General features: G+C 46.2%; 1 protein-coding gene across 1 annotated transcript in view; it reads left to right on the top strand.

Annotated features, from left to right (window-relative positions):
* The first annotated feature begins 141,891 nt into the window (after positions 1–141,891).
* LOC122928573 overlaps positions 141,892–144,179 on the top strand; it is a 5,538-nt gene continuing 3,250 nt past the window's right edge. The window contains exon 1 of the mRNA XM_044281547.1: positions 141,892–144,179. This exon is cut by the window's right edge and continues 165 nt beyond it. Coding sequence (XP_044137482.1) covers positions 143,899–144,179 — 281 coding nt within the window. The 5' untranslated portion in view covers positions 141,892–143,898.

Genomic DNA, 144,179 nt, shown 5'->3' with positions numbered 1-144,179 from the left:
CGAGGAGGACGAGGATGAGGAGGAGGTGGAGGAGGATGAGGATGAAGCATGGTCACAGCGGGGTGGCACCCAACGCAGCTCGGGTCCATCACTGGTGCGTGGCTGGGGGGAAAGGCAGGACGATGACGATACGCCTCCCACAGAGGACAGCTTGTCCTTATCCCTGGGCAGCCTGGCACACATGAGCGACTACATGCTGCAGTGCCTGCGCAACGACAGCAGAGTTGCCCACATTTTAACCTGTGCGGACTACTGGGTTGCCACCCTGCTGGATCCACGCTACAAAGACAATGTGCCCACCTTACTTCCTGCACTGGAGCGTGATAGGAAGATGCGCGAGTACAAGCGCACGTTGGTAGACGCGCTACTGAGAGCATTCCCAAATGTCACAGGGGAACAAGTGGAAGCCCAAGGCCAAGGCAGAGGAGGAGCAAGAGGTCGCCAAGGCAGCTGTGTCACGGCCAGCTCCTCTGAGGGCAGGGTTAGCATGGCAGAGATGTGGAAAACTTTTGTCAACACGCCACAGCTAACTGCACCACCACCTGATACGCAACGTGTTAGCAGGAGGCAACATTTCACTAACATGGTGGAACAGTACGTGTGCACACCCCTCCACGTACTGACTGATGGTTCGGCCCCATTCAACTTCTGGGTCTCTAAATTGTCCACGTGGCCAGAGCTAGCCTTTTATGCCTTGGAGGTGCTGGCCTGCCCGGCAGCCAGCGTTTTGTCTGAACGTGTATTCAGCACGGCAGGGGGCGTCATTACAGACAAACGCAGCCGCCTGTCTACAGCCAATGTGGACAAGCTGACGTTCATAAAAATGAACCAGGCATGGATCCCACAGGACCTGTCCGTCCCTTGTCCAGATTAGACATTAACTACCTCCCCATAACCATATATTATTGGACTCCAGGGCACTTCCTCATTCAATCCTATTTTTATTTTCATTTTACCATTATATTGCGATGCTACCCAAAGTTGAATGAACCTCTCCTCTGCCTGTGTGCTAGGCCTAAATATATGCCAATGGACTGTTGCAGTGGTGGCTGACATGAAGCCTGATTCTCTGCTATGACATGCAGACTAATTCTCTGCTGACATGAAGCCAGATTGTCTGTTACGGGACCTCTCTCCTCTGCCTGGGTGCTGGGCCTAAATTTATGACAATGGACTGTTGCAGTGGTGGCTGACGTGAAGCCTCATTCTCTGCTATGACATGCAGACTGATTCTCTGCTGACATGAAGCCAGATTGTCTGTTACGGGACCTCTCTCCTCTGCCTGTGTGCTAGGCCTAAATATATGCCAATGGACTGTTGCAGTGGTGGCTGACGTGAAGCCTGATTCTCTGCTATGACATGCAGACTGATTCTCTGCTGACATGAAGCCAGATCCTCTGTTACGGGACCTCTCTCCTCTGCCTGTGTGTGTGCTGGGCCTAAATATATGCCAATGGACTGTTGCAGTGGTGGCTGACGTGAAGCCTCATTCTCTGCTATGACATGCAGACTAATTCTCTGCTGACATGAAGACAGATTCTCTGTTACGGGACCTCCCTCCTCTGCCTGGGTGCTGGGCCTAAATATATGCCAATGGACTGTTGCAGTGGTGGGTGACGTGAAGCCTCATTCTCTGCTATGACATGCAGACTAATTCTCTGCTGACATGAAGCCAGATTGTCTGTTACGGGACCTCTCTCCTCTGCCTGTGTGTGTGCTGGGCCTAAATATATGCCAATGGACTGTTGCAGTGGTGGCTGACGTGAAGCCTCATTCTCTGCTATGACATGCAGACTAATTCTCTGCTGACATGAAGACAGATTCTCTGTTACGGGACCTCTCTCCTCTGCCTGTGTGTGTGCTGGGCCTAAATATATGCCAATGGACTGTTGCAGTGGTGGCTGACGTGAAGCCTCATTCTCTGCTATGACATGCAGACTAATTCTCTGCTGACATGAAGACAGATTCTCTGTTACGGGACCTCCCTCCTCTGCCTGGGTGCTGGGCCTAAATATATGCCAATGGACTGTTGCAGTGGTGGGTGACGTGAAGCCTGATTCTCTGCTATGACATGCAGACTAATTCTCTGCTGACATGAAGACAGATTCTCTGTTACGGGACCTCTCTCCTCTGCCTGTGTGTGTGCTGGGCCTAAATATATGCCAATGGACTGTTGCAGTGGTGGCTGACGTGAAGCCTCATTCTCTGCTATGACATGCAGACTAATTCTCTGCTGACATGAAGACAGATTCTTGTTACGGGACCTCCCTCCTCTGCCTGGGTGCTGGGCCTAAATATATGCCAATGGACTGTTGCAGTGGTGGCTGACGTGAAGCCTCATTCTCTGCTATGACATGCAGACTGATTCTCTGCTGACATGAAGCCAGATCGTCTGTTACGGGACCTCTCTGCTCTGCCTGTGTGCTAGGCCTAAATATATGCCAATGGACTGTTGCAGTGGTGGGTGACGTGAAGCCTCATTCTCTGCTATGACATGCAGACTGATTCTCTGCTGTCATGAAGCCAGATTGTCTGTTACGGGACCTCTCTGCTCTGCCTGTGTGCTAGGCCTAAATATATGCCAATGGACTGTTGCAGTGGTGGGTGACGTGAAGCCTCATTCTCTGCTATGACATGCAGACTGATTCTCTGCTGTCATGAAGCCAGATTGTCTGTTACGGGACCTCTCTGCTCTGCCTGTGTGCTAGGCCTAAATATATGCCAATGGACTGTTGCAGTGGTGGGTGACGTGAAGCCTCATTCTCTGCTATGACATGCAGACTGATTCTCTGCTGACATGAAGCCAGATTGTCTGTTACGGGACCTCTCTCCTCTGCCTGTGTGCTAGGCCTAAATATATGCCAATGGACTGTTGCAGTGGTGGCTGACGTGAAGCCTCATTCTCTGCTATGACATGCAGACTAATTCTCTGCTGACATGAAGCCAGATTGTCTGTTACGGGACCTCTCTCCTCTGCCTGGGTGCTGGGCCTAAATTTATGACAATGGACTGTTGCAGTGGTGGCTGACGTGAAGCCTGATTCTCTGCTATGACATGCAGACTGATTCTCTGCTGACATGAAGCCAGATCCTCTGTTACGGGACCTCTCTCCTCTGCCTGTGTGTGTGCTGGGCCTAAATATATGCCAATGGACTGTTGCAGTGGTGGCTGACGTGAAGCCTCATTCTCTGCTATGACATGCAGACTGATTCTCTGCTGACATGAAGCCAGATTCTCTGTTACGGGACCTCTCTCCTCTGCCTGTGTGTGTGCTGGGCCTAAATATATGCCAATGGACTGTTGCAGTGGTGGCTGACGTGAAGCCTCATTCTCTGCTATGACATGCAGACTAATTCTCTGCTGACATGAAGACAGATTCTCTGTTACGGGACCTCTCTCCTCTGCCTGTGTGTGTGCTGGGCCTAAATATATGCCAATGGACTGTTGCAGTGGTGGCTGACGTGAAGCCTCATTCTCTGCTATGACATGCAGACTAATTCTCTGCTGACATGAAGACAGATTCTCTGTTACGGGACCTCTCTCCTCTGCCTGGGTGCCGGGGCCTAAATATCTGAGAATGGACTGTTCCAGTGGTGGGTGACGGGAAGCCAGATTCTCTGCTATGGAACCTCTCTCCAATTGATTTTGGTTAATTTTTATTTATTTAATTTTTAATTTAATTCATTTCCCTATCCACATTTGTTTGCAGGGGATTTACCTACATGTTGCTGCCTTTTGCAGCCCTCTAGCTCTTTCCTGGGCTGTTTTACAGCCTTTTTAGTGCCGAAAAGTTCGGGTCCCCATTGACTTCAATGGGGTTCGGGTTCGGGACGAAGTTCGGATCGGGTTCGGATCCCGAACCCGAACATTTCCGGGATGTTCGGCCGAACTTCTCGAACCCGAACATCCAGGTGTTCGCTCAACTCTACTTGTTATTACACTTTTTGTTATGTAAGGTGACAATTTTTTTTTTATTTCGCATAGTTTTTATTATTATTATTTTATTTTTATGGTGTTTATCTGAGGGGTTAGGTCATGTGATATGTTTATAGAGCCGATCCATACGGACGCGGCGATACCATTTTTTTTTTACTTTATTTGGTGAAAATGACTTTTTCTTTTATTTTTACTTGAAACTTTAAATTTTTTGGGGGGGAAACTTTATTTTTTCAACTATTTTTTGTCCCACTTTGGGACTTCAACTTTTGGGGGTCTAATCCTTTACAATTCATTCCAATACTTCTGTATTGGAATGCATTGGCTGTATGAGTAATACAGCTTCCGGCCTGTGAGATCTAGGGGGCTGGATCTCACAGGCTCGTCACAGGAAGGCACCGCCGATGCCTAAGGAAGTCATCGTTGTGCCTTCCATGCCATCGGGTCCCCCTACAGCTGCATGAGGACCCGATGGCACCGCCGCCGCACCAGTTAAAAGCCGCAATCTGTAGGTCTGAATTGACACAGGGGGGGTCACGGGACCCTCCCGCGAATTTAGCCAAGGTGCCTGCTCAATGTTTTGAGCAGGCATCATGTTCAGATCACCGGCCCCGCCACGCGGCGGTGATCGGAAATACACCGATGCCAGCGCATTAACCCCTGCGCAGCCGTGGTCAGCGCTGACCGCAGCACATGCGAGCCTCAGACATGTGCGGGGTGTCTATCAGGTCCCTGCGCTGCTGTGACGGGGACCCGATGCCAGGGAAGGTAGCCCGATGCCTTCCTTAGGCATCGCGGCTGCCTTCCGGGAGGGACTTGTAATACACTTACAGCCAATGCATTACAATACAGAAGTATTGTAATGCATTGTAAAGGGGTTCAGACCCCCAAAAGTTGAATTTCCAGAGGGGGACAAAAAATAAACAGAAAAAAAAAATGAATAAAAAAGGTTTAAAAAAAATAATAATTTGTAAGATATAAAAAAAATCATCCTTTTTCCTAAATAAAGTTATAATAAAAAAAATAAAAAAATGTGAAAAGTAGACATATTATGTATCGCTGTGTCCGTATCGACCGGCTCTATAAAATAATCACATGACTTAACCCCTCAGGTGAACACCGTTTAAATTTTATTTAATAAAAACTGCATTTTTTTGGCACATTACATAACTAAAAGTGCAACATGAAGCAATCAAAGCTGTGTATGACCCCCAAAATAGTTCCAATGTAACCATCACCTCATCCTGCAAAACATGATCACCTACCTAAGACAATCGCCCAAAATTCCTCAGGCCAATGTTAAAAGCTGAGAACTTTGCCAATATCTTCCAGTCAGGAACATATCGGAGCCCCTCATGCACCACGTCACGGTGTCTCAGCACGCATGGGGTCCTACCACTCAACTGCCCGTGCTGTGTGAACAGGGTCTGAATCAATGCTAGAAATCAACTCACAGCCAGACTCTCACATGCCTCCATAGTGGTATCACCAATGCACTGTGAGGTAGGAAAAAGCTGTGAGCCGCACCCACAACATAGCTAGCTAGTATTGTCAGTTGCGTATCATTTTGGTGCATTTTGGTTTGCAGTGATTTTTTTGGTATATTTTTTCATTTGCTCAATGTATCATTTTGTGTAAGATGTTCTTGTGGTGCATGCGGTCCGCCCCGTCATCCTCCATTGTATTCATTTTTTGCTGGGGATTGCCGTTGTCTGCGGACCGCATGCAGAGGAATTGCTCACCCGGTTATAGAAACGCTACAGTGTCTGGGTTTGGAGCATTTTCACCTGTTTAGGCCACTTTTTTCAGTGAGTTTTTTGTCTTTATGTGTATGGAATGTGCCAGTTTATTTTGTTGGTACCATTATTTTGCACCTGGTAGCTTCTGTGTCACATGGTCTGTTGTGGGTGGGGCTCACAGCTATATCCTACCTCACAGTGCATTGGTGATACCACTATGGAGGCATGTGAGAGTGAATGTCCACTGAGACAGTTCGCTGGAGAATGGCAAAACAGTACTTCCAGTGCATACTGAGCCTTGGTCAGCAGGTATTCTTTCACCACCCGTCGCTGCTCCCACAACCTCTCCAGCATGTGGAGGGTGGAGTTCCACCGCGTCACACTGTCAACAGCCTGTGAGGTGGCAGGCTGTTGTCCTGCTGCAATTTGGACAAGGACAAGGACGCGGTGGCGGTTGGGGAGCATCGGAAGTGGATGGTAATCCTACGTACACGCTGCACGATGTCGCTCAACCTTGGGTATGTGCGTAGGAACTTCTGTACCACAAGGTTGAGGACATGCGCCATGCAGGGAACGTGTGTTAGACTGCCAGCATTGAGGGCGGCAAGGAGGTTGCTGCTGTTGTCACAGACAACCATACCTGCCTGGATTCTTCGGGGTGTCAGCCACTTGTTCTGGCCGCCCTCCAGACTCGGGTCCACATTAGGTCCAGTGTGTCTCTGTTCCCCTAAGCTCACAAACTGGAGCACGGCCTGGCAGTGGAAGTGCCCCACATTTGCTTAGCTACGGGGAAGCTTGCTGGGGGGCTTAGTAGCAGTGGAGACAGTGTATTGAGGGAGAGCAGCAGTTCTCCCCCAGAAACCCAGGGGCAGCACCACAAACTGAGATGCCGCCACATCTGATGATCCCTCCCCGCCGCCTCGGAGAGACACCCAATGGGCTATAAAACTGATGTATCATGCTGTTCCAGGCATCCATTGTCAGATGCACCCTGTCGCTGACAGCATGATCCATCGACGGGGATATATTCTGCACAATGTGCTGGTGTAGGGCAGGGACGCCGGTCCTGGCAAAAAAAATGGCGGCTGGGGAAACGCTATCTGGGTTGGGCCTGATCCAACATCTGCCGGAATGGATTGCAGTCTACAATATTGAAGGGCAACAAATATTGGGAGATAACCCTTGCCAGGAGCCCATTGAGTGAATGCACGCAACAGTCCCCAGGGGCATAGGGTGCAGTGCGTTCAAATGCGTTGGCAACCGACGGCTGGCGCCGGACGACAGTGGAGGCAATAGAGGAGGGTGCAGAGGAGGCAGAGGTCTGGCTGCTGGTACCAGTACCTATAGGAGAGGGAGTGGGAGAGTGGGAATGCATTGTTGGAAGGGGGTGGGGTGGCTGCAGGACAGTGGCAGGAGCGGCTGTCCTCTGCACACTGCTGCTGGCACTGCTACGACTACCCTGCTTCTGTTCCCACTCCCACCAGTGGTTGACTCTCAGGTGTTGGGTAAGGGCAGTGGTACTAAGGCTATAATCGTAAATGTAGATGGTAGTCGCCAAACTAATTAATCACTATCACTGAAAACGACTACCTAAAAATTAACTTTTATTGAAATAATCTAAAATAAATGATCCCTACCAAAGGGATATACAATAGTGCAAAAACAAGTATAACAAGACAAAAAACCGACTACACAAAACAGAGCAGGCCTGGATCAGACAGACGGCTAAGCTTGAGGAAGAAAAAAGGGGGGAGAGGGGTAAAGCACCGGGGCAACACGTGCCGAGTCAGTGTCTATCCCTGTGATGTCCCTTGTCAAATCCTCAGCCCGGAGATGTGCCTTAATGGTAGGCACACTCCGTCCACGTGCCTATGCTGTCTATCCTTATGGTGCCCTTGGTGTACTAGCCCATATGGATATTTGGGTACTAGTATATATTAGATACTGGTTGTCATACCACGTGTCCCGACGCGTTTCCCCCCCTCCTTCTCATTCAAAGGGGGTTCATCAGGGGACATATATGTATATCAGTGTCAAACGGACACAAGAAGTGCTCAACAAATATAAAAAAAAATGAATCAAGCATAAATAATAAACTGGAGGCCAAACCAAGACAACAACCACCAGATGCAAAAAGACCACCCAGACGGTTGGTTAAGGGCAGTGGTACCCAGCCAAGCAACAGACCTCCCTCTCCTTACCCTGGCATGGCACAGCTGACAGATTTCAATTTTCACATTGTCTGCTGCCAGGGTGAAGTAAGCCCAAACAGGCGACTTGCGCACAGATCTCCTGTCAGATAGGGTGATGCTGGATTGCCCCTGTTTGGGCTCAGTGCACACTGCTGCTGCTGCCGCCACCTCCTGCTGCCATTACCAGTGGAGCACCTGCCACTGGGCTCCATGGTGATCTGGCGCACCGTTTGCCTCGGGTGCCTACCTTCCTCATCAGTGCTGCTGTCACCTGACAAGGGAGGTGGCACCCATTCTAAGTAACCCTCCTCTTCATCCCCTGTAATGTCAGACCCAAGTTCGACCAGTGGTGGACTGAGGGGAACAGAAGATGTGGAGCCCCTGACCTGGCTCCACTGTCCCCTCTCTGACGCCTGGTCTGACTAGGTGTGGGGGTTCTGTGGCTGAAACCACTCGCAACAGTTGGAAGGGATTTCACTGGGGTACTGGCGGGCGGTACCCCATCCTCCTCCTCCTCCATCCCTTCCAAAAGGTCCTGACCATCCGGACCAAGCTCTAGCTCACTCTCTTGCATTACCACCCCCAAGATGTTCCTCTCACTGTCGCTGTCAAACAACATCAGGGTCGATTCTTGGGGGCTGGGGTCTGGTCCGGCAGGAGGTGGAGGACTCCGTGCCACTAGCTTGTGTTGGGAATGACAACACTGCAAGAGGAAGGGGTCATTAAGAGAACCCCGAAACGCGTATGGTTTAATACCTTGTACCGGCATGCTGGAACAGTAGCTTCCCTGGACCCGTTGAAATTGAATAGCTGAGAGCGACGAACACCGGAGGAATCCCTGCAAACAAGGCCACAAACACAGTTTTCGTGAGTGGATATCCAGGTGACGTCGTGCCGACAGCATACTCTTTCAGGTCCGGATGCAGGATAAGAAGACACACGCAAGGTAAAGCAACATAGTTGCTCAACTAGGTGGGACGCCACCGTTGTGCACAAATTGCACTTTGCTATTACCGACTCAAGACTGAGGAGTGCCCATAAGACTTTGTTACAAAGTACGGAATTGCGTTTTTTCCTAGACTGGATTAATGACTATAGTATTTTAAGCTGCATCTGCGATCTCAGAATATATGCCCACTAGTGCTGCTATTAGTTTATTGAAGTGATTTTAGAGTGATTTTAGAATTTATGTCTACTATTGCCGCTATTTGTTTAATGTACTGAAGTGATTTTATTGCATTTTATAGGTATATATTGTATTTTACTATTGTGGGAATAAATGATATTGATCAATTCACTCCATAGTTGAGTGCCTGGTTTATCCTCTATATTTTGTAACCTTTTTCTGTGACTGGGTGGGTCACATAAACCAAGAGCACCTGAATCCATTACCCAGCGGCAGTGATCCACAGATACTGCTTTCTGATTTCTACTATCTGGTTTATATATATATGAGGTATCAGAAGTCACAGGAATTCAGCACAGCACAAAGATCACAATCCTCTCTCTCTCACAACTGCATGAAACAGCACAAAATGGCCATGGGGAGGTTCTCTTATATAGTAAGGGGTAGGCAACTTTCCTATTGGTTGCTAGGGAAGTTGCTAAGCTCTTGCAGCCTTCTCATTGGCCCACAAGCTAGAAGCAGGGAGGGATCATGTGTACTGTAGAAAAAAAAAAAAAATCTAATTTACGAATATATAGCTCTATATTCTAAATATTCGCGAATTCTCAAAGTGCTGATATTCACGATTAAAATTCGCTATTCGAATATTTGCGCTCAACACTAGTTCTCACTACTGAATGGGAAGAGGAAACTAGGAGGGATGTCACTACCAGATCTCCCCTTATATATAGAAGCTATCCATCTAGAAAGATGGCTAACACTTACAAATTCCACATTCAAGCCCATGCATGCAGATATGGAAAAAGCATTACTGGGTGCAGATAAGGAATAATTATTATGGTCTTAGTCATCCATACCCAGTAGACAGGTGTTGATCAGTGACCTAACTAGAAGCACCATAACCTCATAATTGATATGACCCCTATCTGGTAATCTGCCTCTACACTCAGAATGGGCGAAATTGTATGCTCCCAGGTAACTGTTGATCACTACCTGTCTCTAATGGGTTCACCATGGGGTGGCAATAACAAGCTGCAGAAATGGGAATTTGAAACAACATGCAACAAACTCAAAAAATCTAAACTTCTGCCACTGCCTGATGCCTCCTGACTAACAGCCTACACCCCCCCCCCCCCCAAAAAAAAAAAAAAAAAAAGTGCCTGTCAGTGTTGTATAAGCACTTCTGCCTTCAGATCATTGCTGGAGATGTAATAACAGTACAGGTACAATATCCCACATTAGGTGGTCGTGCCCAGTGCAAAACCAATTTTGGAGCAGTATAGAAGAAACCATTAACAAAATATGCGCACTTAAATTAAAGCTAACGTCCCGGTTGGTTCTCCTTTGGAAACCTGAGGCTGGGTTCAAACAAAACAAAAACAACCATGCCACTCATATGATTACGGCAGCTAAACTACTTATCCCACTGAAATGGAGAGATACAGACCCTCCAACTGTTGTGATGTGGTATGATAAAATGCAAAACGTATGCCACATGGAAGAGTTGGTGGGATGGATAAACAATAATAGGGAGTCCTTCCTCAAAATTTGGAACCCCTTGCTGAGCCATGTGAAGCATGGAAACACACCACTCACACAATACTGTAAGCTCTAAGACATGATTTGATAAACAACCACCTAAGCTCTCAACAGCAGGAAGAGAGCACTGGAAACAGAGCCATTGACCTGATATGTGATACATGATCCCTGATATCCTATCCCATACTTCCAAACTTACAAAGCAATACGATTAATATGCATTGCTACACCAAACAGCAGAAAAGTAACATTGGCTCCCATCCACACCACCTAAATGGCTTACGTAAAGGAGACAGGTCTCCCTGGTTATTACCTACCCTACCCTAACCCATAGTTCCTCCCCTACTATCCGGCCTACATTTCTCAACTACCTGTCAAGCAGAGCGAACTAGACCCAGCATCATACGTTCTTAAGGTACGCAATGTAGAACTGTACTCTTCATCTGAATGTCCAGATATTTGTATAGACTTTGTGATCTAGTTATTGTATGCAATGTACATACCCTTTTCTTATAATAAAAAGAGATTACATTTAAAAGAAAGACAGTAAATTACTTACTAGCAAGTAACAGTTTGTCTGTGCCTGTCTGCTGCTTCCCCCTCATTTCTTATCCTTCTCCATATACAACTGTAATCTGATACTTCAGGGAGCAGATGGCCCATCTTCACTGAAAGGAGATCTAAGAAGTGAAGGCAGTGAATGTGAGAGGGAGCAGATGAAGAGCCTTATAAGAGGAGGAAAAAGCATCTTTCTCTAAGAAGATACTGTATATTACAAAGTTTCTTATAATCATCTTGCACTATTCATTAATGAAAAAAAGGTAAAATAATTGATACTCTTTTATATATATATATATATATATTACTGTAAATACTGAATATAGATATTGTAGAATATTTTCCTATGCAGGGCCGGCACCACCTGTAAGGCGACCTAGGCAGCCCCTCATGCAGCGCCGCCGCTCTAGTAAGCAGGGCCGGCGCTTCCATATAGTCCTTAGGGCCCCCCCGCGCCGGCCCGCAATTAATTATAGGCAGGACACGTGTCACATGGAGATGAGCGCTTCCATTATGGAAGTGCTCATCTCCAGTCATCTGTATCGCCGTCCTCAGGACAGCGATACAGATGGCTGTGCAGCAGGGCAGGGGAGAGGTATGTCCCTTCCTCTGATAGGCTGCAGGCACTAGGCAATGACGTCATTGCGCCGCCTGAGCCGTACAGCGTGGGATACAGGCCGGAAGAGGCCTGCATTGCATCGCTGACATGGAGGTAAGTATAAGTGTTTTTTTTGTTGTTGTTGTCAATACTGGTGGCTACTGGGCTGGCACATGATGGGGGGGCTCTGGCTACCTGCACATGATCGGGGGGGCCTATGGCTACTGGGACATGATAGGGGGGCCCTTTGGCTATTGGCACATGATAGGGGGGCCCTATGGCTACTGGCACATGATAGGGGGGCTCTAGCTACTGGCACATGATATAGGGGGGCTCTGGCTACTGGCACATGATATGGGTGGGCTCTGGCTACTGACACATGATGGTGGGGGGGCTCTTATTACTGGCACATGATTGGGGGCCATCTATGAGGGCACATTTTACTGGTACATTATTGGGGGACGTCTATGGGGGCACTTATTACTGGCACATTGGGGGCACTTCTTACTGGCACACTATTGGTGGGCACTATAGGGGCATCTACTGAGGCCACAAAGAACAACTATTTTATATGGGGGCTCTGCATTTTATACTGGGACACATTATGGTGGGTACTATGGGGAAGGTGGGAGAGGAGTACTATGGGGTCATCTACGGGGGCACTGAGAAGGGGTATTTTATACTTACAAATTATGGGGGACACTGAGGGCATCTACTGGGGCACTATATATGGGGCATTTTATACTGGTACATTATGGGGGGCACTAGGAGGAAGGGGGGGAGAGGAGCACTATGGGGGTATTTACTGGGGGCACTATATAGGGGTATTTTATACTGGCACATTATGGGGGTACTATGGGGACATTAGCTCAACTGGGGACATTACAAGGGGGTATTTTTTGCACTGTCACATTATAATGAGAATTATTTCTACGGGGGAGGAATTACGGTGGGCTTTATTACTCCCCCATGGTATGACCCCCTAGTAGCAGCACCAGCCTCTCCCTGCTCTGCTATCCCTCTGCCCCTCTCCAAATCCTTATTATGAAATCTTAGGATAAAACACATCAGCTCCACCGAGCCCCCGGCTAAAGTGTTGAAGTGGTTTCCGAGATCCCCAAGGGTCAAGTGAAGTAACTGTAAGTTTTCATATGAAATATGTTTGTTATACACATATAGCATACACCGTGCCCCACAATATACAGTTTCTTCTGTAAAAGTCATCAAGTGTCATGGGGGGAAGGCTTATTGTTTTTCACCCCAGGCTTGTTTCTTTAGCTATAGCTTAAGTTATGGTAGTTATTCTCCATAACTTAAGCCATAGTAGATAGCCAGAATTTTGGAATTAGGAGACGAGCGGCACATAGCATAAAATAGAAAAGCCGAGTGGGGGTCCCTTTAGAGATGGGAGGATTTGATCCCAGTAAGGCCAATTGGGGTGAAAATGGAATTTCTAAATTGCAGATTTTGTTGGCAATGCTGAAGATCTTGGTCCACCACTTCTGTATGAGAGGACACAACCACCAGATATGATAAAAGGAACCTCTTAGTTTTTTACATCTCCAGCATGTGTCAGATCCATTCATACTATACATACAAGTGAAATCAGGGGATCTATACCAACGAGTTAAAATCTTATAACCGTTCTCCTGGGTTCGGACACATCTGGATGACTTATGAGGTAGCAATAAGAGTTGTGAGATTTCGGCTTAAGAAAAGGTAGTTCCTAGATCTCTCTCCCAGAGGCCTATGTAGGCCGGTTTGATCAGGATCACAGGTGTACAAAATTTCTTATAGATTTGGGAGATCAGTTTGGTGTGCCTGGAATGGTCAGCTAATAGGCTTTCGAACCAAGTCAGAGGGCGTAAAAGATCTTCCATAGGGATATGTTTAGCAATAAAGGAACGTGAAAAAGATAATAGGGGAGGAAAGGGTTTACAGTTTGGGAAAATATGCAAAGTATCTTTATAATTTAACACTGTACCCTCTTCACCATATAAGAAAAGTATCAGAACTGCGGAGTTCCTAATTGAATGTGGTAAACATTCCCTCAAGTCAGACGGAGCATGGGCCAAGATATCTCTTATCTGGATCGGAGGTGATGGAAGGGGTATAGCGTGTTGTGAGGACAGGAGTCACTTTCATGCCGACAATGTCGACTTTACAATCGGATTAAGAGGCCTATCCTGGGTTGGGAAATTTCCTGTTCCCACTAAGAGGCCTGAGGAGCTCGAGCCAAGGTCACTCTGCTCCATGAAGAACCAAGGTTTCCGTATAGGGATTGTTAGCCAGTCAACTACTCTTGATAGTAGGACAGCTCTCCCATATAGCTCAGGATCAGGCAGTCCAATCCCCCCACTAAGCCTAGGTCTACAAAGAACAGAGAGAGCTAGTCGAGCCCTCTTCCCTGTCCAGACAAATGAGTTTATTTGACGTTTTAGTTTAATGTACTGTGTCTTTGGGACTGGAATAGGTAGAACCTGTTTGAGGTACGTCAGTCTGGGTAGGACAAGGGAGGTGACAATATTTTTCCTGCCAAACCACGAAAGCATGGGGTTTTTTAACACAGAGAGTTGATCCGTTATTGATTTAAGAAGAGGAGTATAATTCAGGTGAAAAAGAAATGTTGGGTCTGGCCCAATCTTAACACCTAGATAGGTGATATGGGGGGTATCCCAGTTAAAGGGGGAGCTGGCCCTCATTTAAGTGGAGACGGGAGATCTATGCTAAGAATATGGGACTTTCTCATATTAATCTTGAAGATGGAGGGAATACTAAACTGTTCTAGTATTTTGTATATCAGTGGAAGAGCTTTAGCTAGATTAGTATTCAATATAAGGAGGTCATCTGCAAATGCAGCCACTTTATGTTGCATTGACCCATTTTAATGCCCTCAATCCCTTTCTCTCTCCTGAGTGCCTGAAGCAGTGTTTCCATACCCAGAACAAAAATTAGTGGGGATAGTGGGCATCCCTGCCTGGTGCCATTACGAATAATAAAGGACGGGGATAAGGTGTCTTTTATGATTATAGAAGCGGAAGCATGTGTATATAGAGATAAGATGGCTTTAATATACGGGTCAGGGAAATTAAAGGCCAAAAGAACTTCTCTCATATAATCCCAACTGACCCTATCAAAGGCTTTTTCTGCATCCGTGCTAAGGAGGACCAGAGGGTGCTTAGACCTCTTTGCAAAATATATTGCATTCAAGACTTTGGCAGTGTTATCTCTGCCCTCCCTACCATGGACAAAGCCTACCTGGTCTCCTCTGATTAGGAATGGCAGAAAGTTGGAAAGGCGAATCGCTAAGATTTTAGCTAGTTTTTTTATAATCTAAATTTAATTGGGATATAGGGCGGTAATTAGCACAACCATCTTTCCCCTCTTTTGGAATCAACGCGTATGTGCTCTAGTCATATCAGTGGTAAGTAGGACACCAGACAGGGAGCTATTATAAATTGAAAGTAAATGTGGTCTTAGTGTGTTACGAAAGGTACGGTGATATAAAGCTGGGCAGCCGTCTGGACCTGGGATTTTCCCATTTGGTAGTTGTTTAATTGCTGTCATGATCTCTTCTATGGTGAAAGGGGCTTGGAGAACCTGAGCCTGAGTGTCAGATAATGCTGACAGGGAACAGGGAATAATAAAAGTTTTGAAATTGTTTAGCTATTTCTGGAGTGGTAAATACATCTCCCTTGTTGGAGGCTTCAATCCTGTGTACATAATTGTGGGCTTTCCTTTGTTTTATGCGCTGCATCATGAATTTAGAAGCTTTATCTCCATGTGCGTAATATTTGAATTGCGCGTGGAGATAATACTTTGCTGATGTTGTGTTGAGGATGTTTTTTAAAGTAGTTCTCAATTCAGTAAGTTCAGCAAGATGTGATTCCAATAAGGATTTTTTATGTATAGTTTCTAAACACTGCATCTGAGATAAAAGTTCATCCACTTGTTTTTTCCTCTCTTTTTTTTATTCTGGCCCCCATGCTAATACATTGGCCCCTCATGTATGCCTTATGGGCATGCCATAATATATGTGGCGAGGTCTCAGGGAGGGAGTTAAGGGAAAATAATTCCACTAATAAAGTTTTTACGCTCTTTAAGTTTTCTTCTGTGGATATAAGTTGTTTATTTAGTTTCCATCTAAATGCACGGGTTTCTAGTGAGGGAGCAAGAATAGTAATGAACACAGGTGCGTGGTCTGAGAGGGTCATGTTGCCTATGTATGCATGAGTACATAAGCTTAGATGTTCTTTGGACAGGAATATATAGTCCAGTCTATAGTATGATTTGTGGGGAGGGGAGAAGAAGGTGTAGTCCTGCGTGGAGGGATTGAGGAGACGCCAGACATCAAACATAGCTCTGTGATGTAATTTTCTCTTAAGATGTCTAAGAGCTTTGGTAGATATTGCAGACTTCTTGGATGTTGAATCCATTAAAGGATCCAGTGCAGTATTTAAATCACCTCCAAGCACCACCACACCCTCCTTATATGTCTCCAAAAGGGAGAACACCTCATCCAGCCACAACACCTGGTTAACATTGGGGGCATATATACTTGCAAAAGTGTATAGTTGACTGGCAATAGTTCCCTTTAGCAAGCTATATCTACCCTCCACATCTTGAATGTGTGAGACATATGTGAAAGGAAGACCCCTCCAGAACCCGATGCTCACGCCTCTAGATGCTGCAGAATTAGATCCACAATGATACCAATGTGGGAATAGAGACCAGGAAAGGTTAGGATATTTGTTAAGTTTAAAATGTGTCTCCTAAAGCATTAGGACTGAACATTTTTCTTTTTTCATATGTGTGAATATTTGGCAGCGTTTGGCTGGGACGTGAAAACCCTTAACATCAAAATAGGCTATACACAGGTCAGCCATCTACCAATGGAATGTTTGGCCCTGTATAGCTGTAGAGTTCAAAAGTGATCTGTGTGAATGCATAATGTGAGTACTTAGCCTCCCTAGGTGGAGCATCAAGGTTCCAGAGACGTCTCCCTCTTCTTCGGGAGTGTATCCTAGGTAATTGAAAACACCTGTCAGAACAACAACAAAAAATGGAACATAAAATAAGGAACAAAACAATGAACGGTTGTATAAACCTTGAAAACTAGAGCAATTACGCTCCAATAGTAGGAGAGGGGGGAAATAGTACACAACATGTTGTGACACAGTATAGCACCCTCATATAAATATAGAGATTGGATCTCAGCTAGGAACAAGAATCGGCGTTTAGTAAGGCATATTGCTAATAGAACAAGAGACTAAACATTAAACCAGGGAAGCATTATCCCTTATAGGAATACTTAGTAGATAAAAGCACTGATGACACTTAGATGTAAGAGGTAGATGATCCCATCTATTTAAGCAAAGAGTCTCTCATTCTTCAGTAAGAGGAAGGCGTCTTGGCGTCAAGGAATGGCGACCTCTTCTTGATCTTTGGGGCTTGGCAGGGCGCGACGTCTCCCATGGGACGATTGATGAAAGGTTAGACGATGATGTCCCAGTTTTCAATGGGAAGATGGTTAGTTTTCAAGACGTCAAATGCTTTGGGTAAATCATGGAATGAAGAGATGGAAACTCGCTGACCGTTATTGAGAAAGGGTATTCTAAATGGAAATAGCCACTTGTACAGAATTCTATTATTGTGTAGCCTGTCAGTAAGTGGCTTCAAAGCCCTCTGTTTCTTTAAAGTGGCTTGAGCCAGATCTTGAAAGATTGTAATGGGGCTATCATCCACAATCAGTTGCGGGGTATTACGTGCTTTAATGAGTATCGCATCCTTAACTGGATAATGAAGAAATTAGCAAATCACGGCTCTGTAGGTTGAGGCTTGGGACATAGTGCCCTATGGGCTCTCTCAATGATGATTTAATGGAGGAATCTGGTCCCAGTAGTTGCAAGCAAATGTTCATGACTGCCTCATAATTGTCGTCTGTGCCCACAGTTTCAGGGATGCCCCTAAAGTGCAGATTGTTTTGTCTGCCCCTGTTCTCCTGATCTTCCATGAGTGTATATAGAGAGTTCAGATGTTTCTGATGCCTGGTCAGGGTAGAGGATTCCGTGCTCTGATGCAATATTATTGCAGACTGAGTGTCCTCTAAAACTTCAACCCTCCTCCCAATATGACGCATGTCTTCCTTTTTAATGAATACATTTTTAATGAATACATTTCAAAAATAATTTATGAATACATTTCAAATTTTGCTGAATAATTTCCCCTAAAACTATATATCACTCTGTATCTTCCATGATTAAGAAGCCTTAAAGAAGTGCCAGCCCTCAAGAGGGTTGCCAGAAGCGATGAGTGCTTCCATCAGTACAGATGAAAGCGCTAACTGCTGGAGCGCCGGGGAGCTGCAGTCAAGTCACTCACTGATCGCTCAGCTCCCCACGCTCTTTCTCACATGCACTGAATGGTGAAGCTGGGAGCCTTCTGCTCCCTGGTTCACCATTCAGCCCTGCAGACACAGATCGCACTGCTGGCCTGTGTAGGAAGAATCTGCAGCCCTGAAATCTGCCTGTGCTCCTCCCACACAGCGCTGCAGAGTGATCTGTGCCTACAGGGGAGAGCTGAATCTGAGCATCAGGAACAGGACAAGTGGAGTAGCTACTGTTTATTTTAAATAAACATTAAGGGGGGCGCAGAGGGCTTTACTACTGTGAAAGAGCCACAGAGGGCATTACAACTATGAAGGGGGCACAATGGACATTACTACTGTGAAGGAGCATAACTTATGGGGCACAGACGGCATTACTACTGTAAAGAGGGAACAGAGGGGATTACTATTGTGAAGGAGGAACAGAAGGCACTGCTCCTGTGAAGGGGCATAACTGTTATGGGGCACAGTGTGGGTATTACTATTGTGAATGAGGCACAGAGTGCATTACTACTGTGACTTGTGCCTCCCCAGTGACTTGTTGTATATGGACTAGGTATATCATTGGTATAGACTACTTTATATACAAAACTTTTATAAGGACCCTGTATGGTGATATTTACTACAATCTGTTCAAAATATATTACAATAAGAAAAGAACATATACTTACCACTAGTGTTGATGGAGCACCATAGTGCTCGGGGGCTCTAAGGGGCCGAACAAATTGGAATGCTCGGCTGCTCTACCGAGCACCTGAGTATAATGGAAGTCAATGGGAGAACCGATAATTAAATCAGGCACCCCCTGCTCTGAAGAGGGGAGGGTGCCTGGTTCATAGGAAAAGGTAAGAAATTTATGGAAACACCACCAAAATGGTTCGGGAACAGAATGGGGAGGATGTCTGGATGCATCTTGGACTCCCAGGTCACTGCTGGGAACAATGTTGTCCTAGTAGTAAGCCACTTTTACAGACTGATAATAATATGCACAAAACCAAAAATCAATTTTAGAGGAATAATTGTTAGGAAACATTCTTTCCTATATATTTACTTGTATATAACGTGCAAGTGCTGTCAAAAATTCCAAGGAAGAGGCACTCCGATACAACCTGTTGGTGAGCTGACCCTGTAAAAAATTATATACAAGGGCCTGCTGGTGGGGTGACAATGTAAAAGATTTTAGATGCAGGCCTGCTAGTGAGCTGACCCTCTAAAAGATTGTAGGTCAGGGACTGCTGGTGAGCTGACCCTGTAAAAGATTTTAGGTGCGGGCCTGAAGGAGAGCTGATCGTCTAAAAGATTGTAGGTGAGGGCCTGCTGGTGAGCTGACCCTGTAAAAGATTTTAGGTGCAGACCTGCAGGTGAGCTGACCCTCTAAAACATTATATGCGAGGGCCTTCAGGTGAGCTGATCCTGTAAAAGATTGTAGCTGAAGGCCTGCCTGTGAGCTGACCCTGTAAAATATTATATGCGAGGGCCTGCTGGTGAGTTGACCCTGTAAAACATTATATGCAAGGGCATGCTGGTGAGCTGACCCTCTACAAAATTATATGCAAGGGCCTGCTGGTGAGCTGACCCTTTAAAAAATTATATGCGATGGTCTGCAACTGAGCTGACCCTGTAAAACATTTTATGCAAAGGCATTATATGTGACGAATAAGAATGTGTTGATATGGTGTAAGAGGAGAAGGAGGATGAGAAAAGGAGGATTCAACCGTATACCCTTGTTTGTGGTGGAAAGGGTGCATAGGAACACAGAGTATTCAGTACATTATAAACAACACATTTAAAGTGCCTTAATGTTCATCAGCTTTCCTCTGGTGGAGTCGAGCAGTCATGGTCAATCCAGGCCTTGTTCATTTTTATAAGAGTCAACCTGTCAGCATTTTCACAAAAAAAAGAGTAGTTCTGAGCAGTCTCTACTCATGGTTAGTCAGTCATTGCATGTGATGTGCAATCTCACAGAAATCCTTCCTCATATACGTCTGTGAGATTGCGCGGTTTTTCTTTAGCCCTCGGGGTACATCAGAGGCAAATGTTTTAGCCTTCCCTCAATGCCAAGTGATCCTCTAGGTGTCCAATACCTTTCTTCACTTTAGCAAGAGGTCCTATAAAAGGATATACACATAGTGCTTACCGTGTTTATGATATTAAAACTGGTTTTTGTTGTACTTACAAGATTTAAGACTTGCTTCATTCACATAATATTTAATAAAAACTCATAGCCCAACCCGGGTTTCGCACCACTTCATCAGGGGCATGTCACCACTCACCATCTACGTCTGGTGTAAGTGCTTTTAAACCTCCTGCTTGCGGCATCGTACAGTCATGTGAAAAAATTAGGACACCCTTTGAAAGCATGTGGTTTTTTGTAACATTTTTAATAAAAGGTTATTTCATCTCCGTTTCAACAATACAGAGAGATTAAAGTAATCCAACTAAACAAAGAAAACTGAAGAAAAGTCTTTTCAAGATCTTCTGTAAATGTCATTCTACAAAAATGCCTATTCTAACTGAGGAAAAAGATAGGACACCCTTGCCCCTAATAGCGAGTGTTACCTCCTTTGGCTGAAATAACTGCAGTGAGACGGTTCTTGTAGCCATCTACCAGTCTTCGACATCGGTCTGAGGAAATTTTACCCCACTCCTCAATGCAGAACTTTTTCAGCTGTGAGATGTTTGAGGGGTTTCTTGCACGTACAGCCCTTTTCAAGTCACCCCACAGCATCTCAATGGGATTCAAATCTGGACTTTGACTTGGCCATTCCAGGACTCTCCATTTCTTCTTTTTCAGCCAATCTTTGGTTGATTTACTAGTATGTTTTGGGTCATTGTCATGTTGCATGGTCCAGTTCCGCTTCAGCTTTAATTTTCTAACTGATGGTCTCACATGTTCTTCAAGCACCTTCTGATACACAGTAGAATTCATCGTGGATTCTATGATGGTGAGCTGACCAGGTCCTGCTGCAGCAAAGCAGCCCCAAACCATGACACTTCCACCTCCATGCTTCACAGTTGGTATGAGGTTCTTTTCTTGGAATGCTGTGTTTGGTTTACGCCAAACATGTCCTCTGCTGTTGTGTCCAAATAATTCAATTTTGGACTCATCTGTCCAAAGAACATTATTCCAGAAGTCCTGGTCTTTGTCAACTTTATCTCTGGCAAATGTCAGTCTGGCCTCGATGTTTCTCTTGGAAAGCAAAGGTTTCCTCCTTGCACACCTCCCATGCAAGTTAAACTTGTACAGTCTCTTTCTGATTGTAGAGGCATGTACTTCTACATCAACAGTAGCCAGAGCCTGCTGTAGTTCTCGAGATGACACTTTAGGGTTTTTGGAGACCTCTTTTAGCATCTTGCGGTCTGCTCTTGGGGTGAACTTGCTGGGGCGACCAGTCCTGGGCATGTTGGCAGTTGTTTTGAAAGCCCTCCACTTGTAGACTATCTTCCGGACAGTGGAATGGCTGATTTCAAAATCTTTTGAGATCTTTTTAAATCCCTTCCCAGACTCATAGGCTGCTACAATCTTTTTTCTGAAGTCCTCTGACAGCTCTTTTGCTCTCACCATGGTGCTCACTCTCACTTCAACAGTCAGGAGCACACCAAACTAAATGTCTGAGGTTTAAATAGGGAAAGCCTCATTCAACATGCAGAGTAACGATCTACTAATTATGTGCACCTGGTGTGATATACCTGTGTGAGATCTGAGCCAATTTAAGAGGGAATACATGTGAGGGTGTCCTATCTTTTTCCTCAGTTAGAATAGGCATTTTTGTAGAATGACATTTACAGAAGATCTTGAAAAGACTTTTCTTCAGTTTTCTTTGTTTAGTTGGATTACTTTAATCTCTCTGTATTGTTGAAACGGAGATGAAATAACCTTTTATTAAAAATGTTACAAAAAACCACATGCTTTCAAAGGGTGTCCTAATTTTTTCACATGACTGTATATCCTCCTACTTCCTTCCTATTCACATGATACATTTTATATGTATGGTTTACAAATATACATTCCATTATACTTCATTTAAATACTAAAACATTTAAACAGTTTGCCACCATGAACTCATCACTGATTTTAGAACTGTAATGTAGTCCTTTCAACAGTGATGGCCAGTTCGCATTGTTCGCCCGCGAACACATGCGGGCTGCCATCTTTTCTCACAAGTCCGGTGAGGCACAAGTAAGCCCTTAGCTGGTCGGAAACAAATGCGGTCAGTGGGAGCAGGCAGTTCCGAGAACAGCCACCCGGGTCCTTCATCGGGCTGTTCTAGGAACTGCCTGCTCCTGATGATCGCATTTATTTTCAGACCGGCTCGCGGCACAGGTAAGGGCTTACCTGTGCCTCACCGGACTTGTGAGAAAAAATGGCAGCCTGCATGTGTTCGCGGGCGAACAATGCGAACTGGCCATCACTGCCTTTCAACAGGCAGCTCATTCACCTTTTGTTTTCTGGACAGGAAGTATCCCTTCAACAGGCAGCTCATTAACCTTTTGTTTTCTGGACAGGAAGTATCCCTTCAACAGGCAGCTCATTAACCTTTTGTTTCCTGGACAGGGAATCACTGATTCAAAAACTATTGTGTAATCTTTTCAACAGGCAGCTCATTCACCCTTTGTTTCCTGGACAAAGAGTATCCTTTCAACAGGCAGCTCATTAACCTTCTGTTTTCTGGACAGGGAGTGAGTAGTGACTACTCTCACAATCTCTTCCTATTCTAACTACTACTTGGCACTTCTCCAATACATGGAAATTGCATGTGCTCTCTAGATCTATATATATTAATCAGAACCTATGCTATAATACAAGGTATTGCCTCTTACAGTTAGCGCTGCCACAGGAAATACTTCTGTATTGGGACACTGTGTTTAATACATAGAAACCGCTTTCACATCCCACTCTATATTCAGACCTGCAGGTTGCAGGGTCCGCATCTGATATATCCATTCCATCTCATTTTTATTTATATACTCAACTGGATCTCCGCCTCTCCATTTGTTTCGCACTAACTCCACACCAGTAAATTTCAGACTTGCCGGATTGCTTTGATGGAATTTTTTTGAATGCGTTGATACGCTGTGTGTCTCTAAGCCTTTCCTTATATTTCTATGATGTTCCCCTATCCTTACTTTTAATCTCCTCAGGGTTCTGCCCACGTATTGTAATTTACAGGGACATTCAAGCACATATATTACTCCTATGTTTTCACAGGATATACGTCCTTTTATCTTAAAGTCTTTATTCCCCATATTACTTCTAATCAGACCCTTTTTCTGGCATTGTTTCTCTTCTTTAGATTCATACATGCGGCACAAAGGCCGCACCATGTGAATTGTTCATTAGGTAAAAAAAGAGTCTCTACTGAGTGAGCTGTGGACTAGCTTGTCCCAAATAATTGGTGCTCTTCTAAATATGAACTGAGGATTATTTGGAAGGATATTGCCCAATATTGGATCGTTGTACAATATTCTCAATTCTTTTTGAATAATTTGCTTTAGCGATGGACAAAGACTCGAATACTGGGTAGAGAAGGCAATCTTATAGCCCTAATTACCATTATTATCCCTCGAACCCATTTTATTTATTTCCTTATTATGTTGTGTCCCTTTCATCTCATATTTCTGTGCAACTCAGCATTGAGGGAAGGCTATAACATTTGCATTTGAAGTACCCCGAGGGCTAAAGAAAAACAGTGCAATCTCACAGACGTATATGAGGAAGGATTTCTGTGAGATTGCACTTCACAAGCAATGACTGACTAACCATAAGTAGAGAATGTGCGGAACTACTCTTTTTTTCTGTGATTTTTTTCTGGGATTACTCTTTATAGTTTCTTCTGCATTTCACATATAGTGGATTGGATATCCCACTTTTTTATTTGTATCTCAGCATTTTCAGTTGACAGGCGGATACACTTGTTATTATGCCACCAGCAGCACTAAATATCCGCTCAGACAAAACGCTGGCGGCATGGCAGGCCAGCACCTCAAAGACGTAGAGCGCCAGTTTGTGCAATGTGTCCAGCTTGGACACCCAGTAGTTGTAAGGCACTGAGGAATCACTGAGGATGCTGACACGGTCTGCTATGTACTCCTTCACCATCTTCCAAAATGTTTCCCTCCTTGTGACACTAGGCCACACATCAGGGTGAGGGTGCTGGTGGGGTGTCATGAAACTGTCCCAGGCTTTGGAGAGTGCTGCCCTGCCTCTGTTGGAACTGTTGTGTGCTCCCCTTTTTCCCCCTCCTCATTTGGCCAAGGAACTATGGACTCTGCCGCCAGTGTTGTCAGATGGAAATTTTTGGAGCAATTTTTCAACAAGGATCTTCTGGTATTGCACCGTTTTGCTCATCCTCTCCACCAGAGGAATGAGAGATGAGAAGTTCTCTTTGTAGCAGGGGTCGAGAAGGGTGAACAACCGGTAATCCGTGTTGTCTAAAATGTGTATAACGCGCTGGTCGCAGGAAAAGCAGCCTAACATGAAGTCAGCCATGTGTGCCAGAGTACCAACAGGCAAGACTTTGCTGTCGTCATCAGGAGGATCACTCTCAATCTCCTCATCCTCTTCCTCCTCTTTAAAAAGCACCAGACTGCGGAACACCTACCCCTTGGCAAGATAGATTTCTGCAAGGGTGTGCTCCGGAGAACAGTTGTGGGCCATTTTGGTGTGGCTCACCTTCTCCTTTTTGCCACCCCCCTGCTTCTTCCAGACTGTTGCGGTGCAGCAGCTCTCTCCCCCTCTGTACTGCTGTCCTCGCTTGGCTTTCCACCTTCCCAGGTTGGGTCAGTGACTTCATCGCCCACCACCTCCTCTTCCACTTCCTCACTCAAAAGTACACTGGATGTCACAGATTTTTTTGGGATGCGTATACTTTACACTGGAGATGTGGCAAAGCTAATGTCACTGTCTGCAGCAGACATCGTCTACGAAAAAAATACACTGGATGTCACAGATTTTTGGGGGGATGCGCACACTTTACACTGGAGATGTGGCGCAGCTAATGGCACTGTCCACAGCGGACACTGTCTATGGAAAAAGGACACTGGATGTCATAGATATTTTTTGGATGCGCACACTTTACACTGGAGATGTGGCACAGCTAATGGCACTGTCCACAACGGACACTGTCTATGGAACAAGGACACTGGATGTCACAGATATTTTTGGGATGTGTACACTTTACACAGGAGATGTGGCCAGTGGCGTGCCCAGGGTGTTTGGCGGCCAAAGTGGTGAAGTGGTGTCCGAGATCCCCAAGGGTTAAGCCAAGTAATTGTAAGTTTTCATATGAAATATGTTTATGTTATACACATATAGCATACACCGTGCCCCACAATATACAGTTTCTTCTGTAAAAGTCATCAAGTGTCATGGGGTGGGGGGTGGGGCCTTATTATTTTTCACCCCAGGCTTGTTTCTTTAGCTATGGCTTAAGTTATGGTAGTTATTCTCCACCGTTCTTAATAGGGGGCTTTATTGCAACATATAACTCTCTTTTAATTTAAATGCTGAGAAAGGGAACATATGTGATATCATGATATTGGGCAGATCATCTGATAAGGAGGGGCGGCAATTTTTATCTTGCCTAGGGCGGCAAAAATCCTTGCACCGGCCCTGAGTGTCCCCCACGTTGCCCTCACACAGTAGTGTCCACCACACAGTAGTGTCCTCCACACAGTAGTGCCCCCTACACTGCTTCCCACAGAGTAGTATCTCACACATTCCCCATATAGTAATTTTCCCCCCCACATAGTAAACCCTCCCATAATAACTTGCCCCCCACTGGGTCACACAGTATCCTACCATATCCCCTTCCACTTCCTCCTGTGTGCACCCCCCTCATGTCCTCCAAAGTTGGCACATAAAATAAAACAATTTCCCCCGACACAGTATCCCAATAATTTCCCCCCCACACGTCCTCTGTCCTGTGTGCACCCTGGCCCCTTCATGTCCCCCAAAGTTGGCACATAAAATAAAAAATAAAAAAAATAAAATAAAAGCTAAATACTTACCTGCTGAGTCCCGGCACAGGCGCGCACGATGACGTCATCACGCGCGTCTGCACTGGGATTTCACTACCACATAGGCTTTAGGCCTACTAGACCTGAAGCCTATGGCGGTGATCGGCATGATCGGCGGTGATGGAAGTGCTCATTGCTTCAGGACCTGCTGGCACCCCCATGAGAGCCGGAAAAGTACACTGGATGTCACTGATTTTTTGGGGATGGGCACACTTTACACTGGAGATGTGGCGCAGCTAATGTCACTGTCTGCAGCGGCCTAACTATTGTACGCTATTTAGCGCAGAATGCGCTAAAAATAGATATGGCTGCCACACAAAATAGTCCTTAAAAGGACTTTTGGGCCTGTTAACTTTAAGCCATTTAGTGCAGTTTGCGCTAATAATAGATATTGTTGCTGCCGCACACAACAATAGTTCTTAAAAGGACTTTTAGGTCTTTGAAAAGTTTTTCTAATAAAATTATTACTATTTCACTCCTTACACTGTCTGTCCCTTCCTCAGCACAGCTCTCCCTGACTAAGAATAAGCCGAACATGCGTCATTGGGTGCTATATAACACCCGATGACGCGTTCCGGCCAGCCAATCACTGTAATGCCAGTAGCCAACATGACTACGGCATTACAGTGAGGGCAGCACTTACTTGCACATTTTATTGCCATGTGCCAAGCATCGAGATGCTCAAGCCGAACAGGTGTTCTGCTAGCGTGATCGATCATCATGCATTAGCTGAGCATAAATTAAAGGGAGTTACTGTGTTGTCATTGGTAGGCCATAGAAGAACGTGCAAGTAATCCAGTTGAAATTTGATAGATAGACAGATAGATGGTCTAGTAGTATTTACTTTGTGTTATCTATTGGATGATGAAGGGAAACATTTTATTTCTGCAAAGTTGATTTTATCTACGATACATTCTTCATATATATGTTTCAGATATATGTAGCACAAGCAGGGCACCAATTGGATTGGAGACGATGATATGGTCCACTTTGACTATCTTTAGAAACCTGTATTGCAAGCTGGTGTTTTTGATCCAGTGATAACACCAGGTTAACAAAATTACCCCTTAGATTAAGGGCAATAGTTATCTTTGCATGGCAATCCTGCTGTCAAGCCAGGAGTCTGTGTGGCTTGCTAATAAGAAAAATGTTCCTTGCTGTTTGTTAATGACCATATGATTCATAGGCAGGGTTAAGCGAACCCAAACTGTAAAGTTCAGGTTCGTACCGAACTTTATCATTTTTGACCCTGGACACAAACATTTCAGCAAAAGTTTGGGTTTGAGTTCAGTGTTTGGCGAGTTAATAATGCTTTTTGAAATGCTACAGGGTAGCCAATTAACAAGTGTTTAACTCATGTGCCCTTAGAAGCCATCATAGCCATGCCTACTAATGGCATGGGTGTTATTGGCAAGTGCAGCATGTGACCCAGCCTCTATATAAGCTGGAGTCACATAGCGCCACATGTCACTCTGCTCTTACTAGTGTAGGGATAGGATGCTGCTGCTGTGAGGGAGAGAATAGGAAATAATCTATCTGATATCACAACTTGTTGTTAACTCTGCAATCTACAGCAATTTTTTTTTGGTGGGTTCAATGCAACATTTTTGTACCCTGCCCTGAGCCCAGTGACACAGACAAATAAGTTTCGTCCGTCTGTTAGTTAGGTGGGCGTCGGCGGACATTTTGTGCAAGTTCAGTGCACCAGCACTGCATATGTGCCAGGGACAATACATTAATCCTGTTATTTTAGTTCAATGGGCAATATATACACATTTTTTAAGTGCACCTGCACTGTATAGGGGCCAGGAGAAGGGAAAATAATATAAGTAATCCCTCTGTGAGTTCAGGGACACAGGGAGTGACATATTCACATTTTTTTTCTGTAGAGTACAATACAAGTAAATCCATCTGTTAGATTCTGTGGGGACAAATTATAATTTTTTTGTTAAAAAGTACATTTGCGCCCTGCTCTGCATTTGTGATAGTGAAAGAAAATCAGTTGAATCCATCTGTTTAATTGTAGGTGAAAAAATAAAAAATTTTTTTTCCATAAAGCACCTTTGCAGCCTGCACTACAAATCTGATAGTGAAATAAAATCAGTAAATCCATCTGTTTAACTGTGGGTGCTAGATACTACTGTTATATTGTGGTTTTAAAAAAACACCCATTTTGTGCTATATACTACATTTGCGGCCTTTGGTACATTTCCGACAGTCCAATACAAGCGTTAAATACTGCTCTTATATTCCGGTTTTAAAAAAACACCCATTTTGTGCTTTATGGTAGTGGCTGTCCCACAGTACGTTATCCCCAGCCGCCACTACTTTTTTAGACGAACCATCCCTTCCCTGCACAACCAAGTGGGGGACAAAATCAGGTGTGAACTGCGCAACGCCATCTGTGGCAAGATGCACCTAACTACGGATATGTGGACCATAAGCACGGTCAGGGACGTTATATGATAGTGATGAGCGGCAGGGGTCATATTCGAATTCGCAATATTTCGCGAATATTTTTTAGAATATTCGTCGAATATTCGAAAATTCGCAAAATAAAAAAACTCGAAAAAAATCGGCAAAGTAATGATTGTGTAATATGCGAATTTTCGTAATTCGAATTTTCGGATTCAAATTTTTATTGCAAATTTTTCAACTTACAACTATTAGACAAAGAAGATTATAGCACTATATTAGCTAAATTGCTCTATATTAGATTTTTCGAATATTCGCTATATTGCTATAACAGTTTTTTTGAATATTCGTAATATATAGAGATATATCGAATATTCGAAAAAAACGAATATAGAGCAATTTAGCTAATATAGTGCTATAATCTTTTTTTTATAGTTGTAATTTTTTTCCAATCTGAACTTCAGATGAGAAAAAAATTACAACTATTAGACAAAGAAGATTATAGCACTATATTAGCTAAATTGCTCTATATTTGTTTTTTTCGAATATTCACTATATTGCTATAACTTCGTTTTTTTCGAATATTTGCAATATTCTAAAACAAGAATATACAGGTCCTTCTCAAAAAATTAGCATATTGTGATAAAGTTCATTATTTTCTGTAATGTACTGATAAACATTAGACTTTCATATATTTTTGATTCATTACACACCAACTGAAGTAGTTCAAGCCTTTTATTGTTTTAATATTGATGATTTTGGCATACAGCTCATGAAAACCCAAAATTCCTATCTCAAAAAATTAGCATATCATGAAAAGGTTCTCTAAACGAGCTATTAACCTAATCATCTGAATCAACTAATTAACTCTAAACACCTGCAAAAGATTCCTGAGGCTTTTAAAAACTCCCAGCCTGGTTCATTACTGAAAACCGCAATCATGGGTAAGACTGCCGACCTGACTGCTGTCCAGAAGGCCATCATTGACACCCTCAAGCAAGAGGGTAAGACACAGAAAGAAATTTCTGAACGAATAGGCTGTTCCCAGAGTGCTGTATCAAGGCACCTCAGTGGGAAGTCTGTGGGAAGGAAAAAGTGTGGCAGAAAACGCTGCACAACGAGAAGAGGTGACCGGACCCTGAGGAAGATTGTGGAGAAGGACCGATTCCAGACCTTGGGGGACCTGCGGAAGCAGTGGACTGAGTCTGGAGTAGAAACATCCAGAGCCACCGTGTACAGGCGTGTGCAGGAAATGGGCTACAGGTGCCGCATTCCCCAGGTCAAGCCACTTTTGAACCAGAAACAGCGGCAGAAGCGCCTGACCTGGGCTACAGAGAAGCAGCACTGGACTGTTGCATGTCATTCGGAAATCAAGGTGCCAGAGTCTGGAGGAAGACTGGGGAGAGGGAAATGCCAAAATGCCTGAAGTCCAGTGTCAAGTACCCACAGTCAGTGATGGTCTGGGGTGCCATGTCAGCTGCTGGTGTTGGTCCACTGTGTTTTATCAAGGGCAGGGTCAATGCAGCTAGCTATCAGGAGATTTTGGAGCACTTCATGCTTCCATCTGCTGAACAGCTTTATGGAGATGAATATTTCATTTTTCAGCACGACCTGGCACCTGCTCACAGTGCCAAAACCACTGGTAAATGGTTTACTAACCATGGTATTACTGTGCTCAATTGGCCTGCCAACTCTCCTGACCAGAACCCCATAGAGAATCTGTGGGATATTGGGAAGAGAAAGTTGAGAGACGCAAGACCCAACACTCTGGATGAGCTTAAGGCCGCTATCGAAGCATCCTGGGCCTCCATAACACCTCAGCAGTGCCACAGGCTGATTGCCTCCATGCCACGCCGCATTGAAGCAGTCATTTCTGCAAAAGGATTCCCGACCAAGTATTGAGTGCATAACTGAACATAATTATTTGAAGGTTGACTTTTTTTGTATTAAAAACACTTTTCTTTTATTGGTCGGATGAAATATGCAAATTTTTTGAGATAGGAAATTTGGGTTTTCATGAGCTGTATGCCAAAATCATCAATATTAAAACAATAAAAGGCTTGAACTACTTCAGTTGGTGTGTAATGAATCTAAAATATATGAAAGTCTAATGTTTATCAGTACATTACAGAAAATAATGAACTTTATCACAATATGCTAATTTTTTGAGAAGGACCTGTATAGCAATATAGCGAATATTCGAAAAAAACAAATATAGAGCAATTTAGCTAATATAGTGCTATAATCTTCTTTGTCTAAAAGTGGAAAAATTCGCAAAAAAAATTCGAATCCGAAAATTCAAATTACGAACATTTGCATATTACACAATCAATACCTTGCCGATTTTTTCAAGAAAAAAAAATCGCGCATTTTCGAATATGACCCTAAATATGACCCGAATATGATCACTACTCCTAAAGTCAAGTATATTGCAGTCTTCTTATTGGCCCACAAGCTAGAAGCAGAGAGGGATCATGTGTACTGATTAAAAAAAATAATAATAATAATCGGGGAAAAAAATTTTGAAAAAGAAAATTTGGAAAAAAAAAAATCGGAAAAAAATCGAATATTCGAAATTACGAATATTTATAACTATATTCGAAATATTCGCGAATTTTCGAAGTACCTATATTCACAATAAAAATTTGAAATTTGAATATTCGGGATCAACACTAGTTATATGTCCCTTACAGCACACTGGGTAAATGCAGTGGCTGCTAGGCCTGAGGCGGATATCAGTTTGGCGCATGTCCTTCCACCACCGAGGATTGCAGGGCGTTTCTCTTTGCCTTCTGTTGCTTCCTCCTCCTACTCCGCTTCCTCATCCTCAACCGCCTCTTAATCTGGTCAACTTCAGCACAGCCAGGGGTAAACGATAGCAGGCAGTTTTAAAACTTATCTGTTTTGGGTCAAACCCCACATTGCGCAGGAGCTGTGGACGGCCATGGAATAGCAGACCGATGAGTGGTTGGTGCCAGTGAGCCTCAAGCCTGGCCTGGTCGTGTGCGATAATAGGCGAAATCTCGTAGCAGCTCTTGGCCTAGCCGGTTTGACGCACATCTCTTGCCTGGAGCATGTGCTAAATTTGGTGGTGCAGAAATTACTGTAAAATTACCCTAATATGTCAGAGCTGCTGCAGAAAGTGTGGGTCGTCTTTGCACGCTTTCGGCGTTCTCACCCTGCTGCTGCTCGCCTGTCAGCGCTGCAGCGTAACTTTGGCCTTCCCACTTACAACCTTTATATGCGACATGCCCACAAGGTGGCACTCCAGTTTGCACATGCTTGCCAGACTGTGTGAGCAGCAGCAGACGATAGTGGAGTTTCAGCTGCAGCACGCATGGATGAGCATGGGTGAGCAGCACCACGTCACCACCAGTGAGTGGGCCTCCATGCGAGACCTGTGTGCCTTGTTGAGCTGTTTTGAGTACTCCACCAACATGGCCAGTGCCCATGACGCAGCTCTCAGCGTTACTATCCCACTTCTATGCCTCCTTGAAAAAATGCCTCGGGCGTTGATGGAAGAGGATGTGACACAGGAGGAGGAGGAAAAGTGCTCCATGGGTGGGTTCCTGCACCAACTGGGGGCATACAGAGGACACAGACGATACACCTCCCACAGAGAACAGCTTGTCGTTGCCTCTGGGCAGCCTGGCACACAAGAGCGATTACATGCTGCATTGCCTCCGTAACGACCGCCGAGTTGGCCACATTCTAACTTGTGCTGATTACTGGGTGGCCACGCTGCTGGATCCCCATTACAAGGACAACATACCGTCCTAAATTCCATCACTGGGGCGTAATTGTAAGATGTGCTAGTACAAGCGCTCGCTGGTAGACTCGCTGCTGATGGCATTCCCACCTGACAGCAGGGGCACAGTGGAAGCACAAAGCGAAGGCAGAGAAGGATAAAGAGGTCGCCAATGCAGCAGGGGCACCTCCTGGGTTTGGTTCTTGTTCACAATACAGCGGAAAAACCGCCTCAATATCGCACATAAGTTTAGAGCGAAATTCAAAAATGTCCCCCATACCACAATGAATAGAGATACCCACAAACAGTTAAATATAAAAAACAAGCAGTCTCTAGTCTTTGTGGTTACTTATCGGCGCTGCAGATCCACCAAGCATCGTGGGTAAAGTTTGCTTCACAGTCAAAGTTCCAGAAAATGTTGATCGCGCTGCCTTATGAGTGTAGAGTTCCAATCTCAGACCCTTCTTTCCAATGTTCAGGTTAATCCACCTTGTAGCGAAACAATCGGTAACCAGAGGCTGGTGCACTCATGTACAACAGCACCCTAGAGGGAAGTTATAGCGCAAATAGTGAAATACCACCAGGTTTTATTGTACTTACAAAATATCATAAAATTCAAGCCTAAAATCAAATTGCTTTCATCAGAGATCCACCCAACCCGGGTTTCGCTAGTTCAGCTTCGTCAGGGGCGATAGTGTGCACCTTTACAGGTGCAGTATTTATTGAGCCAGTCTCTTCCAAAGACCGCCCATTAATTCCATCTTTTTTATTTTTTATTTATTTATAATTTTTTTGGGATGTTCAACAGAACTCAAGCACTAAAAATACTGAACATGATTCCTAAAGCCCGCATGAGCCAGCAGTATTAAAACTAAATAGAAAAATACATCAACTCATCAGAGCATATAACTCACATACACTACTATCTCCATTCACGAAAAAAACACATAGCAGCGTTCCGATCAAATGACCTCCCAGAGCCTATAACAGCTCACTATATTCAATTCATTCATAATACACAAATTTGACTGTAAAGCAAACTTTACCCACGATGCTTGGTAGATATGCAGCACCGATAAGTAACCACAAAGACTAGAGACTGCTTGTTTTTTATATTTTAAGTCATTACCCTATCTACAGTCGTGGCCAAAAGTTTTGAGAATTACATAAATATTGGAAATTGGAAAAGTTGCTGCTTGTTTTTATAATAGCAATTTGCATATACTCCAGAATGTTATGAAGAGTGATCAGATGAATTGCATAGTCCTTCTTTGCCATGAAAATTAACTTAATCCCCCAAAAAACTTTCCACTGCATTTCATTGCTGTCATTAAAGGACCTGCTGAGATCATTTCAGTAATCGTCTTGTTAACTCAGGTGAGAATGTTGACGAGCGCAAGGCTGGAGATCATTATGTCAGGCTGATTGGGTTAAAATGGCAGACTTGACCTGTTAAAAGGAGGGTGATGCTTGAAATCATTGTTCTTCCATTGTTAACCATCGTGACCTGCAAAGAAACACGTGCAGCCATCATTGTGTTGCATAAAAATGGCTTCACAGGAAAGGATATTGTGGCTACTAAGATTGCACCTCAATCAACAATTTGTAGGATCATCAAGAACTTCAAGGAAAGAGGTTCAATTCTTGTTAAGAAGGCTTCAGGGCGTCCAAGAAAGTCCAGCAAGCGCCAGGATCGTCTCCTAAAGAGGATTCAGCTGTGGGATTGGAGTGCCACCAGTGCAGAGCTTTCTCAGGAATGGCAGCAGGCAGGTGTGAGTGCATCTACACGCACAGTGAGGCGAAGACTTTTGGAAGATGGCCTGGTGTCAAGAAGGGCAGCAAAAAAGCCACTTGTCTCCAAAAAAAAACAGCAGGAACAGATTGATCTTCTGCAGGAACTATGGTGAATGGACTGCTGAGGACTGGGGCATCAGGAAAAAGGCTTGTCGAAAAGGTGAGCACTACCATCAGTCCTGTGTCATGCCAACAGTAAATCATCCTGAGAACATTCATGTGTGAGGTTGTTTCTCATCCAAGGGAGTGGGCTCACTCACAATTTTGCCCCAAAACACAGCCATGAATATAGAATGGTACCAAAACACCCTCCAACAGCAACTTCTTCCAACAATCCAACAACTGTTTGGTGTAGAACAATGCATTTTCCAACACGATGGAGCTCCGTGCCATAAGGCAAAAGTGATAACTAAGTGGCTCGGGGACCGAAACGTTGACATTTTGGTTCCATGGACTTGAAACTCCCCAGATCTTAATCCCATTGAGAACTTGTGGTTAATCCTCAAGAGGAGAGTGGACAAACAAAAACCCACTAATGCTGATAAACTCCAAGAAGTGATTATGAAAGAATGGGTTGCTATCAGTCAGGAATTGGCCCAGAAGTTGATTGAGAGCATGCCCAGTCGAATTGCAGAGGTCCTGAAAAAGAAGGGCCAACACTGCAAATACTGACTCTTTGCATAAATGTCAAATAATTGTCGATAAAAGCCTTTGAAACATATGAAGTGTGTGCAATTCTATTTCACTACATCACAGAAACAACTGAAACAAAGATCTAAAAGCAGTTTAGCAGAAAACTTTGTGAAAACAAACATTTGTGTCATTCTCAAAACTTTTGGCCATGAGTAGTAGTTTGGAGGAAGAGGCGGTGGTCGTACAGAGCCACCAGCACAGCAGAAGAGGGAGCAGGGTGCAAAAGTGGAGCGGCCGTCCTCTAGACAGTACGCCTCCTGCTGCCCACTGCTGCAAAGAAACCGAGCCCACCAAAGCCAGCTCCAACGAGTTCCCTGGCTTGGCAGTTCTTCAGACAATGTGCTGACAACAATACACGAGTAGTGATGTCCCGAACTATTCGCCGGCGAATAGTTCCCGGCGAACATAGCTTGTTCGCGCTCGCCGCTGCGGGCGAACATATGCGGTGTTCGGTCCGCCCCCTATACATCATCATTGAGTAAACTTTGACCCTCTACCTCACAGTCAGCAGACACATTCCAGCCAATCAGCAGCAGACTCTCCCTCCCAGACCCTCCCACCTCCAGGACAGCATCCATTTTAGATTCATTCGGAATCTGCTTTCACAGAGAGAGGAGGGAGAATGTAGCTGCTGCTGATTCAATAGGGACAGCGTTAGCTAGGGCATTGTTCTGTGTCCACAGACTCATCTGCTGTAAGGACAGCATCCAGACAGCACCCCAAAAAGCCCTTTTCAGGGCTGGTACATCAATCTGCTTCTTTTTTATTTTTTTTCATATATATATATATATATATATATATATATATATTGCAGTTGCCTGGCTGCCCGTGTGTGAGAGGCTGCAGGCTCAGTCATAGACAGCACTGTGTGCACAGTGCACACCATTCATACAGGGTGTGACAGAAAATACCTTGCAGATAAAAAGAAATTCTAGTTATTATTTTTCTGTGATCTAATCACATTAGCAAGCCCGTGTGTGTCAGGCGCCCACACATACTGTATTGTGTCCACTGGCTAGTGGCTGGTTCGGCCTGCACTCATACCGTTACAGGGTGTCATTCGCCCAAATACCTTTCAGAAAAAAAAAAATCTATTTAAAATTTAACTGTGATCTAATCACATTTGCAAGCCCATGTGTGTCAGGCCCCCACTCATACTGTATTGTGTCCACTGGCTAGTGGCTGGTTCGGCCTGCACTCATACCGTTACAGGGTGTCATTCGCCCAAATACCTTTCAGAAAAAAATATTCTATTTAAAATGTAACTGTGATCTAATCACATCAGCAAGCCCGTGTGTGTCAGGCCCCCACACATACTGTACTGTGCCCACTGCCCACCACTTATATAGAGTGGCACAGTACCTTGCACGCATAGTAACACTTATCTAATAAAAAATGACAGGCAGAGGCAGGCCACGCCGCAGGGGCCGTCGTGTTCGTGGTGCTGTGATTTCCACTGGCCCTGGAATAATGCCCAGTGTTCAGAGGCCACGTACCCTGAACCCAAAGAATTCAGAGAAAAGTGTTGACTGGCTTACACAGGACACCCAATCAGCTTCCGCTAAGAACCTTGACGCACCATCCTCCTCCAGCTCAGCTTTGGTCACCACTCTCCCGCCGGCCGCCACCACCACCACTACCACCACAGCCACCACAGCCGCTTCACTTGATCCCTCAGTGGAGTTATTTACACATCAGTTGGATGAAATTAGTGATGTGCAACCATTATTGCCAGGGGATGTAGATAACAGGGATATGTCTCAGTCAGGCAGCATTACACACATGGATGTACAGTGTGATGATGATGATGATGTTGTACCAGCTGCTGCTTCCTTTGCTGAGGTGTCAGATACAAGTAAAACGGTTGATGATGACGATGTGTCTGTGGATGCCACGTGGGTGCCTGCTCGAAGAGAAGAAGAAGAGGGGGAAAGTTCAGAAGGGGAGACAGAGAGGAGGAGACGAGTTGGAAGCAGGGGGAGGTCGTCGCAAGGAGCTAGTGGCACAGTCAGACAGCACGTATCGGCACACGGGGTCAGCCAGACAGCACACCAATCAACGCATGCTGTTGCCACCATCAGAATGCCGTCATTGCAAAGCTCAGCAGTGTGGCATTTTTTGTGTGTGTCTGCCTCTGACAACAGCGATGCCATTTGGAACCTGTGCCAAAAGAAACTGAGTCGTGGGAAATCCAACACCCACCTGGGTACAACTGCTTTGCAAAGGCACATGATCGCACATCACAAACGCCTATGGGATCAACACATGATGACAAGTAGAAGCAGCACACAAGCTCAAAGCCACCATCCTCCTCCTGGACCAGCATCTTCAGCCACGTCAACCACTGCTGTCCTCCTTGCCCCCTCTCAACCACCCGCCACTCCGCCTCTCACCTTGAGCAGTTCCATCTCATCTGCCCACAGTCAGGTGTCTGTTAAGGAAATGTTTGAGCGCAAGAAGCCAATGTTACAGAGTCACCCCCTTGCCCGGCGTCTGACAGCTGGCTTGATGGAACTCTTAGCCCGCCAGCTTTTACCATACCAGCTGGTGGAGTCTGAGGCCTTCAAAAAATTTGTCGCTTTTGGGACACAACAGTGGAAGGTACCCGGACAATTTTTTTTTTCTAGTAAGGCAATTCCAAACCTCTACTTGGTGATTGAAAAGTAAGTCATGGCATCTCTGGCATACAATGTTGGGGTAAGGGTCCATCTGACCACTGATACCTGGTCTGCAAAGCACGGTCAGGGCAGGTATATCACCTACACTGCGCATTAGGTCAACCTGCTGACGGCTGCCAAGTATGGAATGCATGGCTCTGCAGCAGAGTTAATGACACCGCCACGACTTGCAGGCAGGCCTACTGCCACCTCCTCTACTCCTCCTACTCCATCCTCTTCCATAACCTCTTCGGCTGAGTCTTCTTCTGCTGCGGCGTCTGGCTGCACATCAACTGAACCCCCCCAGCTCCCCAGGGGCTATTCCACATCCCGGATACGATAGTGTCACGCTGTCTTGGGGTTGACTTGCCTGAAAGCAGAGAGCCACACCGGACCAGCACTCCTGTCCGCCCTGAACGCACAGGTGGATCAGTGGCTGACCCCGCACCAACTGGAGATCGGCAAAGTGGTGTGTGACAATGGAAGCAATTTGTTGGCGGCATTGAATTTGGGCAAGTTGTCACATGTGCCGTGCATGGCACATGTGTTGAATCTCATCCTACAACGCTTTTTGTCTAAGTACCCAGGCTTACAGGATGTCCTCAAGAAGGCCAGGAAGGTGTGTGGCCATTTCAGGCATTCCTACACGGCCATGGCGCACTTTGCAGACATTCAGCGCCGAAACAACATGCCAGTGAGGCGCTTGATTTGCTACAGCCCGACACGTTGGAATTCAACACTCCTAATGTTCGACCGCCTGCTCCAACAAGAAAAAGCCGTCAACGAGTATTTGTATGACCGGGATGCTAGGACAGCCTCTGCGGAGCTGGGAACTTTTTTGCCACGTTACTGGACGCTCATACGCAATACCTGTAGGCTCATGAGTCCTTTTGAGGAGGTGACAAACCTAGTCAGTCGCACCGAAGGCACCATCAGCGACCTCGTCCCATTTGTTTTCTTCCTGGAGCGTGCCCTGCGAAGATTGCTGGATCAGGCTATAGATAAGCGGGAAGAGGAAGAGTTGTGGTCACCATCACCACCAGAAACAGCCTTGTCATCATCGCTTGTCGGACCTGCGACAACGCTGCAAGAGGAGTATGAGGAAAAGGAGTCAGAAGAGGAATGTGGCTTTGAGGAGGAGGAAGACCAACCACAGCAGGCATTCCAGGGTGCTCATTGTTGTCACCTATCTGGGACCCGTGGTGTTGTACGTGGCTGGGGGGGGAGAACAGACCGTCAATGACATCAGTGAGGAGGAGGAACGGGAAATGAGTAGCTCGGCATCCAACCTTGTGCAAATGGGGTCTTTCATGCTGTCATGTCTGTTCAGGGACCCTAGTATAAAAAGGATGAAGGAGAATGACCTGTACTGGGTGGCCATGCTACTAGAGTCCCGGTATAAGCAGAAAGTGGCAGAAATGTTACCAAATTACCGGAAGTCAGAAAGGATGCAGCAGTTCAAAACCAAACTAAAAAATATGTTTTACACAGCTTATAAGGGGGATGTCACAGCACAACGGGAATCTAACTGGGGAAGAGGTCAAAGTAATCCTCCTCCTACCATGACCACGGCGGCAAGGACAGGACACTTTACAGATGTGTTGTTGATGGCAGACATGCAGAGCTTTTTCAGTCCTATACATCATCACAGCCCTTCGGGATCCAGCCTTAGAGAACGACTCGACCGACAGGTGGCAGACTACCTCGCCTTAACTGCAGATATCGACACTCTGAGGAGCGATGAACCCCTTGACTACTGGGTGTGCATGCTTGACCTGTGGCCTGAGCTATCCCAGTTTGCGATAGAACTTCTGGCCTGCCCCGCTTCAAGTGTCCTGTCAGAAAGGACCTTCAGTGCAGCAGGAGGCATTGTCACTGACAAAAGAAGCTGCCTCGGTCAAAAAAGTGTTGATTACCTCACCTTCATTAAGATGAATGAGGCATGGATCCCGAAGGGACTGACAGTAGGGGGATACGTTTAAGTAACAAAAGGCCTCAAAATGGTCCCCACGCTGCTGTTTTTTAATGTCTGCATACCGGATGACTTTCCTGAATTCTCCGCCACCAACTAAGGTTCAAGCCGAAATGTTCTAGTCACCTTTCTGCCTTGAAAACATACATTTTTCCACAACAGCGGCTGCAACAATAACATTGTTTTTCAGGCATGTGCACATGCCTAATTTTTCTGGCCTCTGGTGCTGCACTGTGGCTGAAAAAACAAAAAAAAGGCACATACAAGTGTCAATTCCCCTTTCGTGATCGTTACCTTGTTGTGGTGAAGGGGCTTGCGTATCATAATGAAGCGATCATCACCTCTATGAGTGTGTTGGCAATGTTGCCACACCCCAGATGATACGGCAGTTGCTTCATTATGATCAGACCAAAAACGATCGGGGCGGCTGGATGTTATTTCATAGAAAAAAATTAATTTTATTTATTTATCTTTTTTTAAGTTGTATGGGTGGGTTTTTAATACATAATATAAAAAAAAAATCATAATAAAGTCTCTTAATAGTTTATTAGAAATAATGCAGACAATTTAAAAAATCCCCAACAATTCCAATACAAATCAAGTACAAAGCTCAAAACTAAATTATTCCAGGATGTCGTAATGGTTTGTTAATTCGACAATGGTTAATCAATTCGAGTTAACAGGGATTAAACTGATGGGAATAGGACTAGTTAAGACACCACTCATACAGTGGGATGCGAAAGTTTGGGCAACCTTGTTAATCGTCATGATTTTCCTGTATAAATCGTTGGTTGTTACGATAAAAAATGTCAGTTAAATATATCATATAGGAGACACACACAGTGATATCTGAGAAGTGAAATGAAGTTTATTGGATTTACAGAAAGTGTGCTATAATTGTTTAAACAAAATTAGGCAGGCGCATAAATTTGGGCACTGTTGTCATTTTATTGAGTCCAAAACCTTTAGAACTAATTATTGGAACTCAAATTGGCTTGGTAAGCTCAGTGACCCCTGACCTACATACACAGGTGAATCCAATTATGAGAAAGAGCATTTAAGGGGTCAATTGTAAGTTTCCCTCCTCTTAATTTTCTCTGAAGAGTAGCAACATGGAGGTCTCAAAACAACTCTCAAATGACCTGAATACAAAGATTGTTCACCATCATGGTTTAGGGGAAGGATACAGAAAGCTGTCTCATAGATTTCAGCTGTCTGTTTCCACAGTTAGGAATATATTGAAGAAATGGAAGACCACAGGCTCAGTTCAAGTTAAGGCTCGAAGTAGCAGACCAAGAAAAATCTCGGATAGACAGAAGCGACAAATGGTGAGAACAGTCAGAGTCAACCCACAGACCAGCACCAAAGACCTACAACATCATCTTGCAGATGGAGTCACTGTGCATCGTTCAACCATTCGGCGCACTTTACACAAGGAGATGCTGTATGCGAGAGTGATGCAGAGGAAGCCTTTTCTCCGCCCACAGCACAAAAAGTGCCGCTTGAGGTGGGCTAAAGCACATTTGGACAAGCCAGCTTCCTTTTGGAATAAGGTGCTGTGGACTGATGAAACTTAAATTGAGTTATTTGGCCATAACAAGGGGCGTTATGCATGGAGGAAAAAGAACACAGCATTCCAAGAAAAACACCTGCTACCTACAGTAAAATATGGTGGTGGTTCCATCATGCTGTGGGGCTGTGTGGCCAGTGCAGGGACTGGGAATCTTGTCAAAGTTGAGGGACGCATGGATTCCACTCAGTATCATTAGATTCTGGAGACCAATGTCCAGGAATCAGTGAAGCTGCGCCGGGGCTGGATCTTTCAACAAGACAACGACCCTAAACACTGCTCAAAATCCACTAAGGCATTTATGTAGAGGAACACGTACAATGTTCTGGAATGTCCATCTCAGTCCCAAGACCTGAATATAAGTGAAAATCTGTGGTGTGACTTAAAGAGAGCTGTCCATGCTTGGAAGCCATCAAACCTGAATGAACTAAAGATGTTTTGTAAAGAGGAATGGTCCAAAATACCTTCAACCAGAATCCAGACTCTTATTGGAACCTACAGGAAACGTTTAGAGGCTGTAATTTCTGCAAAAGGAGGATCTATTAAATATTGATTTAATTTATCTTTTGTGGTGCTCAAATTTATGCACCTGCCTAATTTTGTTTAAACAATTATAGCACACTTTCTGTAAATCCAATAAACTTAATTTCACTTCTCGAATATCACTGTGTGTGTCTCCTATATGATAGATTTAAATGACATTTTTTATCGTAACAACCAACGATTTATACAGGAAAATCATGACGATTAACAAGGTTGCCCAAACTTTCGCATCCCACTGTAGAGGGTGTCACAGCACATTTCTCCGTGCACGCGCAGTGGGAGTAAGAGGACCGACCAAGCTGCTTTTTCCATCTTCCAAATCAATTCAGTTTGGTGTATCAGAGTTTGGTCTGTCACTGTGAAGGCAGTCGAAGATACCCGGCCTAAATTTTTTTTCACAAAAGGCAATCCCACCCTGATATGGGACGTAACAGGGATTAAACTGATGAGAAGAGAGAACTACAGGAAATACCACTCATATCGGGTGGGACAGTAAATTGCACGGCGCAGACGAAGTGACAGTGGCGTGGATTCAAACAAAGGGGAGAGAGCCAGCAATTTTTTTAACCATCTCCCCGTTTGAAAAATCAATTTAATAAATGGACCCCAGATTGGGGACGTAACAGGGATTAAACCGATGAGAAGAGAGAACTACAGGAAATACCACTCATATCGGGTGTGACAGTAAATTACACGGCGCAGACGCAGTGACCATGGATTCAAACAAAGGGGAGGGAGCCAGCAATTTTTTAACCATCTCCCTGTTCGTAAAATCTATTTAATAAATGGACCCCAGATTGGGGACGTAACAGGGATTAAACTGATGAGAAGAGAGAACTACAGGAAATACCACTCATATCGGGTGGGACAGTAAATTGCACGGCGCAGACGCAGTGACAGTGGCGTGGATTCAAACAAAGGGGAGAGAGCCAGCAATTTTTTTAACCATCTCCCCGTTTGAAAAATCTATTTAATAAATGGACCCCAGATTGGGGACGTAACAGGGATTAAACTGATGAGAAGAGAGAACTATAGAAAATAGCACTCATATCGGGTGGGACAGTAAATTGCACAGCACAGATGCAGTGACCGTGGATTCAAACAAAGGGGAGGGAGCCAGCGTTTTTTTTTAGCCAACTCTCCATTCGAAAAATCAATTCAATTCACCTTTCGGGGACCCTTGGTGTTGTACGTGGCTGGGTGGAGGAAGAAACCTTCAATGACATCAACGGGACATGGCTAGCTTGGTATCCAACCTTGTGCAAATGGGAAGTTTGCAGTTGGGCAAATGGACTGTTTGCGGTTGTTTGCGGTGCATTAAAATGGGAGTTTGGTTTGTCAATGTCTGTGAAGCGGGCGTAACCCTTACACTACCTGATCGATACAACATCATACCTGATCGTATACACACATGTTTTAAACCACGTTGTTCAAAAAAAATAATATTGGATTGTTAGGTGATTTATGCCCTTTATGGATTAAAATCCAACTCTGCGTCAACTATGTCATTTTCCATGGGAGTTTTGCCATGGATCCCCCTCCGGCATGCCATAGTCTAGGTGTTAGTCCCCTTGAAACAACTTTTCCATCACAATTGTGGCCAGAAAGAGTCCCTGTGGGTTTTAAAATTTGCCTACCCATTGAAGTCAATGGCGGTTCGCACGGTTCGCCCGTTCGCGAACATTTGCGAAAATTTGCGTTCGCTGTTCGCGAACGGAAAATGTTATGTTTGCAACATCTCTAGACACGAGTGGTTTTCACTCTGTGCAATCAGAACCTGAAGCCAGGCATAAACATTCTCAACCTGAGCACAACCTGCATGACCAGGCATTTAAGTGCAAAGCACATGCTTCAGTGGAGTAGACACCTCAAAATCCAAGAAAGATCTCTGGCTCCTCCTGCTTTCTCTTCTGCTGCAGTTGTGGCCTCTTCATCCACATCTGGAGTGACAGTGCCACCCGGCACCTCGCAAACAGAGGATCTGCCAGCAACACCAACACCTGGGTCACCAAGCATCTCCACAATGTCCCACGGAAGCGTTCAGCTCTCCATATCCCAAACGCTGGAGATGAAGAGGAAGTACCCCCTACCCACCAGCGATCCCTAGCCCTGAATGCCAGCATTTCTAAATTACTTGCCTTTGAAATTCTGTCATTCCATCTAGTGGAGACGGATAGTTTTACGTCGTGCCCAGCCGCTACTATTTTTCAAGGCGAGCCATCCCTTCCCTTTACAACCAAGTAGGGGACAAAATCAGGTGTGCACTGCGTAACGCCATCTGTGGCAAGGTGCACCTGACTACGTTTATGTGGACCAGTAAGCACGGTCAGGGCCGTTATGTCTCCATAACAGCAAACTGGGTAAATGCAGTGGCAGCTGGGCCTGAATCGGATAGCAGTTTGGCGCATGCCCTTCCACCACCGAGGATTGCAGGGCGCTTCAGTTTGCCTCCTGTTGCTTCCTCCTCATACTCTGCTTCCTCATTCTCTACCAGCTCCTCATCCGGTCAGCGTAACACCTTCACCACCAACTTCAGCACAGCCAGGGATAAACGACAGCAGGCAGTTTTAAAACTTATCTGTTTGTGGATGGGCCTTGAACAACAGACCGACGAGTGGTTTGTGCCAGTCAGCCTTAAGCCCGGCCTGGTGGTGTGTGATAATGGGCGAAATATCGTAGCAGCTCTGGGACTAGCCGGTTTAAAGCACATCCCTTGCCTGGCGCATGTGCTGAATTTGGTGGTGCAGAGATTCCTTAAAAATTACCCTGAAATGTCAGAGCTGCTGCATAAAGTGTGAGCCGTCTGTGCGCTCTTTTGGCGTTCTCACCCTGCCCTGTCAGTGCTGTAGTGTAACTTCGGCATTCCCGCTCACTGCCTCATATGCAACATGCCCACAAGATGGAACTCCACCTTGCACATGCTGACACAGACGATACACCTCCCACAGAGGACAGCTTTTCGTTGCCTCTGGGCAGCCTGCCACACATGAGCGATTACATGCTGCAGTATCTCCGCAACGACCGCCGAGTTAACCATATTCTAACTTGTGCTGATTACTGGGTGGCCACGCTGCTGGATCCCCGCTACAAGGACAACGTACCGTCCTTAATTCCGTCACTGGAGCGTGATCGTAAGATGCGCGAGTACAAGCGCATGCTGGTAGACATGCTGCTGGTGGCATTCCCACCTGACAGTGGGGGCACAGTGGAAGCACAAGGTGAAGGCAGAGGACGAGGAAGAGGTTGCCAACACAGTTTGGGCACCACCAGCACCTCAGAAGGCAGGGTTAGCATGGCTGAAATGTGGAAAAGCTTTGTCAGTACGCCACAACAGGAGCAGGAGGCAGCATTTCATCAACATGGTGGAGCAGTATGTGTGCACATGCCTACACGTACTGAATGATGGGTCTGCCCCCTTCAACTTCTGGGTCTCCAAATTGGGCACATGGCCTGAGCTTGCCCTTTACACCTTGGAGGTGCTGGCCTGCCCTGCAGCCAGTGTATTATCTAAACGTGTGTTTAGCATCACAGACAAGAGCAGCCGCTTGTCCACAGCCAATGTGGACAAGCTCACGTTCATTAAAATTAACCAGGCATGGATTCCTCAGGACTTGTCCGTACCTTGTCTAGAATAGACATGTATACTGGCACTAAGCAGCCATTGTTATACTGCAGCACAATTGCTCAGGTTTGTATTTTGGATATATCACACTCTTTTGGAGTGTACCTTAGTTTTACTAAATTAAATAAAACCAAAAACCTGTATTGGCTACCTCATCCTCCTCCACCGCCGCTTCTACCTACTCCTCTACGTCCACCGCCTCCTCAAACTCCTACTCCATATGGAACTCCACCTCATAAATCAATTTTTTTTTGTACGTGCTTTATTTTATATAATTTCACTACTTTGTCATTACCCTTTTCTGGTGAATTTCACCAATTTTTGGGTGTATAGTACCACTGCTATACCTAGTAGACAGGTTAAACAAAAAAAATAAAAATTGTCATTTACTTTTTTGGGTGAAATTAACCAATTTTTGGGTGTATAGTACCACTGCTATAACTAGTAGGCCGGTTAAAAAATAAAAATGTCAGTTACATTTTTGGGTGAAATTCACAAATTTTGGGGTGTAATATACCCCTCTTCTACCTAGTTGACAGCTTAATAAATTTCAATATTTTTTCTGTTACATTCTTAGGTTGACATTATACAATTTTAGACGTGAATAAACACCTGCTATGCATATGTGACAGGGAATACAATTTTATAAATTATTCAGTAATTAATGAGCACAACATCCTTACATTTAATGCTTAAACTTTGAAAAGTTGTCACACTTTTATGCTTTAATAATTTCTCCCATATTTCAACTCTAATTTAAAATTTGAAAAAAAAGGGTCCTCCCTTGGATGTGCTCTCTCTATCTCATGCTCCCTCTCTGGCCTGGAACCCTGATTCCCCGACACACGTGATCACCATGGTGGGCGCATAAAATAACATTGAAAGTTTATAGAGCAGATATCAAATTGGATCGTGAACATCACGGGGACGTGCGAAGCGGTCAGCCACTGCAACTTCTGGGTCTCCAAATTGGGCACATGGCCTGAGCTTGCCCTTTACGCCTTGGAGGTGCTGGCCTGCCCTGCAGCTGGTGTATTGTCTGAACGTGTGTTTAGCACAACTGGAGGGTTATATTTCCCAATGTTTTGGGGTGTACCCTAATTTAAAAAAATAAAAATACATTTGAAACCTAAAAGCAGTGTAGGCTACCGCCTACTGCTCCATTGCCACTTCAACCTACACCGTTACATCCACCGCCTCTTCAACATCCTATTCCATATGGACCTGGTCCTCGTAGATCAAGATTTTTTATTTTTATTAATGTATTTTATGTTATTTATAGTCATTTCCCTATCCACATTTGTTTGCAGAGCACTTGCCATGCTCTTAACCACATGACCTCTGACACCATTTGCAGCCCTTTAGCCCTTTCCATGACATTCTTACAGCCATTTTAGTGTTCAAAAGTTCGGGTCCCTATTGACTTCAATAGGGGTCGGGGTCAAGTTCGGGTCAAGGTCGATCCCGAACTCAAACTTTTTCCCGAAGTTCGGCCGAACCCGATCATCCAGGTGTCCGCTTAACTCTAGTCGGGTCCAATTCCATAGCACCTCTATTTTGTTCACTTGGGGTTTGATGACTCCGCACCCAATGACATACCCCAGTTAATTAGTTCCTTCTAACCCTATCGCCTGCTTTCCGAAGGGAGTCCACTACAGCCTGCACTTTGGGTAGGTGACTTTCCCAGTCAGTACTGTGGATACAATATCGTCCAGGTAAGACAAAGCGTACCTACGATGTGGACGAAGCACAATGTCCATTAGTTTTTGAAATATGGTGGGGAGGGCCATGCAGACAAAAGGGTAAGACCTTATATTGATACAGCACCTCAGTCGTGATGAAGGCAGTTTTCTCTTTGGCAGCCTCCATTAAGGGCACCTGCCAGTACCCTTTCGTGAGATTCTTTGGATCAAACAGTTCAGTGTTTTATTCACACTTTAGGCAAGTGACAAAACAAACAGTCATATTCAAACAAAAAGTAACCTTGCGGTGTTGGTGGTAATTCACACCATGTGACAATTCTGCCTGAAAGAGTTCTTGCTGATAGCAGCACCCAGGCTCGGACTGGTCCACAGGGGAACAGATGAATCCCCTGAGCAAAGTGGTCTCCTAGTCTCCCACCCCCTGCACAAATGGCACATGACACAGTATAGTTACTGCACTAGATATAGATAGGCAGTGTATAGCACCACAACCAGCCTATGTTCATATAATATAGGGGGAGATAATTTAAGAAACTTAACGGTTTATTACTATTGATACGATCAGGTGGCCAACTAGTACCCTCTTTTCCCAGGGACCTACCTTCTAAAATTTGCTGTGGAGACCCCCATAATCAATCATCCTGTAGCGTCTTGCTGCTGTGTGAGCAAGGATAATTTGAATGTATCTGTATGGTGGGCCCCCAAAATAAATTGTACTGGTGGGCCCTAGGCACCCCAGTCCAACACTGGCAGCACCAACCTGTTTTTATGTAAAACAGGTAGCAAGCCTTCATCCAGACACAAGGCTCCTAGATCCCAACAGAGAGACCCAGCTGCTGAGCCCAGCTGCCTATTTAACCCCTTAGGGACCCATGACGTACCGGTACGGCATGGATCCCGAGTCCTTAAGGACCCATGACTTACCGGTACGTCATGAGTTTAAAGTGAGATTGTGGCGCCCCAGGGGTTAATCCGCACAGGATGCCTGCTGAAATCATTCAGCCGGCATCCTGTCACAACACTTGGGGGGTCAATTCAGACCTGCGGTTTGTTGCGAATTCTGCTGTTTCTGATCGCCGCGGTCCCTGTCCGCGGCGATCAGAAACTTTAGTGTGGCACAAATATATATATCACCCCCCCTGCACCCCTGCACGATTTTAGCCCGGTGGGAGGTGCAGGGGCGCCCGTCTCCCGCCGAATAATCGTTGGCTTCTAGTGGGTATACCAGGGTGTCAGCACATTGCTGACACCCTGGTATAAACGGCTGACATCTGTGAATGGATGTCAGCCGTTTAACCCTTTCAATACAGCGGTCCGTACGGACCGCTGTATGGAAAGCGTTAACAGTAAGATGCGGCTCCCTCCCTCTCCCATCGGGGGGCTGCTGTGCCTTTGCAGCCCCCCGACAGGATGGGGTGATAGAGGGAGGGAGCCCCGGTCCTTACCCTTCCCCGTCTGCAAAGTTGTGGCCACAACTTTGCAGCGGGGGAAGGTTCCCATGGCAACAGGACACCTTCTCAGGCATCCTGCTGTCCATGTACTGTACTGTATTAAACAGACATCAGACCCACTGGATCTTCAAGAACCAAGTGGGTCTGGGTAAAAGAAAAAGTAAGAAAAAGTGAAAAAAAAAAGTGAAAATCAAAAACCATATTTATCACTAATTAAAAATGAAAAAAATAAAATTCCCTACACATGTTTGGTATCGCCGCGTCCGTAATGACCTGATCTATAAAACGGTCATGTTACTTTCCCCGCACGGTGAACGCCATAAAAATAAAAAAATAAAAAGTATGAGAAAATTGAAATTTTGCCCACCTTACTTCCCAAAAAAGGTAATAAAAGTGATCAAAAAAGTTGCATGTACGCCAAAATAGTGCCAATCAAACCGTCATCTCATCCCGCAAAAAATGACACCCTACCCAAGATAATCAACCCAAAACTGAAAAAACTATGGCTCTTAGACTATGGAAACACTAAAACAGGATTTTTTTTGTTTCAAAAATGAAATCATTGTGTAAAACTTACATAAATAAAAAAAAAGTTGACATATTAGGTATCGCCGTGTCTGTATCGACCGGCTCTATACAAATATCACATGAGTTAACCCCTCAGGTGACCACCGTAAAAAAATGAAAATAAAAACGGTTTCAAAAAAGCAATTTTTTGTCATCTTACGTCACAAAAAGTGCAATAGCAAGCGATCAAAAGGTCATATGCACCCCAAAATAGTGCCAATAAGACAGCCATCTCATCCCGCAAATAAGAGACCCTACTTAAGATAATTGCCCAAAAAGTGAAAAAACTTAGGCTATGGAGACACTAAAACTTTTTTTGTTTTAAAAATGAAATTATTGTGTAAAACTTACATAAATAAAAGAAATTGTATACATATTAGGTATCACCGCAGTCCGTGACAACCTGCTCTATAAAATTACCACATGATATAACCTTTCAGATGAATGTTGTAAATAACAAAAAAAACTGTGCCAAAAAAGCTATTTCTTGTTAGCTTGCCGCACAAAAAGTGTAATATAGAGCAACCAAAAATCATATGTACTCTAAACTAGTACCAACAAAACTGCCACCTTATCCCGTAGTTTCTCAAATGGGGTCACTTTTTTGGAGTTTCTACTCTAGGGGTGCATCAGGGGGCTTCAAATGGGACATGGTGTCAAAAAAAAAACAATCCAGCAAAATCTGCCTTCCAAAAACCGTATGGCATTCCTTTCCTTCTACGCCCTGCCGTGTGCCCGTACAGCAGTTTACAACCACATATGAGGTGTTTCTGTAAACTACAGAATCAGGGAAATAAATATTGAGTTTTGTTTGGCTCTTAACCCTTGCTTTGTTACTTGAAAAAAAATATTATAATGGAAAATCTGCCCAAAAAGTGAAATTTTGAAATTGTATCTCTATTTTCCATTAAATCTTGTGCAACACCTAAAGGGTTAACAAAGTTTGTAAAATCAGTTTTGAATACCTTGAGGGGTGTAGTTTCTTAGATGGGGTCACTTTTAGGGAGTTTCTACTCTAGGGGTGCATCAGGGGGGCTTCAAATGGGACATGGTGTAAATAAACCAGTCCAGCAAAATCTGCCTTCCAAAAACCAAACGGCGCACCTTTCACTCTACGCCCCGCTGTGTGGCCGTACAGTAGTTTAAGGCCACATATTGGGTGTTTCTGTAAACGGCAGAGTCAGGGAAATAAAGATACAGTCTTGTTTGGCTGTTAACCCTTGCTTTGTTAGTGGAAAAAATAGGTTAAAATGGAAAATTAGGCAAAAAAATGAAATTCTCAAATTTCATCCCCATTTGCTAATTACTATTGTGCAACACCTAAAGGGTTAACGAAGTTTGTAAAATCAGTTTTAAATGCCTTGAGGGGTGTAGTTTATAGAATGGGGTCATTTTTGGGTGGTTTCTTTTATGTAAGCCTCGCAAAGTGACTTCAGAGCTGTAGTGGTACCTAAAAATTGGGTTTTTGTAAATTTCTGAAAAATTTCAATATTTGCTTCTAAAGTTCTAAACCTTGTAACATCCCCCCAAAAAAATATCATTCCCAAAATAATTCAAACCTGAAGTAGACATATGGGGAATGTAAAGTCATCACAATTTTTGGGGGTATTACTATGTATTACAGAAGTAGAGAAACTGAAACTTTCAAATTTGCTAATTTTTCAAAATATTTGGTAAATTAGGTATTTTTTATGCAAAAAATAATAATTTTTGGACTTCATTTTACCAGTGTCATGAAGTGCAATATGTGACGAAAAAACAATCTCAGAATGGCCTGGATAAGTCAAAGCGTTTGAAAGTCCTTAAGGTGAAATAGGGCTGAGTCCTTAAGGGGTTAAGGACAGTCAGGTGCTGCCAAAACCCAGACCGGCATTTAAAGTCTGGTATTTTAACTCACTTGGTTGTAAATCAGCACAGCAACACATGCTGGGAGGAAAATACCTGTTTTCCGAGACCAAATCTCTTACTGTGTCACAGTACGCTTTCAACACATATAACTGCAGAAGTGAACTGCGTATATTTTTTCCTTGTTTGAAAAGATATAAGCCACTAAAGGCTTTTCAACATAGCACTTGCACCCCAAGAACAAATTTCTGGAATGAAAGAACTGTATAATGGCTATTTGCATCCCCAAATAATCTTTCCTTGCATTTGTACTTTTCTAGCACTGTCCCTAGTGCCTTCTTACGTCTCTCCCTGCACTAGGATGCTGTGAAATGATTCCTCCCTATCCTTTCCCTGCACTTATAAATAGTTTTTTCATATATATTTTTTTTCATAATGAGGTTTTTCCAATTGCTGTCCAAAGCACCTTCTCACGTCTGTCCCTGCACTCAGAACACTTGAAAATTGCATAATCTAAAATGGCTGCCATCAGGGGCGTACATACAGGGGTCGCAGGGGTCGCAGTTGCGACCGGGCCCGGCACTCCAGGGGGCCCGGCCGCCTGTGGACCCCTGGCCCCGCCCTGCAGTAGTGCTGTGCCTGTGCCTGCCTGTATAAACCAGGCGGCCGACCCGGGGCCCGCCTCCCAGTGTTACGTGTTACGTGCCAGCCCTACCCTCCTTCAGTCTCCTCCCCCTGATTCTCCTCCCCCTGATTCTCCTCCCCGTGGGTGCGGCAGTGCGGCGTGCGTCGTCATGACATGACGTTTCCCAAGGCTGCGCAGACGCACAACAACGCCGAGACGCAGCAGGGAGAAGGCGCCGGAAAAGCTCGCGAAGATGCCGGTCCGAAATGAAGATAAGATTAGATTTGTAAAGAAAAAAATAAGAAAAAAAAGGTCTTCATAATTGCTCACCACATTTATGGTGAGTGAGTTCAAAATAGACTTAGAGTAGGCTGCTGGGGGCTGGCAGGGGCTGGCTTTATAACTAGCTCTCCTATGGTGCAATTCTGAGCTACTAGTCTATATAATACATATTCAGCCCAACTGGGCAGTCAGAGGTTGCAGGCTACAGAAATATAGCAGAGTTAGGCTACTTTCATACCTGCGTTAGGTGCGGATCCGTCTGGTATCTGCACAGACGGATCCGCACCTATAATGCGGAGAACGGAGCAAAACTGATGCATTCTCAACGGATCCTTATCCATTCAGAATGCATTGGGGCTAAACTGATCCGTTTTGGGCCGCTTGTGAGAACCCTGAAACGGATCTCACAGGCGGACCCAGAAACGCCAGTGTGAAAGTAGCCTTAGATCAGTTCAGCCCCAATGCATTCTGAATGGCTAAGGATCAATTCAGAATGCATCAGTTTTGCTCCGTTCAGCCTCCATTCCGCACTGGAGGCGGACACCAAAATGCTGCTTGCAGCCAAACGGATCCGTTCTGAATGGATACAAGCGTTTGCATTATAGGTGCGGATCCGTCTGTGCAGATACAAGACGGATCCATAGGCGTGCGCACGGGGTGTGCCGGGTGTGCCTGGGCACACCCTAATCACACCTCTGTGCTCCTGCACCGCCGCCTGCCGCAGCTGCCTCTTAAACTCCGGCTGCCCCGCACACTCGCACAGCTTTAATGACATCTGCTCGACTGCTCCTGGGGAGTCCTGTGCTCTGTGTCCCGGCGGCCGGCTGCATAACGTCACTCACTCCGACGTCACGCGCCTGCTCCGCCTGCTTCATTAATAAAGTGGGAGGAGCAGGCACGTGCGGCGTGAGTGACCGTCACGTTACGCTGCCGCCGGCCTAGTTTGAATGTTTGAGCCTGCCCAGTGCCTGTACGAATACTAGCTGGAGGGATTCCCACTGTCCCAGTAAGTTAGTAATAGTATTACAACTACAAGTTTACAACACTTTGCCAAAGGAACACGGCGGGGTCTATAGTTGCCGGCCTGAGGCATCCACCCCCCCCTGTTGGGGGTCACTGTCAGGGACACTGTTATGGGGGGGGGGGTCTGTGGACACATATATAGCACAAGATGCTGCTATATATGTGTCATCCACAGATCCCCCCGGCCCCCCATAACAGTGCCATCCACAGATATCTCCTTAATAGACTGTTAAGGGGATATCTTTGGTCTGTGGATGACACTGTTTTGGGGGCATCTGTGGAATATGACACTGTTATGGGGGATCTGTGGATGACACTGTTATTGGGGCATCTGTGTGGAATATGACACTGTTATGGGGGATCTGTGGCTGATACTGTTATGGGGGGGATCTGTGGATGACGCACTGTTAATAACAGTGCGTCATCCACAGATGCCCCCATAACAGTGCCATCCACAGATATCCCTTTTAATTGACTGTTAAGGGGATATCTGTGGTCTGTGGATGACACTGTTATGGGGGCATCTGTGGAATATGACACTGTTATAGGGGATCTGTGTGGAATATGACACTGTTATGGGGGGATCTGTGGCTGATACTGTTATGGGGGGATCTGTGGATGACGCACACTGTTAATAACAGTGCATCATCCACAGATGCCCCCATAACCGTGTGTCATCCACTGATGCCCATAACAGTGCCATCCACAGATATCCCCTTAACAGTGCATCATTCACAGATGCCCCCATAACAGTGTCATCCACAGATGCCCCCATAACAGTGTCATCCACAGATGCCCCCATAACTGTGTGTCATCCACTGATGCCCCCATAACAGTGTCATCCACAGATGCCCCCATAACAGTGTCATCCGCAGATCCCCCATAACAGTGTGTCATCCACAGATCCCCCATAACAGTGTGTCATCCACAGATCCCCCATAACAGTGCGTCATCCACAGATCCCCTCCATAACAGTGCACCCGCGCACTGAGGAGAGACTGAAAGCAGGGGAAGATCCGCGGAAGCAAGCAGAGGACGGCACAGCAGACTGAATAGCTTCTTTTGTAAGTAAATTATTTTATTATAGCGCTGAAACTGCTTTAAACTCTAAAGAAAAGTTTTGGAGAGTGTTTCTCTCTTTCTCAGGTCTGAAGCAATACTGAGGAAGAAAGGAAAACTCTTGAAAGCTTGTCTTTTAAGTATTAGGATAGTACAATAAAAAGGTACCCCTGCATACCGCAATAGTCTCCTATTTTGTAATCTTATTTATATATACTTATTTTGGTTTTTTTCAGTAGTATGATTAAGTGGTGAAAATTATTAGTGCCCCCCCCCCCCATTTTTGACTGTGGTATCTTATGTGCCCCCCCTATATATTGTTCCTAGAGTCGCCACTGCGCAGAGGGGTAGTCATGGCAACGCTAGGGTGAGGCCCGGCCTGTGTGTGTATGTATATAATATATATATACATACACACGTGCGCGGGGCGTGTGTGTTTGTACTTTATGGTGCACACCCTAATGCAATAGGCTGCGCACGCCTATGGACGGATCCGCACCTAACGCAGGTGTGAAAGTAGCCTAACTCTGCTGCTGGTGGAGGGAGGTTGGGGGGGGGGGGGGCGGCGACGGAGAGGGGGGCCCCATGGTTCAGTTTTGCACCGGGGCCCCATGGATTGTGCGTACGCCACTGGCTGCCATATTTATAGTGCTGTGACACCACAGGGCTGGGTGGCTGCTGATTGGCTTCATGCATGGCAGTATGGGTCAGCCCGCCTTCCCAGAGTTCCTTGCCCTATGTCCTCACACATGTAGTCACCATTTTAGGAAAAATTGTGATTTGTTACCACCAAGCACGAGGAAATTAGCATTTGTTGCAAATCAATTTTTTCCTGAAATTCGGATCGAATTAAACTTCGTCTGATTTGATTCGCTCATCTCTACTATTAACTTATTTAAGCCATATTGGAATTAGAAAGGATTGTCGTTTTCATTATATTTATCAGTCACCAATTCTTAGAGTGGAGTCAGTTTACCTTCAAATACATTAGGCCTCTTTCACACTTGCGTTGTCCGGATCCGGCATGTACTCCACTTGCCAAAATTACACGCCGGATCCGGAAAAATGCAAGTGTACTGAAAGTATTTGAAGACGGATCCGCTATTAAAGTCCTGGTTGCCATAGTAGGAGCGGGGAGCGGGGGAGCGGTATACTTACAGTCCGCGCGGCTAGGGATGAGCGAACTCGAAATGTATAGTTCGGGTTCGTACCGAATTTTGGGGTGTCCGTGACACGGACCCGAACCCGGACATTTTCGTAAAAGTCCGGGTTCGGGTTCGGTGTTCGTCGCTTTCTTGGCGCTTTTGTGACGCTTTCTTGGCGCTTTTTGAAAGGCTGCAAAGCAGCCAATCAACAAGCGTCATACTACTTGCCCCAAGAGGCCGTCACAGCCATGCCTACTATTGGCATGGCTGTGATTGGCCAGAGCACCATGTGACCCAGCCTCTATTTAAGCTGGAGTCACATAGCGCCGCCCGTCACTCTGCTCTGATTAGCGTAGGGAGAGGTTGCGGATGCGACAGTAGGGCGAGATTAGGCAGATTAACTCCTCCAAAGGACTTGATTAATCGATCGATCTGCAGCTGTGCATCATTGAGCTGCTGAAATTCAAATGCTCACTCATTGTTTTTAGGCTGCCCAGACCGTTTGTCAGTCACTTTTTTCTGGGGTGATCGGCGGCCATTTTGTGTCTTGTGCGGTGCTGCGACCAAGTGCATCCAAGCTGCGACCAAGTGCATTTAACCCTCAATGGTGTGGTTGTTTTTTGGCTAAAGCCTACATCAGGGTGAAGCTGTCACACCAAGTGCATTTAACCAGCAATAGTCTGTTCATTTTTTGGCCATATACTAAATCAGGGGCAAGCTGCGCCTGTCACCAAGTGCATTTAACCCTCAATGGTGTGGTTGTTTTTTGGCTAAAGCCTACATCAGGGTGAAGCTGTCACACCAAGTGCATTTAACCAGCAATAGTCTGTTTATTTTTTGGCCATATACTACATCAGGGGCAAGCTGTGCCCGTCACCAAGTGCATTTAACCCTCAGTAGTGTGGTTCGTCAAGCTGTGACACCAAGTGCATTTAACCAGCAATAGTCTGTTCATTTTTTGGCCATATACTACATCAGGGGCAAGCTGCGCCCGTCACCAAGTGCATTTAACCCTCAGTAGTGTGGTTGGTCAAGCTATCACACCAAGTGCATTTAACCAGCAATAGTCTGTTCATTTTTTGGCCATATACTAAATCAGGGGCAAGCTGCGCCCGTCACCAAGTGCATTTAAAAATCAGTAGTGTGGTTGGTCAAGCTATCACACCAAGTGCATTTAACCAGCAATAGTCTGTTCATTTTTTGGCCATATACTAAATCAGGGGCAAGCTGCGCCCGTCACCAAGTGCATTTAACCAGCAATAGTCTGTTCATTTTTTGGCCATATACTACATCAGGGGCAAGCTGCGCCCGTCACCAAGTGCATTTAACCCTCAGTAGTGTGGTTCGTCAAGCTGTGACACCAAGTGCATTTAACCAGCAATAGTCTGTTCATTTTTTGGCCATATACTACATCAGGGGCAAGCTGCGCCCGTCACCAAGTGCATTTAACCAGCAATAGTGTGGTTATTTTTTGGCCATATCCCAGTCTAATTCTGTCACTAAATCCATACCGGTCACCCAGCGCCTAAATACTAGGCCTCAAATTTATATCCCGCTAAATCTCTCATTACCGCTGTCCTGTTGTGGCTGGGAAAGTTATTTAGTGTCCGTCAAAGCACATTTTTTGTTCTGGGTTGAAGTACAATTCCCAATTTAGCAATTTCATAATTTAGTGGTTCCTGCTATATCAGAGCTATTTGAAATCTATTCCTAAAAGGGTATATAATATTCAAGGTGCACATAGGGTCATTCAGAATAACTTCACACACACGCTACTGTGCATTTCCAAGTCTAATTCTGTCACTAAATCCATACCGGTCACCCAGCGCCTAAATACTAGGCCTCAAATTTATATCCCGCTAAATCTCTCGTTACCGCTGTCCTATTGTGGCTGGGAAAGTTATTTAGTGTCCGTCAAAGCACATTTTTTGTTCTGGGTTGAAATACAATTCCCAATTTAGCAATTTCATAATTTAGTGGTTTCTGCTATATCAGAGCTATTTGAAATCTATCCCTAAAAGGGTATATAATATTCAAGGTGCACATAGGGTCATTCAGAATAACTTCACACACACGCTACTGTGCATTTCCAAGTCTAATTCTGTCACTAAATCCATACCGGTCACCCAGCGCCTAAATACTAGGCCTCAAATTTATATCCCGCTAAATCTCTCGTTACCGCTGTCCTGTTGTGGCTGGGAAAGTTATTTAGTGTCCGTCAAAGCACATTTTTTGTTCTGGGTTGAAATACAATTCCCAATTTAGCAATTTCATAATTTAGTGGATCCTGCCATATCAGAGCTATTTGAAATTTATTCCTAAAAGGGTATATAATATTCAAGGTGCACATAGGGTCATTCAGAATAACTTCACACACACGCTACTGTGCATTTCCAAGTCTAATTCTGTCACTAAATCCATACCGGTCACCCAGCGCCTAAATACTAGGCCTCAAATTTATATCCCGCTAAATCTCTCGTTACCGCTGTCCTATTGTGGCTGGGAAAGTTATTTAGTGTCCGTCAAAGCACATTTTTTGTTCTGGGTTGAAATACAATTCCCAATTTAGCAATTTCATAATTTAGTGGTTTCTGCTATATCAGAGCTATTTGAAATCTATCCCTAAAAGGGTATATAATATTCAAGGTGCACATAGGGTCATTCAGAATAACTTCACACACACGCTACTGTGCATTTCCAAGTCTAATTCTGTCACTAAATCCATACCGGTCACCCAGCGCCTAAATACTAGGCCTCAAATTTATATCCCGCTGAATTTGAATACAATACATTGGGCCAAATAATATATTTGTTGTTGTGGTGAACCATAACAATGAGAAAAACATCTAGTAAGGGACGCGGACGTGGACATGGTCGTGGTGGTGTTAGTGGACCCTCTGGTGCTGGGAGAGGACGTGGCCGTTCTGCCACATCCACACGTCCTAGTGTACCAACTACCTCAGGTCCCAGTAGCCGCCAGAATTTACAGTGATATATGGTGGGGCCCATTGCCGTTCTAAGGATGGTAAGGCCTGAGCAGGTACAGGCATTAGTCAATTGGGTGGCCGACAGTGGATCCAGCACGTTCACATTATCTCCCACCCAGTCTTCTGCAGAAAGCGCACAGATGGCGCCTGAAAACCAACCCCATCAGTCTGTCACATCACCCCCATGCATACCAGGGAAACTGTCTCAGCCTCAAGTTATGCAGCAGTCTCTTATGCTGTTTGAAGACTCCGCTGGCAGGGTTTCCCAAGGGCATCCACCTAGCCCTTCCCCAGCGGTGAAAGACATAGAATGCACTGACGCACAACCACTTATGTTTCCTGATGATGAGGACATGGGAATACCACCTCAGCATGTCTCTGATGATGACAAAACACAGGTGCCAACTGCTGCGTCTTTCTGCAGTGCGCAGACTGAACAGGAGGTCAGGGATCAAGACTGGGTGGAAGACGATGCAGGGGACGATGAGGTCCTAGACCCCACATGTAATGAAGGTCGTGCCACTGACTTTCACAGTTCGGAGGAAGAGGCAGTGGTGAGACCGAGCCAACAGCGTAGCAAAAGAGGGAGCAGTGGGCAAAAGCAGAACACCCGCCGCCAAGAGACTCCGCCTGCTACTGACCGCCGCCATCTGGGACCGAGCACCCCAAAGGCAGCTTCAAGGAGTTCCCTGGCATGGCACTTCTTCAAACAATGTGCTGACGACAAGACCCGAGTGGTTTGCACGCTGTGCCATCAGAGCCTGAAGCGAGGCATTAACGTTCTGAACCTGAGCACAACCTGCATGACCAGGCACCTGCATGCAAAGCATGAACTGCAGTGGAGTAAACACCTTAAAACCAAGGAAGTCACTCAGGCTCCCCCTGCTACCTCTTCTGCTGCTGCCGCCTCGGCCTCTTCTGCTGCTGCCGCCTCGGCCTCTTCCTCCGCCTCTGGAGGAACGTTGGCACCTGCCGCCCAGCAAACAGGGGATGTACCACCAACACCACCACCTCCGTCACCAAGCGTCTCAACCATGTCACACGGCAGCGTTCAGCTCTCCATCTCACAAACATTTGAGAGAAAGCGTAAATTCCCACCTAGCCACCCTCGATCCCTGGCCCTGAATGCCAGCATTTCTAAACTACTGGCCTATGAAATGCTGTCATTTAGGCTGGTGGACACAGACAGCTTCAAACAGCTCATGTCGCTTGCTGTCCCACAGTATGTTGTTCCCAGCCGCCACTACTTCTCCAAGAGAGCCGTGCCTTCCCTGCACAACCAAGTATCCGATAAAATCAAGTGTGCACTGCGCAACGCCATCTGTGGCAAGGTGCACCTAACCACAGATACGTGGACCAGTAAGCATGGCCAGGGACGCTATATCTCCCTAACTGCACACTAAATGTAGTGGCAGCTGGGCCCCAGGCGGAGAGCTGTTTGGCGCACGTCCTTCCGCCGCCAAGGATCGCAGGGCAACATTCTTTGCCTCCTGTTGCCACCTCCTCCTTCTCGGCTTCCTCCTCCTCTTCTTCCACCTGCTCATCCAGTCAGCCACACACCTTCACCACCAACTTCAGCACAGCCCGGGGTAAACGTCAGCAGGCCATTCTGAAACTCATATGTTTGGGGGACAGGCCCCACACCGCACAGGAGTTGTGGCGGGGTATTGAACAACAGACCGACGAGTGGTTGCTGCCGGTGAGCCTCAAGCCCGGCCTGGTGGTGTGTGATAATGGGCGAAATCTCGTTGCAGCTCTGGGACTAGCCAATTTGACGCACATCCCTTGCTTGGCGCATGTGCTGAATTTGGTGGTGCAGAAGTTCATTCACAACTACCCCGACATGTCAGAGCTGCTGCATAAAGTGCGGGCCGTCTGTTCGCGCTTCCGGCGTTCACATCCTGCTGCTGCTCGCCTGTCTGCGCTACAGCGTAACTTCGGCCTTCCCGCTCACCGCCTCATATGCGACGTGCCCACCAGGTGGAACTCCACCTTGCACATGCTGGACAGACTGTGCGAGCAGCAGCAGGCCATAGTGGAGTTTCAGCTGCAGCACGCACGGGTCAGTCGCACTACAGAACAGCACCACTTCACCACCAATGACTGGGCCTCCATGCGAGACCTGTGTGCCCTGTTGCGCTGTTTCGAGTACTCCACCAACATGGCCAGTGGCGATGACACCGTTATCAGCGTTACAATACCACTTCTATGTCTCCTTGAGAAAACACTTAGGGCGATGATGGAAGAGGAGGTGGCCCAGGAGGAGGAGGAGGAGGAGGAGGAAGAGGGGTCATTTTTAGCACTTTCAGGCCAGTCTCTTCGAAGTGACTCAGAGGGAGGTTTTTGGCAACAGCAGAGGACAGGTACAAATGTGGCCAGCCAGGGCCCACTACTGGAGGACGAGGAGGACGAGGATGAGGAGGAGGTGGAGGAGGATGAGGATGAAGCATGGTCACAGCGGGGTGGCACCCAACGCAGCTCGGGTCCATCACTGGTGCGTGGCTGGGGGGAAAGGCAGGACGATGACGATACGCCTCCCACAGAGGACAGCTTGTCCTTACCCCTGGACAGCCTGGCACACATGAGCGACTACATGCTGCAGTGCCTGCGCAACGACAGCAGAGTTGCCCACATTTTAACCTGTGCGGACTACTGGGTTGCCACCCTGCTGGATCCACGCTACAAAGACAATGTGCCCACCTTACTTCCTGCACTGGAGCGTGATAGGAAGATGCGCGAGTACAAGCGCACGTTGGTAGACGCGCTACTGAGAGCATTCCCAAATGTCACAGGGGAACAAGTGGAAGCCCAAGGCCAAGGCAGAGGAGGAGCAAGAGGTCGCCAAGGCAGCTGTGTCACGGCCAGCTCCTCTGAGGGCAGGGTTAGCATGGGAGAGATGTGGAAAACTTTTGTCAACACGCCACAGCTAACTGCACCACTACCTGATACGCAACGTGTTAGCAGGAGGCAACATTTCACTAACATGGTGGAACAGTACGTGTGCACACCCCTCCACGTACTGACTGATGGTTCAGCCCCATTCAACTTCTGGGTCTCTAAAGTGTCCACGTGGCCAGAGCTACCCTTTTATGCCTTGGAGGTGCTGGCCTGCCCGGCGGCCAGCGTTTTGTCTGAACGTGTATTCAGCACGGCAGGGGGCGTCATTACAGACAAATGCAGCCGCCTGTCTACAGCCAATGTGGACAAGCTGACGTTCATAAAAATGAACCAGGCATGGATCCCACAGGACCTGTCCGTCCCTTGTTCAGATTAGACATTAACTACCTCCCCTTAACCATATATTATTGGACTCCAGGGCACTTCCTCATTCAATCCTATTTTTATTTTCATTTTACCATTATATTGCGAGGCTACCCAAAGTTGAATGAACCTCTCCTCTGTCTGGGTGCCGGGGCCTAAATATATGCCAATGGACTGTTCCAATGTTGGGTGACGTGAAGCCTGATTCTCTGCTATGACATGCAGACTAATTCTCTGCTGACATGAAGACAGATTCTCTGTTACGGGACCTCTCTCCTCTGCCTGGGTGCTGGGCCTAAATATATGCCAATGGACTGTTGCAGTGGTGGCTGACGTGAAGCCTCATTCTCTGCTATGACATGCAGACTAATTCTCTGCTGACATGAAGCCAGATTGTCTGTTACGGGACCTCTCTCCTCTGCCTGTGTGCTGGGCCTAAATATATGCCAATGGACTGTTGCAGTGGTGGCTGACGTGAAGCCTGATTCTCTGCTATGACATGCAGACTGATTCTCTGCTGACATGAAGCCAGATTGTCTGTTACGGGACCTCTCTCCTCTGCCTGGGTGCTGGGCCTAAATATATGCCAATGGACTGTTGCAGTGGTGGCTGACGTGAAGCCTCATTCTCTGCTATGACATGCAGACTAATTCTCTGCTGACATGAAGCCAGATTGTCTGTTACGGGACCTCTCTCCTCTGCCTGGGTGCTGGGCCTAAATATATGCCAATGGACTGTTGCAGTGGTGGCTGACGTGAAGCCTCATTCTCTGCTATGACATGCAGACTAATTCTCTGCTGACATGAAGCCAGATTGTCTGTTACGGGACCTCTCTCCTCTGCCTGTGTGCTGGGCCTAAATTTATGACAATGGACTGTTGCAGTGGTGGCTGACGTGAAGCCTGATTCTCTGCTATGACATGCAGACTGATTCTCTGCTGACATGAAGCCAGATTGTCTGTTACGGGACCTCTCTCCTCTGCCTGGGTGCTGGGCCTAAATTTATGAAAATGGACTGTTGCAGTGGTGGGTGACGTGAAGCCTGATTCTCTGCTATGATATGAAGAATGATTCTCTGCTGACATGAAGCCAGATTGTCTTTTACGGGACCTCTCTCCTCTGCCTGGGTGCTGGGCCTAAATTTATGAAAATGGACTCTTACAGTGGTGGGTGACGTGAAGCCTGATTCTCTGCTATGACATGAAGACTGATTCTCTGCTGACATGAAGCCAGATTGTCTGTTACGGGACCTCTCTCCTCTGCCTGGATGCTGGGCCTAAATATATGCCAATGGACTGTTGCAGTAGTGGCTGACGTGAAGCCTCATTCTCTGCTATGACATGCAGACTAATTCTCTGCTGACATGAAGACAGATTCTCTGTTACGGGACCTCTCTCCTCTGCCTGGGTGCTGGGCCTAAATATCTGACAATGGACTGTTGCAGTGGTGGCTGACGTGAAGCCTCATTCTCTGCTATGACATGCAGACTAATTCTCTGCTGACATGAAGCCAGATTGTCTGTTACGGGACCTCTCTCCTCTGCCTGTGTGCTGGGCCTAAATATATGACAATGGACTGTTGCAGTGGTGGCTGACGTGAAGCCTGATTCTCTGCTATGACATGCAGACTGATTCTCTGCTGACATGAAGCCAGATTGTCTGTTACGGGACCTCTCTCCTCTGCCTGGGTGCTGGGCCTAAATATATGCCAATGGACTGTTGCAGTGGTGGCTGACGTGAAGCCTCATTCTCTGCTATGACATGCAGACTAATTCTCTGCTGACATGAAGCCAGATTGTCTGTTACGGGACCTCTCTCCTCTGCCTGGGTGCTGGGCCTAAATATATGCCAATGGACTGTTGCAGTGGTGGCTGACGTGAAGCCTCATTCTCTGCTATGACATGCAGACTAATTCTCTGCTGACATGAAGCCAGATTGTCTGTTACGGGACCTCTCTCCTCTGCCTGGGTGCTGGGCCTAAATTTATGAAAATGGACTGTTGCAGTGGTGGGTGACATGAAGCCTGATTCTCTGCTATGATATGAAGACTGATTCTCTGCTGACATGAAGCCAGATTGTATGTTACGGGACCTCTCTCCTCTGCCTGTGTGCTGGGCCTAAATTTATGACAATGGACTGTTGCAGTGGTGGCTGACGTGAAGCCTGATTCTCTGCTATGACATGCAGACTGATTCTCTGCTGACATGAAGCCAGATTGTCTGTTACGGGACCTCTCTCCTCTGCCTGGGTGCTGGGCCTAAATTTATGAAAATGGACTGTTGCAGTGGTGGGTGACGTGAAGCCTGATTCTCTGCTATGATATGAAGAATGATTCTCTGCTGACATGAAGCCAGATTGTCTGTTACGGGACCTCTCTCCTCTGCCTGGGTGCTGGGCCTAAATTTATGAAAATGGACTCTTACAGTGGTGGGTGACGTGAAGCCTGATTCTCTGCTATGACATGAAGACTGATTCTCTGCTGACATGAAGCCAGATTGTCTGTTACGGGACCTCTCTCCTCTGCCTGGGTGCTGGGCCTAAATATATGCCAATGGACTGTTGCAGTAGTGGCTGACGTGAAGCCTCATTCTCTGCTATGACATGCAGACTAATTCTCTGCTGACATGAAGACAGATTCTCTGTTACGGGACCTCTCTCCTCTGCCTGGGTGCTGGGCCTAAATATCTGACAATGGACTGTTGCAGTGGTGGCTGACGTGAAGCCTCATTCTCTGCTATGACATGCAGACTAATTCTCTGCTGACATGAAGCCAGATTGTCTGTTACGGGACCTCTCTCCTCTGCCTGGGTGCTGGGCCTAAATTTATGAAAATGGACTCTTACAGTGGTGGGTGACGTGAAGCCTGATTCTCTGCTATGACATGAAGACTGATTCTCTGCTGACATGAAGCCAGATTGTCTGTTACGGGACCTCTCTCCTCTGCCTGGGTGCTGGGCCTAAATTTATGACAATGGACTGTTGCAGTGGTGGCTGACGTGAAGCCTGATTCTCTGCTATGACATGCAGACTGATTCTCTGCTGACATGAAGCCAGATCCTCTGTTACGGTACCTCTCTCCTCTGCCTGGGTGCTGGGCCTAAATTTATGAAAATGGACTGTTGCAGTGGTGGGTGACGTGAAGCCTGATTCTCTGCTATGACATGAAGACTGATTCTCTGCTGACATGAAGCCAGATTGTCTGTTACGGGACCTCTCTCCTCTGCCTGGGTGCTGGGCCTAAATATATGCCAATGGACTGTTGCAGTGGTGGCTGATGTGAAGCCTCATTCTCTGCTATGACATGCAGACTAATTCTCTGCTGACATGAAGACAGATTCTCTGTTACGGGACCTCTCTCCTCTGCCTGGGTGCTGGGCCTAAATATCTGACAATGGACTGTTGCAGTGGTGGCTGACGTGAAGCCTCATTCTCTGCTATGACATGCAGACTAATTCTCTGCTGACATGAAGCCAGATTGTCTGTTACGGGACCTCTCTCCTCTGCCTGGGTGCTGGGCCTAAATTTATGAAAATGGACTCTTACAGTGGTGGGTGACGTGAAGCCTGATTCTCTGCTATGACATGAAGACTGATTCTCTGCTGACATGAAGCCAGATTGTCTGTTACGGGACCTCTCTCCTCTGCCTGGGTGCTGGGCCTAAATATATGCCAATGGACTGTTGCAGTGGTGGCTGACTTGAAGCCTCATTCTCTGCTATGACATGCAGACTAATTCTCTGCTGACATGAAGCCAGATTGCTCTGTTACGGGACCTCTCTCCTCTGCCTGGGTGCTGGGCCTAAATATATGCAAATGGACTGTTGCAGTGGTGGCTGACGTGAAGCCTGATTCTCTGCTATGACATGCAGACTGATTCTCTGCTGACATGAAGCCAGATTGTCTGTTACGGGACCTCTCTCCTCTGCCTGGGTGCTGGGCCTAAATATATGCCAATGGACTGTTGCAGTGGTGGCTGATGTGAAGCCTCATTCTCTGCTATGACATGCAGACTAATTCTCTGCTGACATGAAGACAGATTCTCTGTTACGGGACCTCTCTCCTCTGCCTGGGTGCTGGGCCTAAATATCTGACAATTGACTGTTGCAGTGGTGGCTGACGTGAAGCCTCATTCTCTGCTATGACATGCAGACTAATTCTCTGCTGACATGAAGCCAGATTGTCTGTTACGGGACCTCTCTCCTCTGCCTGGGTGCTGGGCCTAAATTTATGAAAATGGACTCTTACAGTGGTGGGTGACGTGAAGCCTGATTCTCTGCTATGACATGAAGACTGATTCTCTGCTGACATGAAGCCAGATTGTCTGTTACGGGACCTCTCTCCTCTGCCTGGGTGCTGGGCCTAAATATATGCCAATGGACTGTTGCAGTGGTGGCTGATTTGAAGCCTCATTCTCTGCTATGACATGCAGACTAATTCTCTGCTGACATGAAGCCAGATTGTCTGTTACGGGACCTCTCTCCTCTGCCTGGGTGCTGGGCCTAAATATATGCCAATGGACTGTTGCAGTGGTGGCTGACGTGAAGCCTGATTCTCTGCTATGACATGCAGACTGATTCTCTGCTGACATGAAGCCAGATTGTCTGTTACGGGACCTCTCTCCTCTGCCTGGGTGCTGGGCCTAAATATATGCCAATGGACTGTTGCAGTGGTGGCTGACGTGAAGCCTGATTCTCTGCTATGACATGAAGACTGATTCTCTGCTGACATGAAGCCAGATTGTCTGTTACGGGACCTCTCTCCTCTGCCTGGGTGCTGGGCCTAAATTTATGAAAATGGACTGTTGCAGTGGTGGGTGACGTGAAGCCTGATTCTCTGCTATGATATGAAGACTGATTCTCTGCTGACATGAAGCCAGATTCTCTGTTACGGGACCTCTCTCCTCTGCCTGGGTGCCGGGGCCTAAATATCTGAGAATGGACTGTTCCAGTGGTGGGTGACGGGAAGCCAGATTCTCTGCTATGGGACCTCTCTCCAATTGATTTTGGTTAATTTTTATTTATTTAATTTTTATTTTAATTCATTTCCCTATCCACATTTGTTTGCAGGGAGATTACCTACATGTTGCTGCCCTTTGCAGCCCTCTAGCCCTTTCCTGGGCTGTTTTACAGCCGTTTTAGTGCCGAAAAGTTCGGGTCCCCATTGACTTTAATGGGGTTCGGGACGAAGTTCGGATCGGGTTCGGATCCCGAACCCGAACATTTCCGGGAAGTTCGGCCGAACTTCTCGAACCCGAACATCCAGGTGTTCGCTCAACTCTACGCGCGGCTCCCGGGGCGCTCCAGAGTGACGTCAGAATGCCCCATGCTCATGGATGACGTGCCATGCGATCACGTCATCCATGTGCGTGGGGCGCCCTGACGTCACTCTGGAGCGCCCCGGGAGCCGCACGGACGGTAAGTATGCTGCTCCCCGCTACACTTTACCATGGCTGCCAGGACTTTAGCGTCTTGGCAGCCATGGTTAACCATTCAGAAAAAGCTAAACGTCGGATCCGGCAATGCACTGAAACAACGTTTAGCTTAAGACCGGATCCGGATCAATGCCTTTCAATGGGCATTAATTCCGGATCCGGCCTTGCGGCAAGTCTTCAGGATTTTTGGCCGGAGGAAAAAGCGCAGCATGCTGCGGTATTTTCTCCGGCCAAAAAACGTTCCGTTCCGGAACTGAAGACATCCTGATGCATCCTGAACGGATTTCACTCCATTCAGAATGCATTGGGATAAAACTGATCAGGATTCTTCCGGCATAGAGCCCCGACGACGGAACTCTATGCCGGAAGAAAAGAATGCAGGTGTGAAAGAGCCCTTAGCATAGCAATAATTTGGCTGGTATCGAGTACCATAGATTTTTAAATTTAATTTTAAAATTAATTGAGAATACATTTTTATTATATTCACATTTAGTTATGGTGCGAAAAGAGATGCAGTGCCTTGAAAATGTTAACCCCTTAACCAGTTCCCCCAAAAAAGACTGATCAAGGCTTATTTCAAAGAAGAAAGAAAGATCATATTTCTGACAAAACAGCACATTGAAATCATTCAGAAATGCTGAATATTTTATTTTTGACAAATGGCACAATGTACAATTTTCTTTACTGAAATAGACTGAAATATTTTGATTTACTCACTAGGCAACATTGTGCAAGTTGAGTCCACGAATATATTAGGTCACAAGCTGTTTATTCAATCTGAAAATCTTTTCATTTTTCAGATGGCCTTATATCTACTGAATATGTCTGGAGGAAAGAAGGTTTGTACACAAACATAGAAGGGGATTCTTTACGGTGAGAGCAGTGTGACTATGGAACTCTCTGCCTGAGGAGGTGGTGATGGTGAGTACAATAAAGGAATTCAAGAGGGGCCTGGATGTATTTCTGGAGCGTAAAAATATTACAGGATACAGCTACTAGAGAGGGGTCGTTGATCCAGGGAATTATTCTGATTGCCTGAAGTGGGGAAAATTGGCATCTACTAGTGTTGAGCAAACTTGTTTTTTAAGTTTGGCGTCTAAAGTTCGGGTTCTCGAAGAATCCCCTTATGGATTCTGCTACCGTGGACCATAATGGTATTTAGAATCCATAGCGGGATTCTTCGATAACCTGAACCCAAACTTTAGACACCGAACTTAAAAAACAAGTTCGATCAACACTAGCTTCTACCTCATAGTTTTTTTTTTTTGCCTTCCTCTGAATCAACTTGCAGGATGACAGGCTGAACTGGATGGACAAATGTCTTTTTTCGGCCTTATGTATTATGTTACTATGCTACTATGTCAATGTAAGGTTGATATCAAGCTTTGTGGGTTCTGATCATAATAAAAGTCACAGCTATCTACTGGATACATTTTTATATAGCTGGAGGCAGCAGTAGCAACTGCGCAGAAAGCAATGTTAAACAGATAGATAGCAGTGCTATGATGGCTGCAGGAGCAGCAGCGGTACAGAATTTAAAAGTAGACAGGTTGCATTAGTAGCATGATGGAGGCAGCAGCAGCTGTACACAGGGGTGGATTAAGTGCATGATAGGCCCGGGGCTGTCTACCCAACTCGGGCACCTCCCTCCATCTTGGTTTAATTTTTTTCTGTATGAAGAGACTGTGGCGCTTCGTGAGCGCCACAGCCTCTTCCTAGGCTATATGACATCACATTCATTGTTCACGTGGCCTACAGTAGTGTAGCTCAGTCCCATCTGAGGGATTGGGGCTGAGCTGCAATACCAAGCACAGTGCTATCAAATGAAGATCACTGTGTTTGGTAAGGATCACAGAGGCTGCAGCACTGGGACTAGAGATGGCCTTGCAGTTCACCCAGCGGTCATTTTGTGGTGAACTTTGCTTGTTCGCTTTTTCCTGAATGGGCGAACATATGGCAATGTCCGGCGGCGCAATATTATTTTACATTGTGAAGAACTTTGACCCATGACACAGCCATCAGGTGGTACAGGACAGCCAATTGAGATGTTTCAGCATGTGGACATAACCCCTACCTTATCAATAAACCTGATCTGGCCGCCATTTTATATTCAGTCTTTTGCCAGTGTAGAGAGAGGTTGCTGTGTGGAGCAGGGACAGACTGTTAGGGACACCAAACGCTATCTAATAGGGCCACAAAAGTCATTTTAAGGACTGGTATAGGAGTGCTATCGATAGGTGTGATTTACTGAGGGGTGCGATATACTTATAATATACTTTCTAACATAGAAAGTATATTAGAGTGCATTTGTATTGTGCAGCAGTTGTGTGCATTTCTGCTGCGATACTTCAGCTACACAGAGTGACAAACTCGATTGGAACAAAGACTTTCTACTAATGTGATAAACCAGTTGCCCCCCAAAAAAGTGATTACGGCAGAGGTGTTATATACCAATAATATACTTTCTATATAGTGCATTTGGTTAGTGCAGCATTTGTTTGCGGTTTTGCTGCGTTACTGCAGCTACACAGAGTGACAAATGCATTTGGAACAAATAATTTCTACTGGTGTGATATACCAGTTGACCCCCCCCCCCTAAAAAAAGTGCTTGAGGCAGGGGTGTGATACTGTATATCAATAATATACTCTCTATATAGTGCATTTGGGTAGTGGAGAATTTGGAGCAGAGTGACAAACGCTATTGGAACAAATAATTTCTACTGGTGTGATATACCAGTTGCCCCCCCCCCCCCCCCAAAAAAAAAAAGTGATTGAGGTAGGGGTATTATATGTATATATCTTTTTCCACAAATACTGCTCTTCTATAGGGACTTTTGTCACATTGTATTTTAACCCCTTCACGACCGCAATCTGTATATATACGTGATAGCTGCACATACCCCGTGCAGCTACCACGTATATAAACGTCAAACAAGCTCTTTAATCCAAGCGCTGCAAAGCGCTTGGATTAAAGCTTCTGCCCCTGCACTGTATGCTGTCACGGACAGCATACAGTGCAGTAATGCCGGCAAGGGACCAATCAGAGTGGCCCCTTGCCGGCAATCGATCCGATTGGTTAGTCTGTGCAGACTAACCAATCGGATCGCGGCAGTGTTAAAATGCCGGTTTCAGGCTCTGATCTGTGCTCTGCAGATCAGAGCCTGAAAGCCGATAGTGTTCCTCATGCGCACCCCCCCCCCCCCGATCTGTGCCGCTCTAAGACCATGATGCCCCACTGTGCCTCGCCGATCTGTGCCCTCATCTCCTTCCTGCCATGCGATCCGCCCCCTCCCCGCCCCCTGCATTAATTTTCTAGCCGCCCCTCCGCCCCTCCTGTAGTTTGTACCCCCCGATTTATCCCCCCCTCCCTTCCAGCGCTGCCCCCGATTCCCCATTCTGTGTGTGATGGCGGCGGCTCCATTCCTGAGCCGCCGCCATCAGCAGAGTGTCAGCTCTATGCTGACACTCTCCTGTAACCCCATAGATGCCGCGGTTGCGGCATCCATGAGGTTAACAGAGGGAGGGAGCTCCCTCTCTCCACCATCGGGGCTGCAGCGCTGTGATTGCAGCACCCGATGGTTGCCATGGCAACCGGACGCTTTGCAAAAGCGTCCGGTTGCCATGGCAAAGGTGTCCAGTGCTGCCACCTACAGGCAATCTGGAAGTATTATACTTTGCAATGCAAGAGCATTGCAAAGTATAGTACAACTATCAGCCCCACTGGATCTTCAAGATCCAAGAGGGAACTGATAAAAAAAAAATGTGAAAATAATAAAAGTAAAAATAAATCAATAAATAAAAAAATGTAAATAAAAAAAGACATTGCCTTTTCCTATAAAAAAATGAAAAAATAAAATAAAATACACATATTAGGTGTCACCGCGTCCGTAACGACCGTCTCTATAAATATATCACATGATGGACCCCGTCCGATAAACACCATAAAAATAAAATTAAAAAAACAGTGCCAAAAAAGCTATTTTTGTCACCTTACATCACAAAAAGTGCAACAGCAAGCGATCAAAAAGGCTTATGACCCCCAAAATAGTACCAATCAAACCGTCACCTCGTCCCGCAAAAAATGATTCCCTATTTAAGACAATCGCCCAAAAAATAAAAAAGATATGGCTCTCAGACTATAGAGACACTAAAACATAATTTTTTGGGTTTCAGAAATGCTATTATTGTGTAAAACTTAAATAAATAAGAAAACGTATACATATTAGGTATTGCCACGTCCGTAACGATCTTCTCTATAAAACTATCACATGACCTAACTCCTCAGATGAACGCTGTAAAAATAAATAAATGAAAACTGTTCCAAAACAGCCAATTTTTGGGTCACCTTGCCCCATAAGGTGTAATAATGAATGATCAAAAAATCCTATGTACCCAAAAATGGTACCAATAAAAACCTCAACACTTTCTGCAAAAAACGAGCTCCTGCACAAGACAATCGGCAGAAAAACAAAAAACATATGGCGTTCAGAAAACCAATCCAGCACAATCTACCTTCCAAAAACCGTATGGCATTCCTTTCCTTCTGCGCCCTGCCGTGTGCCCGTACAACAGTTTACGACCACATGTGGGGTGTTTCTGTAAACCGCGGAATCAGGGTAATAAATATTGAGTTTTGTTTGGCTGTTAACTCTCAATGTGTTAAAGAAAAAAAATATATAAAATGGAAAATCTGCCAAAAAAGTGAAATTTTTAAATTTCATCTCCATTTTCCTTTAATTCTTGTGGAACGCCTAAAGGGTTAACAAAGTTTGTAAAATCAGTTTTGAGTAACTTGAGGGGTGCAGTTTCTATATTGGTGTCATTTATGGGGGTTTCCACTATGTAAGCCCCACAAAGGGACTTCAGACCTGAACTGGTCCTTTAAAAGTGGGTTTTGGAAATTTTCTTTAAAATTGTAAGAATTGCTTCTAAACTTCTAAGCCTTCTAACGTCCTAAAAAAATAAAATGACATTTCCAAAATGATGCCAACATAAAGTAGACATATGGGGAATGTTAAGTAATAAATATTTTATTAGGTATCACTTTCTGTTTTAGAAGCAGAGAAATTGAAATTTGGAAAATTGTGAATTTTTCAATTTTTTTTGTAAATTTGGGATCTTTTCATAAATAAAGGTGAAATATATTGACTCAAATATATGACTATCATGAAGTACAATGTGTCACGAGAAAACAATCTTAGAATGGCTTGGATAAGTAAAAGTGTTCCAAAGCTATTACCACATAAAGCGACACATGTCAGATTTGTAAATTTTGACCTGGACACTGGGGCATCAATGACCCTTGGTCATGAAAGGGTTAAAAAGGACAGGCAGAGGAAGGAGAAGCCATTCCGCAGGGCTGGTAGGGGTCGGGCAGGTGCATTAGGCCTTCCCTAAGTGGGAAGTTGCTGAAGGTGCGTGCGATTACGTCAAAGGACGCACCAGACTTGGCTAAGTGGCTCACTCAGCCTTTCGCTTGTGCACCCTCCTCATCCTGTCTATCTGCACAGTCTTCACTCTCTGCTGTGTGCACCCCCAAACACACCACCACCACCACCATATCCCCTCCGCTCAAGTCAGAGGAATTATTTTCCCATCTATTCCAAGACCTTACTGATGTGCAGCCATTCTTGGCATCGGATCAGGAAGAGGAGTTATCAACGGTCGCCACTCAGCAGTCTGATGACAGTACATAGATCAGCCCAAGGATAGAGATATCGCGAACATAAAATTTTCCGTTCGTGAACGGCGAACGCGATTTTCTGCAAATGTTCGCGAACGGGCGAACCGGGCAAACCGCCATTGACTTCAATAGGCAGGCGAATCTTTCTAGCCACAGTAGTGATGGAAAAGTTGTTTCATGGGGACTAACACCTGGACTGTGGCATGCCGGAGGGGGATCCATGGCAAAAATCCCATGGAAAATTACATAGTTGACAGAGTTGGATTTTAATCCATAAAGGGCATAAATCACCTAACAATCCTAAATTATTTTGAACAACGTGGTTTAAAACATCCAGTGTGTGTATACAATCAGGTATGATGTTGTATCGATCAGGTAGTGTAAGGGTTACATCCGCTTCACAGACATTGACAGACCAAACTCCCCTTTTAATGCACCGCAAACAGTCCATTTGCCCAACAGCAAACTTCCTATTTGCACAAGGTTGGATACCAAGCTAGCCATGTCCCGTTGATGTCATTGAAGGTTTCTTCCTCCACCCAGCCAAGTACAACACCAAGGGTCCCCGAAAGGTGAATTGAATAGATTTTTCGAATGGGGAGATGGTTAAAAAAAAATACTGGCTTCCCTCCCCTTTGTCACTGCGTCTGCGTGTGTCGAATTGATTAATCATTGTCGAATTAATGACATACTGAAATTATTTTGTTCTGAGCTCTGTACTTGCTTTGTATTGGAATTGCTGGGGATTTTTTAAATTGTCTGCATTATTTCTAATAAACTATTAAGAGACTTTATTATGATTTTATTTTATTTTATGTATTAAAAACCCATACAACTATATACAAAAACAAAAAAAAAAAATTAAAAATAATGTTTTTTCCATGAAAAATTATCCAGCCGATCGCTTTTAGTCTGATCATAATGAAGCAACGGCCTTATCTGGGGTGTGGCAACATTGATCGCTTCATTGTGATACGCAAGCCCCTTCATCACAACAAGGTACCGATCACGAAGGGGAGTTGACACATGTATGTACCTTTTTTTGTTTTGTTTTTGCAGCCTAAGTGCAGCACTAGAGGCCAGAAAAATTAGGCATGTACACATGCCTGAAAAATTTGGTATTGTTGCAACCGCAGCTGTAGCAGCGGCTGGAAAAAATTATGTTTTCCAGGCAGAAAGGTGAAAACATTTCGGCTTGAACCCTAGTTGCTGGCGGAGAATTCCCGAAATTCATCCGGTATGCAGACATTAAATACAGCAGCATGGGGACCATTTTGAGGCCAATGCATGTCATCAGGCCTTTTGTTAGTCAAACGTATCCCCTACTGTCAGTCCCTTCGGGATCCATGCCGCATTTATCTTAATGAAGGTGAGGTAATCAACACTTTTTTGACCAAGTGACTTCTTTTGTCAGTGACAATGCCTCCTGCTGCACTGAAGGTCCTTTTTGACAGGACACTTGAAGTGGGGCAGGCCAGAAGTTCTATCGCAAACTTGGATAGTTCAGGTCACAGGTCAAGCCTGCACACCCAGTAGTCAAGGGGTTCATCGCCCCTCAGAGTGTCGATATCTGCAGTTAAGGCGAGGTAGTCTGCTACCTGTTGGTCGAGTCGTTCTCTAAGGCTGGATCCCGAAGGTCTGTGGCGATGTGTAGGACTGAAAAAGCTCTGCATGTCTTCCATCAACAACACATCTGTAAAGCGTCCTGTCCTTGCCGCCATGGTCATGGTAGGAGGAGGATTACTTTCCCCTCTTCGGATTACTTTCCCCTCTTCCCCTGTTAGATTCCCGTTGTGCTGTGACATCCCCCTTATAAGCTGTGTAAAGCATATTTTTTAGTTTGATTTTCAACTGCTGCATCCTTTCTGACTTCCGGTAATTTGGTAACATTTCTGCCACTTTCTGCTTATACCGGGGGTCTAGTAGCGTGGCCACCCAGTACAGGTCGTTCTCCTTCATCCGGCTTTTTCTTGTTGGAGCAGGCGATCGAACATTAGGAATGTTGAATTCCAACGTGTCGAGCTGTCGCAAACCAAGCGCCTCACTGGCATGTTGTTTCGGCGCTGAATGTCTGAAAAGTGCGCCATGGCCGTGTAGGAACGCCTGAAATGGCCACACACCTTCCTGGCCTGCTTGAGGACATCCTGTAAGCCTGGGTACTTAGACACAAAGCATTGTACGACGAGATTCAACACATGTGCCATGCACGGCACATGTGACAACTTGTCCAAATTCAATGCCGCCAACAAATTGCTTCCATTGTCACAAACCACTTTGCCGATCTCCAGTTGGTGCGGGGTCAGCCACTGATCCACCTGTGCGTTCAGGGCGGACAGGAGTGCTGGTCCGGTGTGGCTCTCTGCTTTCAGGCAAGTCAACCCCAAGACAGCGTGACACTGTCGATGTGGAATAGCCCCTGGGGAGCTGGGAGGATTCAGTTCATGTGCAGCCAGACGCCGCAGCAGAAGAGGACTCAGCCGAGGAGGTTATGGAAGAGGATGGAGTAGGAGGAGTAGAGGAGGTGGCAGTAGGCCTGCCTACAAGTCGTGGCGGTGTCACCAACTCTGCTGCAGAGCCACGCATTCCATGCTTGGCAGCCGTCAGCAGGTGGACCCAATGCGCAGTGTAGGTGATATACCTGCCCTGACCGTGCTTTGCAGACCAGGTATCAGTGGTCAGATGGACCCTTTCCCCAACACTGTATGCCAGAGATGCCATGACTTCCTTTTCAATCACTGAGTACAGGTTTCAGATTGCCTGTGGTGTCCCAATAGCGATTTTTTTTTTGAAGGCCTCAGACTCCACCAGCTGGTATGGTAAAAGCTTTAGATTAAGTTTACTCAATGATGATGTATAGGGGGCGGACCGAACATCGCATATGTTCGCCCGCCGCGGCGAACGCGAACAAGCTATGTTCGCCGGCGAATAGTTCGGGACATCAGCCATGGCTAGCTGGAGTCATCCTCCTGTGTTATACCATCTGCTGATGGGGTGCATGCACGTTCTCCGGAGGGAGAGCGTTATGGGGGTTTCACTGTTTACTTTTTTGACCGAGGTGACTTCTTTTGTCAGTGACTATGCCTCCTGCTGCACTGAAGGTCCTTTCTGACAGGACACTTGAAGCGGGGCAGGCCAGAAGTTCTATCGCAAACTGAGATAGTTCAGGCCACAGGTCAAGCCTGCACACCCAGTAGTCAAGGGGTTTATTGCTCCTCAGAGTGTCGATATCTGCAGTTAAGGCGAGGTAGTCTGCTACCGCGGCGAACGCGAGGTAGTCTGGCGAAGTAGTCTGCTACCGCGGCGAACGCAAACAAGCTATGTTCGCCGGAAACTATTCGCGGCGAATAGTTCGGGACATCAGCCATGGCTAGCTGGAGTCATCCTCCTATGTTATACCATCTGCTGATGGGGTGCATGCGCGTTCTCCGGAGGGAGAGCATTATGGGGGTTTCACTGTTTATACCATCTGCTGGTTGGGGGTTTCACTGTTTACGGCGCGGTGAGTGGCTTTTCCACGCCATTCCTTTCTCACCGTTGTCCGTGTTGGTGTCCCCTTGTTTGTCATTCCCCTCCCCCCTCCCATTGTTTTTTGTGCCTCACCAACTTTCCCCTTTTGCTGTTGGGAGGGGCTTTGAGGGGTGGGAGTATCCCACCTTCGGAAGAGGGCGCAGCATGTGGTGCCTGCCGCTTTCTGGCACACAGACATATCCCTGTTATCTACATCCCCTGGCAATAATGGTTGCGCATCACTAATTTCATATCAACTGATGCGTAAATAACTTCTCTGAGGGATCAAGTGAAGCGGCTGTGGTGGCTGTGGTGGTAGTGGTGGTGGTGGCGGCGGGCGGGAGCGTGGTGACCAAAGCTGAGCTGGAGGAGCATGGTGCGTCAAGGTTCTTAGCGGAAGCTGTTGAAGATTGGGTGTCCTGTGTAAGCCAGTCAACTATTTTCTCTGAATTTTTGGGGTTCAGGGTACGTGGCCTCTGAAAACTGGGCATTATTCCAGGGCCAGTGGAAATCACAGCACCACGACCACGACGGCCCCTGCAGGGTGTCCTGCCTCTGCCTGACATTTATTTTTAGATAAGTGGTTTATGCGTGAAAGGTACTGTGCCACCCTATATAAGTTGTGGTTAGTGGGCACAGTAAAGTCTGTGTGGGCTTGACACACACGGGCTTGCAATTTGCAAAAGTGATAATATCACAGAAAAAAATTTATAGATTTTTTTTTATCTGCAGGGTCTTTGAGTGAATGACACCCTGTAACGGTATGAGTGGAGGCCTTGCCAGTGGCCACAATACAGTATATGTGGGCCTAACACACACACGGGCTTGCAAATGTGATTATATCACAGAAAAATGTTAAATTTCATTTTTTTATGTGCAAGGTATTTGAGTGAATGACACCCTGTAACGGTATGAGTGGAGGCCTAGCCACTAGCCAGTATACAGTCTGTGTTGGCCTGACACACACGGGCTTGCAAATGTGATTATATCACTGAAATATTTTAAATTGAATTTTTTTTATTTGCAAGGTATTTGAGTGAATGACACTCTGTAACGGTATGAGTGGAGGCCTAGCCAATGGCCACAATACAGTATGTGTGGGCCTGACACACACACAGGTTTGCAAATGTGATTATATCACAGAAAATTGTTAAATAGATTTTTTTTAACTGCAAGGTATTTGAGTGAATGACACACTGTAACTGTATGAGTGAAGGCCTAGCCACTAGCCAGTATACAGTCTGTGTTGGCCTGACACACACGGGCTTGCAAATGTGATTATATCACAGACAAATTTTAAATATAATTTTTTTTTTATTTGCAAGGTATTTGAGTGAATGACACCCTTTAACGGTATGAGTGGAGGCCTAGCCAATGGCCACTATACAGTATGTGTGGGCCTGACACACACGGGCTTGCAAATGTTATTATATCACAGAAAAATGGTAAATATATATTTTTTTTATTTGCAAGGTATTTGGGTGAATGACACCCTGTAACGGTATGAGTGGAGGCCTAGCCAGTGGCCACAATACTGTATGTGTGGGCCTGACACACACACGGGCTTGCAAATGTGATTATGTCACAGAAAAATATTAAATAGAATAGTGCTGTCTGTGACTGAGCCTGCAACCTCTCACACACAGGCAGCCAGGCAACTGCAATATATATATATATATATATATATATATATATAAAGAAAAAAAAAGAACACTGATGTACCAGCCCTGAAAAGGGCTTTTGGGGTGCTGTCAGGACGCTGTCCTTACAGCAGATGAGTCTGTGTACACAGAACAATGCCCTAGCTAACGCTTTCCCTATTGAATCAGCAGCAGCAACACTCTCCCTCCTCTCACTGTGAATGCAGCTTCCGAATGAATCTAAAATGGATGCTGTCCAGGAGGTGGGAGGGTCTGGGAAGGAGGGTCTGCTGCTGATTGGCTGGAATGTGTCTGCTGACTGTGAGGTACAGGGTCAAAATTTACTCAATGATGATGTATAGGGGGCGGACTGAACATTGCATATGTTCGCCCGCCGCGGCGAACGCGAACGCGCAATGTTCGCCGGGAACTATTCGCCGGCGAACTATTCGGGACATCACTACCCAAGGAGGGTTGTCCCCGCTGTTGCTGCCTACTCTGAGATCTCTAATGTCAGTGGTGGTAAAAGCGACGATGATGACGTGACGATGGACGTCACGTGGGTACCCACAAGAGAGGAAGAGGAGGGGAGTTTAGAGGTAGAGACGGAGCAGCAGATAGGAAAGAGAAGCAGGCAGAACTTGCAGTGCACAGCAGGCAAAAAGAAGACAGCAAATGTATCTGAAGCGAGCCATCCACCATGCACAGTCACCTCTGGCGCTCCCAGAACGCTGGCACATGTCTCCGCAGAGTGGGCTTTTTTTTTTGCTTGTCAACTGCTGACAATAGTGTTGCCATCTGCAGCCTGTGCTGTCAACGCATAAGTCGCGGTAGGCCCAACACTCACCTTGGGACGACCACCGTAAGAAGACACCTGGCCTCCCATCACCGAGCCCAGTGGGAGTAACACTGTCAGAACCCCCAAAGCCACAATCTTGGCGCGCCACATCCTGCATCTTCTTTTTCTCCTTCTCCTTTCATTTGTCCTCCACTCCACCTTCCACCGTGCCGTCATCGCGTTCATCTGGCAAAAGGCAGGCTTCAGTGGCCCAAATGTTCGAACATAAAAAGTTGATGACAAGGGATAACGGCTGACCGCAGGCTTGTCGGAACTGCTAGCCCGGCAACTACTGCCATATAAACTGGTGGACTCAGAGGCCTTTCGAAAAATTTTGGCCATTGGCACACTGCAATGGAAGGTCCCCGAAAGGAAATATTTATCCCAGAAGGGCATCCCAGAGCGATATGGCCATGTTCAGTGGGAAGTGAATGTATTTCTGGCACAGTACATCTGACCACAGACAAGTGTTCTAGCAAACACGGGCAGGGAAGATACATAACTTTTACTACCCATTAGATGAATCTTCTGATGGGTGTTAAGCATGCAACCCCTGGCAGCCGTGTGGATTTGGTGTTACTGCCACGGATTGCATACAGGCCTGCCTCTTCATCTCCTCCTACTCCATCCTCGGTCTCCTCCTCGGCTGACTCCTCCTTTTCCACTGCTACTGCTTCTTCCGCTGCACTCCCCAAGCTCCCCAGAACCTATTCGACATGCCAGGTGAGATGTTTCCATGCTGTGCTGCGGCTGTTGTGCCTGGAAGCCAAGAGTCACACCGGTCCTGCACTCCTTTAATTTTGCGGTCACAGGCCGATCAGTGGCTAACCCCGCTCAATTTGACAGTTGGTAAAGTGGTGTGCGACAACAGTGCCAATCTACTGAGCGCCCAGAAACAGGGCAAACTTGCTTTTCTGGGATCCCTGGTGTTGTACATAGCTGTGGGGAGTAGACCGAGGATGATATTATCCTGGATGATGACAAGAGCCAAGCCACTCCACCGCTTCCAGTTTAGTGCAAATGGGGGCCCTCATGCTCCAGTATTTGAAGAGGGACCCCCGTATAAAAAGCATAATGGGCAAGTACTGGGTGGAAACGTACTTAGATCCTCGGTACTCACACAAAATAATGGACATGCTACCAGCATGAGGGGGTTGTCAATATGCAGCACTTCCAGGCCTTGCTCTGAGAAATGTTACATTCTTCTTTTGCGGGCGCTGGCAGAGGAATTTCCACTCTCAGAGAAACAGTTGAGGGTACCAATCCAACAGCGCATGCAAGAAGAGGGCAGTTTGAAGATGTGTTGGTCACTTCGGATATGAGATCATTCTTGCAGCCAACCCATTGACAGCCGCCCTCCAGATCCTGCCGAAGGGAACGCCTAGACCGACAGGTGTCTGACTAAATTGGTTTAAAAGCCGATGTGGACACTCTGAGAAGCGAGGATCCCTTGGACTACTGGGTGTGCAGGCATGACCTGTGGCCAGAGCTGGCACAATTTGCCATGGAACTCTTGGCTTGCGCCTCGTCGAGCGTCCTGTCCAAAAGGACGTTCAGTGCAGCAGGGGGAATCGTGACCAATAAGCGCACTCGCCTAGCTAACAACAGTGTGGACTACCTCACATTTCTAAAAATGAATGAGGCATGAATCTCGGAGGAATTCAGCACATGTGACGAGTCGACCACGTTTAATTGAATTTCCTTATAACAGCCCACACAAATTCGCCACCACCCAGTACAAATAATTAAATTTTATATTTTTAGTTCTTTTAAACATATGTATTTGTACTGGCCTTCAGTAAAATTGTTATCCATTGAACGTCTAATAGACCTCCAGCCACATAATCACTTGTTTTTTTCTGTCCGCTGAATGCATAATTTTTGGGGCCTGTAGTCTAGTGGCCTACAGTAAAATTTTTATCCATTGACCGTGTAATGTACCTCGAGACACATAATCAGAATTTCTTTTATGTCAGATGAATGCCAAATTTTTAAGGCCATGCTCCCATGGCCTAAAAAAAAACATTTTTTGAGGCTCCATCAGGGCACTTTTTAGAGTTTCCCTTTAAGACGCATAAAAATGTCCCCTGATTAAGATACATATTTTTTGTTGTAATTTTTGTCATTGATCCCCCTTCTAGTATGTAACTGTCCATGTTGTGGGACTATTTGTTCACTTCTACTAAGTATTTGGTGGCTGCAAATATGAGCTGAAGGTTTTTCAGGTTCACCTGCCATTAAAGTGAATGGTGCCCGCCACGAACTTGCTGTTTGCGAACATTTGATCACGTTCACGCGCTCATGGACCGTCCCCGCCGATGTTCGTCCATTACTACAAATAAGACCTACTTTTTTTTTTTTTACACTTATACACCCCAAAAAAGGCTGTAGTACAAAGTAACTGCATCACAGAACGGCAAATAAGATGTACTTTTTTTACACTTATACATACCAAAAAGTTTGCTCTCAGCCCTGGCCACAGCATGCTTGCTGTTTGTTTCCTTTAGCACTTCCTTAAGGGCCAACGCACGTCACTTCCTGGGCTTTATGGGTTAGGTCATGTGACCCTGCAGACTTATTCTAGCCCACTTGTGCATATATAAGTGACTCAGCCGCCTTCCCAGATGCCTCAGTGTCAAGGTCCTTGTGCTCTGCTAAGGCTCCTGATAACCACTTGTGTTCCTGTGTTCCTGACTCGTATTTGTGTTATTGGATTCTGCTACCCGTTTGATCCCTGCCTGCTAACCTTTACTCTCCTGTTGCCAAACCAGATTGCCTCACCTGTACCGGTGCCGCCTGCCCTGGCCTTTTGCCTGTCTGACTACGCCTCTGCCTCATCCTTCAGTCCTGCACTGTTGCTCTTGGTAATGACTACGCCTGTACTTCTGGTACCTTTCCCTGGTACCTCCTGGCCCGCTTGGACAAGCTGCCTCGTGTGCCTCCTCAAGAGTTAGCGACCTGGTGTTCCCCTCGGCAAAGTCTATCCCCACCATCAGGTGTACTGTGAATAATCAAGGAATTCACTTAGACAATGCCCTTAGAGGAGGTAGGACACGTGGCACAGTGAGTTCACACCTGCTAGTTTGTGACAGTACTCTGAGTCCATGGACCCCACTGGTCACCCCCAAGCCTGTCGTTCAGTAATTGTTACATAAAGTGAGGCATCAGAGCGAATGTCAGGATGTCATGAGGCAGTTCATGCAAAATATTGCTGCTCGTCTGGATGCCATCTCTTCTCCGGCTACTGCTGAGTTGACAGTTATTGCTACCCCTGCAAGACCCACACCGGTGAATCCGAGTTTGTGTGCCGCTAGTGTGCAACTCCCTCTGCCATCCCACTATGGTGGAGATCCAAAAACCTGTTGATTCCTCCTGAACCAGTGCTTGATCCACTTTGAGTTGCATTGGCAGAAGTTTCCCACTGAGCAGGTCCAAGGTTGCCTTCATTGGGTACCTGCTGTCTGAGGCCCTTGCTTGGGCAAATCCTATTTGGGAACATGGAGGGCCAAAGACCACCAATCTCCAGTCTTTCCTAGCTACCTTCCGGCTGGTGTTTGAAGAGCCTGGCTGCATGTCCTTTGCTGCATCAGCTCTGCTGCGTCTATGACAGGTTTCCTCATCTGTGGGTCAGTACGCCATCCAGTTTCGTACCCTGGCTGCCAAACTTGCATGAAACAATGAGGCTCAACTGGCGGTGTTCTGGGAGGGCCTTTCTGACCGAATTAAGGATGAATTAGCTGGTCGTGACCGTCCGTCTACTCTGAATGACCTGATCACCATGGCCACAAGGATAGGTATGCGCTCCAGGGAACATCCTAAAGAGGTCACATGCACTAGAAGACCACCTCATTTGGCTCCATCCTTCCGGAGGCCGGTTCTTCCTCTAGTATCCACCCCATCTGAAGAGCCCATGCAAATAGAGCACCTTCGATTGTCTGATCAGGAACATTTACCCCTCAAAGCAGAGAATCTGTGTCTGTATTGTGGAGGCAACGCCCACTTTGTGCGTAATTGTCCTCAGAAGCTGGGAAACGCAAATGTCTATGGTCAGCTGACGAGGTGGTCCTAGACAAGGACAAAGTCCTCTCCGAAACTTTCAGTTCTGGTGACTATCTTTTACAAGGGAGTCACACTGTCTGTGCCTGCATTCTTGGACTCTCGGTCAGCCGGTAACTTCATTCAGTAAGCTCTGGTCCATCAGTACCGGCTTCCTACCATCCGTCTAGAAAGGCCTCTGTCAGTGGCTCCCATAATGGACTGGCCACACCCACAGGGTCTTCATGCTATATAGCACTTCCTTGGATTTGCTAATTTCTATCATCATAGAGTCTAAACTCCTGAGACCGAGGACGCCTTCATCCAATTAAAAGTTCCTTTGCTACTGCACCTGTTCTGCGTCATCCTGATGTTTCCCACCAATTCTTTTTAGAAGTGGATGCCTCCTCCATAGGAGCCGGTGCTGTTTTACTACAGAAAGTTTCCAAGGGCAAGATGTTTACATGTGGATTTTTCTCCAAGCTTTTCTCCCCTGCTGAGAGGAATTACTGTATAGGAGACATAGAGCTTCTGGCCATAAAACTTGCCATGGATGAGTGGCGTTCTATTGGAGGGGCCCAGAATCCAGTGAATCTTCACCGACCACAAGAACCTTACATATTTCTCTGAACCCTTGTCAAACCAGATGGGCACTCTTCTTCTCCCGTTTTGATTTCAAGCTTCACTTTCACCTGGCCGAGAAGAATATCAAAGTGGATGCTCTGTCTCGGTCTTTGATTTCTCTGACCAGCAGGAGGAGCCCCAGTACATTGTAGATTCTGCTCGCTTGATCACAGTGGCTCCTGCACTGGTAAAAGACATTCCTCCCAGGAAGACATATGTGCCATCTGCCAAGAGAAAACGTATTCTAGCTTGGGGGCACAACTCCAAACTGGCTGTCACCCAGGGATCCGCAAGACCATATATCTTTTGTCCCACACTAGGGATGTGCGTGATATGTGTCTACCTGCACCGTCTGTGCTCAAGATAAAGTCTCCAGGACCAGACCACCCAGGCTGTTGTTACCCCTTGCTGTTCCTGATGCCACATGGCAATACATTGCCATGGACTTTGTTACAGATCTTCCCTTTTCTGCCAGATGTACAGCTATTTGGGTGGTCGTGGACTGCTTCTCCAAGATGGTGCACTTTGTTACTTTAGCTGGAATGCCCTCATCTGCTGAACTTGCTAAACTGGACTAGTCATACGGTATATTCTGCTTGCATGGTCTACCTTGGCATATTGTTTCTGATTGCGGAGTTCAGTTTTCCTCTAAGCTCCTGCAGAGTCCTTTGCCGGCTGCTCGAAATTGAGCTGGACTTCTCTTCCGGTTATCATCCCCAGACCAATAGGCAAGTAGAGCATTTTGTTTCAGTCCAACACAACAACTGGGTACAATTGCTACCTTGGGCTGAATTCTCCTATAACAACCACTCTAGTGAGTCTACTGGATCCTCTCCGTACTTAGTCGTTTATGGATAACACCCTCGTACTCCTCTCCCTATTCCTACATCTTCTGGAGTACCAGCTGCGGATTCCTCTTGTAGGGATTTTTTGAAGATTTGGTGTGACACCAAGGACTACACTATGTGCAGAATTATTAGGCAAATGAGTATTTTGACCACATCATCCTCTTTATGCATGTTGTCTTACTCCAAGCTGTATAGGCTCGAAAGCCTACTACCAATTAAGCATATTAGGTGATGTGCATCTCTGTAATGAGAAGGGGTGTGGTCTAATGACATCAACACCCTATATCAGGTGTGTATAATTATTAGGCAACTTCCTTTCCTTTGGCAAAATGGGTCAAAAGAAGGACTTGACAGGCTCAGAAAAGTCAAAAATAGTGAGATATCTTGCAGAGGAATGCAGCACTCTTAAAATTGCAAAGCTTCTGAAGCGTAATCATCGAACAATCAAGCGTTTCATTCAAAATAGTCAACAGGGTCGCATGAAGCGTGTGGAAAAACCAAGGCGCAAAATAACTGCCCATGAACTGAGAAAAGTCAAGCGTGCAGCTGCCAAGATGCCACTTGCCACCAGTTTGGCCATATTTCAGAGCTTCAACATCACTGGAGTGCCCAAAAGCACAAGGTGTGCAATACTCAGAGACATGGCCAAGGTAAGAAAGGCTGAAAGACGACCACCACTGAACAAGATACACAAGCTGAAACGTCAAGACTGGGCCAAGAAATATCTCAAGACTGATTTTTCTAAGGTTTTATGGACTGATGAAATGAGAGTGAGTCTTGATGGGCCAGATGGCTGGATTGGTAAAGGGTAGAGAGCTCCAGTCCGACTCAGACGCCAGCAAGGTGGAGGTGGAGTACTGGTTTGGGCTGGTATCATCAAAGATGAGCTTGTGGGGCCTTTTTGGGTTGATGATGGAGTCAAGCTCAACTCCCAGTCCTACTGCCAGTTTCTGGAAGACACCTTCTTCAAGCAGTGATACAGGAAGAAGTCTGCAAGGTAATAAAAACATGATTTTCATGCAGGACAATGCTCCATCACACGCGTCCAAGTACTCCACAACGTCGCTGGCAAGAAAGGGTATAAAAGAAGAAAATCTAATGACATGGCCTCCTTGTTCACCTGATCTGAACCCCATTGAGAACCTGTGGTCCATCATCAAATGTGAGATTTACAAGGAGGGAAAACAGTACACCTCTCTGAACAGTGTCTGGGAGGCTGTGGTTGCTGCTGCACGCAATGTTGATGGTGAACAGATCAAAACACTGACAGAATCCATGGATGGCAGGCTTTTGAGTGTCCTTGCAAAAAAAGGTGGCTATATTGGTCACTGATTTGTTTTTGTTTTGTTTTTGAATGTCAGAAATGTATATTTGTGAATGTTGAAGATGTTATATTGGTTTCACTGGTAAAAATAAATAATTGAAATGGGTATATATTTGTTTTTTGTTAAGTTGCCTAATAATTATGTACAGTAATAGTCACCTGCACACACAGATATCCCCCTAAAATAGCTAAAACTAAAAACAAACTAAAAACTACTTCCAAAAATATTCAGCTTTGATATTAATGAGTTTTTTGGGTTCATTGAGAACATGGTTGTTGTTCAATAATAAAATTAATCCTTAAAAATACAACTTGCCTAATAATTCTGCACTCCCTGTATATCAACAAAGTGGTGACCCGCATGAAAGGCAATGCAGACAAAAGAAGAAGAAAACCGCCATAGTTCTTATCTGGATATAAGGTATGGCTCTCTTCTAAAAATATCTGCTTAAGGGTTCCCAGTTTCAAGTTTGCGCCTAGATTCCTTGGACCTTTTGAAGTATTGAGGAGGATCAACAAAGTGACATATAAGTTATGTCTGCCTCTCTCTCTCTCTCTCTCTGCATATTCCTAATGCCTTCCACTTTTCCTTGCTAAAACCAATAGTCATTAATCGCTTCTCAACGGCTCCTTCTACTTCAACTCCGGTATCTGAAGATTCTGACGAGACATTTGAGGTCAAAGACATCCTGGACATTAAGAAACGTGGCAAGAAGACCTACTATCTTGTGGACTAGAAGGGCTTTGGTCCTCAAGAGAGGTCTTAGGAACATTCATGCTCCGAGCCTGATTAAAAAGTTTCTGTCTTGTCGTGGACTCAAGAAGAGGGGGCGTACGTGGGGGGTACTGTAACAGCGGCTGGGATCCGCTTCACAGTTTGCTCTCAGCCCTGGCCACAGCATGCTTGCTGTTTGTTTCCTGAAGCAATTCCTTAAGGGCCGGCGTGCGTTACTTCCTGGGCTTTATGGGTTAGGACATGTGACCTCGCTGACCTATCTTAGCCCTCCTGTGCATATATGTGACTCACCCCACTTCCCAGATACCTCAGTGTCAAGGTGCTTGTGCTCTGCTAAGGCTCCTGATAACCACTTGTGTTCCTGACTCATATTTGTGTTATTGGATTCTGACTAGCCTTGACTCTCCTGTTGCCGACCCAGATTGCCTCACCTGTACCTGTGCCGTCTGCCCTTTTTGTCTGTCTAATTACGCCTCTGCCTCATCCTTTGGTCCTGCACTGTTGCTCCTAGTAACGACTCCACCTGTCTGACTACGCCTGTACTTCTGGTACCTTTCCCTGGTACCTCCTGGACCAGCTGCCTCATGTGCCTATCCTTCTCAAGAGGTAGCAACCTGGTGTTCCCCTTGAGAAAGTCTATCCACACCATCAGGGGTACTGTGAAGAATCGAGGGGTTCACTTAGACAACTCCCTTACAGGAGGTAAGACACATGGCACAGTGGGTTCACACCCGCTGGTTTGTGACAAGTACAAAGTAACTGCACGGCAGAATGGCAAATAAGATGTACTTTTTTTTACACTAATACACCCCAAAAGATACTGTAGAACAATTTAAATGCACTGCAGAATGGTTAATACGACATACGTATGTTTCCTGTAAGGACACCCTGCAACACTTGCACCCCAAAAACAAACAAGGTTTGCAGGAATTAGAGGCATCATCTAGTGCAAACCTAAAATCAGCAGTATAATAGCTATTTGGATTCCCAAAAAGTGCAGGAAGTTGTAATAGAATCGCTCCTCTTACCTAGGCTGTACACTCTCCTATTGCACCCCGTAAATGTTTTTTTTTTTTTAGCACAATGAAGTCTTTTCTATTACTTTCCCTAGCCCCTTCTGACGTCTCTCCCTGCACTAAGCATACTGGAAAATGGCAGAATCCAAGACGGCTGAGGCTATTTATAGGGCTGTGACATCACAGGTGCTGGATGGCTTCTGATTGGATGCATACATGGCATTGTGGGTGATCCCTCGTTCCTAGAGCCAGTTTAGGAAAAAATGCGATTTGTTACCACGAAGCGTGAGGAAATTTGGATTTGGTGCAAATCAAATTTTTCATGAAATTCGGATCAAATTCCACTTCGTCAACTTTGATTCGCTCATCTCTAATTGTAATAGGAAAAATGCAGTACAGTGAGAAATGTTCCTGTCAAATATAATGGGCGAGCCTTTGATACAGATGCAAACATATATAAATGTAGTATCACACAGTATTAGTGATGAGCAAGCACCAAAGTGTTCGGGTACTCGGTCCGAACACACAGCGATATTTGTGCGCTCGGCCGAGCACCCGAGTATAATGAAAGTCAAAGGGAGACAACCAGACACCCCCTGCTCGGATAAGGGGCGGGTGCCTGGTTCATATGAAAAGGTCTGAAAGTGATATAAACACCTCTGAAATCAATCAAGAACAGGAGGGGCACTGTCTGGATGCATCTTTGACTCCAATGTCGCTGTTGGGAACCATGTTGTACTCCACTTTTACAGACCGACAAAAAAAAATCCCCAAAACCTGTCCCCCCCACCCAAAAAAATAAATAAAATAAAAATAATTTTTAGAGGAGAAATTGTTAGGAAACATTCTTTCCTGTATATTCAATTGTATATACAGTGTAAGTGCTGCCAAAAATTGCAAGGAAGAGGCACTCCGATACAACCTGTATATCACATAAAGGAGGGCCTCATTTACATGGTGCTACAATTGTTCAGGTACACTGCTACACTCCTAAAGCCTATGCACTAAGTGAAAGGGCTGCCAAATACACACTCTAATACACCCTTTCTTACACATAAGGGAGGGCATCATACACGTCCTTGAAAAATTTTCCTTGATGGTCCGCTGGTGACCTTTCAAAACATTCGGAGCGAGGGCATGCTGGTGACCCTATAAAAAATTAGGGGCGAGTGCCTGCTGCTGAGCTGACCTTCTAAAACATTATATGTGAGGGCCTGCTGTTCAGCTGATGCTCTAAAACATTATATCTGAGGGCCTTCAGGTGAGCAGACAGCATAAAATATTACAGGTGAGGGCCTACAGATGAGCAGACCGTATAAATCATTAGAGGTGAGGGCCTACAGGTGAGCAGACCATCTAAAACATTAGAGGTGAGGGCCTGAAGGTGAGCGGACCCTATAAAACATTGTAGTGAGGGCCCACCGGTGAGCAGACTGTATAAAACATTGGAGGTGAGGGCCTGAAGGTGAGCGGACCCTATAAAACATTGTAGTGAGGGCCTACAGGTCAGCAGACCATATAAAACATTAGAGGTAAGGGCCTACCGGTGATCGTACCCTATAAAACATTGTAGTGAGGGCATATATACTGTATGGAAGAGGAGGCGGAGGATGAGAAAACAAGATTCAAACATATACCCTTTTTTGCGGTGAAAAGGGTGCATCTGAATCTTGTGGATTGAGTACATTATAAAGCATACATTTAAATTGTGTTTTTGTTCCTCATTAGCTCAGCTTTCCTCTGGTGGAGAGGAGAAGTCAGGGGCAAACCAGGCCTTGTTTATTTTTTTCTGGGTCGAACTGTCAGCATTGTCAGTGGACAAGCGGATACACTTATAATGCCACCAGCAGCACTAAATACACGCTCAGACAATACACTGCTGGCAGGGCAGGCCAGCACCTCCAAGGCATAGAGCGCAAGTTTGTGCCACGTGTCCAGCTTGGACACCCAGTAGTTGTAAGGCACCAAGGGATTATTGAGGACACTGACACGGTCTGCTATGTATTCCTTCACCATCTTCAAAAACTTTTCCCTCCTTGGGACAATAGGCTATGCGGTTGCTGGCGGGGTATCATGAAAGTGTCTCATGCCTTGGAGAGTGTTGCCCATTCCTTTGTTGGAACTGGAGTGTGTTCCCATTGTCTGCCTTCCTTGTTTGCCTATGGAAGTCTGGGGTCGAGAAGGGTAGTAATCCGTGTTATCTAAAATGTGTATAACGCGAGGGTCACGGGAAAGGCAGCCTAACATGAAGTCAGCCATGTGTGCCAGAGTGCCAACAGGCAGGACGTCTATGTTGACGTCAGGATGACTCTCCATCTCCTTCTCCTCATCCCCTTGTGCCTATCCACGTCAAACTGATGGAATTAAAGTTCCGTGAGGTAATACCCTCTGTAGCAGAGGCAACTGTCTCCAGCTCCTCCTCCTCATGGTCCAATTTGCACTGAGAAGACGAAATGTTGGTGGTCTGGCTACCACCCACACTAAAGTCCTCCCCCATTTCCATGTCTGCCACATTAAGAGCTTTGTCCTTAATTGTGAGCAGCGATAGTTTGAGTAGATACAGAAGTGGGATGCTTACGCTGATTATAGCGTTATCGCCACTAACCATCTGTGTGGATTCATCAAAGCTTCTTAAAACCTCACAAAGGTCTGCCATCAATGCCCACTCCTCACTTGTGAATAGTGGAAGTTGACTTGAAAGGCGACAACCATGTTGCAGCTGGTATTCCACAACTGCTCTCTGATGTTCACAAAGCCTGGACAACATGTAGAATGTAGAGTTCCAGCACGGCCTCACGTCACACAACAGTCAGTGAGCTGGAAGCCCCAAGGGCTGCTGCAGCGCTGACAGACCGTCTGAAGCTGTGGATGACTTGCGGAAATGGGCACACACGCGGTGCGCCTTTACCAGTTGCTCTGTCAAATTTGGGTATGTTTTAATAAACCGCTGAACCACTAAGTTTAATACGTGCACTAGGCATGGCACGTGCATCAGGTTGCTGAGCTCCAAAGCAGCCACCAAGTTACAACCATTGTCCGACACAACAATGCCTGGTTGTAGGATGAGTGGCGACAGCCACAGCTCGGTCTGGTCCTTTATACCTTGCCACATCTCTGCAGCAGTGTGCTGTTTTTCCCCTAGGCAGATCAGCTTCAGCACGGCCTGTTGACGTTTCCCCACAGCAGTGCTACACTGCTTCCAGCTACCGACTGATGGCTGAAGGTAGCAGCGGAAGAGGAGGAGTAGAAGCAGGGGTTGGAGCCAGTAACATTGCTGGCGGAGACTCTGATGGACGCAGGGCCCGCAATCCTGGGCATGGGTAGCACCTGTGCCATCCCAGGGTACAACTCATTCCCACTCTCCACAACATTCACCCAGTGTGCGGTCAGTGAAATGTAGCGTCCCTGGCCACCAGCACTTATCCATGTGCCGTGGTAAAGTGGACCTTCCCAGTAACTGCTTTGGTCAGGGCACGGGTGATGTTCTGGGACACATGCTGGTGTAAGGCGGGCATGGCACAATGTGAAAAATAGTGGAGGCTGGGGACTGCGTACCGTGGGATGGTCTCCGACATCAGGCTGCGGAAGGCCTCAGTCTCCACAAGCCTAAATTGCAACATTTCAAGGGCGAGTCATTTTGAAATTTACGCATTTAGTGCTATGGACAGTGGGTGGGTGGCTGGGTATTTCGGCTTGCTTTCAAATGGCTCGGGTAGGGGGGGCGAAAACTGCGCCGGTCTAAGATGGCCGCACTTTGCTCATTCCACCCATGATGTCTAGCTTAGGGGTGACCCTACGCTTGAAATATTCTTTTTTTGTTCTAATGTTTTCTTTTTTTCCCCGGTTTGTTCTAAAGTACATGATACTATTGTCATACCACTGTAGAGGATATCACACCAACTTATGGACCCAATTCTTTTCTCTGGACCAGCTGACTTGCACCCTACCGGTAAGTGCTCTCCCCTGGGGGACTGACACATTGATGCGCCTCGATCCCCGCTCACTACTCAGCCATGGCTGATCTTCAAATTGCCACCTATAATGTGAGGGGATTTAACTCTCCATCTAAGAGAAGCCAAATCTTTTCGATGCTACGCAAAGAGGGATCAGATGTGTTGCTTCTCCAGGAGACACACTTCAGGTTCAATCATTACCCCAACCTCGAATTCTCACACTATCCTGTGTGGTTCCATTGTGGTGGTAACTCGTCGGCATCCGGAGGTGTAAGCATTAGTTTTAAAAGGTAAGTTCCTTTTAAATACTCTGAGAATATTCAAGATCCCGAAGGGAGATATCTCTTGCTGAAAGGGAATATAGGCCCTCAGATATACACTTGTGTGAACCTGTATGCTCCCAACACCAAACATCCTGGGAGGCGACTTTAATATTGCGCTTGACCCACAACTAGACTCATCCTCCCATAAATCAGATCACTCATTGAACTCACTAAGACGGGTGAGAGATGTCCTCTGGAACCTGAACCTGGTTGACTCTTGGCGTACTCTGCATCCTAGTGATGTAGACTACACTTTGTTTTCACACGTACGTACATAACACATACCATCGCATCGTTTTCCTCTCAGTTACGTCCCCTGCACGCAATACCTCATGCTTTAACTGGCGGCTTAATGAATCTATTATAGGAGATCCCAATATTATCACAAAAATTTCTTCCCTACTAGATGAGTACTTTAAGTTGAATACTCACCCTTCTCTCTCCTCTCAAACCCTTTGGGACGCTCATAAACCCTTCATAAGAGGACACTTTATTAGCATTGGAGCACATATTAAAAAACTTAGGGAAAAAAATATAGTATCTCTCCTCACTAAAATTAAAAAACTTGAGACCCTACACAAACGCTCTTTAGCTGATTCTCATCGTCATATCGTCATGACCTCTCTAGTCTTAGAGCAGAACTGAAAGAATTATTGGATGCTAAATCCACTAAATACTATCTGAATTCGCAGCATACATTTTTTGCTCACGGCGATAAGACTACTAAGTTCCTGATGAATAGAATTAAGGCAAGAAGAGATAGCAACTACATACACCAGCTAAATTCCCCCAATGGTGAGACCATTTTTCTACAAATCAAATAGCTAATCAATTTAGAGCTTTCTATGAGGAGCTATACAACATCCCTCCCCCTCATCCTCTGAAACCCATCAGTCTTTAATCTCTTCCTTCCTGAAGGCGAATACCCTCCCTACGCTTACTGATACTCAGAAAACCCTGCTGACAGCACCCTTCTCTATTGAGGAGCTATCTGTGGCTCTCTCCCAATTGCCCCTGGGTAAAAGTCCTGGCCCTGACGGCCTCCCGTCATCATATTACAAAACCTTTAAGAATCAACTACTCCCGCACCTTCTTAATGTTTGCAATTCTGCAATACAAGGTAATGCCTATCTAGGGATATGACAACAGCACACATAACACTGATCCCCAAAGAAGGATAAGATCCCAAACTATGCGCTAACTACAGACCCATCTCCCTTTTAAATATTGATCTCAAACTTTTAGCTAAAATGTTAGCCAACCGTCTTGCAAACTTCCTTCCCTCTTTGATACATGGGGACCAGGTAGGCTTCGTCCGCAATAGGGAGGGCAAAGATAACACGACGAGGGTTATCAATGCAATATGCCATGCCAAACACACTTCCTCTCCTCTCCTTTTACTTAGCACCGATGCTGAAAAAGCGTTTGATAGAATCAATTGGACATACCTGAGGCAAGTCCTGCTGGGCTTTGGTCTACCTGGTCCCTTTGTTCAAGCGATCTTTGCTATGTATGCACAAGCCACTGCCCTAGTAATGGTTAATGGTAGTCTCTCATTGCCCTTTCACATACACAATGGTACCACTTTGTGTTAGCGATGGAACCCCTCCTATCCACATTTAGGAAAGACCATAATATTAAAGGCCTTTATCTGGGAGGAAGGGAACACAAAATTGCGGCGTTCGCCGATGATGTAATGATCATGACGACAAACCCCACAACTTCTCTACTTTGTATACAAAACCACTTACAACAATATAGCTCCATCTCAAACTTTAAGATAAATGCTAGTAAATCACTGATTCTTACATTAGGAATATCTGCTCATACCAAATCCTCATTGATGGAAAATTCCCGCTTTAACTGGTCCTCCCCCACCATCACTTATTTAGGAGTTAAAATCGGCCCACATATCTCAGATCTCTTTTCCCTAAAATACATTACCCTTAAAAATTTCCTATTTAAAGCCATAGACAACTTACAGGCTAGGGCCCCCATGCTATCTTGGTTTGGGCGTAAAAATCTTCTTACCTCATTAATCTTACCGTGCCTAACATACCTCCAACAGGTCCTCCCAATCCCTATACCTAACTCCTACTACACATCCTTGAAACAAAAATTTAGAACTTTCATCTGAAATGGCAAAAAAGCCAGACTCTCGTACAAACGTTTAGCCCATCCACGTCAGCTAGGAGGCATCGGCCTCCCAGACCCAGAACTGTATGGAAAAGCAATACTATTGGCTAGAGCGGTAGACTGGCTCCGCAAGCCTACCGACAAACCATGGGTAAATTTAGAACAAAACATATTAGGCATTCCTTTTCGGACCGCTTTACTAGGTCATCACTTTCCTCCACATATACCACTGCCTAACTACCCAATTCTAAAAGCAACACTGGACGCCTGGAGATGGCTGAACTCCTCCCACTGCTCAGTTCCCTTCCCCTATTCTGAAAGTTGCAGACATCTTAGGTACGTCCTCTCCAATCTATTGCAATCCGCCTCCAGACGGATTAAATCCTCCTCTTTGCCTATCAGTAGTCTTTTGGACTCCCCTGGGAAGCTCCTAGAGACAGATGCTATACATGCCCTACTCAACCCTTGCCCATGTGACCTTACTTTAATCCCTCACATTAAGTCTTTCCTAATAAGGAATAATACCGAAGGTGAACTCCTTCGTCCAATAGGCTTGCTTGAAGCTCTCATTATCAATCCTAAACCCCGAGAAAGCTAATCTCACAAATACATAGCAAACTGTGGGCTCCACCTCTTATCTCCAAACCATTTTTCATACACAACTGGGAAAGAGAAACTGGGATAACTATTACCTATAAATGATTTGCCGGATTTATTTAACCTCCCCCACAAGGCTTCCCGTTGCGTACGCATTCAGGAAAATAGATACAAAATACTGACCCAATGGTATATTACTCCATCTAGATCTACCCATTTTGCTGACTCCTCCTCAGACAAGTGCTGGAGGTGTTCTAAGGAAACTGGAACCTTCCTCCATATTTGGTGGAATTGTCCAGCAATTAATAAATGGTGGTCGGACATTTTTCGTCTAAGCAAACAAATCTGCCAAGAATCTGTAAAGATGTCCCCATTTGGAGCATTGTTGTCCCATTACACGGGGGCAAACCAATCCCCTCCCAACTATCTCTTTAAACAACTCTTGAGTGCAGCACGCCTACTCGTCCCCAAAACATTGGCTTCAGACCTCATTACCAACAATTGAACAATGGAAGCTTAAGGTAGACCAGCTCTATCGTTTTGAGGAGCTATCTTCTTGGGAATCCCGTACGGTGTGCCTTCCTGAAGCGCTGGTCACTCTGGTCTAATTTTAGGTTTTCCAGCTGCACTTAGCCACACTTCTTCCCCTTGAACATCTATGCCTCTTTATTGTTTGATGGCAGCTCTCTTACTGTCGCAGACACCCTTTTGCGATATTTCTGGTGCCCTATTATCATAGTCCACACAGTATCTAAGCCTTCTAAGCTTAGACATGCTTTGAACCTGATTAGATAGCACTTCCTATATATAGCTTGTAATGAATATAGTCAGCTTTATCTAATGACGTATCCAACCGGCTCCTGTTGGTCACTGATGTGTTTGTTTCCTCTATATATGCATGATTCTTATGCTATCAAATATTATGTACCTTTTTCCATGTTACATTATACCCTGTAACCTACTGTCATGCTTTATGGCTATGAAAACAAAATAAACAATAAAAAAAATAATAATAATGCCTCGGGTAAGGACAACTGGATGCTGCGCTAGGACAGGGAAGTGGATGTAGTTGCTAATGGTGCATGCGAGGGCCCAGGTGCAGGGTAAGAGGCATCTGGCCCTGCGCCTTCGACAGGTGATTGGCCAGCAGTGCGTAACACAGGGGAAGAGGAGGCAGTGGGGTGGTACGCAGACCCAGTTTCTGGACCCAGACGTTCAGCCCACAGATTAGGGTGCTTGGATGCCATGTGGCGGATCATGCTGGTGGTGGTGAGGTTGCTGGTGTTCGAGCCCCGGCTCATTTTGGTACGGGACAGTTTGAAAACTACCACTCTTGTTTTCCACAAAAAAGCGCCATACTGCGGGACACCTACCCCTTGAAAAGGGAGATTTGCGCATGTGGGTGCTGCGTGTAATGGTTGTGGGCCTGTTTGGTGTGGGCCGACTTCTCCCTTTTGCCACACCACTGCCTCTTACAGCTTGTTGCGGTGCTGCAGATCCCTCCTCATCTGTACTGCTTTCCTCGCTAAGATTTTCACCTTCCCAAGTGTCACGGCTGAGGATGGGGAAAACCCTCCACCGTGCGATGCCAAAAGATGTTACTGGGTGCTCGGCCAGAACAGAATTAGGGAGTAGGTCACCTCCTATTGCGTCCCTAATCTGACCCTGACTCCTAACCGTATGAGCCAACCCTGATGGTAGGAGGGCTCATACACCGGAACCTAATAGTCCCTGCTAGCCCTCAGGATGGCCCTGGACTAGGAGATGGGTAGAGAACCTGTTCCTCCTGGACGCGGAGAAACAGGAGTCTAAAGTGGCCAACCTACATAGAAAAGGGAGACATGAACAACGTATGGCAATGGCAGGTAAATGTAAAGTACAACACCTCCCTGCCACAGACACAAAGCCTGGAACCCATGTGCAAGTGCTGCTATCCACAACAACACAAACGGACACAGCACACACCACACATCACACAGGAACCGAGGACCATAAGCTGCAAAGAATAAAGACCAAACAAACATCTTCACAACACCATACATGAACCTATGACCACGAGGGTGGCCCCCACTGGCAGATGGTATAACACAGGCGGATGCCTCCAGCTAGCCATGGCTGAAGTACCCTGCGCACACACTAGGAAGGAAGTTAATCCTTCCAACACAAGGCAAGGGAAGACGGCCTCTTAAAGGGGAAGTACACATATAAACACCCACTTCACCTGCTGCCGCGGGCAACGGCATGCGTGGCAACCATGTCCTGGGGATCAGCCAGAAGGCCGAGACACTGCCACCACATGCAAACAACACCAAACGTAGTCACGGGCAACCAAGTGAAAGAAAATGTCACTACGCACACCTTAGGCCGTGACACTCTCACCCCTCAAAGCCCCCTCACCAACACAAAAGGGAAAACAAGTGTGGAACCCCAAACAAGGAAGAGAGAAGGGAAAAGATAGCAGAATCAGTGTCAGCATGCGTGTCTCCCCAGGACTGCTGCCGGCCCCAGGAACAACACACAGGAACCAGGAGCCGACTGCCAGGCTCCGGAGCAACACACAGGAACCGGAGACCAGCAAAGAAACAGCCCGGAGAGACCGCACTGAACACTGCGTCCACTCTCAGCACACGGTTTCCACAAAATCGCTGCCAGCATGCATCCTCTCCCAGCACACACTAAAGCCAGTCCAACGAGGACTGCACCCAGCCACACCGACATAAGTGAGCGAACCACTGAGATGTGGACGAGGAGAATCCCAACCACTAGTGTAAGTTCACAGACACTACAGCAACAGCCACAGAGAACTGCACAGTATCAGGGTTCCCCTTTCACCCTCCCTCCGGAGGATAAGCATGTGTGCCAGAAAGCTGCAGGCACCACATGCTGCGCCCTCTTCCAAAGGCAGGATACTCCCACCCCTCAAAGCCCCTCTCAACAGCAAAAGCGGAAAGTTGGTGAGGCACAAAAAACAATAAAAGGGGGGGAGGGGAATGACAAACAAGGGGACACCAACACGGACAACGGTGAGAAAGGAGTGGCGGGGAAAAGCCACTCACCGTGCCGTAAACAGTGAAACCCCAAATCAGCAGATGGTATAAACAGTGAAACCCCCATAACGCTCTCCCTCCAGAGAACGCGCATGCACCCCATCAGCAGATGGTATAACATAGGAGGATGACTCCAGCGAGCCAAGACTACCTCGCCTTAACTGCAGATATCGACACTCTGAGGAGCGATAAACCCTTTGACTACTGGGTGTGCAGGCTTGACCTGTGGCCTGAACTATCCCAGTTTGCGATAGAACTTCTGGCCTGCCCCGCTTCAAGTGTCCTGTCAGAAAGGACCTTCAGTGCAGCAGGAGGCATTGTCACTGACAAAAGAAGTCGCCTCGGTCAAAAAAGTAAACAGTGAAACCCCCATAACGCTCTCCCTCCGGAGAACGTGCATGCACCCCATCAGCAGATGGTATAACACAGGAGGATGACTCCAGCTAGCCATGGCTGATGTCCCGAACTATTCGCCGGCGAATAGTTCCCGGCGAACATAGCTTGTTCGCGTTCGCCGTGTGTGTCAGGCCCACACATACTGTATTATGGCCACTGGCTAGGCCTCCACTCATACCGTTACAGGGTGTTATTCACTCAAATACCTTGCAGATAAAAAAAAATATTTTTTTTTTAAATGTTTCTGTGATATAATCACATTTGCAAGCCTGTGTGTGTCAGGCCCACACAGACTGTATTGTGGCCACTGGCTAGTGGCTAGGCCTCCACTCATACCATTACAGGGTGTCATTCACTCAAATACCTTTCAGATAAAAAAATTCTATTTAAAAAAATTCTGTGATATAATCACATTTGCAAATTGCAAGCCCGTGTGTGTCAGGCCCACACAGACTGTATTGTGGACACTGGCTAGTGGCTAGGCCTCCACTCATACCGTTACAGGGTGTCATTCACTCAAATACCTTGCAGATAAAAAAGGGGGCCATCGTGGTCGTGGTGCTGTGATTTCCACTGGCCCTGGAATAATGCCCAGTTTTCAGAGGCCACGTACCCTGAACCCCAAAAATTTGGAGAAAATAGTTGACTGGCTTACACAGGACACCCAATCTTCAACAGCTTCCGCTAAGAACCTTGACGCACCATCCTCCTCCAGCTCAGCTTTGGTCACCACTCTCCCACCCGCCGCCACCACCACCACTACCACCACAGCCACCACAGCCGCTTCACTTGATCCCTCAGAGAAGTTATTTACGCATCAGTTGATATGAAATTAGTGATGCCATTATTGCCAGGGGATGTAGATAACAGGGATATGTCTCAGTCAGGCAGCATTACACACATGGACGTACAGTGTGATGATGATGATGATGATGTTGTACCCGCTGCTGCTTCCTTTGCTTAGGTGTCAGATACAAGTGAAGTGGTTGATGATGACGATGTGTCCGTGGATGCCACGTGGGTGCCTGCTCAAACAGAAGAAGAAGAGGGGGAAAGGAGGAGACGAGTTGGAAGCAGGGGGAGGTCGTCGCAAGGAGCTAGTGGCACAGTCAGACAGCATGTATCGGCACCCGGGGTCAGCCAGACAGCACGCCAATCATTGCATGCTGTTGCCACCACCAGAATGCCGTCATTGCAAAGCTCAGCAGTGTGGCATTTATTTTTGTGTGTCTGCCTCTGACAACAGCGATGCCATTTGCAACCTGTGCCAAAAGAAACTGAGTCGTGGAAATCCAACACTCACTTAGGTACAACTGCTTTGCGAAGGCACATGATCGCACATCACAAACGCCTATGGGATCAACACATGATGACGAATAGAAGCAGCACACAAGCTCAAAGCCACCATCCTCCTCCTGGTCCAGCATCTTCAGCCACGTCAACCACTGCTATCCTCCTTGTCCCCTCTCAACCACCCGCCACTCCGCCTCTCACCTTCAGCAGTTCCATCTCATCTGCCCACAGTCAGGTGTCTGTAAAGGAAATGTTTGAGCGTAAGAAGCCAATGTCACAGAGTCACCCCCTTGCCCAGCGTCTGACAGCTGGCTTGACGGAACTCTTAGCCCACCAGCTTTTACCATACCAGCTGGTGGAGTCTGAGGCCTTCAAAAAATGTGTCGCTATTGGGACACCACAGTGGAAGGTACCCGGACAATTTTTTTTTTTCAAATAAGGCAATCCCAAACCTATACTCAGTGATTGAAAAGGAAGTCATGGTATCTCTGGTATACAGTGTTAGGGCAAGGGTCCATCTGACCACTGATACCTGGTCTGCAAAGCACGGTCAGGGCAGGTATATCATTGGGTCAACCTGCTGACGGCTGCCAAGCATGGAATGCGTGACTCTGCAGCGGAGTTGGGGACACCGCCACGACTTGCAGGCAGGCCTACTGCCACCTCCTCTACTCCTCCTACTCCATCCTCTTCCATAACCTCCTCGGCTGAGTCCTCTTCTGCTGCGGAGTCTGGCTGCACATCAACTGAATCCCCCCATCAACCCAGGGGCTATTCCACATCCCAGATACGACAGTGTCACGCTGTCTTGGGGTTGACTTGCCTGAAAGCAGAAAGCCACAACCGGACCAGCACTCCTGTCCGCCCTGAATGCACAGGTGGATCAGTGGCTGACCCCGCACCAACTTGAGATCGGCAAAGTGGTGTGTGACAATGGAAGCAATTTGTTGGCGCCATTGAATTTGGGCAAGTTGTCACATGTGCCGTGCATGACAAATGTGTTGAATCTCATCGTACAACGCTTTTTTGCCACGTTACTGGACGCTCATGCACAATGCCTGTAGGCTCATGCGTCCTTTTGAGGACGTGGCAAACCTATTCAGTCGCACCGAAGGCACCATCAGTGACCTCATTCCATTTGTTTTCTTCCTGGAGCGTGCCCTGCGAATAGTGCTGAATCAGGCTGTAGATGAGCGTGAAGAGGAAGAGTTGTGGTCACCATCATCATCGCTTGCCGGACCTGCGGCAACGCTGCAAGAGGAGTATGAGGAAGAGGAGTCAGAGGAGGAATGTGGCTTTGAGGAGGAGGAAGACCAACCACAGCAGGCATCCCAGGGTGCTCGTTGTTGTCACCTATCTGGGAACAGTAGTGTTGTACGTGGCTGGGGGGAAGAACAGACCATCAATGACATCAGTGAGGAGGAGGAACGGGAAATGAGTAGCTCGGCATCCAACCTTGTGCAAATGGGCTCTTTCATGCTGTCATGTCTGTTGAGGGACCCTCGTATAAAAAGGATGAAGGAGAACGACCTGTACTGGGTGGCCACGGTACTAGACCCCCGTATAAGCAGAAAGTGGCGGAAATGTTAGCTAATTTCCGGAAGTCAGAAAGGATGCAGCAGTACAAAACCAAACTAAAAAATATGCTTTACACAGCTTATAAGGGGGATGTCAGAGCACAACGGGAATCTAACAGGGGAAGAGGTGAAAGTAATCCTCCTCCTACCACGACCACGGTGGCAAGGACAGGACACTTTACAGATGTGTTGTTGATGGAGGACATGCAGAGCTTTTTCAGTCCTACACTTCGCCACAGCCCTTCGGGATCCAGCCTTAGAGAACGACTCGACCGACAGTTAGCAGACTACCTCACCTTAACTGCAGATATCGACACTCTGAGGAGCGATAAACCCCTTGACTACTGGGTGTGCAGGCTTGACCTGTGGCCTGAACTATCCCAGTTTGCGATAGAACTTCTGGCCTGCCCCGCTTCAAGTGTCCTGTCAGAAAGGACCTTCAGTGCAGCAGGAGGCATTGTCACTGACAAAAGAAGTCGCCTCGGTCAAAAAAGTGTTGATTACCTCACCTTCATTAAGATGAATGAGGCATTGATCCCGAAGGGACTGACAGTGGGGGATACGTTTGACTAACAAAAGGCCTGATGACATGCCTTGGCCTCTAAATGGTCCCCACGCTGCTGTATTTAATGTCTGCATACCGGATGACTTTCGTGAATTCTCCGCCACCAACTAGGGTTCAAGCCGCAATGTTTTAGTCACCTTTCTGCCTGGAAAACATAAATTTTTCCGGCCGCTGATACAGCAGCGGCTGCAACAATACCTAGTTTTTCAGGCATGTGTACATGCCTAATTTTTCTGGCCTCTAGTGTTGCACTGTGGCTGCAAAGACAAAACAAAAAAAAGGCACATACATGTGTCAATTCCCCTTCGTGATCGATACCTTGTTGTGATGAAGGGGCTTGCGTATCACAATGAAGCGATCATCACCTCTATGAGTGTGTTGGCAATGTTGCCACACCCCAGATAAGGCCGTTGCTTCATTATGATCAGACTAAAAGCGATTGGCTGGATAATTTTTCATAGAAAAAAACCTTATTTTTCTTCTTTAAAAAAAAAAAATAATGCAGACAATTTAAAAAATCCCCATCAATTCCAATACAAAGCAAGTACAGAGCTCAGAACAAAATTATTTCAGGATGTCGTTAATTCGACAATTATTCATCAATTCGACACACGTCCCTTGATAGGGGACGTAACAGGGATTAAACTGATGAGAATAGTACTACAGAAAATATTACTTATATCGGGTGTGACAGTAAATTGCACGGCGCAGACGCAGTGACCGTGGCGTGGATTCAAACAAAGGGAAGGGAGCCAGCGTTTTTTTTTAACCATCTTCTCGTTCAAAAAATCAATTCAATTAACCTTTCGGGGACCCTTGGTGTTGTACGTGGCTGGGTGGAGGAAGAAACCTTCAATAACATCCACGGGACATGGCTAGCTTGGTATCCAACCCTGTGCAAATGGGAAGTTTGCTGTTGTGCAAATGGACTGTTTGCGGTTGTCTGCGGTGCATTAAAAGGGGAGTTTGGTCTGTCAATGTCTGTGAAGCGGGCGTAACCCTTACACTACCTGATCGATACAACATCATACCTGATCGTATACACACACTGGATGTTTTAAACCACGTTGTTTAAAAAAATGTAGGATTGTTAGGTGATTTATGCCCTTTATGGATTGAAATCCAACTCTGCGTCAACTATGTAATTTTCCATGGGAGTTTTGCCATGGATCCCCCTCCGGCATGCCACAGTCCAGGTGTTACTCCCCTTGAAACAACTTTTCCATCACTACTGTGGCTAGACAGAGTTCCTGTGGGTTTTAAAATTCGCCTGCCTATTGAAGTCAATGGCGGTTCGCCCGGTTCGCCCATTCGCAAACATTTGCAGAAATTTGCGTTCGCCATTCGCAAACGGAAAATTTTATGTTCGCCACATCTCTACTGCGACGCCCAGTTAACTGTGAAATGAAACTGGGTATGGTGGATTTTTTTCTTTTTTCCAGTTTCACCAGCAGCTGGCACAGTTTCATTGCGCCCATGGCCATGGCCTCGGCCTGAACTGTCAGCAACACGCCCACTTCCCCGTACCTTAGTGCTCGCCTTTTTCATATTAAAAGGTTTATTCAAATGATGGACAACTTATTAAAATTTGCCCCCAGCAAAATAATTATCTGCTGGAATATAGAGTATATAACGTTTGTGGATTGAACGCACACACAGATGTGCCTAAAACTAGTTAAATTTACCCAAAATAAAAGTTATTCTCCGCTGGAATACTGTATATAACGTTTGTGGATTGAATGCACACACAGATGTGGCACAAATTAGGTTAATTTCCACCCATAAAAATAAATTGTATACTGTACTGTAGATCTCACTTGCAGACACACTCTAGTGAATAAGCCCCTTTTTATAATGTCTGCTAAACACACTGCTTTCTGATAGCTTACTGTAGATCTCACTTGCAGGCACACTCTAGTCAATAAGCCTCTTTTTATAATGTCTGCTAAACACACTGCTTTCTGATGGCGTACTGTAGATCTCACTAACATCAAATCTTTTAAAAGCTTTTGGGTACTTAAAAAAGTGATTTTTCCAGCCCTCTGTCCCTTCCTGAAGACGCTTGTCCCTGATACTGCTGCATTTAACCCCTGGTAAAAAAAAAAAATTAAAAATGGTGCTGCACTGCTGTCAAACACACACTGTAGTCCTTAGTCTACTTTCACACTTGCGGCAGTGTGATCCGGTGGGCAGTTCAGTCGTCGGAACTGGCCGCCTGATCTGCTGATCTGCCGCTGACTGAAAGCATTTGTGAGACGGATCCGGATGCGGATCTGTCTCTTAAATGCATTGCAAGGACATGCGACAGACGGATCCGTCTTGTATCTTTTTTCAAATTTTTACCGGTCTGCGCATGCGCAGGCCGGAAGGACGGATCCGGCATTCCGGTATTTTGAATGCCGAATCTGGCACTAATACATTCCTATGGGAAAAAATGCCGGATCTGGCATTCAGGCATGTCTTCATTTTTTTTCGCCGGAGATAAAAACGTAGCATGCTACGGTTTTATCTTTTGTCTGATCAGTCAAAACGACTGAACTGAAGACATCCTGATGCATCCTGAACGGATTACTCTCCATTCAGAATGCATGGGGATAATCCTGATCATTTATTTTTCGGTATAGAGCCCCTGTGATAGAACTCTATGCCGGAAAAGAAAAACACTAGTGTGAAAGTACCCTGAAGAGGACTGTTTGGTCTTTCAATAGTTTTTTGGGAGTTAAATCTGTGAATTTCCAGCAAAACGCTATCTGTCCCTGCCTACTGTCTGCTCTCCCTGACGCTGAATGATCCGAGCCTCGGACATCGGCTCCTATATAAACTGGTTTATATGGGGCATTGCACTTACTCTCGATACTGAGGAAGAGTCCTGCGAAGGGTCAGGTGCTACATTGAAGTCACCGCAGATGATCACTCTGCCCTCCTTCAAAGACTGTACTTTTTTAAAGAGCTTATTGAGAAATCTTACTGGACGAGTGTTCGGGGCGTACACACCCACCAAGGTATAGGTTATGTTATTTATAGAGCATATGTGAATAACATACCTGCCCCCTGAGTCAGTAATCGTTCTTTTTTCCGTATGCGCTACCGAACTTCTTATAGCTAATAAAACCCCCCTTTTCTTACCAATACTATGGGAGTGTATAAGGGTCGGGAAGGAAGGGTGTTTCAATCTTCCTATGTCAGCCTCCAATATGTGTGTCTCCTGTGTGCAAAATATGTTGCATTTGTTCGAGAGTGCCTCCCTCCACATCATCCGCCTCTTGTATGGGCTGTTCAAGCCTCTTACATTTAACGAACAAATTGTCAGCACCATCTTGTCACATAAGAGGCTGCATATATGAGCTCATTCGGACCACGTGGAAGGAGACACCCACCGACACCCCTCAAGTCTATCAGGCAAATGGTTAGATACAGACATGGCACAAAGAAAAAATAAATGCAAAAAAGAAAAAACATTAACAATATAAACCAGAACTGACCGCCCTGGGAAAGGGACGGTAAAGGAATAGCACAAGGGTTAGATCGCATATCCCCTTGTGATCTTTTTTGGGGGAAGACAGTCCTGCCTACCACCATGAGGATTCACAATGAGAGCGTATTCCCGCTCCAATGACACAGTACATCTGGATGAACCTTCAGCGATGTTTTCTCTGGCGTCGCCTCTCCACCTGCTGCCACTCTCCATCTTCTCCAGGGAGATGCCGATTCTTCTCTGTGGGAACCACTGACACCTTGATACCCCAGGTTGCCAAGACATCCTTGCCCTCCTCGACTGTGTGAATGACCGACATGGTTCCGTCCTTCTGCACCAGGAGCTTCATCGGGTAACCCCAACGATATGGTATTGAATGTGATCTCAGAGCCATGGTAATCAGGGCTAGCGTGCGTCTGAGCTGCAGGGTAGCAATGGAGAGATCCGCAAAAAGCTGGACAGATTGATACGGCTCCGGTAAGGTGCCTAGCTTTCTTGCCGCTGCGAGGGTATTATCCTTCGCCTGAAAGAAATGCAAGCGGGCTAGTACATCTCGAGGCACGTCATCAGGCAGATGCTTGGGTTTGGCGATCCTATGAGCCCGATCAATAATGAGGTCTTGCTCGGTGCAATCAGGCAAAAGCAGTTTCATCATATTTTTGATGTATGGCTGCAAGTCCGCCACTGAGACCGATTCTGGCACCCCACGCAGCTTCAAGTTGTTTCGGCGGGACCGATCCTCCAGGTCCGCCACTTTCGCCCGGAGGTAAGCAATGTCCTCCGATTGGGAGCCATGAGAGTCTATTAGGTTGTTATGCGAGTCCGCAAATTCTCCCATTTTTTGCTCCACATGCTGAACTCTCTTGTCCAGGGCTGTTACGGACACTTAAATCGGCGCAATTACTTGTGTTATATGGCTGGTAACCGACTGATTAAACGCCAAAAGCATGTCTTTGAGAAGCAAACTAGAAGCTGGTCTATCGTCTATTGGGAAGTTACCTAACTTGTCAGACAAGGTGTCCGATTCTGCCAGGCCGTGGCTGCCGCTTGCTTCCTGGGCATACACCCCCTGCTCTTGCAGTCTGGGTCTTTGTTTAGCCGGACTTGTACCGGGCGATTGCTGTGACGCCTCGGCCCTCCGAGGTGCCGAGTCATATTCTGGTAAGTCCCCTTCAGTATTAAGCTGGTTCTTACCCGACCGGGGTAGTTGCGGGGATCCGCGAGGACTCTGATTAGAGCATCCGTCTTCTGAAGCACAGGGAGATCCTCCGCTACTGTTGGATACCGGGCTGGAGCTGGGCCCTGCATGTTTGCCTCGCGTGTCGGCGCCATCTTTGTTCTGTTCAGGGCCGAAGAAAAACTCCAGTTTCCCCTGGTTCTTCATACTTCTTTTCCCCCTAGTCATCATCAGGGAAGGGTCCGATGCCGAACCGCACCAGAAGAAGCGAAAAAGACGCAAAATTAAGGTTCTGCTGGGCTGAAACGCTGGACTGGAGCGGGAGCTCTGGAATCAAGCGGCCATACTCCTCAGCGTCACGGCCACGCCCCCGTGGCTCTCTTTTTTAGCTTACAGAGGGAGATAATTTAACTATATCAATGCAAAAACTCCTGCTAGCCAGCATAATATTAACCCTTTTATATATCTGCCGCTCTTTGTTTCCTTACTTTCAGTGGGTGGGCGGCAGTCTGTACTATCTTACAATAAAGCACCTGCATCTCCCTGGAGTGTATTGCAGTAATTTGTTGCTAATCTTTTCCTCCCTGCAATAAAAAAATCCTCCCAAACTATCCCCAGCCATTCCATTAATAACAGCACTATGGGATCTAATGCCCCCTCCCCCCTTGCATTTGCTCTTCCACTGCTTACAGAGAGATATACCTATATATTTCTATACTAATAATACTCTTCATTTATATAGCACCAACATACAACCCTTTACAATGAGCAGGTTCATGTACAAACAAAATATTACATTATAGCAACAAAAAAGTCATCAATTAAGACATCAATTAAAGGGTTTCTGTCATCATAAAATTCGCTATGTAGCTGTCTGACATTAGCAATGTGCTAATGTCAGCAGTACATAACTGTGTAACTTTTATCTGCCTACATGCTGCCGTTCGCCTACGTCACAGAGCTCCCCGGAAGTAAAGATAGCCGGCAGCAGGAGAGCGTCCTTCACTCACTGCGCCTGCGCCGAACACTAAACAGGACGACGCAGGTGTTGGATTTTACTTTCAAAGCGCAGAGATGTCCATCAAAGCAAAATGGGCGTGCCGAATGGTGAGGAGACGGAGCCTCTGGGTGCTGCAGCAACGCCCCAATAGCACCTAGAGGCTCATTTGCATATTTTAAAAGTTAGTTTTCTGGGCGAACAGTGGCATGTAAGCAGATAAAAGTTACAGTTATGTACTGCTGACATTAGCACATCGCTAATGTCGGCCAGCTACATAACGATTTTTGTGATGACAGAAACCCCTTAACCCCTTATGGACCGGGCTCATTTTGACCTTAAGGACCAGGCCATTTTTTGCAAATCTGACCAGTGTCACTTTATGTGTGAATAACTATAAAACGCTTTTACTTATCCAGGCCATTCTGAGATAGTTTTTTTTTTGTCACATGTGGTACTTCATGACACTGGTAAAATGGAGTAAAAAAAATCATTTTTATTTATAAAAAAATACCAAATTTACACCAAATTTTGAAAAATTTGCAAATTTCCAAGTTTCAATTTCTCTACTTCTATAATATATAGTAATACCTATAAAAATAGTTATTAATTTACATTCCCGATATGTCTACTTCAAGTTTGGATCATTTTGGGAATGCCATTTTATTTTTTTGGGACGTTACAAGGCTTAGAAGTTTCGAAGCAAATCTTTATATTTTTGAGAAATTTTCAAAAACCCACTTTTTAAGGACCAGTTAGTGCAGGTCTGAAGTCACTTTGCGAGGCTTACATAATAGAAACTATCTAAAAATGACCCCATTTTAGAAACTACACCCCTCAAGCTATTCAAAACTGATTTTACAAACGTTGTTAATCCTTTAGGTGTTCCACAAGAGTTATTTCTCAAATGGAGATGAAATTTCAGAATTTAATTTTTTGGGCACATTTTTCAATTTCAATCCATTTTTTCCAGTAACAAAACAAGGGTTGACAGCCAAACAAAACTCAATATTTATTGCCCTGATTCTGCAGTTTATAGAAACACCCCATATGTGGATGTAAACTACTGTACGGGCACACGGCAGGGCGCAGAAGGAAAGGAACACCATATGGTTTCTGGAAGGCAGATTTTGCTGGACTGGTTTATTTAAACCAATGTCCCATTTGAAGCCCCCCTGATGCACCCCTAGAGTCGAAACTCCAAAAGTGTGACCCCATTTTGGAAACTACGGGATAAGGTGGCAGTTTAGTTGGGACTATTTTTAGAGTACATATGATTTTTGGTTGCTCTATATTACTTTTTTGTAAGGCAAGGTTACAAAAAATAGAAATTCTGAAAATTCACAGTCAAAAAAATTAAAATAAAAACGGTGTAAAAAAACTATTTTTTACACCGTTTTTATTTTATTTTTTTGACTGTGTTCATCTGAGGGGTTAGGTCATGAGAGCCATATTTTATTTTATTTTTTCTGGGTGATTATCAGTGGCTAAATAGAATTAAAATTGGGGAAGGGAATTATAAATGTAGTACTCCATGGAAGTGTGGTAGTCCCTGAAGCAACAGTCAATGTAGAGGCCGTGATCGGGGCACGTGTCACACTGAGTGGTGGTGTCCTTCCGTATCCCCCTCCTGTGACATACTCTGCACTTTTTTCCAGTATGGGGAACCACACCTGGAAAGTGTTGGCCAGGGACGATCCGGCTCCTCCAATTTCCGAGGTACTATGGCCTGTTCTTTCCTGGTCAGAATCAAAAAGGAAAAAAATCACCACATGGCGCCTAACTGCTAATAAGATATTGTATATACTTAAATAAGATGTATACCGATGATAGGGGTTATAAATAAATATATATATATATATATAGATATATATGTAAAAATGGAATCGATATAAAACAGAATCGATATAAAAAATTTATAAAAACTAATACATAGTACATAGGAGCCCCTTACTAAAATACAGGAGCCAAACACAGCAATGCTCAGTGCTAATATGATAAAGCCATGAAACAGCTGGTGTATAATATCAGATAAAACACATAAAAACAAATAAAAGCTGAAAAACACCGAAACTCACTTCACGGGGGGGGGGTGTAACGGGATAAAACTCCCAAAACAACCACCCCCCTTGCCTGGCTCGCTTGTAGAGTGGTTGGAAGATATGGCAGTCCACAACTGGGAACTTCTGGTATAATCCTTAAATAGGTTAAATGGGTCAGGTGGGCTCAACGCGTTTCGGGGATAGACAAACCCCTTCCTCAGGAGCACAGTAAGTAATAGGCTTATTAGGCTTATACCATATTCCTGGTCAGAAAAGATCAGGGCCTTGAGGACTGCCTCATAGAACTGGAGCAATTTCCCTGTGTTGCCAGCTCTCCGGGACAGCACAAAAGAGTTGCACAAGGCAACCTGTAACAAGTAGACCACAACTTTTTTGTACCATGCCCGGGTTTTGTGCATGGCGTTATATGGCTTGAGGACTTGATCAGAGAGATCAACTCCTCCCATATACCGACTGTAGTCGACGATACAATCGGGCTTGAGGATCGCTGCCGTGGTACCTCGTACAGGGACAGGGGTGATGCCGTTACCTTGAATTGTGGACAGTACAAGGACATCCTTCTTGTCCTTATATCTGACTGGCAACAGGTTTCCACTGGTAAGGGCATGGGTCTCACCCCTGGGGATAGGTACCTGGAGGTGGTGGGTAGGGAGGCAGCGTTTTTTTCCTCACGGTCCCACAAGCGGACGTGGATCTGGCGGTGAGGGACTGGAACAAGGGGATACTAGTATAAAAGTTATTCACGGATAATCTGGATAATGCAGGCTTTTCCGGATGGCCTCAAAACGGTCATGGCCATACAGTAGAGTGGGGTCTGGTAGAGGACGTCCCCACTCCAGTACTGCCTGACACTGTTTTTTTGACTAGGCCGATGTGTAGAATGAGACCTCAACATGTCCTCATCTCGGCTGCACTGACCGGAGTCCAGCCACCGGACCTAGCCATAAAGGAGCCCGGGTATTGAGCAATGAACTGTTGGGCGAACAAGTTTGTTTGCTCCACCATCAGATTCACAAAGTGGTCACTGAAAAACCCCTAAAATAGTCATATTCAGTGAAGAACACTGTGGGAATCTGGATTCCTGATTGGCCAACAAAATCAGGAATCATGGGCTCAAAATTCTCTGGGGTACACCAGACAACTTCAATGGTAGGGGGCTCAGGTGGACTTATCTGGTGGGCCAGAAAACTAGTACGAGCCCCAGAGCTGCGCGTACTAGTGTGGGCCACAGAATCCCTGACATGGCGGTCCCCTTGCTCCGCCTGGTGGCATCTCCGCCGCCTTGGGGGCTCATCAACATCACTAGATGATGAGGCGCACGCGGATAACAAGATGAAACTGGGGTCATCCTCGTCCTCACTGGGGCTCTCTGAGTCGGAGGCAAGCAGGGCGTATGCCTCCTCGGCTAAGAAAACGTCTGGTGGGCAATAGGGGAGTGTGTGTGTGTGCGTGTGTGTGTGCGCATGCGTGGCTGGAAAACTTTTAGTGTGCACGTGTGTGGGGGCAGGGATGTTTGTTTACTTATCCCTAAACCTAACAGAAATTTAAAAAAAAGCTGAGTGTGCTGTGGACCCCAGACACCCGATCGGTATCTATCTCTACTTAACTAAACTCTCCATAACCTGTCCCTATTGTACCTTTTAGTGCCAGATGGCACTATGGTGGCTCAGTGGGGGTGCTGGGCTCTGGAGCTGGATACTGCTCCTCTCTCCACGGCTCTGGGCATAGAAAGGAGGAGAGCAGAGCTGCAGTAAGTTAAACCCCCCGCCCTCATTGCAGCCAATCGGAAGCGATTCTGAGAGGTGATGTCACCATCACCTCTCAGGATCTAAGGATGGTGATTGGTGGTGTATTCCGGGTTGTCAGTGTGAAATACACGTGTTAGATACTGGTGTTCTATTCTGTTATTAAAAAAACACCCAAGATCCAAAATTTCCAGAGAATGAGGAGATCTGTGCCAGCTACACACAAGTGAAACACCTTCCTTTAGGTGTGAGTAGGCGACAGAACCTTCAGCATTATTTGGTCGAGCCTATTGCGACTCTACAGATGGTGAGGCCAGAACAAGTACAGGCGATAGTAGATTGGGTTGCTGACAGCGCCTCCAGTTCCTTCACATTGTCTACCACCCAGTCTCCTGCTGAAAGATCAGAGTTAGCACCTGCAGCTGATGTCCATCAGTCTTTCACTTCATCCCCTTGCAAATCAGCCAAGCAGTCTGAGCCCCAAGTCATGCAGCAGTCTCTTCTGCTTTTTGATGACTCTGCTAGCAGGGTTTCCCAGGGCCATCCACATAGCCCTGCCCCAGAAGTGGAAGAGATTGAGTGCACCGATGCCCAACCACTTATGTTCCAAGATGAGTACATGGGAGGACCACCGCAGAAAGTCTCGGATGATGACGAAACAGAGGTGCCAAATGCTGTGGCTTTCTGCAGTGTGCAGACAGACAAGGAGGGCAGGAGTGAAGACTGGGTGGACGATGATGTGGAGGACGATGATGTGGAGGACGATGAGGTCCTCGACCCCACATGGAATCAAGGTCATGCGAGTGACCTGTGAAGTTTGGAGGAAGAGGCAGTGGTCGCACAGAGCCACCAACACAGCAGAAGAGAGAGCAGTGTGCAAAAGCGGAGCGGCCGTCCCCTAGACAGTACGCCTGCTACTGCCCAATGCAGCAAGGGACCGAGCACAACAAAGCCAGCTCCAAGGATTTCCCTGGCATGACAGTTCTTCAGACAATGTGCTGATGACAAGACACGAGTGGTTTGCACGCTGTGCAATCAGAGCTTGAAGCGAGGCATAAACGTTCTTAACCTGAGCCCAACCTGAATGACCAGGCATCTAAGTGCAAAGCATGAGCTGCAGTGGAGTAGACACCTCAAAAACCAAGAAAGGTCTCTGGCTCCTCCTACTTCCTCTTCGGCTGCAGTCTCGGCCTTTTCATCCACCTATGGAGTGACAGTGGCACCTGCGACCCCGCAAACAGACGATCTGCCAGTAACACCAACACCTGGGTCACCAAGCATCTCCACAATGTCCAACGGATGAGTTCGGCTCTCCATCTCCCAAACACTGGAACAGAAGAGGAAATACCCCCTACCCACCCGCGATCCCTAGCCCTAAATGCCAGCATTTCAAAATGACTGTCCTTTGAAATGCTGTAATTCCGTCTGGTGGAGAAAGAGTTTTAAAAGCCTTATGGCGGTGGCTGTCCCACAGTACTTCGTGCCCAGCTGCCACAACTTTTCCAGGCGAATCATCCCTTCCCTGCACAGCCAAGTGTGTGCAATGCCATCTGTGGCAAGGTCCACCTAACTATGGATACGTGAACCAGTAAGCATGGTCAGGAACGTTATATCTCCCTAACAGCACACTAGGTAAATGCAGTGGCGGCTGGGCATGAGGCGGATAGCAGTTTGGCACATGTCCTTCCACCACCGAGGATTGCAGGGTGCTTCTCTTTGCCTCCTGTTGCATCCTCCTCTACTCTGCTTCCTCATCCTCTACCACCTCCTCATTCGGTCAGCGTAATACCTTCACCACCAACTTCAACACAGCCAGGGGTAAACGACAACAGGCAGTTTTAAAACATATCTGTTTGGGGGACAAACCCCACACCGTGCAGGAGCTGTGGACGGGCCTTGAACAGACCGATGAGTGGTGTGCGTTAATAGGCGAAATCTCGTAGCAGCTCTGGGAATAGCCGATTTGACGCACATCCCTTGCCTGGCGCATGTGCTGAATTTGGTAGTGCAGAGATTCTTTAAAAATTATGCCGATATGTCAGAGCTGCTGCATAAAGTGTGGGCCACCTGTGTGCGCTTTCAGCATTCTCACCCTGCTGCTGGCCGGTCAGCGATGCAGCGTATTTTCCGCCTTCCCGCTCACCGCCTCGAATGCGACGTGCCCACAAGGTGGAACTCCACCTTGCACATGCTGGCCACACTGTGCGAGCAGCAGCAGGCGATAGTGGAGTTTCAGCTGCAGCATGCACGGGTGAGTTGCTCTGCAGAACAACACCACTTCAACACCAATTACTGGGCCTCCATGCGAGACCTGTGTTGCTTGTTGCACTGTTTTGAGAACTCCACGAACATGGCCAGTGCCGATAACACCATTCTTAGCACTACTATGCCTCCTTGAAAAAACTCTGCTGGTGATGATGGAAGAGGATGTGGCACAGGAGGAGGAGGAAGAGGGATCATTTCAGAGGTTTTCCGGCCAGTCATTCACAAGTGGCTCCAAGGGTGGGTTCCTGCATCCACAAACGCCAAGTACACAATTGTCCAGCCAGGGCACAGTTCTCAAGGATGCGGAGGTGGAGGATGAGGAGGAGGAGATGGTGATGGAGGAACCTTGTTCACAGCAGGTTGGCACCCAGACAAGCTCATGACCATCACTGGTGCGTGGCTGGGGAGATACAGAGGACACGGACGATACACCTCCCACAGAGGACAGCTTTTCGTTGCCTCTGGGCAGCCTGGCACACATGAGCGATTACATGTTGCAGTGTGTCCGCAATGACCGCCGAGTTGCCCACATTCTAACTTGTGCTGATTACTGGGTGGCCACGCTGCTGGATCCCCGTTACAAGGACAACATACAGTCCTTAATTGCTTCACTGGAGCGTGATCGTAAGATGCGCGAGTACAAGCGCACACTTGTAGACGCTCTGCTGGTGGCATTCCCACCCAACAGCGGGGGCACAGTGGAAGCACAAGACGAAGGCAGAGGAGGAGGAAGATGTCACCAACGCAGCTGGGGAACCGCCAGCACCTCAGAAGGCAGGGTTAGCAAAATGGTGGAGCAGTATATGTGCACATGCTTACACATACTGAATGACGGGTCTGCCCCCTTCAACTTCTGGGTATCCAAATTGGGCACATGGTCTGAGTTTGCCCTTTACGCCTTTAAGGTGCTGGCCTGTCCTGCAGCCAGTGTATTATCTAAACGTGTGTTTAGCACGGCAGGGGCGTTATCACAGACAAGCGCAGCCTCCAACAACCTCCTCCACTGCCGCTTCCACCTACACCGCTACATACACCGCCTCCTCAGACTTCTACTCCATATGGATCTCAAACTCAAATCAATTTTTTTTTTATCATTTCACTAAAAAAATTGTTACATTTTCGGGTGAAATTAACCAATTTTTGGCTGTGATATACCCCTGCTCTACTTAGTTGACAGCTTAATAAATTACATCCATTTTTCTTTTACATTTTCGGGTGACATTCAACAATTTTTGGCTGTGATAGACCCCTGCTCTACCTAGTAGACAGGTTAAGAAATGTCACTAATTTTTCTGTTACATTCTTGGGTTGACATTTTACAATTTTTGCCTTTAATAAACCCCTGCTCTGCATAGGTGACAGGGACTTAAATTTCTAAAATTCGTCTTTAATTGGCCCTTTCCTTCTATCCTTCTGCTTTAATAACTTGTCCCACATTTCCGCTTCATCCCATTGCAGCCATTGACTTCCCTTGGACGAAGTCTCCCTTTCTCACTCTCTCTCTGGCGTGGAACCCTCATTCGCCGATAACCGTGATCAACATGGTAGGCTCAGAAAAGAACATCGAAAGTTTATAGAGAAGATATCCAAATAGATTGTTGAAGTCACGGTTACATATGGTCGGGCAGTATGTGTGCACAAGCCTACATGAACTTACTGATCGGTCTCCAAATTGGGCACATGGCCTGATCTTGCCCTTTACACCTTGGAGGTGCTGTCCTGCCCTGCAGCTAGTGTATTGTCTGAACGTGTGTTTAGCATGACTTGAGGGGGTTATCACAGGTTATATTTCCCAATGTTTTGGGGTGTACCCTAATTTAAAAAAATAAAAATAAAAGTAAAACATATTTTTACATATTTTAGGTTATTTAAAGTAATTTCCCTATCCACATTTGTTTGCAGAGCACTTAACCACATTTTGATGCCATTTTCAGCCCTCTAGCCCTTTCCATTACATTTTTACAGCCATTTTAGTGCTCAAAAGTTCGGGTCCCCATTGACTTCAATGGGATTCGGGGTCAAGTTTGGGTCCTGAACTCAAACTTTTTTGTGAACATCCAGGTGTCCTCTCAACTCTAGTCTGTGATTATAAAATATACTGTTGCTGCTTAGAAAGCCCTTCACATAAAATACCATATAACTAGAGAAATTTTTCTAAACTTTTACACCGTCATCATCTGATTCCACGTAGATGTCAACAGAACCTGTTCTATTAAATGCTTATACAAGTAGAGCCCCCATGACAGAGTGGACAGGGTGTAAGCAGTACATTTATGTGGACGACATTGATTATTTTGCCCTTCCTCTGATCCGTCAGGACAATAACCCACAAAAACTGTTCCTGTGTGTGGATCATCCACCTTCACTCGCTAAGCATTTGGTCAGTAATCCATCAGTATTGCTAATGCCATAAAAACAGGAGTGGTTCCAAAAGAGAGATGGACACGTGAATTAAATGTTTGCATGTCTTCTGTGTTTTGTACCCACTCTTTTTTTTGGCTACAAAATCATAAGCCAATTCTGATGGGACCATGTAGGCCTTACAGCTGCTACACAGAGAAGGTCCGTTGAGCATCTAATTTTTCCTTCCTTCTGACATATCAAAGGAAGGGTCAAATAAATGATGATGTCAGCCAAGCCAAAAAGGCTAAATAGTGGCCCAGTCATGTAGTGGGGAGGGTGGGAAAAGCATGAGAAGTCCACAGAGTAGCCCTATGACATAGTGGTGAGGTGAAAGTAGCATGAGGAGACCAGAGTAGCCTAGTCTACAGGTGGTCTATAGGTGGTTGCAGCATCAGGAGGCCACAGAGTGGCACAATGACAGAGTGTGGAGGTGGCAGCAGCATCAGGAGGTTAGTTAATTGCACAAGAAATCAAAAGAAAAATGTATAACACAAACACCCTAAACTATAAAGGGAACCTAACCAAAACAGAACTACTAGCCTTGAACAGTCTGAAAAACAATAATGACCTAATCATACGACCCGCAGACAAAGGTGGTGGAATAGTGATACAGGACACCGATGATTATGAACAAGAAGCAGAAAAAATCCTAGGAGACCCCACCTACTATGAAAAAACAAACAAAGACCCATTTCCAGAAAAAAAATTTTTGACCTAATGATAAAAGAAGCCTATGCTCATAAGTACATAAACAAAAAAGAAAAAAGATTTTTAACCCCGAAAACACCTTGCATCCCATATTTCTACCTCTGTCCAAAATCCATAAAAGCACAACCCATCCCCCAGGACGCTAGTATCAAACATAAAATGTGTAACCAGCAATTTATCACAATATCTGGATTTATTCCTACAACCATATGTCAAACAGTTACCCAGTTATTTACATGATTCATGCCAACTGATACGCGAACTACAAACAATAGAGTGGTTACCGGATCATGGTCTACTCACACTCGATGTTACTGCCCTTTACTCTAACATGCAGCACAAAATAGGCATTCGGTGTGTAAAAAACACTCTTGCAAAAGACAAGTCCTTAAAACCACCTCAGATAGAATTTCTAGCAGAAAGCCTCCGGTTCATAATAGAAAACAATTACTTTATATACAACAATAACACTTACGGTACCATCAGAGCACCGTGACCGCGATGGGGACGCGGGTAGCACCACTGGTCACTAATATTTCTATGGGGTATTTTGAAGATACACATATATGAGGACACCAGATATATAAAAACAATGTCATATACTATAAAATATATATAAACGATTAGTTCATCATCTGGGATGGTGATGAGAAATCAGCACTTGATTTCTGTAACAGCCTCAACTTCACAGACTGGAATATCACCTTCACAACTAAATTTAGTAGAAAATCAATAGAATTTCTAGACATCATCGTAACCAATCAAGACAACAAAATTATCACAAAAAACCTTTAAGACCGTAGACACAAACAGCTATATCCAATATTTGAATTTTCCATCACAAGAAATGGCTCAGGAATATTCCATATAGCCAATATAAATGCATATGAAGCAACTGCACCAATGATACAGATTTCACTGCACAATCAAAACTACTAGAAAAAATATTGAAAGAGAAACAATATCCTGAAAAAATCATATCCGACGCATACAAAAGAAGCTGCAAATTAACACAATCTAAATGCCTACAATCAAGTATGAAAGAACCTGCTCCCTTGGAAACCATTCATTTTGTCACGCAGTACAGTACGTCTAATTTTGTCCTTCTACAAATTCTACAGAAACACTGGCATATCCTACTACAAGACCCATACCTCAAACAATATCTACCAAACAGATAGAAAATCATATACAGACAAGCCCCCACAATCCGAAACCTACTAGGACCAAGCAAACCAAAACACCATCTGAAAAGACACCCCCCAAAAAACACAGACATTAAACAAAGCCCCAAAAATACAAAAAAATCGAGCAGTTATAAATGCAACACCCAACACTGCCTCTGTTGTATGACCATCACACACAAAAAAACATCAGTTTTCTCAAACACCAACAAGACCTCCTTCAGCATCAAACATCACCTAACCTGTCAATCATCATATGTAATCTACAGGTCCTTCTAAAAAAATTAGCATATTGTGATAAAGTTCATTATTTTCTGTAATGTACTGATAAACATTAAACTTTCATATATTTTAGATTCATTACACACCAACTGAAGTAGTTCAAGCCTTTTATTGTTTTAATATTGATGATTTTGGCATACAGCTCATGAAAACCCAAAATTCCTATCTCAAAAAATTAGCATATCATGAAAAGGTTCTCTAAACGAGCTATTAACCTAATCATCTGAATCAGCTAATTAACTCTAAACACCTGCAAAAGATTCCTGAGGCTTTTAAAAACTCCCAGCCTGGTTCATTACTCAAAACCGCAATCATGGGTAAGACTGCCGACCTGACTGCTGTCCAGAAGGCCATCATTGACACTCTCAAGCAAGAGGGTAAGACACAGAAAGAAATTTCTGAACGAATAGGCTGTTCCCAGAGTGCTGTATCAAGGCACCTCAGTGGGAAGTCTGTGGGAAGGAAAAAGTGTGGCAGAAAACGCTGCACAACGAGAAGAGGTGACCGGACCTTGAGGAAGATTGTGGAGAAGGACCGATTCCAGACCTTGGGGGACCTGCGGAAGCAGTGGACTGAGTCTGGAGTAGAAACATCCAGAGCCACTGTGTACAGGCGTGTGCAGGAAATGGGCTACAGGTGCCGCATTCCCCAGGTCAAGCCACTTTTGAACCAGAAACAGCGGCAGAAGCGCCTGACCTGGGCTACAGAGAAGCAGCACTGGACTGTTGCATGTCATTCGGAAATCAAGGTGCCAGAGTCTGGAGGAAGACTGGGGAGAGGGAAATGCCAAAATGCCTGAAGTCCAGTGTCAAGTATCCACAGTCAGTGATGGTCTGGGGTGCCATGTCAGCTGCTGGTGTTGGTCCACTGTGTTTTATCAAGGGCAGGGTCAATGCAGCTAGCTATCAGGAGATTTTGGAGCACTTCATGCTTCCATCTGCTGAAAAGCTTTATGGAGATAAAGATTTCATTTTTCAGCACGACCTGGCACCTGCTCACAGTGCCAAAACCACTGGTAAATGGTTTACTGACCATGGTATTACTGTGCTCAATTGGCCTGCCAACTCTCCTGACCTGAACCCCATAGAGAATCTGTGGGATATTGGGAAGAGAAAGTTGAGAGACGCAAGACCCAACACTCTGGATGAGCTTAAGGCCGCTATCGAAGCATCCTGGGCCTCCATAACACCTCAGCAGTGCCACAGGCTGATTGCCTCCATGCCACGCCGCATTGAAGCAGTGATTTCTGCAAAAGGATTCCCGACCAAGTATTGAGTGCATAACTGAACATAATTATTTGAAGGTTGACTTTTTTTGTATTAAAAACACTTTTCTTTTATTGGTCGGATGAAATATGCTAATTTTTTTAGATAGGAATTTTGGGTTTTCATGAGCTGTATGCCAAAATCATCAATATTAAAACAATAAAAGGCTTGAACTACTTCAGTTGGTGTGTAATGAATCTAAAATATATGAAAGTCTAATGTTTATCAGTACATTACAGAAAATAATTAACTTTATCACAATATGCTAATTTTTTGAGAAGGACCTGTATATGATTGAATGCCAGTGCGGACTGCAATATGTAGGATGCACCACCTAACCGTTACACTGCCGTCTAAATCAGCACCGTCACAATATACAGAAACTGTACACCAAACAGAGTCTATCTAGACACTGCATGAGTACTCCTGAAAAAGAAAAACACCTGATACATATCACCCCAATAGACTTCATACCACCTAATCCCTATAATAGATTAAACCTCCTCCAAAATAGAGAAGTGTATTGGCTCTATCAATTGAGTACCCTCACTCCAAATGGCCTGAATGAAATACATGAAATGATATTATAAATGATAATTTAAATGCAACAATAAATATAAATACCCCCAAAAAAACATTAACCACAACCCGAGTATACCTATGATTTAGGTACCTAGAATACCTATATATATATATATATATATATATATATATATATATATATATAAATTCTGCCTCCAAATGATCGGGAACATATCCTCAGAACCATTGCCCACAGAAGCAGAATAACACTCATGCGGCGCCACCCTGCACCCCGAGAGGAAGATACATGCATCCTGACAGATGGACGGCACATTGTGATCTACATTATGTTGTATTTTAAATCTATTTTAAATCTATATATGTAGACAATGTTCTGTATATGCTATATATGTTTATCTATTCACCTAGCTCCGCCCCTTCCCGCAATCCCCGCCCTCTCCTCAGACCGCCAAAAATTGGCTTTTAAACCTTGTGTAGCCTGTCATACTGTAAATAGTCCTGACTAGGTTTGAGCGAACCCGAACTGTAAAGTTCGGGTTTGTACCGAACTTTACGATTTTTTGACCCCGGACCTGAACCCGAACATTTCAGTAAAAGTTTGGGTTCGAGTTCGGTGTTCAGCGATTTAATGGCACTTTTTGAAAGGCTGCAGGCCAGCCAATCAACAAGTGTTTAAAGGGAGTCTGTCACCACATTTGACCATATTAGACAGATCCTATAGCGTTATATGTGCCACCCAGCAGTTAAAAACGGTACCTTTGTTGCATATTACCGAGTCTTCTTTCTGCCAAAAATGAACTTTGAAGATTGTGTAAACGAGCCCTCTCAAGTGCCCAGGGCGGTGTCTCAATCTTTCGAGCCCAAGACCGGACCTCCCTAACGGCTCATAACCTTGCCCTCCTTGTGCCTGTGCCCGCCCGTTTACTCCCCTCCCCTCGCCTTTTCCATTGCGGCTGCGCGGACAAATTTGTAGCCGGCGCATGCGCAGTAGGTATTGCGATGCCCTGCCAGGATCGGGCATCGCATTGCGCATGCGCCAGCTACGAGTCTCGTAGCTGGCGCATGCGCAATGTGATGCCCGGTCCTGGCAGGGCATCGCAATACCTACTGCGCATGCGCCGGCTACGAATTTGTCCGCGCAGCCGCAATGGAAAAGGCGAGGGGAGGGGAGTAAACGGGCGGGCACAGGCACAAGGAGGGCAGGGTTATGAGCCGTTAGGGAGGTCCGGTCTTGGGCTCGAAAGATTGAGACACCGCCCTGGGCACTTGAGAGGGCTCGTTTACACAATCTTCAAAGTTCATTTTTGGCAGAAAGAAGACTCGGTTATATGCAACAAAGGTACCGTTTTTAACTGCTGGGTGGCACATATAACGCTATAGGATCTGTCTAATATGGTCAAATGTGGTGACAGACTCCCTTTAACTTGTGTGCCCTTAGAAGCAATCACAGCCATGCCTACTATTGGCATGGCTGTGATTAGCCAGTGCAGCATGTGACCCAACCTCTATATAAGCTGAAGTCACGTAGCGCCAGTGAATACAACTGGGATATTGTGGGCCAAAAAAAAAACTTTTTGGGGGGGTCCATAAAGTACCTTTGCGGCCTGCACTGCAAATCTGATAATGAAATAAAATCTGTAAATCCATCTGTTTCACTGTGGGTGAAAAAATCATATTTATTTTTCCATAAAGTACCTTTGCAGCCTGCACTGCAAATCTGAAATATAATCATTGAATACAACTGGGACATTTTTTTTTCTATGAAGTACCTCTGCGGCCTGCACTGCAAATATGATAGTCAAATATAATCAGTAAATCCATCTTTTTTTACTGTGGGTAAAAAAATCCTCTTTTTCTTTTCCATAATGTACCTTTTCGGCCTGTACTGCAAGTAAATCCATCTTTTTCACTGTGGGTGAGAAGATCATATATTTTTTTTTCCATTAAGAACCTTTGTGGTCTGCACTGCAAATCTGATAGTGAAATATAATCAGTAAATCCATCTTTTTCACTGTGGGTGAAAAAATCATCTTTTTTTCCCCATAAAGTACCTTTGTGGCCCGCGCTGCAAATTTGATAGTGAAATATAATCAGTAAATCCATCTGTTTCACTGTGGGTGAAAAATGTTTTATACCCCTGCTCTGCATAGGTGACAGGGACTTAAATTTCAAAAATGTGTCTGTTCTATTTGTGGGTGACATTAACCCATTCTTGCCGTTGAAAAAACCCTGCTTTGCATAGGTGACAGGTACTTAAATTTCTAAAATTTGTCTGTTCAATTGGTGTAGGACGTGGCCCTGGTCATGGTGCATCTGGTATTGGTGGAGCTCCTGTTGAAGGGAGAGAAGGTGGTCGATCTGTGCCAGCTACACGCCCAAATGAAACACCTTCCTCATGTGCACGTAGGCGACAGAGCCTTCAGCGATATTTAGTAGGACCGAATGCCGCTCTATGAATGGTGAGGCCAGAACAAGTACAGGCGATAGTAGATTGGGTGGCTTACAGTGCCTCCAGTTCCTTCACATTGTCTCCCACCCAGTCCCCTGCTGAAAGATCAGAGCTGGCACCTTCAGCCCATGGCCATCAGTCTTTCACCTCACCGCCTTGCAAATCAGCCAAGCAGTCTGAGCCCCAAGTCATGCAGCAGTCTCTTCTGCTTTTTCATGGCTCTGCTAGAACGGTTTCCCAGTGCCATCCACATAGCCCTTCCCCATAAGTGGAAGAGATTGAGTGCAATGATGCCCAACCACTTATGTTTGAGGATGAGTACATGGGAGGACCACCGCAGCACGTCTTGGATGATGACAAAACACAGGTGACAACTGCTGTGGCTTTCTGCAGTGTGCAGACAGACAAGGAGGGCAGGGGTGAAGACTGGGTGGAAGATGATGTGGAGGACGTTGAGGTCCTCGACCCCACATGGAATCAAGGTCATGCGAGTGACCTGTGTAGTCCGGAGAAAGATGTGGTCGCACAGCAAAAGAGGGAGAAGAGTGCAAAAGCAGAGAGGCTGTCCCCTAGACAGTACGCCTGCTACTGCCCACCACACCAAGGGACCGAGCATACCAAAGCCAGCTCCAAGGATTTCCCTGGAGTGGCAGTTCTTCAGACAATGTTCTGACGACAAGACACGAGTGGTTTGCACGCTGTGCAATCAGAACCTGAAGCGAGGCATAAATGTTCTCAACCTGAGCACAACCTGCATGACCAGGCATCTACGTAAGTTCAAAGCATGAGCTGCAGTGGAGTATGTCATGAATGTATCTGTACGCAGATGGATACCACATGTGACAAGGGTTGGTTAACAACCGGTTAACCCTTTATAGATACAATTTGGTATACTGCCACCGCGTGTTTTAATGGCACACAAACCGACTACCGGTCACTCACCCTCACGCAGAGCAGGGAATGAACCAGCTACCACTTGCTGACCGGTCACAATCGTTCAGCCAAGCAACAATCAAAATGACCTTTCTCACACAAAATGGTAACGTTACTCTCTTCAGAGACAGGATTCGTTAATTCCTTTGCTTAGAACACGGAAGACTTAGCAAATGAGATTTTTCAATCTTTTAAATAAAAGGTGAAAGGAAAAACAGTGCATATTTACATTTACAGGAAAATGACTATTCTAGATAATAATAATTCAAGGTAATAGTAATTCACAACAGTTAAAATAAAAGGGATAATGGATAAAAAGTATACTTAAGTTCCTCTGTTTCTGTCCTTGAAGCCGCTGTGCAATCCGATTGGTATAATATCAGTGAACCCTGAGCACTGACTTTCAGAATGCGATACAAATCCAGGTGTTAAAGCAAGGCATACAATGCCCTGACAGCATCTTCAACCCACCAATGGTACAAACGTGTGGGCAGGGTCAAGGAGGTGTCAGCACAGAATGTCCTTATTCTGGCTGAGCCCACAATTCTGTGGAACCACTAATTACAGCTATGACATTCATGTATTAATGACCCTTATGATTTTATGACCCTCTTGATTTAACAAGACCAAACTTGACTCTGCTGGGTCTTGTGGTTCTTCAGGATGGCTGAAAGCTGGATTTTCTGCCTTCCAAAGGCACAAGAACATACTGTTTGATATCTCCATGATCGCACTGGTCCACAGAGGTTGAATCCAGCCTTAGCCAGTGCAGAATATGTCTATGACCAGAGATATGAAAAATGACTATGCTTGACTCCCTCAAAGGTTCAATAGGTTGTTTTCCCATCTCTCTGGTCCCCTGCTGGGACTGTAGTCAGACTGTCTGGCTAATGTTATCCCAGGATCCAGTATTTTACGATGAGCCTTGTCAGGAGTGTTTTTGAAGCTCCCATCCTTATCTTTATGACGGGGAAGTGTAATTTTCAATTGCTAGGACACAACGCCAAGCAGGGGAATATTTTTCTTTTAAAGCAGAATAAAGTGGGCCTCTAGGCCTGTGAGTGTGTGTGTGTGTGTGTATTTAAAAAGGGGACTCTACTTGGGGTACCCTCGTCACAGATTAGACACCTCAAAAACCAAGAAAGGTCTCTGGCTCCTCATGCTTCCTCTTCTGCTGCAGTCTCGGCCTCTTCATCCTCCTCTGGAGTGACAGTGGCACCTGCTACCCCGCAAACAGAGGATGTGGCAGCAACGCCACCACCTCGGTCACCAAGCATCTTCACAATGTCCCATGGAAGCGTTCAGCTGTCTATCTCCCAAACACTGGAGCGAAAGAGAAAGTACCCCCTACCCACCCGCGATCCCTGGCCCTGAATGCCAGCATTTCTAAATTCCTGGCCTTTGAAATGCTGTCATTCCGTCTGGTGGACATGGACATTTTTAAGAATCTGATGTCTGTGGCTGTCCCACAGTACATTGTGCCCAGCTGCCACTACTTCCAGGCGAGCCATCCCTTCCCTGCCCAACCAAGTGGGGGAAAAAAAATCAGGTGTGCACTGCGCAATGCCATCTGTGGCAAGGTCCACCTAACTACGGCTACAAGGACCAGTAAGCACGGTCAGGGACGTTATATCTCCCTAACAGAACTCTGGGTAAATGCAGTGGCGGCTGGGCCTGAGGCGGATAGCAGTTTGGCACATGTCCTTTCACCACTGAGGATTGCAGGGCGTTTTTTTGCCTCCTGTTGCTTCCTCCTCCTACTCCATGTCCTCATCCTCTACCGCCTCCTCATCCGGTCAGCGTAACACCTTCACCACCAACTTTAGCACAGCCAGGGGTAAACGACAGCAGGCAGTTTTGAAACGTATCTGTTTGGGGGACAAACCCCACAATGCGCAGGAGCTGTGGATGGGCATGGAACAACAGACTGATGAGTGGTTCGTGCCAATGAACCTCAAGGCCGGCCAGGTGGTGTGCGATAATTGACAAAATCTCGTAGCAGCTCTGGGCTTAGCCGGTTTGACGCACATTCCTTGCCTGGCGCATGTGCTAAATTTAATTTAATAACTTGTCCCACATTTCCGCCCGACCAGATTTCAGCCATTGTCCTGCCTTGGATGTGGTATCCCTTTCTCACGCTACCTCTCCAGCATGGAACCCTGTTTCCCCGTTACCTGTGATCACCATGGTAGGCGCATAAAAGAACATTGAAAGTTGATAGAGAAAATATCCAATTGGATCGTGGACGTCACGGGGACGTGCAACATGGTGGAGCAGTATGTGTGCACACGCCTACACGTACTGACTGATGGGTCTGCCTCCTTCAACTTCTGGGTCTCCAAATTGGGCACATGGCCTGAGCTTGCCCTTTACACCTTGGAGGTGCTGTCCTGCCCTGCAGGCAGTGTATTGTCAGACGTATGTTTAGCACATCAGGAGGGGGTTATCACAGACAAGCGCAGCCGCCTGTCCAGAGCCAATGTGGACATGTTCACGTTCATTAAAATGAACCAGTCAGGGATGCCACAGGACATGCCCATACCATGTGCCGAATAGACATGTATACCGGCCTCACCCAGCCATTGTTGTACTCCAGTGCACTTTCTCTTTGTTTTATTTTTTATATTTCTCAATGTTTTGGGGTCTACCCAAATTTAAACAAAAAAACAACAACTTTTTTGCGAAGTTCGACTGAGCCCGGCAATTCCGAACATCCATGTGTCCGCTCAACTCTAGTCCTGATGAAGGGTGTAATCCTGCCCCAGAAACGCATTGACTATACTGTATAATAAAAAATATCTTAATACCAGACACTTCAATTCTGAAGTTCATTCAATAAAGGTCTAGACAGCGCCAAAGGGGTCCGCAACTACGTTTTTTTTAAGGTTTTTATTGCAGAGTGGACAATGACAGAGTGTGGAGGTGGTGGCAGCATCAGGAGTCTGCAGAGTGGTAATGTAATATAGTGATGAGGTGGAAGCAGCATGAGGAGATAATAGAGTGGCCCAATGACAGAGTCTGTAAGTAGCAGCAGCATCATCAGGAGGCCACAGAGTGGCACAATGCAGAGTGTGGAGGTGGCTTCAGCATCAAGAGGCCGGAGGGTGGCACAATGACAGAGTGTGGAGGTGGCGGCAGCATCAGAAGACCACAGAGTTGCAAGGTGACATAGTGGTGAGGTGGAAGCAGCATGAGGAGACCACAGAGTGGCCTAATGACAGAGTCTGTAGGTGGCGGCAGCATCAGAAGGCCACAGAGTGGCAAAGTGACATGAGTGAGTGAAAGCCAGGATTCGATTTCTTGCTGAAGGACATGGAACAGTTCCTCCCCTGTGTGACTCCATTTGCCCAGGCAAACAAAGTGCCGAACAGTGTGACACCACCATGCCCTGCACATGTGGTATGCTGGAGGGGCACTATGAGTTGTCCCTGCAGTGGAGGCTAAGGACACGGTGGAGGATGAGGAGACAGAGGCGGACATTATCTCTGGGCCAACAACATGGAGGCGGACGCGGCATCACCTGGCCAAGTTGCTGGTGTAGCTGTGCAGGAACCACATTCACCCAGTGTGAAGGACATGTATTGTCCCTGACCATAGTTACAGCTCCACACATCGACGCTGCCATGCACTTTGGCAGACACCGAAAGGCTCAAGGACTGGCCCACCTTCTGTTCTACTTATGTGTACAGGGCTGGTACTGCTTTTTCGCAACGAAATTACGTCTTGGGACTCTCCAACTCGGCTCAGCACAAGCCATCAGTTCTATGAAAGGTGCAGAGTCCACCACTTGGAAAGGGAGGGACTGCAGGACCAGCAACTTGAACAGGAGCACATTCAGCTTCTGCGACGTTGGATGAGTGCACGCATACTGTTGTCTCTTGGCAATCGCTTTGGTGATCAATTGCTGATGGAATGACTGCCGAGGAGTAGGAGGACAAGGAGCAGGAGCATCAGAACCAGCAGATGATGGGAAGGACAGACAGCTCCCTTCGGCTGAGGTGGTGGAGCCTTGACTGACTGAAACCAGGTGCGTGGCTGGACCACCACATGGGAGCCACTGTTCTCCCAGACCATTTTATGGCAACGCTCGAGATGTTGACTCAGGGCCGTGGTGCCAACATTGGTACCCTGGCCACGCTTCACCTTCTGCCCACAGACTCTACATATGGCCACAATCACCTCCTCCTGCCACTTAACAAAAAACTGCCACACCGCCGAGTAGGTGATTTTACCCTAAACACTCTGCACTGACTGACTGTCTCCTTGATCCCCTGCACTGCTACTTCCCGGGAAGGTAGGCTCCCACGAAGTGCTCCCGCACGTTTTGCTACCAACCTCCCACTGCTGCCAACCTGTTTACTCCAGGCCCGCGCTAGATATTTTCTGGCTCTGCCGATGGCTCACTGGCAAGCTGTCACCCATTAGTCCCGAAGATGATGAAGCCCCTTACTCACCTGGCTCCCAAGTGTGATCAGCTACATCATCATCATCATTGAGTACTGTCTGCATGTCACTGATGTCCTCCTCAACCATCTCTGACCACTCGCAACACCAGCTCCAACACCACTTTCCTCATCACTACTTGCCTGCCTAGCGGAGGAAGCGGCGGATGTCTCCTCCACATCTTGGCTTGCTATTAGCTGCTGACCATCTTCTAGTTTCTCGTCCTCACTGAAAAGTGGAGCCGAGCCTGCGGCATACAGTGGGATGCAAAAGTTTGGGCAACCTTGTTAATTGTCATGATTTTCTTGTATGAATCGTTGGTTGTTACGATAAAAAATGTCAGTTAAATATATCATATACGAGACACACACAATGATATTTGAGAAGTGAAATGAAGTTTATTGGATTTGCAGAAAGTGTGTTATAATTGTTTAAACACAATTAGGCAGGTGCATAAATTTGGGCACCTCAAAAAATAAATTAAATCAATATTTAGTAGATCCTCCTTTTTTCAGAAATTACAGCCTCTAAACGCTTCCTGTAGGTTCCAATGAGAGTCTGGATTCTGGTTGAAGGTATTTTGGACCATTCCTCTTTACAAAACATATTTAGTTCATTCAGGTTTGATGGCTTCCGAACATGGACAGCTCACAGTGATATTTGAGAAGTGAAATGAAGTTTATTGGATTTACAGAAAGTGTGCTATAATTGTTTAAACAAAATTAGGCAGGTGCATAAATTTGGGCACTGTTGTCATTTTATTGATTCCAAAACCTTTAGAACTAATTATTGGAAGTTGGAAGTACAGTGCAGGAAGTAAGGTGGGCACATTGTCTTTGTACCGTGGATAAAGCAGGGTGGCAACCCAATAGTCCGCACACGTTAAAATGTGGGCAACTCTGCTGTCGTTGCGCAGGCACTGCCGCATGTAGTCGCTCATGTGTGCCAGGCTGCCCAGAGGTAAGGACAAGCTGTCCTCTGTGGGAGGCGTATCGTCATTGTCCTGCGTTTCCACCCAGCCACGCACCAGTGATGGGCCCGAGCTGCGTTGGGTGCCACCACGCTGTGACCATGCTTCATCCTCATCCTCCTCCACCTCCTCCTCCTCTTCCTCCTCGTCCTCCAGTAGTGGGCCCTGGCTGGCCACATTTGTACCTGGCCTCTGCTGTTGCAAAAAACCTCCCTCTGAGTCACTTTGAAGAGACTGGCCTGAAAGTGCTAAAAATGACCCCTCTTCCTCCTCCTCCTGGGCCACCTCCTCTTCCATCATCGCCCTAAGTGTTTTCTCAAGGAGACATAGAAGTGGTATTGTAACGCAGATAACGGAGTCATCGCCACTGGCCATGTTGGTGGAATACTCGAAACAGCGCAACAGGGCACACAGGTCTCGCATGGAGGCCCAGTCATTGGGGGTGAAGTGGTGCTGTTCCGCAGTGCGACTGACCCATGCGTGCTGCAGCTGAAACTCCACTATGGCCTGCTGCTGCTCGCACAGTCTGTCCAGCATGTGAAAGGTGGAGGCCGAAGTTACGCTGTAGCGTAGACAGGTGAGCAGCGGCAGGATGTGAACGCCGGAAGCGCGAACAGACGGCCCGCACTTTATGCAGCAGCTCTGACATGTCGGAGTAGTTGTGAATGAATTTCTGCACCACCAAATTCAGCACATGCGCCAGGCAAGGGATGTGCATCAAACCGGCTATTCCCAGAGCTGGAACGAGATTTTGCCCATTATCGCACACACCACCAGGCCGGGCTTGAGGCTCACCGGCAGCAACCACTCATCTGTTGTTCTATACCCCGCCACAACTCCTGTGCGGTGTGGAGCCTGTCCCCCAAACATATGAGTTTCAGAATGGCCTACTGACGTTTACCCCGGGCTGTGCTGAAGTTGGTGGTGAAGGTGTGTGGCTGACTGGATGAGCAGGTGGAAGAAGAGGAGGAGGAAGCTGAGTAGGAGGAGGTGGCAACAGGATGCAAAGAATGTTGCCCTGCGATCCTTGGCGGCAGAAGGACGTGCGCCAAACAGCTCTCCGCCTGGGGTCCCAGCCGCCACTACATTTACCCAGTGTGCAGTTAGGGAGATATAGTGTACCTGGCCGTGCTTACTGGTCCACGTATCTGTAGTTAGGTGGACCTTGCCACAGATGGCGTTGCGCAGTGCACACTTGATTTTATCGGATACTTGGTTGTGCAGGGAAGGCACGGCTCTCTTGGAGAAGTAGTGCCGGCTGGGAACAACATACTGTGGGACAGCAAGCGACATGAGCTGTTTGAAGCTGTCTGTGTCCACCAGCCTAAATGACAGCATTTCATAGGCCAGTAGTTTAGAAATGCTGGCATTCAGGGCCAGGGATCGAGGGTGGCTAGGTGGGAATTTACGCTTTCTCTCAAATGTTTGTGAGATGGAGAGCTGAACGCTGGCGTGTGACATGGTTGAGATGCTTGGTGACGGAGGTGGTGGTGTTGGTGGTACATCCCCTGTTTGCTGGGCGGCAGGTGCCAACGTTACTCCAGAGGCGGAGGAAGAGGCCGAGGCGGCAGCAGCAGAAGAGGCCGAGGCGGCAGCAGCAGAAGAGGCCGAGGCGGCAGCAGCAGAAGAGGTAGCAGGGGGAGCCTGAATGACTTCCTTGTTTTTAAGGTGTTTACTCCACTGCAGTTCATGCTTTGCATGCAGGTGCCTGGTCATGCAGGTTGTGCTAAGGTTCAGAACGTTAATGCCTCGCTTCAGGCTCTGATGGCACAGCGTGCAAACCACTCGGGTCTTGTTGTCAGCACATTGTTTGAAGAAGTGCCATGCCAGCGAACTCCTTGAAGCTGCCTTTGGGGTGCTCGGTCCCAGATGGCGGGAGCAGGCGGAGTCTCTTGGCAGCAGGTGTTCTGCTTTTGCCCACTGCTCCCTCTTTTGCTACGCTGTTGGCTTGGTCTCACCACTGCCTCTTCCTCTGAACTGTGAAAGTCAGTGGCACAACCTTAATTCCATGTGGGGTCTAGGACCTCATCGTCCCCTCCCCTGCATCGTCTTCCACCCAGTCTTGATCCCTGACCTCCTGTTCAGTCTGCACACTGCAGAAAGACGCAGCAGTTAGCACCTGTGTTTCGTCATCATCAGAGATGTGCTGAGGTGGTATTCCCATGTCCTCATCATCAGGAAACATAAGTGGTTGTGCGTCAGTGCAGTCTGTCTTCCACCACTGGGAAAGGGCTAGGTGGATGCCCTTGGGAAACCCTGCCAGCGGAGTCTTCAAACAGCGTAAGAGACTGCTGCATAACTTGAGGCTCAGACAGTTTCCCGTATATGCATGGGGGTGATGTGACAGACTGATGGGCTTGGTTTTCAGGCGCCATCTGTGCGCTTTCTGCAGAAGACTGGGTGGGAGATAATGTGAACGTGCTGGATCCACTGTCGGCCACCCAATTGACTAATGCCTGTACCTGCTCAGGCCTTACCATCCTTAGAACGGCATTGGGCCCCACCAAATATCGCTGTAAATTATGGCGGCTACTGGGACCTGGGGTAGTTGGTACACTAGGACGTGTGGCTGTGGCAGAATGGCCACGTCCTCTCCCAGCACCAGAGGGTCCACTAACACTACCACGACCATGTCCGCGTCCGCGTCCCTTACTAGATGTTTTCCTCATTGTTACCGTTCACCACAATAACAAAAATATTATTTGGCCCAATGTATTGAATTCAAATTCAGGCCTTTTTTTAAAGACACCTAACACTATCTGGCTATCTATTTAGGTACCGTATTACACTAATAAAGGCACAGCAGTAACAACAGATTTAGCTGAATATAAATTTGAGGCCTAGTATTTAGGCGCTGGGTGACAGGTATACGTTTACGGACAGAATTAGAATTGGAATTGCACAGTAGCGTGTGTGTGAAGTTATTGAGAATGACCCTATCTGCACCTTGAATCTAATATACCCTTTTAGGGATAGATTTAAAGTAGGTCTGATACAGCAGAAACCACTAATTTAGAGAATTGCTAAATTAGGAATTGTATTTCAACCCAGAACAAAAACTGTGCTTTGACGGACACTAAATAACTTGACCAGCCACAGCAATAATGACAGATTTAGATGAATATAAATTTGAGGCCTATTATTTAGGCGCTGGGTGACAGGTATACGTTTACACACAGAATTAGACTTGGAATTGTACAGTAGCGTGTGTGTGAAGTTATTGAGAATGACACTATCTGCACCTTGAATCTTATATACCCTTTTAATGAATAGATTTAAAGTAGCCCTGATACAGCAGAAACCACTAATTTAGGACATTGCTAAGTTGGGTATTGTATTTCAACCCAGAACAAAAACTGTGCTTTGACGGACACTAAATAACTTGACCAGCCACAGCAATAATGACAGATTTAAATGAATATAAATTTGAGGCCTATTATTTAGGCGCTGGGTGACAGGTATACGTTTTCCCAATTTTTTTTTTTCAAATCATTTCCAGACATGAAAAGCAATTTCGTTACAAACAAGTAACTTCCTAGAGGCATCAATTAGTTATATAAACCAAAAATTACATCTGATGAATATCATTAGTGGTATACAAACTTGTTTAAGTTAATAGAGTATTATGCCATATAGGTATATTTTATTCAATCTGTACATAAGAGCCCTTATGTATCTATACCTGGGAACCCCAGCTGTCTAGCTATGAACTTACTCTATATAGTAAAATCAGAGCCTCTGAGAAAAACATAAAAAGGGGGGGGGGGGGGAGGAAAGAAGGGCGGGGGGAGGGGGGCGGTAGCCAATTCTCCCATATCCTGCTCAGAGAAGTCTGAATCCTTTCCAGACGTGTAGGATCTGTTTTCAGATTTTAACATTAAGTCATCCCTTAACAACTCACTCTCTCCTATGTAGCGCTCCCACTGTCGGTTTTCACTATTTGGGTGACAGGTATACGTTTACACACAGAATTAGACTTGGAATTGCACAATAGCGTGTGTGTGACGTTATTGAGAATGACCCTATCTGCACCTTGAATCTAATATACCCTTTTAGGGATAGATTTAAAGTAGGCCTGATACAGCAGAAACCACTAATTTAGAGAATTGCTAAATTGGGAATTGTATTTCAACCCAGAACAAAAACTGTGCTTTGATGGACACTAAATAACTTGACCAGCCACAGCAATAATAACAGATTTAGAGGAATATAAATTTGAGGCCTATTATTTAGGCACTGGGTGACAGGTATACGTTTACACACAGAATTAGATATGGAATTGCACAGTAGCGTTGTTGGTGAAGTTATTGAGAAAGACCCTATCTGCACCTTGAATCTTATATACCCTTTTAATGAATAGATTTAAAGTAGCCCTGATACAGCAGAAACCACTAATTTAGGACATTGCTAAGTTGGGAATTGTATTTCAACCCAGAACAAAAACTGTGCTTTGACGGACACTAAATAACTTGACCAGCCACAGCAATAATGACAGATTTAGATGAATATAAATTTGAGGCCTATTATTTAGGCGCTGGGTGACAGGTATACGTTTACACACAGAATTAGACTTGGAATTGCACAGTAGCGTGTGTGTGAAGTTATTGAGAATGACCCTATCTGCACCTTGAATCTAATATACCCTTTTGGGGATAGATTTAAAGTAGGCCTGATACAGCAGAAACCACTAATTTAGAGAATTGCTAAATTGGGAATTGTATTTTAACCCAGAACAAAAACTGTGCTTTGACGGACACTAAATAACTTGACCAGCCACAGCAATAATGACAGATTTAGATGAATATAAATTTGAGGCCTATTATTTAGGCGCTGGGTGACAGGTATACGTTTACACACAGAATTAGACTTGGAATTGCGCAGTAGCGTGTGTGTGAAGTTATTGAGAATGACCCTATCAGCACCTTGAATCTTATATACCCTTTTAATGAATAGATTTAAAGTAGCCCTGATACAGCAGAAACCACTAATTTAGGAAATTGCTAAATTGGGAACTGTATTTCAACCCTGAACAAAAATATATCCTTTGCCAGACAGCAGACAGTATTACAATTGGCTGGCCACAGCTGAAACACCAGATTTAGTGTACTGCTATTTTGGCAATTGTATTTCACCCCTCAATAAAATAGCAAGCACAGCCAAGCCCCTGATGTAGGATATAGCCAAAAAATAACCACACTATTGATGGTTAAATGCACTTGGTGACAGCTTGCCCCTGATGTAGGATATAGCCAAAAAATAACCACACTATTGATGGTTAAATGCACTTGGTGACAGCTTGCCCCTGATGTAGGATATTGCCAAAAAATAACCACACTATTGATGGTTAAATGTACTTGGTGGCAGCTTGTGCTGGCGCACCACAAGACACAAAATGGCCGCCGATCACCCCAGAAAAAAGTGACTAAAAAACGCTTTGGGCAGCCTAAAAACAGCGAGCAATTGAATAGCAGCAGTTCAATGATCCACAGCTGTAGCTCGATCACTGAATTAAGTATTTTGGAGGAGTTAATCACTGCCTAATCTCGCCCTAACGTCGCAGCTGCAACCTCTCCCTACACTGATCAGAGCAGAGTGACGTGCGGCGCTACGTGACTCCAGCTTAAATAGAGGCTGGGTCACATGCTGCCCTGGCCAATCACAGCCATGCCAATAGTAGGCATGGCTGTGAAGGCCTCTTGGGGCAAGTAGTATGACGCTTGTTGATTGGCTGCTTTGCAGCCTTTCAAAAAGCGCCAAGAAAGCGACGAACACCGAACCCGGATTTTCACGAAAATGTTCGGGTTCGGGTCCGTGTCACGGACACCCCAAAATTCGGTACGAACCCGAACTATACAGTTCGAGTTCGCTCATCCCTAATACCAACTACTACTAACACTGAAGATGTATGTAAGTGATTTCCTGACTCTCTATTGCTATTGGTACTGATACTAACAAGTGAATATCATTAATTACTTGTATGTCAAATTGACATTCAGGATACTGAAGGGTTAAACAGAATTAGCTGTGTGATCTGTATGAAGGACAAGAGGTTGGGTGACATCATATTGAAGGGTGACTATGTATACATTTACCTTCTGTCTTTATAAGGAGAAGTTTCTCGTCAGCATTATTATAATGAGAGATGCCTCTCTCTCTCTATAAGGAACTGCTACTATTGTAATGAGAGCTGCAGCTATTCTTGTATGTATGCATGGAAGTATATAAGGCCCTGTACGACAAACAATAAATAGAACTGTTTCTGACATCATACTGCATCTGTCATTGACATGTTCTCCGGGCGCCTGTCTTCGGGGACAAAGAAAGGAATCACGGTGCATAGAGAAGGATAATATTCTTTCAGATACTTTAAAGTGATGAAAGGCAGTGAAGTGCTGCTCAATTGAAACCTGCTTGTATGATATTGTATATTATTGTACTTTTATACACCGTATATAATTTTTTTATACATTTTGCGCATTTAAAAAATGTTCTAATAAATTCTATATGTTTATTGCAATTTTTTAATGGTCACAAGAAATTGAGTGCCTGTCGTATAGTGACTGATATTTTTATTTGGCTACTTATACACGGCAAACAGGCCTTTAGAGTATATCACTGCACCACTGAACGTCAATTAGGCCCTAATTTTTTTCTACTTTTACACAACACAAAATACTTTTCAATAGATAAGTGCAACGCTAAAAGGCGAATATATTTTTATTTTTCCACTAATACACGGCAAACAGGGCTTAACATATAACTGCACCACACAAGGGCAAATAAGACATACTGTAGAAATTATAACTTGTAATAAACCCTATTAATGGCTGTATCAAACAGCACTTGCACCCCAATAACAAGAATGGTTTGCTGGAATGACAGAGCTGTGCAATTGCAATTTGGATCCCAGTCAGTGCAGCAAGGGGTAACAGGATTGCTCCTATTACCCAGTCAGTAACCTCCCCTACTGAACCCTGTTCTACATAAATGCTGTGGAATGATTTCGCCCTATCCTTTCCCTGCATGTATAAATTATTTTTTCACCGCAATCAAGTAATCAAGTCTTTAATGACTGAATCAAACAGCACTTGCACCCCAATAACAAGAGCTGTTTGCTGGAATGACAGAGCTGTGTAATGGCAATTGGGATCCGCAGTCAGTGCACCAAGGTGTAATAGGATAGTTACTATTACCCAATAAACCCCCCCTACTGAACACTGTTCTACACAAATACTGTGGAATGATTCCTTCCTATTCTTTCCCTGCACTTCTAAATCGTTTTTTCACCACAATCAAGTCTTTCCTAGCACTGTCCCTAGCGCCTGCAGACACGTCTCTCCCTGCACTAAGTACACTGGTAAATGGCAGAATCTAAGATGGCTGACGCTATTTATAGGGCTGTGAAATCACAGGGCTAGCTGGCTGCTGATTGGCTGCATTCATGGCATTATGGGTGTTTCCGCCTTCCCAGAGTTCCTTTCTCCCTCACAAATGCAGCAGCCATTTTAGGAAAAAATGCGGTTCGTTACCACGATGCGCAAGGAAATTCGCGTTTGGTGCGAATCTAATTTTTCCTGAAATTCGAAGTGAATTCGATTCGCTCCTCTCTACATATAACCTATCATTTCAGATTTCTAAATATGTCCCATTATTTCTAGGCTGGGATTGTCAGTAAATTGTTTTATAAATTGGAACAAAACAGAATATCTACTATGAAACATTTAATGACACTAAACCTCATCTTACAAAGCTGAGTGAACTCATACAGGAATTTTCATTATCAGGGATCCAAGCCATGCAATATCGACAGGTTAAATCTTTCTTCTTTACAAAGATTAAGGAATTTTGTGTGAGAGGCGGCTGTCAATCATTTTCAGAAATTGATAGGTAATAGGGATTCTAGGAAAGCTATACCAGTGCATGAGAGACCCTTGTAAATCGGACCATACTGAAATTAAATTTGCATATTGGGAGAGGGTTCTTTGGTGCTCTTTTATACTTCTGTTCATATAATAGGGGGTTTTAAGCTACTATGGAAATATAAAAAATGAGAGGTGGAGAGAATCTCATTATAAGGGAATGAGCCTTATAACATCAAGAGATTAAATCTTTCTGTGACAAAAGATTAACAAATTTTGCAAGATAGATGGCTGTCAGTCATTTTGATAAATTAATAGGTAATAGATAGAGCTGAGCGAGTTTCTTGAAATTCATATTCAGGTCTGATTCTAATGAATTGGTTAGAAAATTCTATTTGGGTATGAATAGAAGTGCTCTAGTTGGACTGAAAAAACTCTCTCTTGTCTTTTTATTTTTTAAGATTTCTTTTTCTCTCTCTATCCACTTTCAACCTTTTTAATGCAAAGACAGCAATAGTATATAATGGCAGAGTTACAGTGAAATATAAAATTATGGGTAAACCCACAGTTTATGGTATTAACTAGGGATGAGCGAACCCGAACTGTATAGTTCGGGTTCGTACCGAATTTTGGGGTGTCCGTAACACGGACCCGAACCTGGACATTTTCGTAAAAGTCCGGGTTCGGGTTCGGTGTTCGTCGCTTTCTTGGCGCTTTTGGAAAGGCTGCAAAGCAGCCAATCAACAAGCGTCATACTACTTGCCCCAAGAGGCCATCACAGCCATGCCTTCTATTGGCATGGCTGTGATTGGCCAGAGCACCATGTGACCCAGCCTCTATTTAAAGGGTTTCTACCACTTGGATTTGACATAATTAGATGTCAGACACTAGCGCTCCGCTAGTGTCTGCTCTGCCAAACTATCCTGCTATAATAGATTTTGGGGCAGCCGTTTACCTAAAAAAAGAACTTTTATTAATATGCTAATTACCCTCTAGGTGCTATGGGGGCGTCTTTAGCACCTAGAGGATCGGTCTACCTTCTCAAGATGCCGCCGCTCAGCGCCTCCCTCCAGCCCGCTCATCTGCTTCGGAATGCATCAAACGGACGACTTCACGCGCATGCGCCGTGCGCGGCTGTATTCGGCACATGCGCAGTGAATGTCCGACCGCTTCCCCTGCTCAGACATCTCCACTGCGCCCGTTCCTCTAGGTGCTAAAGACGCCCCCATAGCACCTAGAGGGTCATTAGCATATTAATAAAAGTTCTTTTTTTAGGTAAACGGCTGCCCCAAAATCTATTATAGCAGGATAGTTTGGCAGAGCAGACACTAGCGGAGCGCTAGTGTCTGACACCTAATTATGTAAAATCCAAGTGGTAGAAACCCTTTAAGCTGGAGTCACATAGCGCCGCCCGTCACTCTGCTCTGATCAGCATAGGGAGAGGTTGTGGCTGCGACAGTAGGGCAAGATTAGGCAGATTAACTCCTCCAAAGGACTTGATTAATTGATCGATCTGCAGCGGTGGATCATTGAGCTGCTGATACTCAATTGCTCACTGTTTTTAGGCTGCCCAGATCGTTTGTCAGTCACTTTTTTCTGGGGTGATCGGCGGCCATTTTGTGTCTTGTGGTGCGCCAGCACAAGCTGTGACCAAGTGCATTTAACCCTCAATGGTGTGGTTGTTTTTTGGCTAAAGCCTACATCAGGGTGAAGCTGTCACACCAAGTGCATTTAACCAGCAATAGTCTGTTTATTTTTTGGCCATATACTACATCAGGGGCAAGCTGCGCCTGTCACCAAGTGCATTTAACCCTCAATGGTGTGGTTGTTTTTTGGCTAAAACCTACATCAGGGTGAAGCTGTCACACCAAGTGCATTTAACCAGCAATAGTCTGTTTATTTTTTGGCCATATACTACATCAGGGGCAAGCTGCGCCTGTCACCAAGTGCATTTAACCCTCAGTAGAGTGGTTGGTCAAGCTGTCACACCAAGTGCATTTAACCATCAATAGTGTGGTTATTTTTTGGCCATATCCCAGTCTAATTCTGTCAGTAAACGTATACCTGTCACCCAGCGCCTAAATACTAGGCCTCAAGTTTATATCCAGCTAAATCTGTTGTTACTGGTGTGGCTGGTCAAGTTATTTAGTGTCCGTCAAAGCACATTTTTTGTTCTGGGTTGATATACAATTCCCAATTTAGCAATTTCATAATTTAGTGGTTTCTGCTGTATCAGAGCTATTTGAAATCTATCCCTAAAAGGGTATATCATATTCAAGGTGCACATAGGGTCATTCAGAATAACTTCACACACCCGCTACTGTGCATTTCCAAGTCTAATTCTGTCAGTAAACCTATACCTGTCACCCAGCGCCTAAATACTAGGCCTCAAATTTATATTCAGCTGAATTTGAATACAATACATTGGGCCAAATAATATTTTTGTTGTTGTGGTGAACGATAACAATGAGGAAAACATCTAGTAAGGGACGCAGATGCGGACATGGTCGTGGTGGTGTTAGTGGACCCTCTGGTGCTGGGAGAGGACATGGCCGTTCTGCCACATCCACACGTCCTAGTGTACCAACTACCTCAAGTCCCAGTAGCCGCCAGAATTTACAGCGATATATGGTGGGGCCCAATGCCGTTCTAAGGATGGTAAGGCCTGAACAGGTACAGGCATTAGTCAATTGGGTGGCCGACAGTGGATCCAGCACGTTTACATTATCTCCCACCCAGTCTTCTGCAGAAAGCGCACAGATGGTGCCTGAAAACCAACCCCATTAGTCTGTCACATCACCCCCATGCATATCAGGGAAACTGTCTGAGCCTCAAGTTATGCAGCAGTCTCTTATGCTGTTTGAAGACTCTGCTGGCAGGGTTTCCCAAGGGCATCCACCTAGCCGTTCCCCAGCGGTGGAAGACATAGAATGCACTGACGCACAACCACTTATGTTTCCTGATGATGAGGACATGGGAATACCACCTCAGCAAGTCTCTGATGATGACGAAACACAGGTGCCAACTGCTGCATCTTTCTGCAGTGTGCAGACTGAACAGGAGGTCAGGGAGGAAGACTGGGTGGAAGACGATGCAGGGGACGAGGAGGTCCTAGACCCCACATGGAATGAAGGTCGTGCCACTGACTTTCACAGTTCGGAGGAAGAGGCAGTGGTGAGACCGAGCCAACAGCGTAGCAAAAGAGGGAGCAGTGGGCAAAAGCAGAACACCCGCCGCCAAGAGACTCCGTCTGCTACTGACCTCCGCCATCTGGGACCGAGCACCCCAAAGGCAGCTTCAAGGAGTTCCGTGGCATGGCACTTCTTCAAACAATGTGCTGACGACAAGACCCGAGTGGTTTGCACGCTGTGCCATCAGAGCCTGAAGCGAGGCATTAACGTTCTGAACCTTAGCACAACCTGCATGACCAGGCACCTGCATGCAAAGCATGAACTGCAGTGGAGTAAACACCTTAAAAACAAGGAAGTCACTCAGGCTCCCCCTGCTACCTCTTCTGCTGCTGCCACCTCGGCCTCTTCTGCTGCTGCCGCCTCGGCCTCTTCCTCCGCCTCTGGAGGAACGTTGGCACCTGCCGCCCAGCAAACAGGGGATGTACCACCAACACCACCACCTCCGTCACCAAGCATCTCAACCATGTCACATGGCAGCGTTCAGCTCTCCATCTCACAAACATTTTAGAGAAAGCGTAAATTCCCACCTAGCCACCCTCGATCCCTGGCCCTGAATGCCAGCATTTCTAAACTACTGGCCTATGAAATGCTGTCATTTAGGCTGGTGGACACAGACAGCTTCAAACAGCTCATGTCGCTTGCTGTCCCACAGTATGTTGTTCCCAGCCGCCACTACTTCTCCAAGAGAGCCGTGCCTTCCCTGCACAACCAAGTATCCGATAAAATCAAGTGTGCACTGCGCAACGCCATCTGTAGGCAAGGTCCACCTAACCACAGATACGTGGACCAGTAAGCACGGCCAGGGACGCTATATCTCCCTAACTGCACACTGGGTAAATGTAGTGGCAGCTGGGCCCCAGGCGGAGAGCTGTTTGGCGCACGTCCTTCCGCCGCCAAGGATCGCAGGGCAACATTCTTTGCCTCCTGTTGCCACCTCCTCCTTCTCGGCTTCCTCCTCCTCTTCTTCCACCTGCTCATCCAGTCAGCCACACACCTTCACCACCAACTTCAGCACAGCCCGGGGTAAACGTCAGCAGGCCATTCTGAAACTCATATGTTTGGGGGACAGGCCCCACACCGCACAGGAGTTGTGGCGTGGTATAGAACAACAGACCGACGAGTGGTTGCTGCCGGTGAGCCTCAAGCCCGGCCTGGTGGTGTGTGATAATGGGCGAAATCTCGTTGCAGCTCTGGGACTAGCCAGTTTGACGCACATCCCTTGCCTGGCGCATGTGCTGAATTTGGTGGTGCAGAAGTTCATTCACAACTACCCCGACATGTCAGAGCTGCTGCATAAAGTGCGGGCCGTCTGTTCGCGCTTCCGGCGTTCACATCCTGCTGCTCGCCTGTCTGCGCTACAGCGTAACTTCGGCCTTCCCGCTCACCGCCTCATATGCGACGTGCCCACCAGGTGGAACTCCACCTTGCACTATGCTGGACAGACTGTGCGAGCAGCAGCAGGCCATAGTGGAGTTTCAGCTGCAGCACGCACGGGTCAGTCGCACTACAGGAACAGCACCACTTCACCACCAATGACTGGGCCTCCATGCGAGACCTGTGTGCCCTGTTGCGCTGTTTCGAGTACTCCACCAACATGGCCAGTGGCGATGACGCCATTATCAGCGTTACAATACCACTTCTATGTCTCCTTGAGATGATGGAAGAGGAGGTGGCCTAGGAGGAGGAGGAGGAGGAGGAGGAGGAAGTGGAGGAGGAAGAGGGGTCATTTTTAGCACTTTCAGGCCAGTCTCTTCGAAGTGACTCAGAGGGAGGTTTTTTGCAACAGCAGAGGCCAGGTACAAATGTGGCCAGCCAGGGCCCACTACTGGAGGACGAGGAGGACGAGGATGAGGAGGAGGTGGAGGAGGATGAGGATGAAGCATGGTCACAGCGGGGTGGCATCCAACGCAGCTCGGGTCCATCACTGGTGCGTGGCTGGGTGGAAACGCAGGACGATGACGATACGCCTCCCACAGAGGACAGCTTGTCCTTACCCCTGGGCAGCCTGGCACACACTGAGCGACTACATGCTGCAGTGCCTGCGCAACTGACAGCAGAGTTGCCCACATTTTAACCTGTGCGGACTACTGGGTTGCCACCCTGCTGGATCCACGCTACAAAGACAATGTGCCCACCTTACTTCCTGCACTGGAGCGTGATAGGAAGATGCGCGAGTACAAGCGCACGTTGGTAGACGCGCTACTGAGAGCATTCCCAAATGTCACAGGGGAACAAGTGGAAGCCCAAGGCCAAGGCAGAGGAGGAGCAAGAGGTCGCCAAGGCAGCTGTGTCACGGCCAGCTCCTCTGAGGGCAGGGTTAGCATGGCAGAGATGTGGAAAACTTTTGTCAACACGCCACAGCTAACTGCACCACCACCTGATACGCAACGTGTTAGCAGGAGGCAACATTTCACTAACATGGTGGAACAGTACGTGTGCACACCCCTCCACGTACTGACTGATGGTTCGGCCCCATTCAACTTCTGGGTCTCTAAATTGTCCACGTGGCCAGAGCTAGCCTTTTATGCCTTGGAGGTGCTGGCCTGCCCGGCGGCCAGCGTTTTGTCTGAACGTGTATTCAGCACGGCAGGGGGCGTCATTACAGACAAACGCAGCCGCCTGTCTACAGCCAATGTGGACAAGCTGACGTTCATAAAAATGAACCAGGCATGGATACCACAGGACCTGTCCGTCCCTTGTCCAGATTAGACATTCACTACCTCCCCTTAACCATATATTTTTGTACTCCAGGGCACTTCCTCATTCAATCCTATTTTTATTTTCATTTTACCATTATATTGCGAGGCTACCCAAAGTTGAATGAACCTCTCCTCTGTCTGGGTGCCGGGGCCTAAATATATGCCAATGGACTGTTCCAATGTTGGGTGACGTGAAGCCTGATTCTCTGCTATGACATGCAGACTAATTCTCTGCTGACATGAAGCCAGATTCTCTGTTACGGGACCTCTCTCCTCTGCCTGGGTGCTGGGCCTAAATATCTGACAATGGACTGTTGCAGCGGTGGCTGACATGAAGCCTCATTCTCTGCTATGACATGCAGACTGATTCTCTGCTGACATGAAGCCAGATTGTCTGTTACGGGACCTCTCTCCTCTGCCTGGGTGCTGGGCCTAAATATCTGACAATGGACTGTTGCAGTGGTGGGTGACGTGAAGCCTGATTTTATAACAAGACACGGAGGCTCCTATTGCTTTAACCTTTCTTTACTTCTACCATAGCAGCAAAGAGAGAAAATGGTATACAAAAAAGAAACCATGGTAACAGACTCCTCCCCCTTATCCCAGTATATCCTTCCTTGTCTGTCTGAGCTCTTCCTCTTTCTTTGCTGCTACCAGGCAGATAAGTACTCTCCAGCTCTGTGGCATTGCTCAGGGTCTGGTATATTTGTATTTTTATGTGCTTGGATTATCGGTTCGTTCGGTTTCTTTATTAGATTCTGATTAGACTCTTATCGTAGATACATATTTCTCTCCTGTATATATATATATTTATTTATCTAGGGTACGTATATATATGTATATGTTTTTTCGTTCAGGTACTTCTGTGGCCGTTCTGCCTAGGGGTTTGTCCTTATAACAGTTTTTGCGGCTTCCCCGCTTTCCCCCCGTGTGATCCGTTTCTCTGCCCTGTCATCCTTGTCCCTCGTTACCTCAGACTGCGCCGCCATTGCGCGCGCTTTCTGCTTCTTCTTCCTCTCCTTCTCGCCCGAAGTCTCGCGAGTTCGAGATTTCGCGCGCGTTTTTTCGCATATTTTCGCATATTTTCGCATTTTCGCATTTTTTCGCATTCGGCTGCTACTGACGGCGAGATCTCGCGAGATTTCGCCGTCCCTGTGCGTTTCCCCGCTCTGCACACACCGGACATCCCGCTCTGCACAGCGCATCTCCTGGCGGTCTTTTTCCACTGCTCTTGAGCCTTGTAAGTTCTGTTTTATTCCATTTCGTCTACCCACTAGCTGGCTATGATTCCTGGCTTCATTATCCCCTTTTCTCTTTTTCTCCTCTAGTGCTATTTTTGCTGCTCCGGTCGGGGTGACTAACCCCTGCCTTTTGCTACTTCACCATGTCTGTCAGAAAGAATTCCGTTGCCTCTGTGGCCCCTAGTGAAGCCCCCCAAGTAGATCAGGGTTCCCCTGCGCAGGATAGGAGGTCCGAGGTGATCCACCCGGACGACCATGAGGTGGCACTGCAAAGATCCATATCTAATGCCATTATAACCGCCATGGGTTCGATGTCATCTGCATTGACCCAGTCTATATCTCAGGCCCTTATGGCGCGCCCTGCTACTACTACCCAGGTTTTGGTCCCACCTCCAGGACCACCTCCTATTGTCTCCAGAACACCTCAGATTGATGGGCCATCCCCATCCCAAGACAACGCGCTTCAGTCGCGTAAACGAGCTTGTACCCGCCAGGCAGAAAAAACGCGGGCATGGAAGACTGCCAGGTCTCTACCTGAGCCTAGGTCAGACTCTGATAGGGAGTCAGAGGAGGAGACTCATGACAACGTCTATGAATTGACGGATGAGGTGGAGGACGATTTGGCGGATATTGCTGTGGATCCGGTTCGTAATCTAGACCCGGAAGCCCCGTTACTACAACAGGGATCAGCAGAGGATCTCTTATTGGATCCGTCTGGGGAACCGCTGTTTAACCCCGAGGAGCTGCATCATCCCCGCTCCGCGGAATGGATGCCCGCCACACATGTGGCGCAGTATATGGAGGCTCGCATACGCAATCCGCTTAGTAAGGAATCGCGTAATAAGTTGCGGGCGGAGTGCCCTCGTCCTTTAATACCACACAAAGTGTGCGAGACGCCATCAGTGGATCCAAAGATGGTCCAGTTTCTGGCGAAGACGGGGTTTAACCCCCGTAAAGGGCTAGACGCGGCCTTGAAGGCTGTCCAAGACAAGCTACTGGACATTACAGGTCCTTTAGCAAAGATTTTCGATTTGGCTGAGTCCGCTATCGCGGCAGGTAGCCAGGTAGACCCTATAGAATTGAGAGGTTGGGCCCAGCGAGCCATATGCGTAGCGGGTAATACCAATACCTCGCTCGCCATTGAAAGGCGGAAGGCAATACTAATTAAGATCGAGCCAAAGCTCTCGAACTTAGCATTGACTGAAGCGGGCAAGGACGCCCAGGGGTTGCTCTTTGGCGACTCTTTTATTAAAGAGCTAGGGAAATATGTAGGAGCTTTTACGGCTCTTGATAAAGCCCAGACTTCGATGCGTCGAGTCTTTCAAGGGCGTTTTTCCAACAGGGCCGGCAGTGCTAGGGGCCGACTGTCCGGCCGTTCCAACTTTCATGCCAGAGGTTCCGGCAGAGGCTCCTTTAATTATAGAGCATCCCTCCAGGATCAGAGACATCAGCCGTCCTTTTTTCCCTCACGAGGCGCTCCCTTCAGGTCACGAGGTTTCCGAGGGAATCCAGGCTCCCGTCGACCATTCGGTAAGTTATGTTCTTCGTCCCCCTCCTTTTTTAGACCATTTAGTCGGGGGCAGACTCCGATTCTTTTCTCATGTGTGGTCAGGCATAACCTCAGACCAATGGGTCCTTTCTACTGTGCAGGGGTTCACAATAGATCT

Source organism: Bufo gargarizans, chromosome 2 (genome assembly GCF_014858855.1).
Source record: "Bufo gargarizans isolate SCDJY-AF-19 chromosome 2, ASM1485885v1, whole genome shotgun sequence".
In the NCBI taxonomy this organism is placed as follows: domain Eukaryota; kingdom Metazoa; phylum Chordata; class Amphibia; order Anura; family Bufonidae; genus Bufo; species Bufo gargarizans.
Note: the sequence above shows the minus strand (reverse complement) of the source record. Positions and strands in the feature narration are given on the sequence as shown.